Here is a 144,179-nt window from a genome sequence, read left to right as displayed (position 1 = left end):
TGAAAGTGAGGGTGTTGTAACATTCTCATGTAAAGCTCCTGAGTGTAAATCTAGCTCTCAAAAGCCTTAAAATCTTGGCTGTAATCCCATTTCCAGGTCTCTGTCTCAAGAAAAAAAAAAAAAAGGAAAAAATATTTGCAAAGATTTGTGTGTCTCATTTATTATCAGGGATATTTGAAAACAAAATGTTAAGCAGCAAGGGAATGTTAAAAAAAATTGTGGGGACTTCCCCGGCGGTCCAGTGGTAAGACTCTGCCTTCCAATGCAGGAGGTGTGGGTTCGATCCCTGGTCGGGGAACTAAGATCCCACATGCCGTGGAGTGCGGCCAAAAACTTAAAAAAAAAAAAATTGTGATCCATCTGTATGATGTTATGTAACCTACTGAAGTGCTTATAAAGAACTTTGGATAAAATGAGAAAACACTTATGAAAAAGAAATGAGAATACCAATTTTTTTTCTTTCTCTTCTTTTCATCCTCCCTCGCTCACTCTGTTCTTTCTACCTTAAAGGGAATTTGCCAAGACTAACAGTGGATGTCCACAAATATTGCTCATACATGATTTTTACTTTTTTTTCTCTGTAGCTTTCAATGTTCCCTTTATTTTCTATAATAAACAAGTATTTTTGTAATGAGAATACAAAATTTCATAAAGAAAAGGCTTATTATTCCCTAATTCAATCCTCAAAAATAGAAGTGAATGTCTATATTATTTTTCCATTTTAAAGATAAGGGATCTTTATCTCACAGTGGTAAAGATACCTGTACAAAATTACACAATTAAGAAAGTACAAAGCCATTCTATGTCCCAAGCACATCCCATGCATTGGAAAGACAATACACCAAATGGAATTTACTAATAAAGCAACACCCTATATAAAGAAGACACAGACGTTCTATCTTCCTAGGGATCAGACCTTGCAGTGCCATCCCAGGAAATTAATTCCTTTCTTCTCCAATACTTACTCAAGTGGGTATCTACAATCAGATATGTAGCTGCAGGAATTTACTTTGCTAACTTAAGAGTTAATACAAACTAAAGACTTGCCAAACTTGATTCTTCTCTTTGCTGGAATTAGAATATTTTGTGATTGCAAGAAAGTGCAAGGCCACCTTGATAAAGAACAAGAACCTGAAGCCAATGGGATAGAACAGAGAAAAGAGAAATGTTTGCATGTACTTTCAAAATTCCAGCTCCGAGTACTTGTAATGAGGTGTGTGTGGGGTCCGGGGCAGGGGGATGGGAGGGGGGAGTGACTGAAAACTAAGTATCCAGCATTGGTGAATGATTATGAAAGTATACACTAACACAATGGAAGAATACCATGTAGTCCTTAAAAAGAATGTGTAGCTACTCTCCATATAAAGATCTTCAAGATGTTATTAAGGTGAAAAAATGGAAAAGCTCATAAATAAATAAATATCACACATACAACTACAGATACATATCTGCTTGAATATATAATTTTCTGGGAGAATAAAATAAGCATTATTAGCAGTGGGAGGTGGGATGGGGAGTCCTGAAATAACTTTATGTCTTTTAAGTTTAAAACACACACACACACACACACACACACACACACACACACACACATCCCTCCTTGGCTTAAAAGCAAGTCTTAAAAGCACTCATTTGATGATTTTCTATAATTAAACACTTCTTTCTTCTCTCTGATTCTAGGAAAAGGTAAAGAGCAACTTTACAAACTGTTACAGCTTTCATGATCACTTGACTGCTAACAAGACGCCTCCAAGAATTCAAATACACACAATCACATTTTGAAACCTTCAAGACATAGTTTAATCAGTAGTTGTAATGCACATTTATTAGCGAGAGCTGCACTTTAACAATTATACAGACATCACCTGCAGTTATTAAAGTTATCAAAATATATAAAAACATTCAAGTAAGAAGTATGCAAATTAGCAGCATTTAACTAAAATGAATATATTAGCATATTTCAGTATAATAATAGGGAAAGAAAACAGAGCTTCCATCTCACACACACACACACACACACACACCACACACACACACCCCACACAGAAAACTTGACTGTTTTCAGAAGCATGGTGAAGGCAAGAATGTTATACATGTAAATTCTCTAGGCAAAAATGCCAACAATTTAGAATTTTTTAAAAGTGAGGATGGAATGAACTTTCATTTGCTCAAAATTCCATGATACTAGTTATTAGACTTAAAAATTCATAAATCTTAACAAGATAAGAGAAGCTTGAAAGCTCATCAGTTTTATAGGTATAAAAATATCCCGTGTTAATACTACCTGTAGAAGAGCAGAAAAAAAAATTGTTTGGCAAAGGGACAAGTATACAGAAATATGTTAACTATGGTGAGCTTGTTTTGCTTCTCAGAGCAAGGAGTCAATCATTTTTGAGTAATGGGGGAGGGGGAGGGGGGAAGGGGGAGGGGGGGTAAATATTCTTCACAGCAGCAGCTTTCTAAAACCTGCACCCACCTTGAAATTCCAGGCTACCCCCAGGAAAGGTTTAGAGCCAGTGAAAGGAAGGAAAACAATAGAAAGAGGGTACAAACAGTCCGTTACAAAACTACAGTACTTTGAAAAAGATTTTGAAGGTATTAGAATGAAAACTGCTTACATTAAACCATAATCTAGGCTTATATTAAAAGGTTTAAAGCTATCAATTTCAGGTAAGCTTATGATGAGGTATTTATTGCATACGGTTTTTATGGTAACGGAAATTTGAAGAGACACTCTGCATGTTTTGTAAAATAAAATTAGAAATTTTAAGCACAAGAGAAACAATAGCCCTTAAAAATATGAATATGTACATTTAAGACGCCAGCATTCAGTCTAGTTTGGTACACTGGCACAGGCTGGCCTGATGCTGCAACCCACATGCCAAAACACTCAAAGACTCAACGGTCCTTTCCAGCCTGGCTCCGAACCATGAAGTGTCATTCAGAGACCTCAGTGCAGGACGGGAAATGGCCTTTGGAAGACTGAGAGACAAACTTTGCCTCTCAATCTTGATGGCACTCTGCCAAGTCCCCAAACCCAGGACTAGAGGGACGGAAGTTTTGTGGGTATCCAGGCCCTTAAAAGCAGTTTGCCCTGAGTAACAAAGCTGTAGCAAAATGCCCAGGAAGCTACGAAATCCAGGCTGCCATCCTGCCGCTGTTCCCCTCCTCATAGGGCTCAATCCAGGGCACTCAGGGCCTTGCTCACTCACACAGAAGGAAGGGCTTTTCTCTCCTATAATATTATTCTCATATTACATATTCTCATGTAGCTGAAATTACACAACCATCCTCTTCATGCTCCCACCATCTGGTCCAAACATCACAATTCAAGGGTTTCTCCATTTTAAAAAAATCCAGTCTCCATTCTAAGTCTACAGAACCATCCTAGAGAGTTACTACTTCTTAAGGAACACTTCTCAGCCTAAACCCCCAGAACCTGGATCCAAAGAACTAACCCAGGCTCATGGATAGATGACCTCTACAGCTAACTTTAAAAGACAACATGAATAAGCTTGTAAAACTATAAATGGTCTCTCTGCAATTTTGGTTGAAAAGCTTCAATGGCTTCAGTGTTTTGGTTGAGCCTGAGCTGCAGGGCCTCAGGCAAACCTACTTTTCTAAGTCCCTAAAGCATTAATCAGGGGCTGGCTTATGTAAACACAGGCACTGGAGCTGCACGTATGGAGCCACTTGCAGGAAAGGCCCAAATTCCAGAAAAATACATTTAAAAATTTCTGCTAAAATCTCAGGTGGATGGTGTAGGCTGGCAGGTCACCAGGCCAGCCTGTAAACCGCACGCTGCAGCATCTCCCCGTCAGTCTAGCCGGTTCCTCATATCCCTCTGGGCTTCTGTTAGTTTCTGGATTAGATAACGCTTGTCACGACTTTCCTAAAAACACAGACAGGTTCAAGAGCACATTCAATATATTTGGAAACAAATACCATTATTTCGACCTAAGAAATTACCTATCAGACTTGGTAGGTAATAACCACTGGACCATGGCAATGGCCTCCAAATTGCCTCTTTCACTCTTCCTCCCTCCCCAGCCCCTGGTCCACAAAGCGGCCTTGTAAAAATGTTCCTTTAAAAATGAACATCAGACTTTTACCTACCACCCTCCAATGGCTTCCCATCACACTCAGAATTAAACCCAAACTTCCCACCAGAGCCCTCAGGTGATGCTGTGACCCCAGCTATGCTGTGACTCTAGCATCGCCTTGCCTCTCCCCATCATCCTGCACCCTCCAGCCACACCGCCCTTCCCCCAGGGCCCAGGAGTGCCCGGCTCACTCGTCGATGTACCTTCTGCCTGTTACTCTCATGCCCAAGATCTCCCATAATTGGCTCCTCTCATCAATCGAGTCTCAGCTACACCGTCACCGCCTCCTTCTGTGGCCACCATCTCAGCGGCAGATGGTCCACCCGCCACTCTAACTACCTCTCTGTATCATCTTCATACCAGTTATCACAATTGGAATTTATCTTTTTTCTTTAACTACTAAGCAGCCTTGTCTCTCTTCTTCACCTGTGTATCCCAGCACAGTATGAGGATACAAATGTTGAGGGAATGGATGAGTCAGGGAATGAATGGGGCTGGAGGAGGCCGAGCCTGAAGGCAGGGTTCTGGGGGAGTGGTGATGGGAAATCCCACCCTCTCCCTGGGAAAAGCTCCCCATTCCTTTCAGTGTCCTGGGTACATGTCCCAGCCTTGCCCCTGGGACTGGTGCTTCCTTACCAGGGACAGCTGCTCTCGGAGCTGGACAACCACCCGCTTGTGCGCTCCTGCTAGGGCGATGAAGTAGAACATAACGAGACTGCAACAAAAGGCAAGAGGTCACTAGGGAGTTTGTACCATCTGAAGGCCACTGGAAAACAACCCGGCACACTTTGCCAGGAACAGTTTTACTTTTGTTAGAAAAAAAGAAAGAAAACCCTCATGTCTCCCAAGCAGAGGGCATCAGAAACAACCAGGGGTATACATCTGAAACTAGCACAACATTGTAAATCAACTATACTCCAACAAAAAGAAAAGAAAAAAAAAAAAAAACAGCCAGAGGGGTTTTATTTGGCAGTGGCAGCAGAGATTGATTCCTGCCTTGCTTTCTAGAGTTAATATTAAAAGCTGCTGATGCTCCCCTGGCACACACATGAAAGGGGAGAGAGGAGGAGACGGGCCAGAAGGTCAGCTCAGCACAGAAAGAACTGGCTGTGGATGATCACTGTGGAACCTCCCTGGCCTCAGTTTCCTCATCTATAAAATGGGGATAATAGAGGAAAATCCAGTGATAACAAGCCTAAGATAATACAATTTTGAATAAAAGCAACTGGCAATTGGTTCCTGTTTTCTGTGCAGGGGAGGTGGCTGCCTGTCCAGTCTCCCCAGAGAGGGCTGAGGGCCACTGGAATCAGTGATGTCAGTCTTCTCTTCTGGAAGTCCTCATGGCCAAGGACAAGAATGACCCCCAAAGATGTGGAAGCCAGATCAGCTAACCACCACCAGATGGTGCCAGCCAAACCACAGCTGGGGTGAATTGATTAGGATGGAACTGCTGGACTCTGGATCCTTGCAATTCCAGGCTAACTGGCTGCAACCCCACATCATTTTATTAATATCAAAGGTATCCTGTCTTTAACAAATAAATTTTTTAACCCCTTTCTTGCATTATGGTGGGGTTTTCCTCTAATAATATCTATATCGTAGGATAACTGTGATGATTGCATGAGTTAATACATGTAAGCTACAATCAATTCCAGTGATTTGTGGTAGTTCTCTTCTGTTCTATAGTCTCCAGGAACACTGAACCAGTGCCCCGAGGGGAAATACGGAATAGGTTCCTTTATGCCCCAGGTCACAACATTTTTGTCAACTGATCAATACTGTGTTTTATGTTTCTTGAGAGAGAAGGTTATTAATACATAACCCTGTTTCTGTTTCAAGACACCTTATTTCATATCACTGAACTCACAGCCAACAGCACCATGACATGTGCCTGAATGAAGCTTATCTAACACACATATTTTCTTCATAAAACCCATCCCAGCCTTCTTGCACTTAGGAACCCTAGACAGCACTTCAGCTCTACGCGTGAACAGTGAAATCACCAACCAAAAGCACAAGATGCAAGAAACATTGCGCTAAATGGATCACAAAAAGGACACTTAAGTTACAGTCTGAGCTATGGTTTGAATATTTGTGTCCCCCTCAAATTCATATGTTGCAAAATCCGAATCCCAAGGTGATGGTATTAGAACGTGGGGCCTCTGGGAGGTGATTAGGTCATGAGGAGCCCTCACAAATGGGATTAGTGGCCTTAAAAAAGGGACTCCAGAGAGCACCCTAGTCCCTTCTGCCATATGAGAATACAAGAAGTCTGTAAGCCCGAAGAGGATCTTCACCCGACCATGCTGGCACTTTGATCTTGGACTTCCAGCCTCCAGAGCCGTAAAAAATAAATTTCTGTTGTTTAGCCACCCAGTCTATGACATTTCACTATAGCAGCCCAAATGCACTGAGACATTGTGCATCAGGCAACTCAAATTTTTTGCTACTCTATGCATGTCTACAAATAATCACCAAAAAAAAAACACCATTAGTACTGATTTTTGGGTTACAAAAATATTTTAGCTAGTAAGCACATTTGCAATACAGAAAAAAATACATAATTTATGAATAATGAGAATGGGCTATAGTTAGAACAATGCCTAGTACAAAGTAAGTCCTCAACAGATATTTGTGATTAGAATTACACTCACAATGAATCACTGCACAAAAACCCTCGTCACCCCTGCACCCAACACTTGTCATTTACCAAGCCTTCACTAAAGGCCAGGTCCTCTGCTAAGCACTTCACCATGTGTCCTTCTTCTCACAGCCCTACGAGGTATGTGCCATTCTTATTCCCATTTTCCAGGTGAGGAAATCGAGGCTCAGAGAGGGTATGTGATGACCTGAGGCCACACAGCTTGTAAGTGGTAGAGCCAGGGTTCAAGTGCATGCTTCTAGTCTGGTGCTCTTCTCTCAGCCCAGTTATCAGTTCCTTTTCCAAAGAGCAACTAATTTTGTGAATAATCAGTAATATAATAATAGGCAACATTTATTGGGTTATATTTTATAACTCAGGCTTCTGGCTAAGTACAGATCCCCATTACAAGTGGGATCTCCCTGAACCTGCTCAGTGACCCTCTGAAAGAATTGCTACTGGTATTATTTTGACATCTTAGAGATGGGAAAGTGCGGCTCAGAGAGGTTTGGTACCATATCAAGAGTCGCGGGTGAGGGCTTCCCTGGTGGCGCAGTGGTTGAGAGTCCGCCTGCCGATGCGGGGATCGCGGGTTCGTGCCCCGGTCCGGGGGGTCCCGCGTGTCGCGGGGCAGCTGGGCCCGTGGGCCGTGGCCGCTGGGCCTGCGCGTCCGGAGCCTGTGCTCCGCAGCGGAAGAGGCCGCAGCAGTGAGAGGCCCGCGTACCGCAAAAAACAAACAAACAAATAAAAAAAAGAGTCGCGGGTGAGCTCCATTTTCCAGCGGAGAGGAGCCCACCAGCCACAGTGGAAAATACCCGCAGAATCCAGGTGGTTCTCACTCACCAGATGATCATGAAGAAAGGCACTGCGAAGGCTTCCGACGTGATGCCATAGACCAGAGACTGCAGCGAGCTGGGGAAGGTGCTCACCATCTTGGGGACCGCCTCCCAGGTGGTGTTGAAGTTGGTGAAGGGCCCACAGGCTTTGGAGGAAGGGATGCTACCAGGACACAGAGCACGGGGCTCAGGGCCAGGCCTGCAGCACAGGCTGAGCATCCCTCCTCTGCATATCCACAAAGCTTTGTTAACAGTGACCCACAAGGATCCGCCTGACCTCATGGGCCTTCTGGAATATTCTGGTCAAAAATGCTTATCCTGAAATCTCATCAAGTCTCTAGACCTGACTTCCAGTTTATAGGAAATTCAGGACAGAAGGTCAAGTTTAAAAACAAGAGTTACCATATGATCCTGCAATCCCACTTCTGGGCATATACCTGGAGAAAACTCTAATTCAAAAAGATACATGCACACCCATGTTCATAGCAGTACTATTTACAGTAGCCAGGACATGGAAGCAATCTAAGTATACATCAACAGATGAATGGATAGGAAGATGTGTGTGTACACACACACACACACACACACACACACACACACACACACACAATGGAATATTACTCAGCCATGAAAAAGAATGAAATAATGCCATTTGCAGCAACATGGATGGACTTAGAGATGATCATACTAAGTGAAGTAAGCCAGACAGAGAAAGACAAATATCATATGATATTGCTTATATGTGGAATCTAAAAAAAAGATACAAATGAACTTATTTACAAAACAGAAATAGACCCACAGACATAGAAAACTAACTTATGGTTACCAAAGGGGAAGGCCGGGGGCTAGGGATAAATTAGGAGTTTGGGATACACACTACTATATGTAAAACAGATAACCAACAAGGACCTACTGTATAGCACAGGGAACTATACTCAATATTTCGTAATAACCTAAAACAGAAAAGAATGTGAAAAAGAAAAAACCATATATATACGGCTGAATCACATTGCTGTACACCTAAAACTAACACAACATTGTAAATCAACTATACTTCAAAAAGAAAAAAGAACCTGTTACTTGAAGATAGCTACTCTGGTGATATTTTAGAACAACAATAAATTGAGCACCAGAAATTAAAAGAAGAAGAAGAAGGTCAAGTTAAACGACACTGTGAGAAAGCAATCAGACACCTCCAGAATGTGGGGAGTCTGCCCTTCAGTCTCTTAATTTAGTGGTGAGGAAACTGTTTGAAGAATCAAAGACTAAGGAGAAGTAATGAGTAAAACTTGAAAGATCTGGGCTTCCCTGGTGGCGCAGTGGTTGGGAGTCCGCCTGACGATGCAGGGGACACGGGTTCGTGCCCCGGTCCGGGAAGATCCCACATGCCGCGGAGCAGCTGGGCCCGTGAGCCATGGCCGCTGAGCCTGTGCGTCCGGAGCCTGTGCTCCGCAACGGGAGAGGCCACAGCAGTGAGAGGCCCGCGTATCGCAAAAAAAAAAAAAAAAAAAAAAAGAAAAAACTTGAAAGATCTTCATTTAAAAAATAAAGCTATAGGGCTTCCCTGGTGGCGCAGTGGTTGAGAGTCCGCCTGCCGATGCAGGGGACACGGGTTCATGCCCCGGTCCAGGAAGATCCCACATGCCGCGGAGTGGCTGGGCCCATGAGCCATGGCTGCTGAGCCTGAGCGTCCGGAGCCTGTGCTCCACTCAACAGTGAGAGGCCCGCGTACCAAAAATAAATAAATTAATTAATTAAATAAAATAAAAAATAAAGCTATAAAAGACTATCTTGGGACTGGAGAAATTTGAAAATGGCAGGAATATGATATTGGCATTAATTTTCTTAGGTGTGATAATGTTATTGTGGATATATGGAAGGGAGAATGTCCTTAGTTTTAGGAACTACACGTTCAAGTATTTAGGAATGAAATGTCATGATGCCTACAGCTTAATTTCAAATGGTTCATCATCACACACACAAAAAACGTATGTATACACAGAGAGAAAACAAACATAGCAGAATGTTAACAGCTGGGACAGCCAGGTAAAGGGTATATAAATTTTCATTGTTGCTTTTTTCAACTTTTCTGTAGATTTAAAATTTTTCAAAATAAAAAGTAGGGAAAAATAAAATTACAATGGAAAAAATTAAATTAAGGCTTACAAGAATTGCCTATATTCTTATCATAAAGTTCTGTGTAGGAAATTTTCCACTGCAGCTCTATTTTAGGGATAAAAATAGATTCCTGGAAACAATCTAAATGTTGTTTAAGGAAATGGATGAACAATTTAGGATCCATTCATACAACAGAATAAAGAACCCCTGAGAGAGAGACAAACACATACAGATATGACTGTCTTAGACAGAAACTAAGTAGTTAGGAAATAGAATTGGAGTATGAACTTCCGCCATACACTCTTTTATACTTTTTGAGTTCTGTTCCATGTGAATGTATTTCTTATTAAAAAAAATCAAAGCTAAAAATTACTTTAAAAGAATGAGAGCTCTCTATGCGCTGGCCTGGAAAAGGGCACAATATAAAGTGAAAAAAAAATTAAACTGCCAAATAGTATTATTCCATATGCATTAAAAATACATTTTTCATAATAACTTTCTGGAAGGGTTCATAAAATGTTAACAGTGGTCACCTCTTAGAGTAGGACTAAGAGGTGGGAATGGGGAGCAATATTTTCTCTTTAATTTATACCCTTTTCTGTACTGCTTGAATTTTTCAATATATGTAACATGCCACTATTACAATAAAAATATATAGACTCAATTTAGTTTAAAAAATACTAAAACCTGAGAGAGGAATTCAAAATTCTAGACTTTTCATTTAAAGATTAAGAAATGGAAAAAAATAAGATAAAATAAAATAAAGATGAAGAAATGGAATTCCATGAGACTGTAAGTCAAGGGTTGGCAAACTATAGCCCACAGGCCAAATCTGGCCCACAGCCAATTTTTTTTCTTTTTAATATTTATTTAGTTGCACCCAGTCTTTGTTGCCACACGTGGGCTCCTTAGCTGAGGCATGCATGTGGGATCTAGTTCCCTGACCAGGGATTGCACCTGGGCCCCCTGCACTGGGAGTGCAGAGTCTTACCCACTGCACCACCAGGGAAGTCCCAAGCCTAATTTTTATAAATGAAGTTTTACTGGAACACAGTCATGCCTGTTAGTTTATATATCATCTATGGCTGCAACATAGATGATATGTAAACACTTGAGCTGAATAGGTGTTATAGAAACCATATGGCCCAGAAAACCTAAATCATTTACCCTCTTTCCAGCCTCTGGTATAAATGGTTAGAACACTAGGGAGTGGCATCACTGGTATCTGAACCCTCAACTTCCCATCCTCAGGACTGAGCATTTCTGCTTGTTCCAAATTCCACACTGGACACTACATTCCTTGTGCCATGTCTGAATTGTCTTTATACCCCTAGCAGCTAGCACAGTGCTTGGCAATAGAAGATACTCCAAGTCTTCTCAGTGACCATGTATTAACTTCATAATCAGAAACAAAAAAACAATCCCAAAGGGGACTAGAAGAGAGATACTAGGAAAAGGGATCTGGGTAGAATAGAGCCAACCAACACTCTCAAACACAGTGAGAACCCTGCAAGCCCAAGTTCAGAAGTGACCCACGATATTCCAGCATCCAGAGGGAGATTCTGAAACAAAGGTGGGCCTGGCTGAGCCAGGAGTGACTTACTGACCTCTGCGGATGGAGCACTGTGAGGAAAGCCAATAAAGAATGCAATGAAGCCTTTAACATAAAAGGCAGACATGTCAAGGAGGGAATGTTCTAGAAGACAAAGTCATATTTACCGTGCCATGCTGATTGTCAGAGGTATTATTGCCAAGCACAGCCCAATCAGCAACACCAACAGGAAGAAGAAATTAGAATTAGATGCTCTGAACTGCCTCGGAGAGGGTTTGCAGGTATAAAGAAGACTTATCTAAGGGGAGAGGAAGAAAGAGGAAAAATTAAGAGCACAGCTTCCTTGAGGATAAATGAGCACAGTCATGTATTATAGAATGTAAATCGGTATAATCTTTCTAGATTTTCTATACTGCTTTCTAGTCAGCAGTATAGACCAAAATTTTTAAAATGGGTCAAAAAATAAGTATATGGATATTTACTGCTACAGTTGTTAATAACAGGGAATAACTGAAAGCAACCTAAGTAGCTACCCAAGGGGTTCCTTAAAGGTTAAAGTGCATCTACACAATGGAAAATCACATAGCCCTTAGAAAAGCTTCATATCCTACACGGCACTGTGAAATGAAAAGGGTAGATTCCAAAACTCTGTACTGTATGATCTTGTTTAAGTTTTTTTTTTAGTATTTTTTAAACATTTTACTGTAAATTTCTTTCCTTTTTTTAGCTTTATTGAGGTATAATTGACAAATAAAATGGTAAGATACTTAAGAGCATACAATGTGATGATTTGAAAGAATTCGAAAAGTATTTATTCTCTACAGGGGTTTAAATATATACTAAATATATACACACCCAAACAGGAGATATTTGCTTGAATTTTACAAGCATATGTATTTTTCCTATATATTAAAAATAAATATTTCCATTGAGGGAAAAAAGACTTGAAGGAGAAATCAGGTGGGGACGGGGAGAGGGGTACAGTTAACAGGCATCCAATTCCTCCTTAATATTCTAGAAAGCTACAGCCTCGGGAAGGGGCATCAAGCTCCTGTGACTGCAGCAGCTGGAACATCTTGTGAGCCGAGGGCACTGAGCACCAGGGACACTTGGTGTCCTGTTAGGGTATCTGGGGGCAGGTGGCCAGTCAGACTGGGGTGTCAGAACTCAGTCCAGTGCCTGTGACCCATTCCATTACCCCTACACTGGCTTTACTGGGCTACACACTAGGAAACCACTGCCTAACACATTTTCTGGAAGAAGAACAAGTTCCTCTGAGCTTTCTCACATCCATCTCTCCTTTGGTGACTTCAGCCAATTTAAGTTGCCAAATGAAAGCATCAGAACATTCTTCAAAGGCCAAAACACCCAGGTAGAAAGTATGACCCAATTCAAGGCCCTGCCTACTGGATTAAGAGCTTAGGCTCTGGAGTGAGGTAAATCTGGGTTCAAATCTCAGGAGTCAGTTATAAGCTGTGTGAGCTTGGACTGTTACCGTTACTTACCTCTCTAAACTTCAGCTTCCTAATTTATACAATATGGTTACTAGCAGTGCCTACTTCAAAGGATGTATCGTTGTCATTGTTATTACTACTATTATTACTTCCATTTATGAATCCTCAGGGCTTGGCATAATAGGTGATCAATAATGTCAGGGGTTATTAACAGAGGCTACCTCTGGAAGAAGGGATGGAATACATATCTGTATTGTTTACATGTTTAATAGTGAGCATATATTGCCTCTACAATAAAGAAAAAGTTTGGTTAATGAGCCCAGATAAGTTAGTCCTCTATAGAGCTACTTCACCCATTAAGCACTTAGTTCAGGTACAATGCCTAGGGCCTGTGAGCTGTTTGAGGAGCTACACAAATAATTGAGAACTGAAAATAAATGCACCAGCTCCAAAATCCAAACACAAAACTACAAAACTTTAATTAATAAACCTTTTGTTAAACATCACCAAAATGAACCACTGTCAACTGATCAATCAATTGCAACGCAACTCTTAGTTACATACAAAAAACATTTAAATCACAGGAGCAAAATCATTCTTAACAAAACTCTCAAAATGATAAAAATGTGAAAATCCATTCAAAGTCTTTTTTTCCAGAATAAAAATATGTATCAAATAAGGGATGCAATTTTGATACATCTAATGGGATGTGGGTGGGCTCCAAGCATGTGTGCCGAATGTTTTGCAAGGTCAAAGATGGTCTCGGTGACTGACCCCTCAACCCCACCTCTCCTTACCTCTTTCACGTAAAAGATGATAATGAACTTCAAGGTTGCAACTGCAGGAAGAAGGGGTGAGAAGAAGGCTCCAATCCAGCAAATGGTTTGCCCATAAACGATCCCTAGGACATTATCAGGGATAGCAAACTCCTGCTGTCCCCAGCACTGAAACAGCTTCCAAGAGGAACAGTAGGTCACCAGGATCCTGGAAACAAACAGGACCATTTATCACCTGGACTACAGTGTCTGCCAAGGCCACAGAACCACATCCACAAAATTAGGGCTGTTTCCACACATACTTCTTATGGAAACTGGTTAGTCATATGTCTAGAAGATGTAGAATACAGTGAACTCTGGAATCATTAACAAGTCTCAGATCTACAGTTTATCAGCCAAATAACGTTAGATAAGGCTCATTTTTCTCATCTGGAATGTGAGGGGATTATAATACAGCCTACTTCACTGCATTGTAGTTGACAGTAAATGACACGGGCAGTCTCTGTGCCCTAGTTTGCCACTCAATCCAAAAAGTATTGAGCTATTGTGCATCCACACAGAAAATGGCTTATGAGGACCCTACCACCCTGCATGCTACTCCCTGGAATCCTAGCTTTCTACAAAAACCCTAGGACCAGGGGCCTGAGATAAACACACATAGTTGTTCACTATAGCATTACCACATATCAGCAAAAACATTGGAAACAACCTAAATGCCCATCAGTAGGGGCTGCATCGACAAATCAGAAGCCATGGGTACAGTGGAATAACATACAGTCCTTAAAACGAGAGAGGAAAATCCACGTGCCTTGACAGGGAAAGTTGTTCATGGTAGTTTGTTTGTATGGGGGAGAAAAAGCAAGCTGCGGACCCATGTGGATGTACCAGGATCCCATTTGTGGGTAAAAAACAACACTTCCAGCAAGACTGTGTGTTTACTTACACATGTATTTATGCAAATGTGTGTTTTTATTTTTAAGGACTGCTGGATCTACCCCAAAGTGTTAACAATGGTCACCTCCGTGGAGTGGGGTGAGATTGGGAAGGAGGGGTAAGGTAACAAAAGACAATTCTCACTATTCTCCGGATTTCTGTATTTAAGTTTAAATATTAAAAAACTTTAATACGCACATATTCACATCATATTTGTGTAATCGTTTAAAAGGGCAGTTTCTTTTTTAATGTTTACTTTTAAGGGCTTACTGGACTTCTGGCATATACCAGGAGAATTTGTACATGTGGGTAAAAAAGTGATTAAGTGAACAGGGTTTCACTTAAGGCTCAAGGAGATGCTGAGGATAATTTTTTTTTTTTTTAATGACAGTATAGTAATGACAATCCTAATGGTGACAGTTAATGCTTTGTTGAGTTCTGTGGCATGGAGTGTTCTTAGTACTTTTTTTTTTTTTTTTTTTGCGGTATGCGGGCCTCTCACTGCCGTGGCCTCTCCCGTTGCGGAGCACAGGCTCCGGATGCGCAGGCCCAGCGGCCATGGCTCACGGGCCCAGCCGCTCCGCGGCATACGGGACCCTCCCAGACCGGGGCAAGAACCCGTATCCCCCGCATCGGCAGGCGGACTCCCAACCACTGCGCCACCAGGGAGGCCCTGTTCTTAGTACTTTTATCTGCATTTTGTCATTTAATCCTCACAACAGTACTATGAGGTAGGCACTGCTACTATTCCCATTTCCCAGGTAGGAAAACAGGCACAGAGCTTAAATAACTTGCCCTCAGTCACATGACTAGGAAGCGGCAGTGCTGGGTCTTGGACCCAGACTAGGAAATGTGGCATCCACTGCAGCCTGGAGGGGCTGGCAAGATGTCACCCCATGGCAGCCCCGCGGAAAGCAGCACCATTTCTGCTTCGTGCTGCCTTTCAATGGGGCACATCATGGACCAGGGGGAGGTGATGGCCTGGAGCTTTTTCAAAGTCATCAATGGCTGTCAGTGGTTCCCAGGATGTGGAATCATCCAGCACTTTGGGAAGAGCAGCTGTGATGGGAACCTGTGGTGGGGATGAGGGAAAGGGTGAGGGGGTAGGGGGAGATAAGGGGGGTACCCCTCACACTTACTTTCTAGGAAAATCCACAAAAAGTGTCACAGCCAAGATGATGATGAGGTCAAAGATCATCAGCTTGTACATTTCCTGCCCAACTTGGGTCTCCCAGCACTGAAACCCAGAGAGAAATGAGCCTGACTTGGAGCAGAAAAAGCCAGGTTCTCCCAATGCCATTTCCAGCCCCCGATCCTGCTGCCTCTGGAAGGCATCAGCGGATGCTCCTCTGAGCTCCAGCACAGACTTTGGTTTTCAAGCCCTTAGAATTAGAAGTGCCTGGTGTGCCAGACTCTGCTACACAGCAAGAATGAGGATCAACTGGGATTCAAACCCTTGGCTTCATGGGCTGTTCTCTCGACCCTAATGCTACTACTCCCAAATGACCCACCGAGCAGGATGCCCATTCCCGCAGCCTCACCGGGTAGAGTTTCTGGTTGTAGCCACAGAGCTCACACGAGTAGTTATCGCAGGATGTAATCTTGGAGCCCAGAGTGAACACCAGCACACAGATGGTGGCCAGCCGCATAAAAACACACCTGCAGGGAAGAGGGTAGGAGAGAGGATGGGAAGAGGAGGGCTCAGGGCAGGCAGGCCCCTTGGAACAGGGCTGGGGTGCAGAGAAGCTGCCTTTTTTTTTTTTTTTTTTGCGGTACGCAGGCCTCTCACTGTAGTGGCCTCTCCCGTTGCGGAGCACAGGCTCCGGACGCGCAGGCTCAGCGGCCATGGCTCACGGGCCCAGCCGCTCAGCGGCATGTGGGATTTTCCCGGACTGGGGCACGAACCCGTGTCCGCTGCATTGCCAGGCAGACTCTCAACCACTTAAGCTGCCTTTCTTAACAGCAAACCTACAAATGGGCACAGAGTTTCTGTTTGGGATGATGAGCAAGTTCTGGAACCAAACAGTGGCAATGGCAGCAGAACACTGAGCATGTACTTAACGCCACTGAATTGTACACTTAAAAGTGACTGAGATGGTAAATTTCATGTTATATGTATTTTACCACAATATTTTTTAAATGGCAGAGAAAAAAACAGATCACAAAGCTGGGAACTCCTGAATCCATGATGACGTAGCCACGTTGAGAACAATTCCTGGAAAGAACTAATTGAATCTTCTAAGTATCAGCTTTGAGAGATGGCTGATATACTGAGAAGTGAAAAAAATACACTGCAGAGTTTCACGTAGATACAATCCTATTTTTAAAAGAAAACAAAACGTGTGAACGTTGGCATGAACAACAGGAACTGTGAAGATGAGGGCTGCTGGGGGAAAATGGATTCAAGAGAGGGGGGCAGAGGGCTCTTTTTTTTAAAAAAAAAGATGCTTCATCTATTGTTTGGTTTGTAATAAAAAAATAAATGATATAGAAACATTAAAAAGTGTGTGGGGAGGGGAGCAAACCCACATCATCCACCTGACATGCTGTGCCTCCCTCGGGGCGGACGTGAGTACCTAGCTAGCACCACTGAAGAGGTTTCCGTAACTAAAAACTGAAACGGAATCTAATAAAAAGTCTGAATCTACATTTGCGGAGGGATACAGGAAAACAAAAGACACCATGAGGAAACAATGAACTAAATCCAAAGTAGAGAACATTCTGTAGGACAAACACCTCAGCTTCTCCCACAAATCAATAGCATAATACAATGGGGGAATTCTTGAAACAATAAAGGGGACTTAAGAGACATAACAACCCAACACAGCATGCGGCCTTTCTTTGGATCTTGGTTTGAATGAACCAACCATAGAAAGCCCTCTGCAACTCCATCAGGGGACTGACTTAATTCTGTGAGGTGTGATGACGATTATGTTTAAAAAGAAAAGTTCTTGTCACTTAGAGATATACTGAGCTGTTTACAGGTGAAATGACATGATGCCTGAGATTTGCTGAAAATAATCAAGCAGAGTGGGGGTGGGGCGCATGAAACAAGACCAGCAAAACGTTGGTAAATAGTTGAAACTAAGTGATGGGCACACATGAGGGTTCATTATACTGTCCTGTTTGAAAATTTCCAAAATAAAAAGATTTGTTTAAACAAAGATGCAAATACCATCTGAGGCATTTGAGAAGCAGACAGAAAACATTCCAGTGTCACACACTCCCCACCTGGTCCTCCTTAACTCATGTGTTGTTAACTCCCTGGGCCCAGCTTTACACCTGCCATTTCTTTATTTTTTATTTTATTTTTTTAGGAAACTGAATATTTGTTTAGTATGAGAAGAGACATTACAACAAATTATAAAGAGTCAGTGGTAGCCCGCTGCGGGGCTCTCAGGCCGGTGATTTGCCCGCGCGCCTCCATGAGCTTGGCCCACGGCCTCTGACAGCGCCCACCCGAGCGCCCCGGGAGCCGGCAGGCAGCGGTCCTCGCCGGGGACCCTCCAGCGGGCCAGGGGGACAAACGTGGCTCTAAATCCAGCACGTGCATATTGAAGCGAGTGAAAGGATTTAATATGAAGCACAGAAGCAGATAATGCCAAAAAGCAAGCAGTAGTTGGTAGACATTTAGTGAGTGGGGCAGCATTTCCTTCTCCCACTGCTGCTGAGATGGCGGAAATCAGTCGAGCTCAGTATGAAATGGAATGCACCGAAGGTATTATTAGTCAGAGAATGAGGGTCTCGGAAAAATTAAAGGTAGCACCACCAAATGCTGACCTGGATTCCAAGAAGGAGTTTCAAATGTTAGTGTGATTATGCAGGTTCCAGAGAGAATTGTTGTAGCAGGAAATAATGAAGACATTCCATTTTCAAGACCAGTAGATCTTGACCTGATACAGTCAACTCCCTTCAAACCTCTGGCACTAAAAATACCACCTCGTGTGCTTACGCTAAGTGAAAGACCACTAGATTTTCTGGATTTAGAAAGACCTCCTCCAATCCTTCAAAATGAAGAAATCCATGCAGTTGGCAGGCTAAAAAGAGGGCATTCTATGAGTGAAAATGCTGTTCGCCAAAACGGACAGCTGGTCAGGACTGACTCCATGTACGGCATTTCAAATACAGATACAACGATTGAAGGAACCTCAGATGACATGACTGTTGTAGACGCAGCTTCATTAAGATGAAAGATAATCAAACTAAATAGACGTCTACAACTTCTGGAAGAGGAGAACAAAGAACGTGCTAAAAGAGAAATGGTCATGTATTCAATTGCTGTAGCATTCTGGCCGCTTAATAGCTGGCTCTGGTTTCACGGCTAGAGGTAACCCCAACTCTCAAAAATACTGTTTCAACAGCTGGAAATATAAAGAATTTGCAAACTTCTTTGTTTCTGTCTTTGCATTGTATGCCGTTTTACAGTCCATGCCCTGAAAATGTATTTCTCCCAGAAAGGAGGTGGGGAAAGACTTATATTTGCAGAAGTAAAGGTATATTCTGTCACTTGACTGTATACAGTTTTAACCAGTTTTGCCATAACACCTACTTAAAATTCTCCCTTTGCATGTTTTGTAAATAGGATCTAGTTTGTTTTGGTTTTTTTTAAGGAATTTTTTTTGCCTCATCAATCTGCACAGCTAATTCTATGAATGGGAGAGAAAAAAGTGTATAGGTAATAGATTTAGAGAAGTGTCTGTAAAGGAAAAATAATACTTTATTTTGTCCTGTTTCTCAAACACTGTTAGATTAAACAGTTTAGTTAACAGACATTTTTGCATCCACATTTCAACATTAACACTACTGAAGTCATGGTCTGGTGTCAGATTTAATAAACTCAAGCCACCTAATGTTTCATGATCACCTTCAATAAAATAATTCCTAACATTTTCAGCAGTTTATCTAAGATGTGGGCAAAATGTGCATTTTTATTTTTATTTTAGTTTTGCAGATGGTTTTCTATAAAGTACATTTTTACAAAGTCCATGTGTGAATGATTTAAAAAACTACAGAATAAGGTACAAATGTAGTGTATTTAATAAACTGTCAACCAAAAAAAAAGAGTCAATGGTAGCACACACAGTCGGTGACTAGGCCACATTTTTCTCAGCACTGACTCCAGCAAGTCTCAGGTTCCTACGGCAAGTTCCTACTGTAACTCTCCTCCCAAGGCTATGCATGGGCCTAGTGGGGTAGAAGTGTGAGGGAGTTAATGCCCCTGGGAGCCAGCCACCCTTAGGCAGGGGAGGCCAAATACTTGTTGGAGGACAAACACTCCTGCATAGGAAAAGTCTAAGATATTTTCCACGCAAACTCCCAGAGTTGTCCCATAGGACTGAGCCCCAGTTGCAACTTGCCAAATAACATACCCTTTATAAGGTGCCTTCCCTTCTCTCTCTCACTTCCTCACTCTCCTGCTGGTATACACTTGTCTTTCTAACATCTTAAGAGCAACATTTCTTCCAAGGGCCCCACCCTATGCCTTCAGCTGTCGATGTGCTAATACATGAAAAAAATATAGACACTCAAGTCAAAGAGATTTCCCTGCATATGCAAACTCTGATTCATTCATGGGGGCTGTCTGAAGGCTGAAGAGGATTCTTGGCTCAGCAGGGAAAGGTACCACAATGGATTAGCAATGTCTGCTGTGGGCAGGGGAGGGGACAAGTGGTGACTTGCTTGGCACGTCTGGGCATTACCTAAGGATTGTCAGCCGGATCTCAAAGCCTGGGGAATAATCCTCATAGTGGATGATCTTGGCAAAGATTATTGGGGTGATAAAATTGGCCAGCGTGATCACAATAGAAGGCAGGTACAATATCAAGAGGTTCTCTCCGAAAACCATCTTGTCAATTTCCTATGAAGATAACAAAACTGGTCAGGAGTATAATAATTTGCATCACAAATGAACTGACCTTAAAAGAACTCAACTATATGTATGTCAAGTCATATGCTGAACACCTTAAACTTATACAGTATTGTATGTCAATTATATTTCATTAGAACTGTAAGGGAGAAAAAAAAACCCAAACATGTTTAGCAAAGAAAACAACACATTTGTTTCATTCAACATGGCACCTAAAACTAAGCCGTCTCCTTCCTTGGGTGTTCAAACAGAGGAACCATTATCTAGTACCATACTAGAAGAAAACTGAGCTCTACCGGATTTATTAAGGTGAAATATAAAAAATCCATGTATTCTGTATCAATGGGCAACTTAAAGCATTTTCAAGGCTGAACTAATTGACTTGGAACAGCCATTCTCTCCTTCTTTCATAATAACAGATTATTTAGTCACATATATGGCTATCTGAGATAAAACTAAATTTCCTAGGTAATTTGACTGTCTTCCTAGGTAAATGGCTCTCTGACTAAATTCTGGCCAGAGGGATATAAGAGGAAGTGTTAAGTGCAACCTCCAGGTCCTGCCCTTGAAGGGAAGGGGTGTGCTCTCCTCATCTCCTTCACTTCCTTCCCATTGGCTAGAATGTGAATGTGTGAGCTACCCGGTGCCATACAGAAGAAGACCACATTCTAAGGATGGCAGAGCTACAAGATGGAAAGAACTTGGGACCCTGATGATTGATTTCATGAAGCAGAGCCACTAGACCAACCTGGATTTTTATTTTATTTTTTTTTAATTTGTTTCGGCTGTGCTGCAGGAGGCGGGATCTTAATTCCCCAACCAGGGATTGAATCCGTGCCCTCTGCAGTGGAAGCATGGAATCTCAACCACTGGACTGCCAGGGAAGTCCCCAACTTGGATTTTTAAAACCATTGTTATTTTGGGTAAACTGAGGCCCCAGATAGTAAGCTGTGCAGTTGGGGGTTAAATCCAGGCAGTCCAGCCTGGATTTGAACATTGTAAACTCCAGGAGGAGGAGGTAGCCCAAACACTCTATTTTGGATGCTTTTTTTTTTTTTCTATTGGAAGTGGAAACTAGTCACTCTGATTTTAGGTTCTCTATCATATCAGCCAAACTTATATCCCCATATGTAAAACAGAATGATGATAGTATCTACCTGAGAGGTTTGCAATACACTTAGCATACATAACGTCCAACGGGACTAAAAGTTAAATTGACTTTCATGGAGCACTTACTTTTTTCATGTGTTCTTGAGAGAATATAGTCGCTCTATAGATTGCATAAAAGCATGCCGCTAAAACGGCCAGCACGATACAGTTCAAAAACAGTCTCAAAGAGTAAATCCGTATTGTTTCTTCTGAGGTCCTTTCTGCTATTTTCTGCCGTATTCTTTCTTCCTCCAGATCTGCCTGAGAATAAAAGAAAGCTCATTTGTGAGCACTGGGATGAAGGGATATTTAGGGGTGGAAACTGTGACTCACCATCATACTCTCCCTCTCGATCTTTAAAGTTTCCTGAATATTCATCTCGCCCAGGATACCCTCCTGGACCAAGCCCAACCAGTTTCCATGTCTCCTAAAGGCCTAAATGAAGGCAGACCTTCTATTTAAGATTGAAATTAGACTCCACAATAAATGTGAAAACAGAACTATAACCTATTCAGGACATTACCTATATGTTACTATTACCTATATGTTATTTCTTTAAACAAATAATACACTTCATTTGATTTCTTCCATTTCACTTCATTAAGCTTTTGATATCATTGTCTCCTACTCCTTTTTTGGGTAGGTTTGATCAAGATGCTATTTGTTACTCCTTTTCTCCTGATTAATTTGGAAATTCCGCTTTTTCATATTCTCTCTACTCCACCTTATTATCATAGCATTCTTAGTCCTATTTCTCCTGGTTTAAGAGATGCTTATGACAGGTTCTCATCAAGCAGAAAAATAACAGTACAAACCAACAAGGACCTACTGTATAGGACAGGGAACTCTACTCAACATTCTGTGATAACCTGTATGAGAAAAGAATCTAAAAAAGAATGAATATATGTATATGTATAACTGAATCACTTTGCCACACACCTGAAACTAACACAATATGGTAAATCAACTATACTCCAGTAACATTTTTAAAAAAAAGGAATAACAGTTTTCTTCAACTAGGATTAAAATAAGTTTTCTAAATGGAAACAAAAACAAAAACAAAAAATAGTACAAGGTGATGGGGGAGAAGGGAAGATACCACCTCTTTTCCCAGCCCCAGTTCACCAGCTTCATGCTTGGGGCTAAGGTGATCAACCCCAGGAAGTGGTTCTCTGCAAAAGGCTCTTGAAAACTACATAGGGCTACACAGCTAAGCACTGGGGACAGCCTGGCCCCCACCAGCTCCTTTGCAAGCTGTAACCCCACCTCCCGCCAAGAGAAAACTGAGTGGCACTCACTCGGAGCTCGTAGCGCAGGCTGCTGTGCTTCAGGTCCGCCATGCTGCGGCTGGTGATGCAGAAGTCCCAGCCCGCAAAGATCTTGTTGCAGTAACTCTGGAAGTGCTCCTCGCTCCGGATCAGATTACTTTTGAACCCTTCCACCGACCTGACCCCAAAACATGTTTATCGTTCTTATAAGAACATCAAAATACAGGCCCATGGATATGCTTTGTCTAAAATTAAAAAGTTACACATAGCTGCATCTTCCACCCATTTTGACATGCTTGGTCAAGTTTTGGATCGTTCTAAATATGTGGCAGCTAACCAGGCATCTCATTGTTGAAAATCACTTCCTTTCATCCATTCAATGGCTTCTTTCACAGCTGGAATAAAATCCAAACTCTTTTAATACACCCTAGAGGTCCTGCATGACCCTGCATGGCGCCATCTTTCCTCCCATAGGGCCACTCTGCTGTAATGACAGAGGCTTTTTTCTTATCCATAAACACACAAACCTCTCCTCCAGACTCAGGGTCTTTGCACTTGCAGTTCCCTCTGCCCTCTCCTCTTCCCATGGCTGCCTCCACCTTATCCCTCAGGTTTCACTCAAATATTCCCTCCACAGATTCCCCACCATCCCATCTAAAGTTGTGACTCCTACTTTAAGTCAGTCTCTTTAATTTCCTTCACAGCAATAACCTAATCTCCAATCATCTCATTTATGTGTTTACTTGTAGCCCCTTACCCTGACTAAATTTTAAACTCCTTGAGGGCAGGTACCCTGGCTGTCTTCCCACCTTTATATCCGGAATGCCTGGATATAAATATGGCCACTATCCAACTGATGGATAAATGCATGAATAAATGACTTAAATAGTAAAATAACCAAATATTTAGTGAGCACCTGTTTTGGTCAGATGCCACTCTGTTGCACAAGTTCATAATCATTACTCATTCAAATGCTTTCCTGGAAAAAAATACACTCTGGCACTTGACATAAAAACGTCAAATGCCACACACTCTGTAGACAAACCAGGGTATTTTTAGGATTTGCTACTGAGTTGTGAAGACAATAGAAATGAAAGGAATTATAGCAATCAGTTGTTCTGCCAAAGGTTCACAGCAAAGAATTTATGTCAGAACCAGCTGGGGTGCTTTTCCAAAATGCAGACTCCCGGGTGATTTCATATCCTGAGATTTTTAATTCAGTAGGTCTCATGAGGTGGGGGGGCGTTCTAGAAATATGCTATTTATAAAGCTCCATGGTGATTCTGAGGTCCCACCCCAATTGAATGGTCTGATTTAGACCAAACCTCCATTTTACAGGTCAGGAGAGGCCACCGCAATGGGAAGCCCACACACCGCAACGAAGAGTAGCCCCCACTCGCCACAACTAGAGAAAGCCTGTGCGCAGCAACAAAGACCCAACGCAGCCAAATATAAATAAATAAATAATATTTTTTTTTTTAAAAAGGGCTTAGGCTTGATAGGTTTTTAAAAAAAAAAGCAAAGATAAGGTCGGCAGAATGGTACTGGCAAATGTGTTCACCGATGATTAACTGAAGACTCTGGGCTGCTACTCCAGCTCCCAGATGCTGCCTCCATCCTCCAGGTGTCCACAGCCTCCAACACACTCACAAACCTTTTTCCACAAAGCTCAGCCCTGCACTCTGCTCATCCTTTGGGCAATGGCTCTTGGAGTCCACGGACCTCCACAAGACTCCAGCCATCAAGAATAATTCAAAGAGAACACAATGACAAGATAAACTTTACCTTTTCACTATCCAAAGAAGGCTCAGGGCCAGGTAGGCAACTGTACTTAACACATAAGCCAGAGGCAGATCATAGATGAAGTTCTGAAATTTCACCCCGTCAATGGTGTAATGTCCATAAAAGAGGCAGGTATCCTCCAGGAAACCCTGAAACAAAGCCAAGGGCATGAGGTCAGATTAGTGAGTTGACTGCAGGGAACCAGGAAACCAGTCTCTGCCTCAAGGAACTCACATGCCAGTGTCACTGTTCATCCCTGAATTTCCCAGAGACTGGAAAATTTCCAGATTTGCAGCAACATGGATACAACTAGAGATTATCATGCTAAGTGAAGTCAGACAGAGAAAGATAAATACCATATGATATCACATACGTGACATCTAAAATATGACACAAATGAACCTATTTATGAAACAGAAATAGAATCGTGGACATAGAGAACAGACTGGTGGTTGCCAAGGAGGAGGAGGTTGGGAGAGGGACAGAGTGGAAGGCTGGGTTAGCAGATGCAAACTATTACATATAGAATAGATAAACAACAAGGTCCTACTGTATAGCACAGGGAACTATACTCAATATCCTATGAAAAACCATAATGGAAAAGAATATTAAAAAAAGGGTATATGTGTGTGTATATATATATGTGTATATATATCCGAATCAATTTGCTCTACAGCAGTAATTAACACAACACTGTAAATCAACTATACTTCAATTTAAAAAATAAATTAATTTAGAAAATAATTTAGACCAATTAAAAAAAAAAGAAAAAAAAATCCAGAGATATATGGAGTGCTCAACTAGAGTTTGGGGAATAAAGCACAGATAAAGCCTGAGCATTAAAAATACACAGGGGTACAATCCAAAAATGAAATTAAGGAAAGAATTCCATGTGTAATAACAGCAAAATAATAACATAATTAGGAACAGATTTAACAAATGAAGTATAAGTATATAAATCTTATATTCTTAAAACTATAAAACATGTTTAAAAAATTAAAAAAGATCTAAATAAACAGAAAAACATCCCCTGTTCATGGATCAGGAGATCCATGGCAACACCCTCCAAACTGATCCACAGAATCAACACATCCCCATCAGAATCCCGACTGGCTTCTTTGTAGAAAATGATAAGATAATCCTAATATTCATATGGAATTGCAAGGGTCTCAGAATAGCCAAAATAATCTTGAAGAAAAAAAACAAAGTCGTAGGACTCACACAACCCAATTTCAAAACTTACTACAAAACAACAGTAATCAAGACAGTGTGGTACTAGCATAAGGATAGACATATAGATAGATCTATGGAATAGAATTCAGTCCAAAAATGAACCCATACGTCTATGGTCAACTGATTTTTGATAAGGGGAAAAAAGAGTCTTTTCAAGAAATGGTGCTGAGACAACTGGATAGCCACATGCAAAAAATAAAATAAAGTTGCGCCCCTACCTCACACCTTTTAAAAATTTTAACTTAAAATGGATCAAAGACCTAAATGTAAGAGCTAAAACTATAAAACTCTTAGAAGAGGAAAGAGAGTTAAATCTGCATGACTTTGGATTTGGCAATGGATGCTTAGATATGACACCAAAAGCACAAGCAATAAAATAAAAAATAAACTGGACTTCATAAAAATTAAAAACTTTTGTGCTTCAGAGGACACTATCAAGAAAGTGAAAAGACAACCCAGATAATGGGAGAAAATACTTGTAAATCATACACGTTATAAAGTACTTGTATCTAGAATATTAAAAAAAAAACCTTCATAACTCAACAATAAAAAGATAGATAGGGCTTCCCTGGTGGTACAGTGGTTAAGAATCCGCCTGCTGATGCAGGGGATACGGGTTCAAGCCCTGGTCCAGGAAGATCCCATATACTGCAGAGCAACTAAGCCAAGTTGCACACAACTACTGAGCCTGCGCTCTAGAGCCCAAGAGCCACAACTACGGAAGCCCGCGCACCTAGAGCCCATGCTCCACAACAAGAGAAGCCACCGCAATGAGAAGCCAGCACACCACAATGAAGAGTAGCCCTCACTGGCCGCAACTAGAGAAAGGATGCACACAGCAACAAAGACCCAACACAGCCAAAAATTTTAAAAATGAATTTAAAAAATTAAAAAAAAGACTGATAATCCAATTAAAAATGTAAAGAGGATCCAAACAGACATTTATTCAAAGAAGATATACAAAAGGCCAATAAGCGCGTGAAAAGGTGATCAACATCATTAGTCATTAGAGAAATGCAAATGACAAAACCACAAAGAAATTCCACTGCACACAAACTAGGGTGGCTATAATAAAAAAGTCAGGAAATAGCAAGTGCTGACAAGGATGTGGAGACATCGGAAACCTTATGCACTGCTGGTGAGAATGTGAAGTGGTACAGCCACTTTGGAAAAGTCTGGCAGTTCTTCAAAAAGTTAAATAGCCGGTTACCATCTGACCCAGTGATTTCCGCTCCCCAAAGAATTGAAAAGATATATCCACACAAAATCTCGAACATGAAATGTTCTTAACAGCATTATTCATAACAGCCAAAAGGTGAAAACAACCCAAATGTCCATAATGAATGTATAAACAAAATGCAGTATATCCACACAATGTAATCTTATTTGGCCACACAAAGAATCAAAGACGGATAGATGCTCCAACATGGATGAACCTTAAAAAACATGCCAAGTGAAAGAAGCTACAGACAAAAGATCATGGATTAAATGATTCCACTTACACGAAAATGTCATGAATAAGCATTCATGAGACAGAAAGTAGATTAATGGTTGCTTAGCACTGATTAGGGGAATTGGTAGGTGATAAAGGGTACAGGGTTTCTTTTTGAGGTGATGAAAATGTTCTAAAATTAATTGTGGTAATGGCTGTATAACTTTGTGAATATATTAAAAACCACTGAATTGTACACTTTAAATGGATGAATTGTATGATATGTGAACCATACCTCAATAAAGCTATTACCAGAGAAAAAACAAAACAAAACAAAAACCCCTAAAACCCAAAGGTACCCTATGTGAAAATACAGCAGAGAAAAGTCCGTGACTTCTTATGGTGGGAATAACTGAACACCTCAAACTCCTCCTTGAATAGCAAGGATAGAACGTTCTAGGAGAGTGAGGAAGAAAATATACACAGAGAACAGAAATAGTATAAGTAGTACCTAGATGTTCACTACAGTATTGTTTAGAAAGGGGAAAATGGAAGCAATATGAATGTCCATCAATAGGGGACTGGCTAGATCATGAAAAATCCATACTATAAAATATTAAGAAGTCCATATAAGTGCACAAGAAAGGTTGAGAAAGATATGAACCATGACGTTAAAGGATTGGTGGTCTCTGGGAAGACGTAATTTTATTTTTTACTCTATAAGTGTTATATTTTTATGATAACCATGTATTTTTATACTGAGTACTTAAGTAAATTTTTAATAGAAAAACAAAGATGTAGAAACAGAAGATTCCATCCTTTCTTTAACTCCCCTGAAGCTGGGGCACACAGGCCATAAAACTTGCCTAACTGTACAAAACCTGTTTTTATTGCCCCAGGTTGGTGTCAGGACTGTCATCAATCTCTCCTACAAAATAAAGTTACATTACAGGACAAAGGTCCACTGGGCCTGGAAAATAATTTCTCTAATACGATCATGAGCTTGCCTCAATTGTTTTCAGCAAAGACAAGCCACTGCTTAATCTCTCTGGCCAGCTCCCTCTTGGGCCTATAATTAAAATTTATATGTGACATAAAGGTTATTAGCTAAAACTACTGTAGTAATCATATTACAATATATAAAGGTATCATACCAACATGTACATCCTCAAATGTATACAGTGTTATATGTCAATCATATCTCAATTTAAAAAAAACATGTAAAAGATGTAAGAATGCTACTTACTTGCTATGTTGAGAACTGTTTTTCAGTGAATGTGATATGCATACTGTAATGCATTAGTGAAGATTTTAAAAACAGGAAAAAAGATGGTTGTAAAAGTGCAACTTGCTCAATATGTTCAGAATACTTTTATTTTAGTCAATGCATGGGATGTCGATTCTGTAATGTGTAGAAAAGTTTTTAAAATTCAGTGTGAGAGAAGTTGTAAGACTGCTACAGACTTGCAACCCACATGGAGAACAGAACCCTGCTATTTCCATGAATGGATGTGACAGTTATTTTGTAATACATATAGCAATGTTTAAAAACACTTGTAAGCAATATGTTGAAGTGGTATTTGCTTGCTACATAGAAAACCCTGTTCAGCGAGTGGCTGTTCTGTTCATTCTATAAACATGAACAGAAGTGTTTAAAAACACATGAAAAATATGTATAAGGCTGCTACTTGCTTGCATGGGTGAGAACAGTGATATTACAGGGAATGTACATGATGGCCATTCTGTAATGCATGTAGAATGATTCTAAAAACACATATTGAAAACAAATAAATTGAAATTAACAACAATAAAATTAAATTAAAATTCAGTTTCTTGGTCACATTAGGCATATTTCAAGTGCTTAAGAGTTAGTGGCTGTCGAATTTCACAGCACAGATATAGAACATTTTTATCACTGTAGAAAATTCATTCTTTGGAGCAGGGCTGTTTTTTATCATGCATAGTTTATTGAACATTTATGATCAAGTGCATCTAAGTCTCCTGTGAAATCTTTCCTATAACGAAGATCATGGTGTGTGGTGATCTACAACAAGGAACTTCTCTCATGGGATGTGACCTAAAGAAATGGGGCTAACAGCAGTTCTGGGATTTGATCTCACTAGCATATGACCTTGGGTGAGTCACTGACTTTCTTTCCTCCTTGCGTAGTCTGCAAGCTTCAGTTTTCTCATTTGTATAGTGGACATTTTAACACCCACCTGATGATTCCTCTCAGTTGTTCTGAGGAAAACATGAGATCAGAGATGTAAAATCCACTTTTTCAAAACCAAATGCAGTAAAGCGGAGAGATCCCCACACAGAGGATTGGTGCTGAGCGGCACTCACCAGCCCGAGAGGCTTGTCTGCTCGCCCGCCGGGGCGCGCAGCGCTGGAAGCTGAGGCTCGGGCTTCGGTCAGAGCGCAGGGAGAGGACTGGGGCTGGCGGTGAGAACTCAGCCTGAAGGGGGCTAATGTGCCACAGCTAGCCGGGAGGGAGTCCGGGAAAACTCTGGAGCTGCCGAAGAGGCAAGAGACTTTTTCTTCCCTCTTGGTTTCCTGGTGCGCGAGGAGAGGGGATTAAGAGCGCTGCTTAAAGGGGCTCCACAGACGGGCGCGAGTCGCGACTGAAAGCGCGGAGCCCAGTGACAGGCGTGGGACGCTGGGGCTGCTGCTGCCGCCGCCAAGAAGCCTGTGTGCGAGCGCAGGTCACTGCCCACACCGCCCTTCCGGGAGCCTGTGCAGCCCGCCACCGCCGGGGTCCCGGGATCCAGGGGCGGCTTCCCTGGGAGAACGCACGGCGCGCCTCGGGCTGGTGCAACGTCACGCCGACCTTTGCCGCTGCAGGCTCGCCCCGCGCTCCGTGCCCCTCCCTCCCGCCCGGCCTGAGTGAGCCAGAGTCCCCGAAGAGGCTGCTCCTTTAACCCTGTCCTGTCTGAGCGAAGAACAGACGCCCTCCGGCGACCTACACGCAGAGGCGGGGCCAAATCCAAAGCTGAGACCCAGGAGCTGTGAGAACAAAGAAGAGAAAGGGAAACCTCTCCCAGAAGCCTCAAAGAAGCAGCGGATTAAAGCTCCACAATCAACTTGATGTACCCTGCATCTGGGGAATACATGAATAGACAACACATCATCCCAAATTGAGGAGCCCGGAGTCAGTGCTGTGCCTCTGAGGTGGGAGAGCCAACTTCAGGACACTGGTCCACAAGAGACCTCCCAGCTCCACATAATATCAAACGGCGAAAATCTTCCAGAGATCTCCATCTCAACACCAGCACCCAGCTTCACTCAACGACCAGCAAGCTACAGTGCTGGACACCCTAAGCCAAACAACTAGCAAGACAGGAACACAACGCCACCCATTAGCAGAGAGGTGGCCTAAAATCATAAAAAGTCCACAGACACCCCAAAACACACCACCAGACGTGGACCTGCCCACCAGAAAGACAAGATCCAGCCTCATCCACCAGAACACAGGCACTAGTCCCCTCCACCAGGAAGCCTACACAACCCACTAAACCAACCTTAGCCACTGGGGACAGACACCAAAAACAACAGGAACTACGAACCTGCAGCCTGCAAAAAGGAGACCCCAAACACAGTAACATAAGCAAAATGAGAAGACAGAAAAACACACAGCAGGAGAAGGAGCAAGATAAAAACCCACCAGACCTAACAAATGAAGAGGAAATAGGCAGTCTACCTGAAAAAGAATTCAGAATAATGATGGTAAAGATGATCCAAGATTCTATTTCCCAGATCCAAAATCTTGGAAATAGAATAGACAAAATGCAAGAAACAGTTAACAAGGACCTAGAAGAACTAAAGATGAATCAAGCATCGATTAAAAACACAATAAATGAAATAAAAAATACTCTAGATGGGATCAATAGCAGAATAACTGAGGCAGAAGAACGGATAAGTGAGGTGGAAGATAAAATAGTGGAAATAACTGCTGCAGAGCAAAATAAAGAAAAAAGAATGAAAAGAACAGAGGACAGTCTCAGAGACCTCTGGGACAACATGAAACGCACCAACATTCGAATTATAGGGGTTCCAGAAGAAGAAGAGAAAAAGAAAGGGACTGAGAAAATATTTGAAGAGATTATAGTTGAAAACTTCCCTAATATGGGAAAGGAAATAGTTAATCAAGTCCAGGAGGCACAGAGAGTCCCATACAGAATAAATCCAAGGAGAAATACGCCAAGACACATATTAATCAAACTGTCAAAAATTAAACACAAAGAAATCATATTAAAAGCAGCAAGGCAAAAACAACAAATAACACACAAGGGAATCCCCATCAGGATAACAGCTGATCTCTCAGCAGAAACTCTACAAGCCAGAAGGGAGTGGCAGGACATAATTAAAGCGATGAAGGAGAAAAACCTGCAACCAAGATTACTCTACCCAGCAAGGATCTCATTCAGATTTGATGGAGAAATTAAAACATTTACAGACAAGCAAAAGCTGAGAGAGTTCAGCACCACCAAACCAGCTTTACAACAAATGCTAAAGGAACTTCTCTAGGCAAGAAACACAACAGAAGTAAAAGACCTACAATAACGAACCCAAAACAATTAAGAAAATGGGAATAGGAACATACATATCGATAATTACCTTAAATGTAAATGGACTAAATGCTCCCACCAAAAGACACAGAGTGGCTGAATGGATACAAAAACAAGACCCATATATATGCTGTCTACAAGAGACCCACTTCAGACCTAGAGACACATACAGACTGAAAGTAAGGGGATGGAAAAAGATATTCCATGCAAATGGAAACCAAAAGAAAGCAGGAGTAGCAATTCTCATATCAGACAAAATAGACTTTAAAATAAAGACTACTAGAAGAGACAAAGAAGGACACTACATAATGATCAAGGGATCGATCCAAGAAGAAGATATAACAATTGTAAATATTTATGCACCAAACATAGGAGCACCTCAATACATAAGGCAAATACTAACAGCCATAAAAGGAGAAATCGACAGTAACACACTCATAGTAGGGGACTTTAACACCCCACTTTCACCAATGGACAGATCATCCAAAATGAAAATAAATAAGGAAACACAAGCTTTAAATGATACATTAAACAAGATGGACTTAATTGATATTTATAGGACATTCCATCCAAAAACAACAGAATACACATTTTTCTCAAGTGCTCATGGAACATTCTCCAGGATAGATCATATCTTGGGTCACAAATCAAGCCTTGGTAAATTTAAGAAAATTGAAATTGTATCAAGTATCTTTTCCGACCACAATGCTATGAGACTAGATATCAATTACAGGAAAAGAGCTGTAAAAAATACAAACACATGGAGGCTAAACAATACACTACTTAATAACGAAGTGATCACTGAAGAAATCAAAGAGGAAATTAAAAAGTACCTAGAAACAAATGACAATGGAGACACGACGACCCAAAACCTATGGGATGCAGCAAAAGCAGTTCTAAGAGGGAAGTTTATAGCAATACAATCCCACCTTAAGAAACAGGAAACATCTCGAATAAACAACCTAACCTTGCACCTAAAGCAATTAGAGAAAGAAGAACAAAAACATCCCAAAGTTAGCAGAAGGAAAGAAATCATAAAAATCAGATCAGAAATAAATGAAAAAGAAATGAAGGAAACGATAGCAAAGATCAATAAAACTAAAAGCTGGTTCTTTGAGAAGATAAACAAAATTGATAAACCATTAGCCAGACTCATCAAGAAAAAAAGGGAGAAGACTCAAATCAATAGAATTAGAAATGAAAAAGGAGAAGTAACAACTGACACTGCAGAAATACAAAAGATCATGAGAGATTACTATAAGCAACTCTATGCCAATAAAATGGACAACCTAGAAGAAATGGACAAATTCTTAGAAATGCACAACCGTCCAAGACTGAATCAGGAAGAAATAGAAAATATGAACAGACCAATCACAAGCACTGAAATTGAAACTGTGATAAAAAATCTTCCAACAAACAAAAGCCCAGGACCAGATGGCTTCACAGGCGAATTCTATCAAGCATTTAGAGAAGAGCTAACACCTATCCTTCTGAAACTCTTCCAAAATATAGCATTGGGAGGAACACTCCCAAACTCATTCTACGAGGCCACCATCACCTTGATACCAAAACCAGACAAGGATGTCACAAAGAAAGAAAACTACAGGCCAATATCACTGATGAACATAGATGCAAAAATCCTCAACAAAATACCAGCAAACAGAATCCAACAGCACATTAAAAGGATCATACACCATGATCAAGTGGGGTTTATTCCAGGAATGCAAGGATTCTTCAATATATGCAAATCAATCAACGTGATACACCATATTAACAAATTGAAGGAGAAAAACCATATGATCATCTCAATAGATGCAGAGAAAGCTTTCGACAAAATTCAACACCCATTTATGATAAAAACCCTGCAGAAAGTAGGCATAGAGGGAACTTTCCTCAACATAATAAAGGCCATATATGACAAACCCACAGCCAGCATCGTCCTCAATGGTGAAAAACTGAAACCATTTCCACTAAGATCAGGAACAAGACAAGGTTGCCCCCTTTCACCACTCTTATTCAACCTAGTTTTGGAAGTTTTAGCCACAGCAATCAGAGAAGAAAAGGAAATAAAAGGAATCCAAATTGGAAAAGAAGAAGTAAAGCTGTCACTGTTTGCAGATGACATGATACTATACATAGAGAATCCTAAAGATGCTACCAGAAAACTACTAGAGTTAATCAAGGAATTTGGTAAAGTTGCAGGATACAAAATTAATGCACAGAAATCTCTGGCATTCCTATATACTGATGATGAAAAATCTGAAAGTGAAATCAAGGAAACACTCCCATTTACCATTGCAACAAAAAGAATAAAATATCTAGGAATAAACCTACCTAAGGAGACAAAAGACCTGTATGCAGAAAATTATAAGACACTGATGAAAGAAATTAAAGATGATACAAATAGATGGAGAGATGTACCATGTTCTTGGATTGGAAGAATCCACATTGTGAAAATGACTCTACTACCCAAAGCAATCTACAGGTTCAATGCAATCCCTATCAAACTACCACTGGCACTTTTCACAGAACTAGAACAAAAAATTTCAAAATTTGTATGGAAACACAAAAGACCCCGAATAGCCAAAGCAATCTTGAGAACGAAAAATGGAGCTGGAGGAATCAGGCTCCCTGACTTCAGACTATACTACAAAGCTACAGTAATCAAGACAGTATGGTACTGGCACAAAAACAGAAAGATAGATCAATGGAACAGGATAGAAAGCCCAGAGTTAAATGCACGGACATATGGTCACCTTATCTTTGATAAAGGAGGCAGGAATGTACAGTGGAGAAAGGACAGTCTCTTCAATAAGTGGTGCTGGGAAAACTGGATAGGGACATGTAAAAGTATGAGATTAGATCACTCCCTAACACCATACACAAAAATAAGCTCAAAATGGATTAAAGACCTAAATGTAAGGCCAGACACTATCAAACTCTTAGAGGAAAACATAGGCAGAACACTCTATGACATAAATCACAGCAAGATCCTTTTTGACCCACCTCCTAGAGAAATGGAAATAAAGACAAAAATAAACACATGGGACCTAATGAAACTTAAAAGCTTTTGCACAGCAAAGGAAACCATAAACAAGACCAAAAGACAACCCTCAGAATGGGAGAAAATATTTGCAAATGAAGCAACTGACAAAGGATTAATCTCCAAAATTTATAAGCAGCTCATGCAGCTCAATAACAAAAAAACAAACAACCCAATCCAAAAATGGGCAGAAGACCTAAATAGACATTTCTCCACAGAAGATATACAGACTGCCAACAAACACATGAAAGGATGCTCAACATCTTTACTCATTAGAGAAATGCAAATCAAAACTACAATGAGATATCATCTCACACCAGTCAGAATGGCCATCATCAAAAAATCTAGAAACAATAAATGCTGGAGAGGGTGTGGAAAAAAGGGAACACTCTTGCACTGCTGGTGGGAATGTGAATTGGTACAGCCACTATGGAGAACGGTATGGAGGTTCCTTAAAAAACTACAAATAGAACTACCATATGACCCAGCAATCCCACTACTGGGCATATACCCTGAGAAAACCATAATTCAAAAAGAGACATGTACCAAAATGTTCATAGCAGCCCTATTTACAATAGCCCGGAGATGGAAACAACCTAAGTGTCCATCATCGGATGAATGGATAAAGAAGATGTGGCACATATATACAATGGAATATTACTCAGCCATAAAAAGAAATGAAATTGAGCTATTTGTAATGAGGTGGATAGACCTAGAGTCTGTCATACAGAGTGAAGTAAGTCAGAAAGAGAAAGACAAATACCGTATGCTAACACATATATATGGAATTTAAGAAAAAAAAATGTCATGAAGAACATAGGGGTAAGACAGGAATAAAGACACAGACCTACTAGAGAATGGACTTGAGGATATGGGGAGGGGGAAGGGTAAGCTGTGACAAAGTGAAAGAGCAGCATGGACATATATACACTACCAAACGTGAGGTAGATAGCTAGTGGGAAGCAGCCGCATAGCACAGGGAGATCAGCTCGGTGCCTTGTGACCGCCTGGAGGGGTGGGATAGGGAGGGTGGGAAGGAGACGCAAAAGGGAGGGGATATGGAAACATATGTATATGTATAACTGATTAAATTTGTTATAAAGCAAAAAAAAAAAAAAAAAAGATACAAAAGGAAAAAAAAAAAAAAAAACCAAATGCAGTGGACAAATTCGATGCTTTCTATTTATCGATTCAGAAATGTTCAATGGCATGGCATTTTAATACCAGTAACTTTCAGAAAGCTATTTTTATATACTTGTATTTTTTTTATACTTGCATTTTTTTAAACATCTAAAGGAGGGGTTCTCAACCTGGGATAATTTTGCTCCCCAGGAAACATCTGGCATGTCTGGAGACATGTTTGCTTGTCACAGCGGTGGGGCTGCTACTGGCATCTAGTGGATGGAGGCCAGGGATGCTATAAATACCCTCCAGTGCACAGGACAGGCCCACAGCAAAGGAGTGTCGGGTCCAAGGTTGAGAAACCCTAGCCTAGAAGGCAGAGACAGCCACTTTTCATAGCTGCAATCTTATTTGCTGAAAAAAAGTGGGGTAAAAAAAATGAAAGCACACTGGGCCTCCCTGGTGGCGCAGTGGTTGAGAGTCCGCCTGCCGATGCAAGGGATACGGGTTCGTGCCCCGGTCTGGGAGGATCCCATATGCCGCGGAGCGGCTGGGCCCGTGAGCCATGGCCGCTGGGCCTGCGCATCCGGAGCCTGTGCTCCGCAACGGGGGAGGCCACAACAGTGAGAGGCCCGCATACCGCAAAAAAAAAAAAAAAAAAAAAAATGAAAGCACACAGACAAAAACATTTTTTAGAATAAAGAAGAATTAAAAACTTTTAGAACTACTATAGGAAGGATGAGATTAATTCTACTTTAGAGCAGCAGGGTTAACCTGGGATTAATAGACTTTTAAGGGATTTCAGGGACTGTGTATGTGTGTGTACAAGTGCGGTGTGTGCATGTGCACATGTAAGGGCATGTATGCACATGTGTACCACACACACCTGCGTGTGTAATTGCTGGGAAGAGGAGTCATAGCTTTCATCCAGGTGGTCTAGGACCACAATATGTTAAGGTCTTTCAATGTCAGAGAAGTTAAATAAATTCTATCTGGGTTTATTTTCACTGAAATTTCTTTCTACAGGGGAACTCAGATCTTGTGGCAGGTCAATACGAAGGTGGCGGGAATCAGGAAAAGGCCAAGGGCTGAAAGTGACAAAATACATTTCCCGTATATCTTAGCAGGGGTGGATGAACATTATCCCTGCCAATAGGGTCACTGCAAATCCTGTTTTCTTTCACTAGTACTTGTGTCAACACTCGTTTTTGATTCTCACTGCAGACATTCAGGAACCTGGTTTTTAAATTAACCTATTTCAGTATTGAGGGTCCAAATCCAGAATTATGTTAAATACTTACAGTGCCAGAAAGCAAGTCTATGATATAACTGTAAAAGTAAATGAGTCCAGAACTACTTATTGGATACACTGTGCATTGAATATCTGTAAAAAACAAAAACAAGAACATCAGTGGAAATAGCTTCAGTCTCTATAACTTGTCAATCATAATTTGTGTATATATGCATGTATATGTATGTACATTTAGATGTCATATACAATTATATATGGATATGTTTGTGAATCTGTGATTTTCTATTTGCAATCTAAACGCCAGTGCATCAAGTACAGTACCATTTTCCCCTTTCACTATTCTCTAAATACCTGAGGATATATGTTTTTTCTATACGTTTCATACATGGGTCTACTAACAGCACAGGCTTTCTGATTGTATTGGTATTTTACGTTTTGGGGTTCATGTCTGCACATGTTTTGGAAGATGTGGTCGATATAATTATTATTCCATTTTAAGCACATCCAGTTTTAAAAGATCCCTACATGTGTGTAAATTAACAAGCAGTTTCACTTTAAAAAAATATGTTTACCTACATATAACTGACCAAGAAATTTTTTGAACAGCAATTTTAGTGACACTACATTATGCTTGAACAACTAATTCACTTCCTCTGTATCAGTCAGCTATTGCTGTGTAACAACCTTAAAGTCTCAAATGATTTAACCTCCAAACATTTATTTTCTCTTTCATGGATCTACAGTTTGAGTTCACTCAGCAGATTCAGGCTAAGCCAGGATGGACACCAGGCTCCCAGTTGGGCTGAGGTCTGCTCTACATGATTTCACTCTGGGGCCAGACTGGAGAGGCAGTGGCTACCTGGGGTGGGTGCTCTCCTCATGGCTCTTCTCATAAGGCAGGCCAACCACATAAAGCCATTTCAAACTAATATTCCACTAGACAAAAGAAGTCACATGGCCAAGAGCAATATCAATGGGGGCAGAAAGTATTCTCTGCTCACAGTGGGAAGCTTTGCAAAGTTACAATTACAGGGGAGTGACAAACTGGGGAAAATAATCCAATATACTACCCCTTCTCTGGACCTTAGTTTCCCCTTTGTTAAAATAAGAGAGTTGAACCAGTTCCTCCAAGGCCAATTCCAGCTCTGCCATTTTATAATTCTAATGTGTGTGTTCACTTATTCATTCAACAAACACTTCTTAATTACTATGCACCAGGTACATGCTGGAAATAAAATGATGAGTAAGAAATAGTTCCTGCCTTTGAAAAGCTCACCATCAAGTGGTAGAAAAGATAAGTAGGAGTTAGGTGTATATAAGGTGCTCAAATGGTTGTATGAACACAGTATTAGAGGCAAAGAGGAGGGAGACAGTCACTATTTGGAGCAGAGACAGGAAGATGGAAAGAGACAGCTGCCACTCTGCTCCTCACTCACTGTCCTCAAGCCTCGAGGTCAGCAAACTATGGCCCTTGTGCCAAATCTGGCCAGCTGCCTCTTTTCGTTAATACCGTGTTATCGGAACACAGCTATGCCCATTTGGGACGTTCCTCTGTGGTCACTTTTGTGCCACAACGGCAGTACTGAATAGTTGCAACAGAGACCATATGGCCTGCCAAGACTAAAATATTGACTATCTGGTCCTTTCCAGGAAGTGTGTCCACCAGCCACACCTGGCTTTTCATTTCCCTAATACGCTGAGTTATTCCCAGCTCTGAACCTTTGCAGATGCTGTTCCTCTGCATGAAGAAGCTTCCCCGAGCTCTCCAACAGCTGCCTTCTCCTTGTCCTCCTGGGATCGCCTTACATATCCCTGCCTTCACAGAGGGCTTGGGGCACCCCTCAGCCTCCAGTGTCCTGGTGTCTGACCTCTCAGCACCTTATCCTTTCCCCTCCCCCAGAGGTAAATTCATAGCTTATGTACCTCTTCGTGTGGTCCCTTCCTAACGCCCATCCTCTGCTATAGTGCAGTACCCTGTGGCGGTCCCTGCTGTAGCCCCAGGGCCTGGCTCAGGGCCCAGCACACAGCGGGTGCTCAATAAACACTTGCTGAAGGAATGGAGAAGGGAAGTGAGAAGAGGAAGAAAGGGACTTCTGACCCTTACCTTAAGGGACAAAGTTTACTAGGTAAGTCAAAAAAAAAAAGCACGTGTAGGAGGACGATGCAGTCAGAGGAAATAATGAGGAAAAAGAAGAGATGCGTGGTGTCCACGCTCAGAGTCCAGCTTCATTTCCTCCAAGAGCGTGGCCTCCCTCCGCCCAAGGCCCTGCTCACGGCTAAAGGGAGAACTGAACAGGCAGTGGCGTCTAGTGAGACAGAATAGCATTCAGTTCTTCTAGAAAGAAATAATACTAAAAAAAAAAAAAAAAAGCTGCATTTATTGACCACTTTCCATGGGCAAAGCACTGTATTATCTTATTTAATATTCATTTAAAATTATGAGTATTGCTTAATCATTACTTATACTTAAGTTTTCTGGATTAAATAATACAGAATTTATATTATTGTTTTCAATTATTTATACTTTAAATAATAAGTATTTATTATCTTTTAATGAGCTAAGTATTAAATAGTGTAGTACAACATTATTTGAATAATGAAACAATTATCTCACTAGTTAAATCATCACCTTTATTCTACAGATAAGGAAAATGAGGCTCACAAAATCTAATCAACTAACAGAGCTGGGCCTTGAAACCGAACCCAGGGTTTTCACATAGCAGCAAGAGATATTTATCTGTGAAATGGACATATTAGAAAATGAGAATGCAGCATCAGGCATGCAGTAGGCACTCAAAGTCAGCGTTTCCACGTTATTTTTATTTGATTTTTAAGTGTAAAAGAATTAAAACAAAAACAAATATGATGAGGAGGAATGTTTAGGGCCACAGAAGTGACTGCAGATGGGGTGTTCTTCTGGGGAAAGGAGTCATGTGATAGAAGCAGGAGGTTTCCACTTCCAGCTCCTAGCACAGAGCCTGGTACTAGAGGGTGGTAAATGAACATCTCTGGAATGACAGAAATTATCCCCATTTGAAAAAACAGGATGCCCAGACCTGACTTACACTGAGAATTCAGTAAGAAAACACAGGTCCATTACCTGCCATAGCATCTGGCAGACGACTGATGTCTAATAAACAGCAGCCTAAGAATCACCATTATCAGAGATAAAAGCCTTGAAATAAAAGCTTGAAATAAAGTCACTGGAGTCGACTGTATTATGTTTACTAAATAGTCCACTTCCCCACCCTCCATTGCTTATCCCAAATGCCTTGCTGAACCCAGGAGTGGGGAGTGACTTGCACTGGCTAGTAAGGTGTGGCAAAAAGGATGTGTGTCATCTCCAGGCAGAAGCATTAGAAGCCAGCACCTGTTTGCCATGGCTCTTTTTCCTTTGGACATCCTGACTGTCAATGGTGTAGAGAGAGGCTGCTCCCTCAGCTTGGGCTCCAGAGTGGAGACAACATGGAACAAAGCCACCACCAAACACTGATGGACATACAGTGCGAGCAAGAAAGAAACCTTTGTGGTTACTGGGCGCTGAGCTATGCGGTCATTTGTTTCTGCAGCATAACCTAGCCTATCCTGACTAATACAGTCACCCAAGACTTAGATTATAAAGATTGCTAGAGAAAGAAGCATTGTAGCTAGGTACACAATGAAAAGAACACTCCTCATGGCAAACCAGGCCTTACACTCACCTGTGCCTTTGGATGGAATGAGCACAAAGCTGCTGTTGGTGATCCTGTATCTGGTGAGCAAGACTGGGAGCAAAACCAGCATAAAGATGATCAGAAATATCACCAAATTCAGCAGTACCAGAAACCGTAAGAAGGAGAAGTAGGACTGAATTCCAGTGCCAAATTTCCCTGGAAAAAAGAAATCCAGACATCACTGACCAGGAGTATTGATACAGTACCCAGTGTAGGTTCAATCAGCCACAGAGGGCTGAACTGAAATTGGAGGATCTTAGTGGGGGAGGAAGGAAGAATAATTTCAAGGCTCTACTTGAAATTATTAAGTTTAAACTTTCCCATGTAAATCTACAATCACTCTTAAATCAATAATTTGAGATGGTGTGAGAGAGGGCTTAATATTTTCTCATAGGAATATCTAATTGACTCAGCACCATTTATTGAAAAGGCTATCCTTTCCCTAGTTAATTGAAATAGTGCTTTTGTAATTGACTATATATTTATGGACCTGTTTCTGAATTCTCTCTTCTGTTCTTTGGGTCTATTTGTCTATCTTTGCACCAATACCAGAACTGTCTCATTATTGCAATACAATAATACTTGATATATGGTGCTCTAAGTCTTTAGGCTTTCTTCTTCCTCAGGCATCCTTGGTCCTCTGCATTTCTATATAAATTTTAGAATCAGCATATTCATTTTCACACATACACACATGCACACGTGTGCAAAATGTTCTGAGATTCTGACTGGGATTACATGGAATATATAGGTCAGTTTGAGAACAAGTGACATCTTTACAATATTGAGTCTCTGATCCATGAACATGGTATATTTAGGTTCTTTAATTTCTCACAACAATATTTTATAGTTTTCGGTACAGAATTATTTCACATAGTTCTTTAGATGTATTCCTAGGTTCAATGATACTACTGTATAACTTATTTTTTAAATGTTTGTTGCTTGTATATAGAAATACAGTTGGTTTTATATATAGCTCTTATATCTAGCAACCTTGCCAAATTTACCTCAATTCTAATAGTTTGTTTTTTTAATTTTTTGTTTTCTACAAATAAATCATGTCATCTGCAAAAAAAAAAGAGACAACTTATTTCTTCCTTTCTGGTCATTGACCCTTTTTTTCCCATCATTGTACATTGGCTAGGACTTCCAGGACAATGCTGAATAGAATCTGTGATAATTAGAAGCCTTTTCCTCATTCTCAATCTTAGAAGAAAAGTTTTCAGTATTTCACCATTAAGTATGATGTGTGTTATAGAATGTTTATAGATATTTTTTGCCAGATTAAGAAAGCTCCTGGGAATTCCCTGGCGGTCCAGTGGTTAGGACTTAGCTCTTTCACATTGTGGTGACCTGGGTTCAATCCCTGGTTGGGGAACTAAGATCCCACAAGCCACACAGTGTGGCCAAAAAAGAAAAAAAAAAGAAGGCTCCCATCTATTTTTTTTTAATTAATTAATTAATTAATTTATTGGCTGTGTTGGGTCTTTGTTATGTTGCACGGGCTTCTCATTGCAGTGGCTTCTCTTGTTGCAGAACATTGGCTCTAGGTGCGTGGGCTTCAGTAGTTGTGGCTCGCAGGCTCTAGAGCGCAGGCTCAGTAGCTGTGGCACACGGGCTCAGTTGCTCCGTGGCATGTGGGATCTTCCCAGACCGGGAATTGAACCCACGTCCCCTGCATTGGCAGGCAGACTCTCAACCATTGTGCCACCGGGAAGTCCCTCCCATCTATTTCTTATTTGCTGAGAATGAGAACTGAATTTTACCAATGCTTTTTCTGCATCTGTTGGGTTAATCATATAATTTTTTTCCTTTATTCTGTTAAGGTAGTGAATTACATTCATTGATTTTTCAAATAGAAAACAAACCTTCCACCAAATAATGATTAAATTACTAAGGACAGACAGAAAGCACTCAAAGAATAAGGATGTCTGCTTGTTCTTGGTGCGGGCAAAGAACTTATATTCTGAGACTGAAGATGTGAGACCCACAATCTTTTCTTCTCTCCTTGACAGAGGTAAGGAGCTTAACTATCAATCTTTCACTTCCTGCCAGATGAGTACCTAGTCAGCCAAGAAATCACAGGACTGGAGTCACTGAAGAGAAAATCAAGGGCCCAGTTCCATGGGGAGAAACTACCTTCCAACACATAAGCCACTTTATGAATGAAAATCTCCATAAAAGCCACCACATAACAAGAGAGGAATCTGGGCATGGTGGCTAAAACCTTGGGTTCTGAAGCTTGACTGCCTGGGTTCACATTCTGGGTCTGCCTTGTTCTAGCCAATGAACTTGGGCAAGTATTTTAATCTCTCTGAACCATGCAAATGATAAATGCCTATATGAAAAATGGGTTCTTGTGAGGATCAACTGAGATCATATGAGTAAAATGTTGAACACAATGCCCAGTTCACAGTGAAGGCTGAATAAAGGTTAGCTTTTATTATTTTTTGGTCCAAAGATGATGTTCACTTAAACTTCTAAAATGGATGGTTGAAGTTCTAAGTTTCTAATGAACCCCTCCCTGGAAATAAGTTTACATTCTCCCAATAAAACAACGAAAAAAGTTCACTGAATAGATTACCACTGGTATTTTATAGGTTTTAAAATAGTAATAATGGGGGCAATAAATTTTTTCACATATCCTGCCATGTTCCTTACAAACCTTACAAAATTTCCATTTCAGCAGTTTTGAGGAGAAGCTTGTAAATTGTTTTGCTTTCTAGTAGAAACCAGGTAATCCTAAAAGGTATTTTCCCCCGGGCTCAGTTATGTCACCCAAATGTTTAATTTTTTTTTTCTAATTTTACATTTTGTCATAATTTCCAATTTTTGTACACTTGCTGTGGACTGAATTGTATATTGTTCCCCCCACCCCCTGCAAATTCATATGTTGGAACTCAAACCCTCAGTGTGATGGTATCTGGAAACAGGCCTTGGGGAGGTAACACGGTTAAGGTAAGGTCAGGAAAGTGGGGCCCTCGTGATGGGTTAGTCCCCTTAGAAGAAGAAGCAACAAAGCGTGCTCTCTCTCCCTAAGCACAAAGAGGAGGTCATTTGAGGACACAGTGACAAGGGGGCCGATTCTCAAACTTCCAGTCTCCAGAACTGTAAGAAAATAAATTTCTATTCTTTAAGTCACCCTGTCTATTTATTTTGTTATGACAGGCATACCTCCTTTTATTGTGCTTTGCTTTATTGCGCTTTACAGATATTTTGTTTTTCATACATTGAAGGTTTGTGGCAACCCTGCATCAAGCAAGTCCATCAGCACCATTTTTCCAGAGCCTTTGCTCACTTCCTGTCTCTGTGTCGCATTTTGGTAATTCTCGCAATACTTCAAACCCTCCACCGGCAAAAAGATTACAACTCACTGAAGGCTCAGATGATGGTTAGCATTTTTTAGCAATAAAGTACTTTTTAATTAAGGTATGTACACTATTTTTTAGATATAATGCTATTGCACACTTAATAGACTACAGTATCATGCAAACACAACTTTTATACGTACTGGGAAACCAAAAAATTCGTGACTCGCTTTATTATTATATCTGCTTTATTGCGGTAGTCTGGAACCAAACCCTCAATATCTCCTAGGTCTGCCTGTACTTCATCCCAATTCTCACCATTACGGGAAAGTAGGATTATTAATATTTTCAGGGCTATGGGTGTCTTTGGCAGTCTGATGAGGCTTATTGAGCCCCATCTTGGAATAACATTTTTTTTTTTTTGCGGTACGCGGGCCTCTCACTGTTGTGGCCTCTCCCGTTGCGGAGCACAGGCTCTGGATGCACAGGCTCAGCGGCCATGGCTCACGGGCCCAGCCGCTCCGTGGCATGCGGGATCCTCCCGGACCGGGGCACGAACCTGTGTCCCCTGCATCGGCAGGCGGACTCTCAACCACTGCGCCACCAGGGAAGCCCTTGGAATAACATTTTTAAACGCACAAAATACAAATGGTCATATGATGATCACAACATTATTGTATAAACTAAATTTGTTTACAAATTTAATACATGAGCATTTTCATTAACATATTAAATAACAAGATCTAGAGGCAGATCTAATCACTGCTGTAATTTCAAAGTCGTGATGAGCGTAGATGCTATTCCCAGACAACTACAACAACTGCAAGGGACAGAAAGATATCTGTGATGTTCCTGGTGACGAAGACACAGGCTCTATTAATCCTAACTGTGGCTAGTTGCTCACATTCATCACAGAAGGAAATGCTACGTTTCAGCTGGGGGCGAGTGAAAACAAAGCTGTACTTTCCTCAGGTGCGGGAGACTTCTACGGAGGAGCACGTGCAGTGTGGGGCGTGGTACCTTCTATGCTGCGAATGTCCTTCCGCCACAGCTCCAGGTGGGCTGTCATCTCGCGAGCCTTCTCTTTGAACCTCTCCCAAGACTTGCTGCTATACCGTTTCCACTGGTCCCACTCAGATAAGTACTTCATTTGGGTCTCCTGAATGTCCCTGTATTGAAAAACAAGCATGACAATGACAATGCAGTGTCATCAACCTCAGCACCACATAAAACCCCAGCTGAGAGGATGTGGAAAACCTGGAGTCCTCATACACTCCTGGTGAGAATGTAAAATGGTGTGGCCACTAGGAAGAAGTTCAGCAGTTCCTCAGAAAGTTAAACGCAGAATTACCATATGACCCGGCAATTCCACTCGTAGGTAGATACTCCCAAAGAATTGAAAACAGGGTCTCAAACAAAAACTTGTACACAAATGTTCAATGCAGCATTAATCACAATAGCCAAAATGTGTCAACAACCCAAATCTCCATCAAAGGATAAATAAACTGTGCTATATCCACACAGTAGAATATTATTCAGCCACAAAAAGGAAGGAAGTACTGATACATTCTACAACTTACATGAACCTTGAAAACATGATGTTAAGTGAAAGAAGTCAGACACAAAAGGTCACATGGTCATATGATTCCATGTATATGAAATGTCCAGAATGGCAAATCTATAGAGATGGAGAGTAGATTAATGGTTGGCAGGTGCTGGGGGGAAGGGGAACCGAGTGACTACAGACAACGATGAGGCTTTGGGGGTTGCAGAGCCACAAGATGGAAGCAGCCTGGGTCCCTGAGTGACTGCAAAGTTCCCCCTTGACCTCAACCCAGGTCTTTTATGTGAGCAAGAAATAAACTTCTAATACACTGAGATTTTACCTGTGTGGGTATCTTTGTCACAGCAGCTTAGCTTATCCTAAGTAATAAACTTTTAATTATGTGAACTCTTAAGGAAATGCATTCCATGCATAAAAAGCACCTCTTCCCAAAACATACATCATATGCCTTCCAGATGGCTGCTGGACAAACCTTAGTCTCCGTTTCTCAGAGATGTTCAGTGCGTACTTCCGAATGGATTGGTTGTCAAGGTTTTCAGTGATTTCTCCCTCCAACTGGGAGCTGTAAGCGTCTGTTGGCTTCAGCAAAGTGCCACTTTGCTTGTCCCGGGAAAGGATGGTCGTCCTCTTACGAGCAATAGACTGGTAGCTTGGCAATTCTTGAAGGAAATTCACAGGTGGAGAAGAAAAGCAACTGGAGTCCAAAGAGAGGCTCTCTGGGTAAGAAAGAAGAAAACCACCATTCACCTCAGTGAACTTAGGAACCAAAACCCAAAACTTATGTAGGAGACTTGGATCTCAGAGACCCTAACTAAACCTCACAGTCAGGAGCCTGGGCCACTGACAAAAGTATTTGTATCTTAATTATTTTACTTACCAGGTTGGTGCTCAGGACAATGAAATCTTCTGCAAAAGGGTTCACTTTCATCAGATGTGTTTTAAGTTACATGATACCTGCATTCTAGTGTTTGGCTGCAGGCACTTGCTAGGTGTGTGGCTTTGAGTAATCTAACCTCTGTTTTTCATTTGGCAAATAGGGCTAGTGACATTTGCCCCAACTATCCTCACACAGTGTAGGGTATCCACTGTATGGGATAAAGCTCTGAAAAGCATAAACTGCTTTGCAAACGCAGAGCGATAACAACATCATCAACGACAATAATAATAACGGCGTTTACGGAGCACTTCCTTTGCACCAGGCAGTCTGTTAAGAGCTTCATGATCACTCATGGGATGTGGGCTGGCCTTATTATCTGCTTGGACCAACAGAATGCAACAGAAGTGATGCTGTGCCAGTTCTAAGCCTAGCCTCAGGAGGCCTTGCCAGCTTTTGCTGCTCTTTGGACGCCAGCTGCTGCCTTGTGAACAAGCCCAAGCTAACCTGCTGGAGGATGAGATCAGGTAGAGCAGGGATGATCACCCCAACCGAGACCATCCCAGGCCAGCCTACAGCCAGCTGTTGCCCAACTGACCACAGATGCTCACACGTACTGAGGTAGGTACTATTATCATCCCCATTTTACAGATGAGAAAATAAAGTCATTCATGGGTTCTCCAACCCCTTGCCCAAGCCCTCGAAGCCCTGCATGATCTGACTCCTGCCCGCCTCTCCAGCTCCTCAGGCTCTCTGACCTCCAACCTATATTTCTCAGGATCCTTCATATACTAAAATGGGCCTGTGTTCCCTCCTCCTCAGAGCCTTTGTGTATGCTGTTCCCTCTGCCTGGAGTGAACTTCTTAGCTCCTACTCGAATGCCACTTCCTCAAGGAAACCAACCCTGCCTCACTGCACTATTGTAGGTGTCTTATTACACATTTTCCCACACACAGTAAGTCCTTCACAACACTTATCACAATCTATAACCTTATATTTCTTTGTGTGACCATGTGAGTATGTCTGTCTTACCCAGTGGACTGTAAGTTCTTGGAGGGCAGGGACTGTGAAGATTTCCTCACCATTGCCACGCAGAACCTAGCAGCATCCCTGTCTCAGAGTAGTTCAATAAATACTTATTGGATAGATGGATGAGTGGATGACATTCGTAATTTGCCCATGCTTAGAGAGCCTGGGGGTGGGGGCATTGGAAACAGAGCCAGGTCTGCCTACTCAAGAATCTCTATTAACTATACTTCAATAAAAATAAAAATAAAAAATAAAAAAAAAAGAATATTCACTCTGCTACATCAGACCACAGCTGGAGGCCAAGTTTTGCTGTGCCTTGTGCAGAGGTCCGAGGAGGAAGAGCTTTCTGTTGAAGATGAGGAACGAATGCCACTTTCAGGATGTATTTTATACTTGATCCGATTTTAGTTTGGGAAGACCATCCTGAATGGAGACAGGACATGGAAGGAGGAGGTAGGAGGCAGCTGTGATAACCTAAGCAATTACCCCTCCAGGCAGCAAAGCTTGCTTGGGTTTGAATCTGGGGTCTGTCGATTACTAGCTGTGTGTCTTTGGGGAAATTACTTAACCTCTCTGAGCTTCCGTTTCCTCATCTCAAAAACTCATTCATTCACCAAATATACCTATCATGTGTCAGATCTGGAGCTAGGGATACTACAGTGAACAAAGTAAACACCCTACTCACATGGCACTGAGGCTAAATAGAGGGGGTGTGTGAGCCCTGTGGATATTTGGGGAAGGGCATCCTGGGAGACAGAAACAGCAAGTGCAAAGGCCCTGAGGCAGGGGCATGCACAGCATGCTTGAAGAAGAGCACGGAGGCCTAGTTGGGTGGGGAAGAGTGAATGAATGGGAGCCTCGAAGGCTCTTTTGTTGGTGGCCCCCAAAGAGCCACACCAGCCCTCTGTGGTCTCCTCCCCTTGAATCTGGGCTGGACCCATGACTTGTTTTTAACCAAAGGTCGCGAGAGAACTGATACTCTGCCAGTTCCAGATCCAAGCCTTAAAAGGGCCAGGAAGCTTCTACTTTGCGCTGTTGGGAGCCTGGGGCTGCTGTGTTAGAAGTCCAGAGATGCTGCTGACACAACCACGTGGAGAGAAAGAGGCACCAAGGCTCCAAGGAGGACGACCAAGGAACTGGCTGACAGTAAGAATCAAGGTCCCGGCTTATGACCCCAGCAGGCCGTCGCAGCCGGTCCCCAGCCACCCTGGTCATCCTCGCCAGGCCCCACCATGGGCATGAAAAGGTCACTGGATGCTCAGACCCAGCAGGTAGGACACAGAGCTGAGCAAACTGTCTCCTCTGTAGCCTGCTCATTTCCTGATGCACAGAATCAGCAGAAACAATAAAATGGCTTAAGCCATCACATTTGGAGCAATCTATTAAGCAACAATAGGGAGCTGGGACAGGAAGAATGGAAAGCAGGGATCACAGAGGTGGCCAGGACAAACCAGGTCAGACTCTGTGGGCTGTGCTATGACCCTTCAATGTGGCAGACGGGCAGCCACCCGGGGCTCTGGGCCAAAGCATGTCGTGATCTGACCACGTTTCAAAGGATCACTCTGTAGGCTTCAGGGCTAAGGACGAGATCCATCACAGGAGTGCCAGCTTGTGAGAATCAAAGGCGATCATGCAGGCAGAAACACTGAGCACAGCCCTGCACACAGTGGGCTCTGTAAATATACTTAGAGCTAACAGCGAGGGAGCGCTGGGGGGAGGGGACCGGCCAAGGCCTTGATCCGAGTTGGAGTCTGATGGTGCAGAACTGTAATCCTTGCCTCTCTGATGGGCAAGTTCACATAGCAGAACAGCTGTCCCACTGCTGATGACACGGACACGCGTCTGGAGCCCTGCCAGTCACCAAGGGCAAGCCGGCAAATCTGGCTCAACCTTTACTCCCGGCCCCAGCACCCCCTGGGGGCATGACACACTTCCATTAGTAACACGGCTCCCTAAGCAAACATGGGGGTCCGGGGTTGGGGTGGAGGCTGAGGGCTAGAGGCTCAAAGCCCGCCGCTCCTCCCTCTGGCCAGCAACAAAGGGCTGTTATTAACCAGAACAAAGGCCTTTGAATATGGAGCAGCACTGACCCACTGAATATTCAGCAACTGCGGGGTCGGGGACCCAGGGCTGGAGCTGGAGACGGGTTGGCTTGTCACCCACTAGCCAGGCCACCCAGGAGAAACAAAGACCGCCTCTGAGTCACATGTTTCTCATCTCAGGAATGGAGGATATAATACCATGACCTCAGCAGCGTGATCATGAGGACAAATGTACCAACAACATAAATAATACTGCCTGGGAATTTGTGAGCACTTACCTTGTGCCAGGCTATTTGAAGTACACGATATGCATCACCACACTCAATTCTCTGAGCTACTCATTGAACAGAATTATCCCATTTTACAGATGAAGAAAGTGAGGCTCGGAGGGGTTAGGTGCTTTGCCCACTCACACAGCTAGGAAGTGCAGGAACTAGGAACCTATCACAGGTCTGTCAAATGCCAAAGCTGTAGTCTTTACTATGAGACCACTTCGTGGGCCATGGATTTGCAAGTGCTTTGTAAACAATAAAATGCCACACAAACTAATCATCTGATTGTTCGTGCAGCCACACCACAGGAAGGATACATCCTAGTCACATTTCCCAGCAACAGCCTCTGATGGAAAACTCTATTTTCAAAATGGCCATCACTGAAGAGGAATGCTTTTTCCTTTTCAGACATCCTTGGGAAGTTCTCCATCTTCAAGTTAAAAAAAAAATCACAACTATACCCTTGAACACAAGCATCATTATTTTTATAGCTGGTCCACTTCCAACCCTTTGCATATAGGACCACACACTTTTCAAAGCATGACATCACCGAATTTCTCACACCACCCTGAAGGGAAGGCTTTGCTGCCCTGGCTTTTCAACAGGGAACCTGAGGCCTGCAGAGATGGCGGCTTGCCCAAGGCTTTGATGTCAAGACAGACTCCTGGTTCTACCGATTCTTAGAAAGGCAGGTGGCATCACCTCTCCTAGCCTTGGTTTTCTCATCCTGAGAGGATAAGAATGGCTCACTAGAGTTACTGTCGGACGTTCTCCTGAGTTGATCATTTAAGCCTGTGGTGTGTAGGCTGCTTGATGACCATTTGCATGGGAGGCTGGAGCATGTCTCAGATACTGGGCTGCCTCCATCTAGGAAGGCCTAGAATCTGTTTGGCCCCTGGAGTCAGATTTCAGCAAGCAGGAGGCTACTTAGGTGGGAGGATGACTGGGTAGTTATTACAGGAGATATGGGGACAGGGGCAGGGGTAACTACTTCTGGTATCTGCTGTTCTTCCAGGTTAAGGACAAAGTTAGTCTCTCTGAGGCTTAGAGCAGTGCCTTGCTCACAGAAACCTCTCCACCTGGAGAATGAATGAATGGATGAAAGAATGGGCAGAGGCAGGCACATCTGGAGAGCATCCTTAGGGCCCAACTTTCTTGGCAGCTCTTTCCACAGGACACCAAATCCTACCAACGAGCACAAACATTCCCAGAATGTGGGCACAGGCCAACTGTGACCTAAATGGCACCAAAACCACCACCAGCCTCCCTCAAGAGCTTGCCAAGAACCTAGCCTGGCCGTATTTGGTGCTGGCTTCACTTCAGGGTTTTTCTTCCCACTCACAGAATCATGGAAACTCTGGGGAAGAAGGGACCTTCTGGGTCATCTGGTCCAGGCAACCGGCCAGCTGCTGTGGGAATTAGTTCTGTTTGATACCTTGCATGGAGTCCCTCTCTGTGTGGGACTCTGGGCTGGGGGCAGGGGCTCTGGAGATGATGAAGGGTCTCAACCAAGGAGCTCACAGTGCAAGGGATCTGGTTAAAGCTTCTATGACATTTCTACCAAGTGCTCAAAAACCTCTGAGGCCAGGGACTCATCAAGGCCCTACTCCTGGCAGGACCACCCAACCACCCATCCATTCATTCACTCATTCACTTGAAAAGATTTACTGAGCAACTGCTACGTGCCATGCACTGTTCTAGGACTGGGACGCAGCCTTGAATATGACACACAAACTCCCCCTGCCTCTGGAGGAGACAGACAATAGACAAGTAAGAACAATATATTTCAAATGGTGATAGATGCCTGGAGAAAAATAAAGCAGGGGTGTATTTGAGCAAAGCCTGAAGGGAGGGAGGGAAAGAGCCACATGGTTATCTGGAGGAAGAGCATCCAACAGAAGATAGAGATGAGCAAGTGCAAAGGCCCTGAGGCAGGACTGTGCCTGGTCAGTTCGAGGAACAAGAAGGCCAGTGTGGCTGAAGGACAGTCAGCAGGGAAGAGAGTAATGGGGTAGGAGGTTGGGGAGAAACAGGCCAGGCCTCATGGGGCCTGTGGGCCATGTTGTTACCTTACTTGGGTAAGGTGGGAACTAAGGGGGGGGTCTCAGCAGAGAACAATATGACTCAGATGTAACAGGATCTCTCTGGGCAGCCATGTGGCAATTTCTGTCCTTGAGCTACACAGGTCGGCATGGCTACAGCCCATGGCAGGGCATCATGTGTCAAGTGGCACCATCCTGCAATGATGGAAATGTTCTATAATTGTACTATTTAACATGGTGACCACTAGCCACTTGTGGCTACTGGGTTACTGAAATGTGGCTGGTAAGACTAAGGAAATGAATTTTTAATTTTATCAGACTTTAGTCAATTTATATCTTACAGCCACGTGTGGCTAGTGGCTTCTGTACTGGACAACACAGAGGGGCCTTTTTCACAGGAACCCAGAACCTAGTCTGAGAGGGGAGGAGCCAGGGCCTTGGGAGCCTCCTCCATCTGCCAGACTTCAGAATTGCAGGGCTGGGGGGACCTGCATGAGTCACACCACCTGGCACCTGGGTGGGGCCTGGGGAATGACTGGGTCCCAAGGCTTTATGACCAGACAAGCAAACAGTCTTCAGGAGCAGTGACTAACTGAGCAATCAGATCCGTGCTGAGCCCAGAACCCAGGTCTCCTGGTTTCTAAGCCAGTAGAGCATCCGGTGGACTGTCCATGGAGCTGTTACTGTGATTCTGTCTGTCTGAGGAGGTGACATGACACGTGGTTAAGAGCACTGGCTCCAAAGCCCGCTGCCTGGATCCTAACCCCGGCTCCACTTGCTACCCGTGTGACCTGGCAAGTTTCTTGACCGTTCTGTGCCTCAGTTTTCCCACCTGTAAAATAGGGGTAGTAGTTCCCACCTCGCCCAGCCATCCTAAGGCTATTAGATGGCTATTGTATGTCAAGTGCTTAGAAAAGAGGGCAGCAAACCCTTTCTGTAAAAAGCCAGATAGTAAATACTATTTACCACACGGTCTCTGTCACAACTATTCAACCTGCCATTGCAGTAGGAAAGCAGCCATAATGCATGACTGTTTTCTTTTTTTTTTTTTTTTTTTTTTTTTTTTTTTTTTTCTGTACGCGGGCCTCTCACTGTTGTGGCCTCTCTCGTTGCGGAGCACAGGCTCCGGACGCACAGGCTCAGCGGCCATGGCTCACGGGCCCAGCCGCTCCGCGGCATATGGGATCCTCCCAGACCGGGGTACGAACCCGTATCCCCTGCATCGGCAGGCGGACTCTCAACCACTGCGCCACCAGGGAGGCCCCATGACTGTTTTCTAATTAAACTTTATAAAAATACGTGGTGGCCCAGATTTGGCCCATGGGCTGTAGTTTGCAGACCCCTGGCTTAGGGCAGTGCCTGGCACATCGTGTTACCTACTTGAAGCCAGGACTCTGGTTATTTATTGACGAACTTGATGTACATGAAGATTTAAATCTGCAGTGGCGAGGGGGAGGAGGGGGTGTCCTCTTGCTAAGGACCAAGCTACTCCCTATGTGGAGTGCTTATCTTCCTTGGCTAGGACCTCTCCAGAAAAGATTTCCAACTTTCCTGGAAGTGACAATGACCCAAAATTCGCCTTTACTGAGCATTTACCATGTGCCATGATGATGTCAAATCCTTTACCTAGCTATCTCCTGTGATCCTCAGGATGGGCCCTTCTTATGTATTACCCTTATTTTGCAATATGGAAAGTTCAGAGAAGACAGGACCTTTTTCCAAGGTCAAGTTAAGGTCTGAACCATGAGGGCAATGACCTCAGCATGTCTTACTCACTCTTACACCCCTAGTGATTAGCATGGGGCTGGCACATAACAGGGACTCAAAAAACATGTCAAATTAATACACGGACACGGTAGCTCTATTCACAACATTAACATCCGTCTGTTTCAGCAGCTTGTCAAGTAACATCTCAGGGCCTCAGTTTCCAGGGGGATAAAATGGGTAAATAACACCTACTACACTGAGTTGCTCTGAGGAATTAAAGAAAGTTACCCACTTGAGTCCCAAATCAAATTGCTGACGGAGCCTACTGACCCTCAGGGACCGGCTCCTGCTAGCTGACCTTGTCCCATCTCCTCTCCAAGCTCCAGCCCAAGGCTTCCTCAGATACATGGAGGCCATTCCCACCTCTGCCCTTTGCTCTTCCTGTAGCCCCTCCGAACACTCTTCCCACCGGGGCTTCCCATTCACCTGCACTGGCTCCTCTATATCCTTGGGCCTCAGCTCAGCGGTCCCCTCCTGGGAGAGCTGTCCAGACGGGCCGCTCCCCCTCTCTATCTCATCACCTGCTTATTTCCTTCTCAGCACCTATGCTTAGCTGTCTCTGACCCATTTCCCTCCACCTGTTTAGGGTCTCCCCTGCTGGACTAGAAGCTTCGTGAAAGCACGTCCCTTGCCTGCCTCTTTCATCCCTAGGCCCCTCGCCTGGTGCGTGCTTTTGGCTCAGGATCAGTTCCCCGCCTTCTCCCGGTGGGAGTGGGAAAACACAGAAGGGCTGGGTGGTCCCACAGCCAAACAACGCACCTTTAAAAAGCAGCCAGATTGCAACAAAGTTAACAACACTGAAAAGTCATTTCCCCCTTTTATCCCTTAAATTCTTCACTTCCTGAAGAAAAAACCAAACAAAAAAAGCCACTGAGGGCCTCTGGCCTTTGGGCCTAAGCCGGGCCTGAACTGCTGGGCAGACAGAGCTCGGCCTCTTCCAGACAGAGGGGAAAAAAATAACTCAGGTCACAAGGCTGGCTCACTGTGGCCTGTGTCCAGGCCTGCACAACAGCCCTCCCGCCCAGGACACCTCTGATGAGTAACCTGGATGAATGGACTTAGCAGATAAAGTAAAAAACAAAAAACACTGCAGGTCAAATGGTTACTTGTCTTCAAATTTCCTGAAATCGGTCAGACTAAAATAGCCCACGGAATAGTTGTTTAACTACATTAAGAATCTAACAGATACCTCCAGAGCGTATAGGCACAGAGCATATGCAGTCATCAAACCTGGTAATACTGGGGCTAGAGAAGGCCCTAATCATCATCATAATAATACCAAGAGCGACCATTCAAGTGCACAGCGCCTGCCCACAGGTGCTAGATTCCTGACATGCTTATCTCATTAAATCCTTTCAGTGACCCTAGCAGATGGGGGTATATGAAAATATTTTGGAACTAGATAGAGGTGATGGTTGTACCATATTGTGAATGTACTAAATGCCGTACACTTTAAAATGGTTGATTTTGTTATGTGAATTATGCCTCGATCCCCGCCCCAAAAAAGTCACTGCATGCATGCTAGCCAAAGGACTCCTGACTGAATGAGCATGTAGTCATACTACACATACTGTACACATACATCTACTGACTGGTATGAAGTACTGACAGACTGGAATATGGTAAATATTTGACAAAGGGAAAAAACCACGCAGAGTCACTCCATTCAATAAACACAGAACACGCCAGGTACGAGGGGCAAAACGCCCTGGGAGACAGCAAAATGTCTCATGGTCACGGGGTGGGGAGGCGTTGCCTCTTGCGAGGAGGGGACATTCCAGCTGAGAGCAGAAGTGTGAGGAGCTGGCTGTGGGAAGAGCAGGGGGAAGGGTGTGCCGGCTAGAGGGAACAGAGGCTGCAAAGACCTGGAGGGAAGCGCTGGGGCCTGGGAGGGGTGGGGAGCAGGTGGAGAAGCAGGCCTCTCTCGAGGCCCTGGAACAAGGCGGTCCTCCGGCTTTCACTCCTGTCAGAATCTCCACTTTATAGATGGGGAAACGGAAGCTCAGAAAAGGCAGTAACTTGCTCAAGACCACAAAGCTTATAAGAGGCCAAGTCGGTGTCTGAACCTGGGTCTGCTTAATTCCAAAATCCCTGCTCTTCAAAATGATACAACTCAAGAGAAGTGAGAATACAGTTCAAGGGATACTTTGACAGGGCGAGGCTAGCGGGCTCTGTGGGTACAGAGACGGGACACGGTCTAGCCTGTGGGAGGGGAGGTAGTCAGGGAAGGCTTCCAGGAGGAGGTGACACCAGACTGAAAGATGAGAAAAATAGTATGCCTTATAAGGAAGTAAAGTAATAGACTCATGGTAGAGGGAACAGCAGGAACTTCTCAGGCTCAAAAAGTAACATGGGAACCGTCAGGCGGGGGTGGGGGTGTGTGTGGAGATGGAAGCTAAGATGGGGACCAAATCACTAAGGGCATCCTTTCAACTAGTGTTTATTGAAGGCCTCCTATACACCAAGCACTGGGCTAAGCAGGGGATGCCATGGTGAGCCAAACAGGCCCAGGCCCTGCCCTGCTGGAGCTTACCATCTAGTAGGAGAGCAGAGACATCATAACAACAGTTAACACTTACATGGGCCATGGCAGCCACTCCCCAGGATGGCCCCCTATGATCCTCCCCTCCTAATATTCACGCCTCTATACAGGCCCCATCCACACTGAACAGGGCTGACCCATGTGAACAATAAAAACAACACAGTGTGATTTCTAAGACCGGCTCATAAAAGACACTACAGCTTCCACCTTGCTCTCTCTTGGATCATCTGCTCTGAGAGAAGCCAGCCACCATGTCTCGAGGACACTTAAGCAGCCCTCTGGGAAGTCCACACGGAGAGGAACTGAGGCTTCCTGTCAACAGCCAGTGTCAACTCGCCATCCATGTGAGCGAGTCATCTTGGAAGGGATCTTCCAGCTCCAGGCAAGCCTTTGGATGACTACATGGCTGGCTGACACCATGACTGCAATTTTGTAAGACAGACTGAGCCAAAAAAGCCTAGATAGGTCACTCCCCAATTCCTGACCCACAGAAACCGTGAGCTAAGTGGGTTCTAAGCCTCTAAATTTTGGGATAATTTGTTCCAAGGTATAGATAACTAACTTAAGCACTTACTTATGTATATAAGTAAGTTATGAGTTTATTTATATAAGTAAGTTATTTATATAAATTAATTATCTGAATCCTCATAATGGCCTCCTGAAGTAGGTACTTTCGTTATTTAATACATAAGGAAACTGAGGCACCAGGCACTTAACTGCCTTTCCCAAAGACAAAACCAGTGAATGGGAAAAAGAGGATTTGCATCTGAGAATCCAGAGTCTAGACTTGAAACCACTACACTATAGCTGCCAGCATGGCTGTGGGTATACTCCATCATTCATTCATTCATCACAGGTTTAGTACCTACCACGTTCTGGACACTGTTCTAGGTCCTAGGGGAAAAAGAAAAAGCCCCTGATTTTCATGGCACCCACATTCTAGAAGGAGAGATAGCTAATAAACCAGGAAATGATCAAACCACATGACTTCAGATGGTGCTAAGTGCTTTGAAGGAATAAGCAAGGTCAGGGTAAGAGATATGGGGGCACTTCTCCAGACAAGATGACACCAGAGGTCTGCCTCTTTGAAGTGACATTTGAGCAGAGACCTGACAGGAGCAGAAAGAGGCTGCCATATGAAAATCAAAGAGAAATGCAGGCGACAAGAATAGCAGGTGCAAAGGCCCTGAGGCAGAAATGACCTTGATATGTTGGAGGAATGAGAAGGCAGTCAGTGTAGCTGGAGCAGCATGGGCTAAGGTAAGGCTGTAGGTGATGAGAGCCTGCAGAGGTGGGCTGGGGTCCTTGTTGGCCTTGTTGGAGGCCTGGAGCTTGTTCTCAGAGCAGTGGGAAGTCACTGAAAAGTTTTAATTAAGAAGGCAAGTATTGTCTACTCAGCCATAAAAACGAATGAAGTAGTGCCATTTGCAGCAACATGTATGGACCTTGAGATTATCATACTAAGTGAAGTAAGTCAGAAGGAGAAAGACAAATACCATACGCTGTCACTTACCTGTGGAATCTAAAATATGACACAAGTGAACTTATCTGCGAAACAGAAACAGATTCACAGGTACAGAGAACAGACTTGTGGCTGCCAAGGGGAAGGGGGGTTGGGGGAGGGATGGATTGGGAGTTTGGGACTAGCAGATGCAAACCATTATATACAGAATGAATAAACAACAAGGTCCTACTGTATAGCACAGGGAACTATATTCAATATCCTGTAATAAACCATCATGGAAAAGAAAAAAAAAAAGAAGGCAAATGTTGTTATCTGTTTTATCATTAAGAAGGATACACATTTCCCATTTCTGTAAACTAGACACCCTGTGTCTCCTGACCCCTTCCAACTGTCCTCCCAAGATGCTCATACAGTGTGTCATGGTTTACAAACTGCTGCAAAGTTATTAACACAGTCCCTTCTGAGCCTCCCACTCATGCTGGTGGGTACAAGGTCATAAAATATCATCTGTCCAAGGGACAGGGAGAACCTTTTGATTAGAGGCGCTAGTTACAATACTCATAAAAAGATGCTCAGAGATCCCCTTGAACACCCAGCAAAGATCCAAGGAAGAGGAATCTCCTTGCCTTCTGTATGGGAAACCAGGGTTGGCATCTTAAATGTGATGAACTGTGATAAAATGAGAAAGATAAATAAAAAATCATGTGGAAAATACTTGAATAGCTATTACTGAAAGGCTGAAATTGAGTGATGCCAGCACTATTAATACTGCATTAGAAAATAATTAGCATCAAACCCAGTCTTTTTTCTGATTCCTGAGCAAGTTCCCAGAGTTTGAGTCTCTCTAGGTGTTTTTTCTCTTTTCCTTCTTCTAGATGTTGAGATCAATCCAATCAGAGGGGCCCAACGCCCAAATCTACACTCATGCTTTACTGTATGTAGATCCTTGTAACAAAATTTCTATTCTCAAATTGAAATAGAAAAAACGCTGCAGATAAAACTCACAGTGGGGAAGCTGAAGCCAAGGTACTAGGTATTGGAAGCACTGTCCACACACACACACACAAAACCTCACAGTAGGGTCTTGTGTTTTGTTAAGGGCAAATATAAGATATGAATGCTGCAAGGAAGCCTGCCTAGGTACTGGCAATTTTTCTATCTTGACTGAGTAGCGGTTGTACACATTTATGTTAAAATTCACAGAGCTGTACACTTCACTCTTAAGTTTTACCCAATAAAAAAAGGGAAAAGCATACACTTGCCTGGCTACCACTGATAGTGCCTTTCCTGTATCAAGCACTGCGTTAGGCACTTCACACATTTTTCTCTCAACTAATCCCACCAACATCTTATTCCCATTTTACTGCTGAAGAACCTAAGGTTCAGAGAGAGCAAGTCACTTACACAGCAATAATAATAATAATCACACAGCAATAAATAGCCGAGGCAGAATTCAGTTCTAAGTCCATCTAATTGTAAAGCCTCATATGTTTGGGAGGCGGGCACCTGGTATCAGAATGTTAGGGTTGACAGAGATCTCACAATCTTTTCATTTAACATCTAAGATTATTTTGAGACTAGCCCGGAATCCCTCGACCAGCTTTTGGGAAGGCAAACTCACCACTGTCGAGACTCTCATTCTAGTGCTCCTTTTGGTAGAGCATGCGCTCTCTGAATGGGGTGAGGATGGGTTGGAGGAGGGAGACCAGCAATAAGAAAGATCCGCTTTCCCCCAAGCCGGGAGGTGGGGAGGGGGCCGGGCCCGCGCCGAGCTCCCAGCACCTCGCGGCCGCTTGCACCCGCCGGCCGCCTGAAGCCGGGTCCGCGCCGCCCTACCTTGGTGGATGAAGGCCTGCCTGCTGGGCCTGCCGGGCGGGAGCGCACTGGCACTGGACTCGCTCATGGCTGCGCCGCGCGCCCCCGAAACACCGCTGGAGACCCGCTCCGGCCGCCGCCCCTGCCGCCGCCGCCGCTTCCCGGCCTTCCCTCCCAGAGCCGGGATTCCAGATTCCGGGGCTGACGTCACAGCGGCGGGGGCGGGGCGCCCGGCGGCCCTTCCCACGCCCGCCCGCGCTGGACCACCGGAGCAGCCCTGCGCTCAGAGGCGAGGTGCAGCCAGGAGGCAGTGGGAGGGTACGGCTCCGCCGCGTCGGGGACCTGGGATGGGAGACGAGGCTGGAGAGCCGGAGAGACCCGGGACAGCTCCGTCCAGCGGCCGCGAGGAGGGGAGACCTCCCAGATTTTAAAAAGTGTAATAAAAATAACCAAGACGCCGAACAAGTGTATCTAGTAAGTTACCATTTGGGTACCAAAAGGAAAAACAAGAGGGTGGGGGGAATATATTTGTACATGTTTGTAAATGCATAAGATATCTCTCGAGTGGGGAGCTGGGAGGCCTGGGTGAGAAAGGTACGAGGGAGGGTTTTTCACTACGTGCCGTGTTTGTCTTTTAAAATTTGCACCTTATCCACGTTTCATCTCTGCCTCTATCCAGGTACAGCTTAAGAGATAGAATGAAAAGGAATTAGCAGATATAAATAAGTGCCAAATAATTAAAGAAATGTAATTGTATATACATTTGTATACAAGTAACTTCCAAATTAAATAAATGGGAAGTGTAGATAAATCGCCTATGCAGAAAAATTCTAAATAATTTATACAGCTACTTCAAGGAGGTGGAGCCTGACTCCCCAGTCTTTTAAGTGTGGGCTGCACACAGTGACTTCCCTCCAAAGAGGACAGTATGGAAAGGGAGGGCGGGGCACAGCAAGTAACTACCTGAATAATACCTGACAAACACTTTCTCAGACAGATGATCCAGGTCAACATCAACAGTGATGTCATGTTGATGGTATGCACCCTTGATATGATGTGATGGGAATGACACTCTACCTGTGTGGGTCTTTCTCCCCAAAACCCATAACTTCAGCCAAATCATAAGAAAAACATCAGATAAACCCCAGTCAAGGGACGTCCTACAGAAGACCTGAATAGCTACACAAGACTGTCAAGGTCATCAGAAACAGGGAAAGTCAGAAACTGTCACAGTGAAGAGGAGCCTAAGGGGACATGACCACTTAAATGACCACTTAAGTGTAATATGGTCATCAGGATGGGAATGTGGAACAGGAAAAGTGACAACTAAGCAAATCCGAATAAAGTATGGACTTTAGATAATAATACTGTGTCAACATTGGCTCATCTACTACTGATGTAAGATAGTAGTAATCACAGAAACTGAGTCTAAGGTGTATGGAGATTCTCTGTGATATTCTCAAATTTTTCTGTAACTCTATAACTATTGAGTCTAAGGTGTATGGAAATTCTCTGTGATATTCTCAAATTTTTCTGTAACTCTAAAACTATTCCAAGATAGAAAGTTAATTTTTTTTAAGAAGTAATTGCCTGGATCAAAATAAATACAATTTTTATTGTAGTAAAGGGTTGGGTCACTGAGTTTCCAATTGGAAAATGGTTTCTAATTATTCCCTGAGTGAGCTTGGCCATGTGACTCAACCTCTCTGAGCCTCTGTTTTCTCACCTGTAGAAAGGGTTGTAGTGAGAATAATCCCTTGAAGTGCCTGGCAGAGCATCTGGGGGAAAAAAACCCAAACAAACATCATCTGAGGCCAACCTCACACAAAAGAAAATCCAAAGATATAAATGTAAAAAATAAAACCATGAAAGTGCTTTTTAAAAAAGTGTTTTTGTTTTGTTTTGGGTTCAGTTTTGTTCATTTATTCAAACTACATAAAATTTTAAAATTCTGCAAGACAAGCAATGACATTTCTATGAGGCTGTTCGTTGCAATGTTGTTTATACAAGCAAAAGAAAGAAGCGGCCTAAATCAATATAGATACGAGGCTGGTTAAATACATTTTGACACATACATCCAGCGATCAAATAGCTGTGTATGTAGACATATAGAAAGTTCTACATATAGAAAGTTCTATGTGTGGAAATATACAATTAAGTGAAAAAAGCAAGGTGCAGAAGAAGTGTATTAGGTAAGCTACCATTTGGGTAAAGAAAATACAAGAATATGTATGTGCTTGGAAATGCATAGTAAGTTTCAGGACAAGTTGGGGGTATTTACTGATTATCCTTTTTTTCTGTATTGCACAGCTATATTTCCTATATATGCTTGAAGTTTTAAAAAATTACCTCTAAAGTCTGTGGCACAAAGCAGTGGTGACAAATGATGGCTATTTCTGTCGTGAGACAGTGCCTCCCTCTTCCCTTCCTCACCAGAGGCCACCTCCCAGCCCTGATCCCAGCCCACAGATCTGGAAGGAGGTGGATGTAGCCTGCCAACGCTCATCTGCCTCCTACTGGTCTCACCCAGCACCTGGCACCTGGCCCTGGCCTGGTCTGCATCCCAAGCCAGGAGAGGCCTCGGGTTCTCTGTGGGGCAGGGGAATGAGCCCAGTATCCTGAAGGAAGCTCCTTCCTCCCAGGAGATGACTGATTTTACAGGAATAGAAATAGGGTCGTTCTTTGGGAAAAGGTCTCAAAAATCTCCTGTTGGAAGGAAATAGAAGGGAGAAGAAGGCTGGTAGCGGACAAACAAATTCAGACAGAAGGATGGCAAGTAAGACAGAAAGCAGAATCAAACACAGAATTCTTGATCCATTTACGTATTGCTTTATTTCAAGGGGAGGCGCACGTCTTTCCACAGCGCCCCCTATCAGCTTTATCTGTCCTAGCACTTTATTTATTTATTTATTTTTTGCGGTACGCGGGCCTCTCACTGTTGTGGCCTCTCCCGTTGTGGAGCACAGGCTCCGGACGCGCAGGCTCAGCGGCCATGACTCACGGGCCCAGCCGCTCCGCGGCACGTGGAATCTTCCCGGACCGGGGCACGAACCCGCGTCCCCTGCATCGGCAGGTGGACTTTCAACCACTGTGCCACCAGGGAAGCCCCCTAGCACTTTATTTTTACTACTTGATTTGTCTGTTTCCCACACTAGAATACAGTATGAGGAAAGCTATGGTGGGGTCTCTCTTTTATTATTAGGATAATAATAATAACTGCCACTTATTGAGGACTTACTCTGTACCAAATCCATATCATGCATTACCTCGTTTAACTTTCATCATCCTTAAGAAGACAGTAGGAACCTTCAATCCCCATTTTAGAGAAAAAAAGAACCAGGGTGCAGAGGGGGAGGGTGGAATCAGCCCTCTGCTCTCCTTCACCACCAGCGATCACCTAACCCAAAGCACCACCGCCTCTGCCAAGGCGAGGACTACCTCCTGACTGTCTCCCTGCCTTGTCCAAACCTTGTCCACCAGCAGAACCAACTTCTCAGAAAGGAAATTGATCTTGTAATTTTCCTGCTAAACATCCCCTCCTCCTCTGGTTTCCTCTTGCCACTTAGAATACACCCTTGTGCTCCTTATCATGTGTGGAGCAGGCTTTGGGGGATCTGTCCAGCCCCATCTCCTACCATCACCACTGTGGCTGGCTTCCTTTCTCCTCCTATCTGAACACACCTATCTGTTCCTGCCTAGGAGTTCATGTTTGCTGTTTCCCTCTTCCCAGAGCCTGCACCTCTCACTTGCCCCTGATTTTGTCTGCTTCTCCCTTCACATGGCAAAATATGGCCACATTGCAGCCCCAAGTTGATATAAACTCTGAAAAGCCTGATTAGAGGTCTGAGTCACAATTCCCAAATCCTGGGAGGGAGAGTCTGATGTACTGTATTTGACTTAAATAAAGAGTAAAGGACTTCCCTGGTGGTGCAGCGGTTAAAAATCTGCCTGCCAATGCAGGGAACACGGGTTTGATCCCTGGTCGGGGAAGGTCCCACATGCCGCTGAGCAACAAACCCATGTGCCACAACTACTGAGCCTGCGCTCTAGAGCCGGCGAGCTACAGCTACTGAGCCCACATGCCACAACCACTGAAGCCTGTGCACCGCAACTACTGAAGCCCACGTGCCTAGATCCCGAGATCTACAACAAGAGAAGCCACTGCAATGAGGAGCCTGCGCTCTGCAACAAAGAGTAGCACCCGCTCACCACAACTAGAGAAAGCCTGCACACAGCAACAAAGACCCAATGCAGCAAAAAAAAAAAAAAAAAAGTAAATTCCTGTGCTCTGCAGCGGGAGAGGCCACAGCACTGAGAGGCCCGCGTACCGCAAAAGAAAAAAAAAAGGGGGCTTCCCTGGTGGCACAGTGGTAGAGAGTCCGCCTGCCGATGCAGGGGACACGGGTTCGTACCCCGGTCCGCGAGGATCCCACGTGACGCGGAGCGGCTGGGCCCGTGAGCCATGGCCGCTGAGCCTGTGCGTCCGGAGCCTGTGCTCCGCAACGGGAGAGACCACAACAGTGAGAGGCCCGCGTAACGCAAAAAAAAAAAAAAAAAAAGGATATCCTAGGAAATGTTATCAGTGATAATTCTAGTAATTACCTTAAATCGTTGTATGTCACAGCAGTAACCAAGTTTAATTGTCAGTTGCATTGTAATCAGGTCTTTAACCATTTTTTTTAGTCCTGTCACTTATAAACAGTTATTGTACTCTGATACTTTTGTAAAAAAAATACTTCATCTTCAAGAAGATTCATAGAAAGGACTTTCTGACAAGTGCAGGTTTCTGATAACTTTCAGATCATATACCACTCACCTGCGTAAGAAATTAAAGAATTCCAGTGGAAAACCTGATGGCTTCATAAAACTGTTAACACAGAAGATTAAGATCAAGGATTACTCACATAGGATTGAGCAAACTGATGAGTATGGTTGTAATTTGGGGGTTTTGTCTGAAATATTATTGGGGTTTTTTTTGTTTTTTTTTTTTTTGGTACACGGGCCTCTCACTGCTGTGGCCTCTCCCGTTGCGAAGCACAGGCTCCGGACACGCAGGCTCAGCGGCCATGGCTCATGGGCCCAGCCGCTCCGCGGCACGTGGGATCCTCCCGGACCAGGGCACGAACCTGTGTCCCCTGCATCGGCAGGCGGACTCTCAACCACTGCGCCACCAGGGAAGCCCTATTATTGGTTTTTAATCAATGTTTTCCAGATATTAAAGAAACCTTTCCCCTCAAGCTAATTATGACTTATAGCAATTTGGTAAATTGTACTTTTGTAATGTAAGCAGCTCTTTGCCGGAAACTGCCCTCAGCAGGAAGCCCCTTTTCTTGTCACTTTAGCAAAGCTATATTGTAACTAACTTTTAAAGCAGGCACCCCCATGCTCTATTCCTCTCTGGCCCAAGCACACTTTTCAAATCTTTTAATCACACAATACCTTGCCTAAATTGTCGGTTCTTTCTGTAGATCAAAGAAGTAGAAATGAAGAATAAGTAATTAACAGATGACCAGATCTTTTCCATAGCACCCCCTTCAGTAATCTCCCAAACTGTGACCAAACTGTGTGAACAAGATAACATCTAGAGGAAGATCGAAGGAGTCGACAAGCCTGCACACAGTGGGGTATGGTACTGACTCTGACCCTCATCTCAGTGATTAACTGAGATGACTTCTGTTTCCCTTTCAAGACTTTCATGGCTGAGCAGAATCTTCAGAAGTGGTTTTTGGGGGATGCTGAGTCCACCCATCGCTGCAGATGGCAGGCATTCTGATTAAAGGCACCTGTCCTTTCCACAATTTGTGAGTATTGATTTTGTAAGTGGTGAGCAGTGGGACCCAGTTCATTCGTTGACAGTAAGTAGAACTGAAACATTTATCATTTCTCTCAATCTGATCCCTCCAGAATTTGGAAACTCTTAGGTCCCCAGCAGCTTTATCAGGCAAATAAGGAAGGCCAGCTCCTAACAGGTGCAGGAATCTCAAGGTATTTTGGGGACCTTGAAAAGAGAGAAAAATGCTATAGAATCTGTGACATGCCCTTGGTGGGGCTTTTCTGGCCTTGAGAGGTTTTTAAAAAGTTCAGTCTGGGGTTCCTTATGAAAGGTTCCAGCACAGCCAATGTAAAAGAACCTATGTGATCAATTAACCAGACTTATTTTGCAAACGAATTAGCTTTAATTTGGCTATATTTGGTAGAAGTGAGAGAAATTTTAGAGAGAGAAAAAGATTATGTTTCAGTGGATGTTAAATTGTAGTTTTGTTAACTGAGGTCTGTATTTACTGCTGAAGACTCACTTCCCAGATAGCTGCTTGTTGTTATCTTATTGTAAAGTTTAATTATTAAAAAGGACACTCTAAGTTTATTTCTGAAGCTTAACACAGTAATCTAACTTTGGATAAAGCTCAGATGCACTTCGACTTGCAACCAGGAAATGATGCATACTGGAAAGGCACAGCCACGTTAGAAGGGACCATATCAGGCCTCCTCTCCTGCAACTTTTGCACCTGACTTTGACTAAGACCAGCACTACCAGACTGGGATGAGAGGATGACATCTGAAGTAAACAGCTGACTGAAGGTGCCAGATGAGGCCTGTATGCCAGTTACTGTGACAGTGGCTCACACTTTTCCCATATGAACCAAATGTATTTCTTTCTTGGGTTCAATCATATGCAAGTTTCAAAAAAAAAAATCAATCCAATTGCTGGGTTTTTGGCCAATTACCTATGTCCAGTACTCCCAGGTTGCCTTGGTGGATTTGTCTTCTCCAAGGCTATAATTGGATGGCACTTAGAAATTTTCTTTTAAAAGAAAGAAATTCTAGCACAGTGCAAGCTAATGTTGCTGCCATTGTCACTAAGTGAGACCGTCTTACACAGCCAACTAATGATGCATGTTATTTCATCAACTAACACAAATATTTAACGAAAAAATTTAGTATATTTAATAAACATTTATACACCATTTACTATGGGTCAAGCATCGTTCTAAGTGCTTTACAAAGATGACCTCATATATCCTCTCAACGTTCTTAAGAGCTGGGCTGGGACCGGGGTGGAGGGGAGCGGAGAGAGGGGGAGACACTCTCAGGTGCCAATCTAGCACTTGGAAGGCCCTGAGTATCTCTTTATATGCTGTGCCCAGGCGCTGTGCCTGCCTTACTCTAGGCCCAACCCTGAACTGGAGGTAGATACTATTATTAGAATTGATGAAATAAAATTCATATTTTATGGGAAGACAAAATTAAACATAAAAATTTTCTTTGCCCATTTGGGCCTCCTCCCTCCCCTTTAGTGTGTATTATGCATCTGCATTAACCAGACCTCCTTAGGAGATAACATTCCTTCTTAATCTTGTAAAGGGTCATGATGACCCACTACTTGATAACTCCTTGGAAGATAACCTTCCTCCTTAATCTTGTAAGGGGTCACTATGCCCCACTACTCACTTTGCATGTGCAGATCTGGATTGTGTAAACTGTCAATACATCATTTGATGTATAACACTTTATCCCAAAACATATATAAGTGCTTCGACATCTAACAGGTGGAACAGTCCTCAGAGCTTTCTGTTATAATCCTCAGGTTGGCTCAAATAAAAGTTTCCATTTCTTTTTAATTTTTATTTTATATTGGAGTATAGTTGATTTACAATGTTGTATTAGTTTCAGCTGTACAGCAAAATGATTTAGTTATACATATACTTACATCTATTCTTTTTCAGATTCTTTTCCCATATAGGTTATTACAGAGTATAGAGTAGAGTTCCGGATGCTATAGGTCCTTGTTGGTTATCTATATTATATATAATAGTGTGTATATGTTAATCCCAACCTCCTAATTTATCCCTGCCCCCCACATTTCCCCTTTGGTAACCATAAGTTTCTTTTCTAGGTCTGTGAGTCTATTTCTGTTTTATAAATAAGTTCACTTGTATCATTTTTTAGATTCCACATATAAGTGATATCATATGGTATTTGTCTTTGTCTGACTTGCTTCACTTAGTATGATAATCTCTAGATCCATCCATGTTGCTGTAAATGGCATTATTGCATTCTTTTTTTATAGCTGAGTAATATTTCATTGTATATATGTAAAATTTTTCCACTTCTTTCTTAGATCGACTATTGATTTTTTTCACTGACATAGAAAATGGTAATATTTTTCTTATTTTCATGTAATTTTCCCCAGTATTGGCCATGTAAAAGATAAACAAACAAAAAACAAGTGACCGGGCTTCCCTGGTGGCGCAGTGGTTGAGAGTCCGCCTGCTGATGCAGGGGACACCGGTTCGTGCCCCGGTCCAGGAAGATCCCACATGCCGCGGAGCGGCTGGGCCCGTGAGCCATGGCCGCTGAGCCTGCGCGTCCGGAGCCTGTGCTCCGCAGCAGGAGAGGCCACAGCAGTGAGAGGCCCGCGTACCGCAAAAAACAAAAAAAACAACAACAAAAAAACAAGTGACCTTGATTTGGTTCCCAAAGTTTGTTGGAGGAACTTTATTGCTTTGTATACATCCTACTCCATCATACCAAGAGGCACATGATGTCAGATTGTCGCGTAATTGGTGATGTTAAGTTTGTATGCTTTGTTGAGGTGGCTAGTTTGGGAATGTTCAAGCGCCAAGTTTGAAACATTTTGACTTACTGACATCCTGGTTATATCTGTAAGTAAATTTGATTCCTTTTGTCAACATTAATAATCTGTCTTTTGGGTTCTTTCTCAGGGTCAAGATTTGGGCTGATCAAATCTTTGCAATTTCAGAAAAAGTAAAATACCAGAGATTGATCATCAGCATGAAAGAAACAGTACGGGCACAGTAGAGAAACTTGTGGACATCTGATTAAAGAAGAGATCCAAGGCAACAACACCAAAGGGATAAGCCATCTCATGGGACACCATCTCACCTGGTATCTGAATCCCTTTAAGAAGAAAGAGTCAAATCCAGATTGTGGGGCATTCCTGCACGGCAACTGGCCTGGACATTTCAAAAATGCCAGTGTCTTGAATGAACACACCCCCCCAAATGGGACAAATTAAAGATTAAAAGATAATAAAGAGGCATGAAAATAAATGCAGTTCCTCCCCAGGTGGGCCTCTCTATAGGGCTGCTTGAGTGTCCTTACGACATGCTAGCTGGCTTCTCCCAGAGCGGGTGATACAGGAGAGAATAAAAGGTCTTTTATGACTTTGCCATTGAGGTAACATACTGTCATTTCCATGACATTCTACTGGTTTCATAAATCGGCCCTGTTCAGAGCTGGAGGAGAACACACAAGGACGTGAGCACTGCAGGATTAGGATCATTGACGGCCATCGTGGAGGCTGGCTATCACAGCATCTACCTCACAGGGTTGTCGCGGGGATTAAATGCGTTACCATACGGAAAGGATTCCAGACCAACGCTCTGTATACTGTAAGGGCTCATAAATGTTACCTTTTGTTATTATTGGCCCAGAGGGAAGCAGTTTCACTTTCTTCAGCTACTTCACAGTTATTGTAACCGAAAGTGGGTCCAGCTGCTCACCACTCAAAAACCAATAAAGAGGCAAGGTTGCTGGAAAGGAAAGTTTGCTTTATTTTGGATGCCGGCAATCAGGGGTTTGGGGGAGAAGGTGGACTCCTGTCCAAAGGCTGACTCCCCCTCACTGAGAATCAGTGAGCAAGAGCTTTTATAGATGGAGGGAGGGGGCTCCATGCAGAAAGAGCACAGCCAGCTCTGACAGTCATCTTGAAATTGGTCCTGCGGTGGTCTGACCAGCATCATCTTGATTATTCTAAGTACAATTAATCTTCAGTTCCAGGGTCGGTTTGTTCCCATTTCTGTGAGGCCAGTTCTCAGAATCTTGGCAGCTTATGTCATGGCCACAGTCTGGTCATCATGGACTGGTCAAGTTAACTTCTTCTACCTGATGGAGGTTGCAATATATACAGGACAGCTCACAGGATAAGGCTCAGAATATTATCTAAAGCCCTTGAGAAGGAACTAAAGGTCCATGACTTTGCTTACTAACCAAACTATTATTGTTTTGTCCTGTATGATTGCTTTTCTTTGCTTCTGCATTTTCTCACTTCCCTGATTAAGCTTTTTCTTTGGCTAAAGTTTTTCCACAGACAAAAGGCAGGCTGGGGACATGGGGGGCAAGGACCATAGGGTCCTGCTATGTTTCATTACCAGTTAAAATTTTTTTTTTAATTTTAAATTTTAAAAAAATATTTATTTATTTATTTAGGCTGCACTGGGTCTTAGTTGCGGCATGCCTGCGGGATCTAGTTCCCCAACCAGTGATCCAACCTGGGCCCCCTGCATTGGGAGCGCAGAGTCTTACCCACTGGACCACCATGGAAGTTCCCGCATTACCATTTTTAAGATAATAATCTTTTTATCTTTAATCCAGGATGCCCCTCAGAATCACATGGATTTTCAGCTTAATATTGCCTTTTAAAATAATTTTAATTGTCTTTTGAATTTATGAAAATAATAATGCTTGTTCAACTTTTCAGAAATATGTATAAATATGCTTGTTTCCAATGACACAGAAACAAGAATAAAAACTAACATCCCTCTTAATACTCTGTTCTATTTCCCTCTCCAGCAGTAACCACTTTTAAGCTTATGTTCTTCTGACCACTTTACCTTAACTTACAGACATGTTATGCTGATATCTAATAAATGGGATTCTAGCGTATATGTAAGTCAGTGGTTTAGAAACTGGTGGAACGGTTTATCTTGGGAATCATGCCTGTTATGTCAGTGCATTTAGAAGTCAGTCAGCCTCCAGTCCCATCCTACTCCCCAGTGCCTGATCACTGGGGGATTTTTTTCTAAGTGTTGAGGGGATATTTTCGTAATTTGTGATTCCATGTGGGATGGAATAATGGAATTGTGACAAAGTTTGATCCCCAAATAAATCACTTGGCTTGACTCCATTTCAAGGCTACAATGCGAAACTGGGGAAAGTCTGCAAGCTTCCAAGGAGTCGAACACTGGCTCTGATATTTGATAGTGGTGTGTCTTTGGGCAAGTTTCGTTTTTCTTTGTATTACTTTCTATCCCTCAGTCTCCATATTTGTAAAGCTACCTCATGGAGACGTTAAATGAGGTCATACATGACGTCAAGTGCCGGGTGGGCTCCCACCCAGCCCGAGGTACTTAGTATATAGATTGGTTCCCTTTCCGGACGCAGCACATTCTGGACAGACTGCAGGGACTGCCCACAAGGGGGCGCAGGTGAGCGGATCGCAGCCTTTGGGCTGAGCGCAGTCCCTGCTTCTGGAGGCTCCGGGGCTATGTTTGTATTCATTTGCAAGCATCCTTGCAGTGTGTAAACACCATCCTTTCGGGAGATGGCAGAATAAAATCATGTCTTGGATATAATGTGTGCTCCAGGGGGTGGCAACGGCTCTGCTTTGCCCCTGGGGAGCCTGCCTTCCGGTTCCTATGGAAGTTTCACAGCTACTCTTCCCAAAGCATTGAGTCAAATCCCTTTTGTGACCAGGAGCCTTAGTTTCACCACCTTTAAAATAGATGGTGTCATACTTTCCAGTCCCTCCCCATCAGGTTAGCTGAAGAAATCTGGGTACAGTTGGGGGCAACTCAAAAAAGTACTTGAATGGACACAAAGTAACATGCTTACATTTAAAAAAACTGGCTAATGGTAACATTCCAGATCTCATCTCAGTTCAACCCTCAGAACAACCCTGTGAGGTAGGTACTATTATTAGCCCGTTTGACGATTGAGAAAATGGAGGCACAGAGAGGGTTAGCGACTTTCCCAATGTCATACAGCTAGGGAGTGGTGGAGGCAAGTTTCAAAGTCTTTTCTATCCAAACTCCACAGCTTGCACGTCTAACCACTGCACACACAACCTTTCTGCTTGAGATAAAGAGACCTTTATCAGAGTCAGAAGATGTAGTTGAATTATAGTTCTTTTACCACAGTAAATTGGTCCTGGGCAAATCCCCTGGTTTTATTTATTTTTCCATCAGAAATTGGGGTCTGGACAATTCCACTCCTGGGTATATATCTCAAAAGCAAAAACACTAATTTGAAAAGATACATGCACCCCAATGTTCATAGCAGTATTATTTATAATTGCCAAGATATAAAAGCAAGCTAAGGGCTTCCCGGGTGGCACAGTGGTTGAGAGTCCGCCTGCCGATGCAGGGGACACGGGTTCGTGCCCCGGTCCGGGAAGATCCCACATGCCGCAGAGCGGCAGGGCCCGTGAGCCATGGCCGCTGAGCCTGCGCGTCCGGAGCCTGTGCTCCGCAACGGGAGAGGCCACAACAGTGAGAGGACCGCGTTCCACAAAAAAAAAACAACAACAACAAAAAAAAAACAACCTAAGTGTCCATCAACAGATGAATGGATAAAGATGTGAGATATATATACACATACACCCAATGGAATACTACTCAGCCATAAAAAAGAATGAAATTTTGCCATCGGCAGCAACGTGGATAGACTTGGAGGGCATTATGCTAAGTGAAGTAAGTCAGACAGAGAAAGACAAAGCCTGTATGATATCACTTATATGTGGAACCTAAAAAATACAAGCTAGTGAATATAATACAGAAGAAACAGAATCACAGATATAGAGAACAAACTAGTGGTTACCAGTGGGGAGAGGGAAGTGGGGAGAGGGAAGTGGGGAGGGGAAAGATAGGGGTAGGGGAGCAAGAGGTACAAACTATTAGGTATAAAATAAGCCTCAAGGATCTATTGTACAACACGGGGAATATAGCCAATATTTTATAATAACTATAAATGAAGTATAACCTTTAAAAATTGTGAATAACTATATTGTACTTCTGTAACTTATATAATATTGTACAGCAACTATACATCAATTAAAAATAAAGAAAAAAAAAGAAACTGGGGCCTGGGGGTAGTGTGACTCTTCAATCCCCTAATATCCCTCTCATGGGGTTGTGTAGGTATCAAATGTGATAAAGGGTGTGAAAGTGCTTTGCAAACTGTAAAGCGATGTACACATATGTAAGGGGCATGCTGACAAAGTTGAAGATGATGACAGTGAGGAAACAGCCATGGGCTGCAGGGTCCTCATTGAATTTGTGGGCTGGTTTATTTCCTTCTCCTGTTTTACTCTCAGCTCCAGTGACTGTATTCATTCAGTGAATACCAAGTGCCTACGACATGCCAGGCTCTATCCTGGGTACTGGGGATTCATCAGAGACCAGAGCAGATGAAAGTTCCTGCCCTCAAGAAGCTTACGTTCTAGTGGAGGGAGGCAGACAAGATACACACATCCCTGTAATGTGCCAGGAGGAGACGAGTGCTTTGGGAAAAAATAAGCAGGAAAGGATAAGGTGGTAGGTCCTCTTATTGTCCCTGTTTTACAGATGAGGAAACTGAGGCACAGAGATTAAGTAACTTGCCCAAGGTTATGAAGCTAGTAAGGATACAGCAGAGCTGGAATTTAAACCCAAGTAGTCTGGTTCAGAATCCCTGCACTTAACATTTACTTTAATTAAGTGATTAACTAAGTGAATTAATTTTCAGTACATGTTGGCTGTTATTGGTGTCATTATCATTGATTCTTTCACCAAGCAAGAAAGTTCGACAGAACTGCACTATATAAAATAAATTCAGGGCTTCCCTGGTGGCGCAGTGGTTGAGAGTCCGCCTGCTGATGCAGGAGACACGGGTTCGTGCCCCAGTCCGGGAGGATCCCACATGCCGGGGAGCAGCTGGGCCCGTGAGCCATGGCCGCTGAGCCTGCATGTCCAGAGCCTGTGCTCCGCAATGGGAGAGGCCACAACAGTGAGAGGCCCACGTACTGCAAAAAAATAAATAAATAAATTCAGACTCATCATGTGACCTGTTGCCTGGGGTCTTTACATGGGCTGTTCCCTCTGCACGTGCTCCCCTGCTCCCCGTTTAACTCTGACTCCAAGTTAACTAACTGAACCATCACTTTCTTATGGAAGTCTTCCCTGACACCCAGTAAACCCCTCCAATTATAAATTCTTACAGCACCTGCCTTGCTTGCGATACTCACAGTTGCATTTACATCATCATATAGTTTTTTAGACTGTGGTAAAACACAGCATTAAATTTGCCATCTTAACCATTTTAAAGTGTTTAGTTCAGTAATGTTAAGTATATTCACATTGTTTTGCAACAGATTTCTGGAACTTTTTCATCTTGGGAAACTGGAAGTCTATATCCGCCAAACACTAATTCTCCCTCTCCCCTCCCCCCTCCTCCCAGCCCTTTCTACTTTGTTTCTATGATTTTGACTATTTCAGATACTTCATGTGAGTGGAATGATACACTATTCGCCCTTTTGTAACTGGTTTACTTCACTCAGCATAATGTCCTCCAGGTTCATCTATGTTGTAGCATGTATGATATTGAATACAGTTCCCTCCTTTTTTAAGGTTGCATAATACTCCATTGTGTGTATATACCACATTTTCTTTATCCATTCATCTGTTGGTGGACATTTGGGTTGCTTCTACCCCTTGGCTATTGTGAATAATGCAGCAGTGAACATGGGTATGCAAATACCTCTTTGACATCCTGCCTTGAATTCTTTTAGATGTATACCCAGAAGTGAGATTGCTGGATCATATATGGTAGTTGTACTTTTAATTTTTTAAGGAACTTCCATACTGGTTTCCATAATGGCTGCATGGCTGCACCATTTTACATTCTCACTAACAGTGCACAAGTGTTTTTTGATTTCTCTACATCCTCACTAACACTTGTTATTTTCTTTTTCTTCTTCTTCTTTTTTCTTTTGATAGTGGTCATCCTAATGGATACGAGGTGATATCTCATGGTGGTTTTGATGTGCATTTCTTAATGATTAGTGATGTTGAGCATCTTTTCATGTGATCGTTGGCCACTTGCATATCTTCTGCAAAGAAATGTCCATTCAGTCCTTTGCCCATGTTAAATCTGGTTGTTTGTTTTTTGTCGTGGTGGTGATGGTTGAGTTGTAGGAGTTCTTTATATGTTCTGGATATTAACTCTTTATCACAGATATGATTTGCAGATATTTCCCCCACTTCCTTAGGTTACCTTTTCTAGTCATTGTGCATTTTGTTTAACAGACCTCTCTCACCTGGCCTGATGGTCAGCTCTATGAGGCCAAGGGCAGCATCTGTCTTGCTCCCTACTCTATTCCCCCAGTGTCTGGTTGATGGAGTAGGTCATGGAAAGGACATGACCACTAGATGACCAGACAGCTGGACCCAGCAATTGGAGGCTTCTCACCCCTTACCTCCCTGACCACCCCCGCCGCCGTCCTGGGAATGTACATTCTACTCACCCTTCCCACAGTGGGAGCTGGTTTCCAGAAGGCAACCTTGACAGTGTAAGGTGCTGTTGAGACCATCTGGACAGTGCACCTGACTGAACCCCTTTAAGACCTTTCTGTATGTTAAGATTCTGGCAGGTGCCGGCAGAGATCTTGCAGCAACCAAGACAAGCCTCGTAGGCAGGTTCTCTTGCTTGTTACACCTGCCACCTACCAATCTGGAGTGACCTGCCTGTTTCTCCGGCCTCTTCTTGCCCTCTGTGTACCAGGCAGTTTCAGATTTCACCCGGGAAGCTCCCAGGTTTGTGAACCAACACAAGCTTCATGCTTGGTACATAGTAGGTTTCCCCCAAATGTTTCCCGGAGGAAATAAGAAAGGGCTGAATAAATTCTAGAACGGAGAACTGGGAGAGGTTATTTGGGAACACCCTATGGCTCCTGCCCAAGATCAGCACTATCTAATAAATATATGATAGGAGACACATCATTTTAAATGTTCTAGTAGCTGTGTTTTAGAAAAGGAGAAACAGGTGAGATTAATAATAATTTCATTTAAGGGCTTCCCTGGTGGCGCAGTGGTTGAGAATCCGCCTGCCGATGCAGGGGTACACGGGTTCGTGCCCCGGTCCGGGAAGATCCCACATGCCGCGGAGCGGCTGGGCCCGTGAGCCATGGCCGCTGAGCCTGCGCGTCCGGAGCCTGTGCTCCGCAACGGGAGAGGCCACCACAGTGAGAGGCCCGCGTACCGCAAAAAAAAAAATAAAAAAAATAAAAAATAATAATTTCATTTAAAAAACTATATCCAAAATATTATCATTTTAACATTCAATTTAACACTTGTTAATGAGTTTTTTTAAAAAACTCTTTTTGGTCCTAATTCTTAAACACATCTCAGTCTTTGGAGCCACAATTTCAAGTCCTCAATAACCACATGTGGCTAGTGGCCAACGTTCTGGAGAGCGCAGCCCTAGTCCGCGCGCCCTCCGGGTCCCCTGGGTGCCCGCAGCACCCAAGCCGTTGTGCAGCATCTGGTGGGCGCTCTGTAAGGTTTGATCAATGGAAGCAAAGAATGAATGCAGACTCGAGGTTAATGAATAGAGGTCTCGAATGCCAACAGGTGTGCTAACCCAGCACTCGCAAAAACCTGGCTGGATTCCACGAAGAAAGCAATCGGCCCTCCAGGCAGGAAGTCCAGCGCGGGCGCAGGGACGCGCAGTCTACCTGCTGCCGGGCCCAGTGTCGCCGACGCTCCTCGCGGGTGAGCCAACCGGGCGGCGGCCAGAGCGCCAGAGGGGACGCGAACTTCGGTGGGAGGTGAGGCGGCCTCGCCAGGACGAGGAGCGGGCGCTGGGGGTGCCTTGCCAGGTATCCGCCGAGTTGGGCGACGTGGAGGAGCCCCGTCGCTGACTCCGAGAGGGGGTCGATGGGCAGAACAAGGCGCCCCAGCGGGGCGCGTCCCCAACGCGGGTCTGCAGCGGGGTGGCCCCGGGTGGCAGCCTTGGCGGGGAGCGGGGAGTGAGCTGGGCGGGGAGTGCGAGAAATGGGGGGAGAACCATTCGGGGGCGGGAATCGGGGGGTGGGGGGGATCGAGACAGTGGCTCCAGCTCCAGGCAGCCGCGCGCGGACCTCCGCGCTAGGAAAGTTTCCCAGGGGTGCGCGCCAGCTGCCGCCTCGGGCAGCCCTCCCCCGCGGCTGAAGGAAGGAAAGGAGAATCGCATCCAGTTATCTGGCGCTCACTCAACCTTGCCGGACCGGAGAGCTTCTCTTCGCGCCGCGATGGGGGGTCAGAGAGCGGGCTATGGAATCACACCGTTTATGCGCTGTGCGCCTTTAGTATTACTTACCCTCTCTGAGAGCCGGTTTCCACCTCTGTTAAAAATAGGACGTCCCTCCTAGGGTTTCTGTGAGCCTTTTGTGTGCTGGGAACCCAAGAAATGCTTCCTAAATGTTAGACTTGGTTTATTTCCCCTTGGGATAATCTCGCGAGATAGGGTCTCCTGGCCCCATTTTCCCATGAGGAGATTCGGGCTCAGACGGATTTAGTAACTTGCCCACAGCAATTAGATGGAAGTAGCTGGATTTGAAACCAGGAAGTCAAACTCCAGAGACTGGACTTTAACTTCTAATCCAGGTTCCGCTACTTCCTAGAAGGATGAAGAGGGGGTGGGGATAAACTGCTTCTGAGACCCCTTCTCCCTATCTGGGAAATGGGTATAATATTGATAGTACCTAACCTATGGGGTTATTGTGAGGATTAACTGAGCTAACATGTAAGTGCCTCCCTGCTAAAGTGTGCACGCCACAAGGGTAGGATTCTTTTCCCCCTGTTTTGTTTGCAGATACATCCCTAGTGCCTGGCACATAGTAGATGCTAAATAAATATTTGTCAAATGTAAGGATGGGGAACTCCATCCTTTGATGTGTGCACTTGGTGGGGGTAGGGATCCTAGGCTTTTGGTATAATGAGTCGTTAAGGTTTGTTCTGCTTCTTCTGTGCCAGGCATTGTGCTAAGCCCCAGCTCTGGTCATCTATGGAACCTGGGCTCCAAAGCCAGATTGCCTGGGTTCCAGTCCTACCTCTGCCACTTCCTAGCTCTGTGAACTTGGGCCAAGTTACTTAACCTCTCTGTACTTCAAATGATTCATCTGTAAAATGGGATGATTGTAATATACATAACTCACAGGGCTGCCATGAGGATTAAATATAATCAACATATATATGATGATAAGAACAATGTAATAATAAACATTAGTTACTTATATAGTTATAATTATCTCCATTTTATAGCCAAGGAAACTGAGGGAGATTAATAAACAGCCTGATGACACAGAGCTATCCTTTCTTCTCAAAACTGCCCATTTATTTCCATTTCCACTGCCATCATCTTAAGTCATGCCTCCCTCTTTCCATGTTCAATTCCCTCATCTGCCCCTTTCTGGAATCCCTGCTTCCTGTGGCTTGGGTCCCAGTATCTGCTCCTTCCAGAAGGTTCTCCCTCTCTCTCTCTCTCTTACAAAACTCTAGGTGTTTCCTAGAGGCTTTGGAAATAGTTCTTTTTCTTTTACTCTTCCTGTCGTTTTATCTGATAACAAATGTAATACATAACAAAAAATACATAATTTTTAAAATTTGTGCCTCCTAAAAATATTTGCATAGGAGGTGAGAAACTCTCTGTGATTTCATCCCCTAGTGATAATCATTGTTTAGAGTTTCATGTATGTTCCTCTAGGTTTCGCTCCCTCCCACTGCATATGCTAAATTCATATAGGTCATTTTTACTCGTCTTAAAAAAAATGGGATCGTACCTTACAAACTGTGTGCAATTCACAGCAGAAAATTTTCATATATTTTTTGAATGTTGTACTTCCACATGGTATAAAATCCAAAAGACATCTAAGCAAATATTGAAAAATCTCTCCCTCCATATCGATCCCCAGCCACCCAGTTCCTCACTCCAGAAGCAACCACGAGTGCCAATTTACAGTCTGCCTGCAGACAAAGCAAGAAACATATAATTACATTTTATAGGGCAGAATATATGTGTTATAAACCACAATGTGTAAAAACATGGTAGAGTTTCTAGAAGTGAGGAAACTGAGGAGGAGAAAAGTTTATTAGAGGACGATGATAAGACACTCCTTTCCTTGTCTTATGCAGTGGGGAATTGGGAGATGCCATCACCTATCCATGCAGCATCACAGCCTTCACAGCAGCGTCTCTCAAGCAGGGGCAGTTTTGCCCCCCGGGGACATTTACTCATTCTCAGCTTGCGGGGGTAGTGATGAGGAGTGTCCTACTGGCATTCACTGAATAGAAGCCAGGGAAGCTGCTAAACATCCTACAATACCCAGGAAAGACCCCACAACAGAGAATGATCTGACCCAAATGTCCATAGTGCTGGGATTGAGACACCCTGACATATACTTACAAAAGAATTACTCATCTGTCCTTTTGCCTTGGACTCCAATTTGGCTCAGCTCCCTACTGCCTGGCAGGCAGGACCCCTGAGTCACATGCTGCCAGGTACTGTCATCTCGTCCCAGGAGTGACATCTTCCTGGGGATCACCACCTATCTCCTCTCTTTTTCCTCGATCAGAAAATTTGTAAAGCAAGTCTCTGTCTAAACAGGAGAAAAGGGACTTCCCTGGTGGCACAGCGGTTAAAGATCCACCTGCCAATGCAGGGGACACGGGTTCGATCCCTGCTCCGGGAAGATTCCACATGCCACGGAGCAACTAAGCCCGTGCGCCACAACTACTGAGCCTGCGCTCTAGAGTCCGTGAGCCACAACTACTGAGCCCACGTGCCACAACTACTGAGCTCACGTGCCACAACTACTGAAGCCCACGCGCCTAGAGCCCGTGCTCCTCAACAAAGAGTAGGCTGTGCTCACCACAACTAGAGAAAGCCCGTGTGCAACAACGAAGACCCAACGCAGCCAAAAATTTAAAAAAAAAAAAAAAAAAAACAGGAAAAAAGTTTCTTTGCCTTTGGAGAGCCACTATTTTGTATTTATTGGGGGCCCATTAATAACACATCAAATGTTGGGACCAGTAACTATGGTCCCCCAATTCTTCATGTGAATTATAGAATAGGACTTTTTTTTCTTTTAAATGCTATCCATAGGAAACTTGTTTGTTTTGGCATTTGTAAAAATTCCAGCCCTGGATCATCCACTTCTGTCTTTTTTTCCATATGAATACTCTCGCTCCTAGACATGACCATTTCCTGGAGGATTAACATTCCTGTGGCTAGGGTTTCTCTCTGGGAACTTCTGGGAACCTTAGGTAGCTGTTAATAACCTGACCATTAAAATGGTCCAACCTTTCTCAGAGGTTAACCCATTTAGGTCTAACCAGCACTTTTCAGGAGGATGAGTATATTGTCTCCATTTTTCAGGTAAGATGGGGGAAATTGAGATTCAGAGGCATAGACTTGGTTCAGGGGGGTAGAGTCATAAAGTGCTGGAGTCAGGATTTGATTCAAGTCAACCTTGAGTGTGGGCTGGTTCCATACTATCCTTTGTCCCTGCAAGACAGGCCATCATAATTATGAAGTTAAACCTGTAAAGTCTGAATATTGCCCCAGGGGCTGAATCTGCAGGACAAAGTGGCCAGTGCCTGAAGTGTCTAGTGGAGCATTCCATTCCAGAATGGCTTTGTTGCAAAAATGAAAAGCTAAGCTTTCTGGGGTGGGGGAAAAACCCAACCTTATTAACTTCCTTATGGTGTCCAAAAGTAAAGTAACCTTTAGCAAGAACTTTGATCTTTTGATTACGCTAATGCTGAAAGAACATTGATGAGAGGGTGGGGCTGAGGTTCAGGAAGAAATAAATACAGGTTGTGGGCCCTGAGTTAGGGCTTTTTTCCCCCCTCAAACCCAGCACACAGAGGCCATGGTGCAGCCATGAAGTTGTGGGTCAAGGACTGGTCTGCATTTAATGGGTGAGACCCAGTTGTTCATTGGCAGACAAGGGGAGAGATGATAACCAGGGTGGCATAAAACTGCCACGAGCTGGTAAACATCCCCTCCCTGGGAGCCCAGAGGCATGACCAAGAGAGCAAGCAGGGCTGTGTTTAAGGCAGAAAAAGATGGGCCTTATGGCTTAATAAGAAAAGAGGACCCATTGTCTCTGCAGTGGAGAGGAAAAGCCAGCACATTCCTACAGGATGGGGAGCAGGTAAGAGAGGACGCTTTGAAGGAGGGTTGGAGGGGGTCACACAAATAATGGGGAACCCTTGGGAATGAGTCATGGGAGGAGGCCAAAACTGGGGCTGTCCTGTTGCTTAGCACCAGATGCTATGTACAGAATAAACGCACAATAAATATTTGTTAGAGGAAAGAATGACTGGGGAAGTGCGAGGCAAATGAGTGTTGGCTATAAGAGAAGGCTCTAGAGCTGTCTGCTTGAGCTGGAATCTGGGCTTCCCAGGTCCTCACCATGAGACTCTGGGTGAGTTGGACCTTTCTGGCTTCAGATTGCTTGTCTGTAGAATGAGTAGTGTGCTAAGAGCTCCCAAACCCAGGAGAGGCTATCGGGTAATCAGAAAATATGGTGCACTGTCAGCACTCAATAAATGTTACCTCGTTCTCCTCTTCCTTCTCATCCTTCTCTTCCTCCTCTGATAGCAATGATGGTGATGATGATGGTGATGATGATGATGATGATTAAAGTTCAGGCAGAGAGGGAAGAGTCTGAATTCCATTCTGTCTGTTTAACTGTGTGACCTTGGGCAAATTACTTAACCTCTCTGGGCCTCAATGTAATCATCATAAAGTGGAGATAATAATACCTCTCCATAAATTTGCTTGGGGATTCAATTGCTAATGCATGTGAAGGGTATAGCTGGTGCCTGGTGCTCAGTGAAGCTCTCAACAAATGGTGCTGTCTTTATGCTTATCATTAGTTACTGTTGTTGTTTGACTAGATTCCTTCTTCACTGAAAAGGGGAAAAGGAGCTTGGATGTCAAGCAGTGGGGTTTAGAGTCCTATTTTGCCAGGAAGAGTCATCTCCTCCGAGGCTGGGTGAGGTAATCACATGATGTATCATGTTTGACAAGAGCTCCTGGAATGGAGTAAGGGATGATTGGACTATATTACTGCTTAGGTTATTTCCAGCAGCCTAAGGTTCAATGTTCCCAGAGATAAACTCATGCTAATGAAATGCTAATCATTAGGCAGAGTCATTTCTAGGAAAGACACTCTATTCGTAGGGAAAGAAATAAGAGACTGGGTAAGATTTCCGGATTTTTACAAGCCCAAACAAACAAGTTCCACTTTCTATGGCATTTGAAACTGGCGGGGGTGGGTGGGTGGTGGCATTTAATAAAAGAGAAGAAAGTCCTATTTCTATAATTCACATGAAGAACTGGGGACCGTAGTTACTGCTCCTAACATTTCTTGTATTTGCATCCCCAATAAATGCAAAATAGTGGCTTTCCAAAGGACAGGCAGAATTTTCTCCTGTGGTAGAGACTTATAAATTGTCTGATCAGAGGAAAGGCCTTAAAATGAGAGGAGAGGGACTTCCCTGGTGACGCAGTGGTTGGTAATCTGCCTGCCAATGCAGGGGCCACGGGTTCGATCCCTGGTCCGGGAGGATCCCACATACCGCAGCACAACTAAGCCCCGTGCCACAACTACTGAGCCCTTGCACCACAACTACTGAAGCCCACGCGCCTAGAGCCCGCGCTCTGCAACAAGAAAAGCCACCGCAATGAGAAGCCCGTGCACCACAACGAAGAGTAGCCCCCGTTGCTGCAACTAGAGAAAAACCCGCGCACAGCAAAGAAAAACCAAACGCAGCCAAAAATAAATAAATTTATATTTTAAAAAATGAGAGGAGAGAGGCAGTGATCTCCAGGAAGATGGCTTTCTTTGCCCCCAGAACTGTCACTCCTGGGGTGAGATGATGGTACCTGGCAGCATGTGACTCAAGGAACACCTAGATTTCGGGGTCCTGCCTGCCAGGCAGTATGGAGCTGAGCCAAACTGGAGCTAGAGGACAAGTTAGTAATCCTGATCTGTCTTTATTGAAAATGTTGATATTTGGTTCATCATGGATTTTTGCATTTTTACTTTAAAAAATATTGCATTAAAATATTATTGATCTTGGGACTTCCCCGGTGGCACAGTGGTTAAGAATCCGCCTGCCAATGCATTGGACACGGGTTGGAGCCCTGGCCCGGGAAGATCCCACATGCCGCGGAACAACTAAGCCCGTGTGCCACAACTACTGAGCCTGTGCTCTAGAGCCCGCGAGCCAAAACGACTGAGCCCGTGTGCCACAACCACTGAAGCCCGCTCACCTAGAGCCCATGCTCCACAACAAGAGAAGCCACCACCATGAGAAACCCAGGCACCACAACGAAGAGTAGCCTCCGCTCGCCGCGACTAGAGAAAGCCCGTGCGCAGCAACGAAGACCCAACTCAGCCAAAAAAAAAAAAAAGTATATAAAAAAAAGTATTGATCTTGATTACCAGGATTTTTGGCACCCCTTAAGTTTGCATCCCGGGCCAGGACCCTACTCTTGGCCCTGATGCAAATAGCACCGAATCTAGAAACTTCCCACACTTAATTTCATACTTACCCAGCATGGGCAAAAAGATGACTATATTCAAGATGTGAATGTTGGACAAGCAAGCTGAAAAAGAGAGAATTCTCTTCCCTGAGAGGAAGGGGCATTTATGATACTGTACTCCACTCCTTATTGGCTGTGTTTCCTGGCCAAGTTACTCAGCCTCTCTGTGCTTTCATGTCCTTCTCTGTAGAATAAGGATAATAATAACACCTATTACTAAGGCTATGATAGGGATTTAATGGGTTAACACCTGTCAAGTTCTCATAACAGCGTTTGGCATATATATATTTGTTGTTTTGTTATCATTGGTTTCAGTTTCTCTTTTCCTGTCTGCAAATCTGGAATAATAATACTTAGATTGTGTTATATAATGTTTGTTTAAATAGGCATTATAACAGGACTGTTATATTACAGGGATCTGAATTAGTCTGATGGAGAACTAAGTTTCTAGTCCCAAAGGTCGATCCAGAAAGGGGATTGTTTTTCTTCTAAACAAGGGAGGCTTGACACAGACCCAGAATCACAGAATGTGGATAAAGCTCAACCTGGCTTTACTGGCCCCTCCTGCCTTTCTGAGACCCAGTGGTAAAGAAAGGGGAGGATCCCCAGCCCTGGGGGGAGAGGGGGGCACTAAGGTTTATCATTTTTCCCTGCTCTGGGCAGGATTCTGAGCACATTGACAGTGGGAAGGGAAAGAGGAGGGATCTCCAGGAAGTGGGGTCCCTCCTTGGGTAGCAGAGTCACCCACTCCTCCCAGCAGGTCTCAGCAGGTACAGGAGCTGTGATGTGCACTTCGTGTTGGGTCCGGTTCTCCCAGAAAGGGGTCCTTGTTCTTCTGGGATGGGCTGGGGTGCTCCAGCCGGGCAGGAAGGCACAAGCAGCCTTCACCTCTCCTCTTCTCCTCCCACCTCTCTGCCTGCCCCTTGCTGATCAGTTCGCTGGCTGATCCACAGTGATTCTCAAACCTTGGTGCACAGAAGAATCACCTGGGAAACCCAATAAAAAGGCAGATTCCCAGGTCCCACCCCAGATGCACTGAATCAAAACTTCTGGGGATGGGACCTGAGTTAGGGTGGTTTTCCTGGGACTGACAGGTTCCCAGGACACGGAACTTCCAGGGCTAAAACTGAGAACATTCTGGGCAAACTAGGACAAGTTGGTCACCTGACAATCCACGGGTCCCCCATCTCCCTTAAGCTCCTGGGTAACTCTCCTGGACACCCAGCTTGATGCTCCCCGATACACACAGATCAGCGATGCTTTAAATGTTGGAGTTCCTTTACGCTCTATGCTTCACTCTCTTTTCCCTCCCTAGACTTGCACTGGTAGCCCTATAGCCACTTGTGGTTATTTACATTAAAGTTAATGAAAACTAAATAAAATTAAAAATTCAGTTCTTCAGTTGCACTAGCCACATTTTAAGTGCTCAATAGATACACGTGGCTAGTGGTGGCTATATTTGACAGTATAGTATAGAACAATTCCATCATCATAAAAAGTTCTACCTCATTTTATTGTGCTTCGCACATACTGCGTTTCTTACGAATTGAAGGTTTATGGCAACCCTGTGTCGAGCAAGTCTATTGGTGCCATTTTTCCAACAGCGTTTGCTCACTTTGTGTCTCTGTGTCACATTTTGGTAATTCTTGCTGTATTTAAAACTTTTTCATTGTTATTTTGTTATGGTGATCTGTGATCAGTGATCTTTGATGTTACGATTGCAAAAAGATTGAGACTTGCTTTCGGCTCAGATAACGGTTAGCATTTTTAGCAATAAAGTATTTTTAAACTAAGGTATGTACATTTCTTTTTTTAGACATAATACTATTGCACACTTAATAGACTACAGTCTATGTAAACATAACATTTATATGCACTGGGAAACCAAAAATTCACATGACTTACTTTATTGTGATATTCACTTGGTTGCAGTGGTCTGGAACCAAACTCACAGCATCTCCAATGTCTGCCTGTATTGGATGGCATTGCCCTAGATGATCTCCTCAAGGTCAGGGTTTCTCAACCCGGAAACTCCTGACATTTTTCGTCAGATAATTCTCTGTTGTGAGGGGCTATCCTGTACACTGTAGGATTTTTTTTTTAATTGGAGTATAATTGCTTTACAAAGTTGTGTTAGTTTCTGCTGTACAGTGAAGTGAATCAGCTATATGTATACATATATCCCCTCCCTACTGGACCTCCCTCTCCCCATCCCACCCATCTAGGTCGTCACAGAGCACCAAGCTGAGCTTCCTGTGCTATACAGCAGGTTCCCACTAGCTATCTATTTTACACATGGTAGTGTATTTATGTCAAACCTATTCTCCCAGTTCATTCCACCCTCCTCTCCCCCCACTGTGTCCACACGTCCATTCTCTACATCTGCCTTTCTATTCCTGCCCTGCAAATATGTTCATCTGTACCATTTTTCTAGATCCCACATATATGCGTTAATATACGATAGTTGTTTTTCTCTTTCTGACTTACTTCACTCTGTATGACAGTCTCTAGGTCCATACAAGTCTCTACAAATGACCCAATTTCATTCCTTTTTATGGCTGAGTAGTATTCCATTGTATGTATGTACCACATCTTCTTTATCCATTTGTCTGTTGATGGACAGTTAGGCTGTTTCTATGTCCTGGCTATTGTAAATAGTACTGCAATGAACATTGGGGTGCATGTGTCTTTTTGAATTATGGTTTTCTCAGGGTATATGCCCAGTAGTGGGATTGCTGGGTCGTATGGTAGTTCTATTTCTAGGTTTTAAGGACCTCCATACTGTTCTCCACAGTGTCTGTATCAATTTATATTCCCACCAACAGTGCAAGAGGGGTTCCCTTTTCTCTGCACCCTCTCCAGCAATTACTGTTTGTAGATTTTTTGATGATACCCATTCTGACTGGTGTGAGGTGATACCTCATTGTAGTTTTGATTTGCATTTCTCTAATAATTAGTGATGTTGAGCATCTTTTCATGTGCCTCTTGGCCATCTGTATGCACTGTAGGATGTTTAGCAGCATCTCTGGCCTTTACCTAATAGATGCCAATATCGCACCCCTCGCCCCAGATTTGACAACTGAAAATGCCTCCAGACTTCGTGAAATGTGCTATGGGAGGGCAAAATTGCTGTGATTGATGATTCCTGCCCTAGACTGTGGCTTCCACCAATCTCTTTCTAAAGTAGAGTAAAAAGCACTCACACCCTGCACTTCAAACTGAACATCGTCACCTGAATGCATACGCTATCTGGCAATTCAGTTGCATCAGCCAGCTTACATCTAAGGCCTGTGGGTTTCATCTATTTTGGGGGCAATCTTATATACAAGAAAGAAAGTCTTGATATAAAGTGTCATTCGTGTGAGGAGGGGTTAGGGTTATGGTAAAGATGAGACTGTTGGGAAGCGTTTGGTCCAGAGAATTCCCACCAAGAAAGGAGAGACGTAAAAGAGGAGGTATCAGCTAGTGTAATGAGACTTGAAGGGCTTCAAAACATCCATATAGGGACTTCCCTGGTGGCGTAGTGGTTAAGAATCTGCCTGCCAATGCAGGGGACACAGGTTGGAGCCCTGGTCTGCGAATATACCACATGCCGCAGAACAATTAAGCCCGTGTGCCACAACTACTGAGCCTGCGCTCTAGAGCCCATGTGCCGCAATTACTGAAGCCCGCACACCTAGAGCCCATGCTCCGCAACAAGAGAAGCCACTGCAGTGAGAAGCCTACACACCGCAACAAAGAGAAGCCCCCGCTCACCGCAACTAGAGAAAGCCCGCGCGCAGCAACAAAAACCCAACGCAGCCATAAATAAATAAATAAATAAATTTATTTTTTAAAGTATATAAAATCATCCCACTCTTTTTCTTTAAATTTCCTCATGGAGATTAATTGGTGACATTTGCCAAATCTATCACCCCAAGTTTCCCAAGTCTTATTTTAAAAATATATTAGAACTCATCTTCATTTTGTGTTATAAGAGGCATCGGCTACCTCACTGCTAAATGCAGCCCATTAGACCATTCTCTGGATAGATTTTTGCCATGTCAAGGTGATGCCCTTCGTAAGATTAAAATTCACATTTATTTTCTAGTCTTTGACACTTTCTCATGTGCTTAACAAGCTAAAAATCTTATATTCTTTTGGCATTCATAAAATATGATGATCGTTCCTCGGAAATTGTGTCTTGAAAAGTTAGTAAATTCCTTGTTGAAGGGAAAACATGAAAAAAGACAAAATGTACCCATTTTGTTATATTTATATTTCCCCTTCTATTCATAGCAAACCAGACCTTATTTTCTGAGGGATCCGATGTGTGGCATTGAATGTGCCTGAGTCAAAGGCAGAAACGGTCTCTGAGAAGCCTCATGGGACGCGTGCTGACAAATGTTTAGTTCTGGGAAGATGTTGTTAAAGTGATTGGGTGATTGAAGGTTTTGCCCTCACATGCTTTAAAGAGACTGATTTCCTTGTCTTTATTTCCTTGTTCTGAGCTTTCCCCGCAGAAAAAAGGATTCTAAAGCATTTGTTTACAGTGGCTTCCATGATGACAGCCAAAGTAATCATTAAGCTAACATGACCAGCCCAGAGAGAACAACAAGGCAATTGTGAGCAAACAAAATCTACGTCTCTGCTGAAACGTGGATGTGTGTGAGTGCATGGCCTGATGCCTGGGCAACGGCTCCCAGACGTGTGGTGGCCTTGGTTGTTTGTGTGGGAATTGCCTTTCCAAGATCAGGTGCCTGAAAGGAATCAAAGCTTCTAGAACTGCAATTATGAGGGCTTGGCTCAAATGAGATGCCTGGGAATGAGTGCTGTCTTTTTTCTAAATTCCTTTTCCTTCCCTTTCAGGAATTCTTAGAATTACAACTGGTATTTCGTGCGTGTGTTGGGGGGACGGAGAGAGTATGTAATTATATTATTGTATAATGTCCACTGTTTCCCCAAATTTAGTCATTTGCATTCCACCTTCATAATTGTTGCCCCTTTTCTTACCGTGAATACTATTATTTATCTGTTCTTTTTAACCTAAAAGATTTATTTTAAAAGGAAACATTATTGTAAATGGAAAACTTCTATCACTTGCTTATAGATATAGATAAACATTATTGTAAATGGAAAACTTCTATCACTTGCTTATAGTGACTATATATTTATAGACATATATACATACAGGGAAAACCAAACCCTGTTATTAAATTCTAACTAGATTATGAAAGAAGCCAGTCTCAAAGGACTACATTCTGTGTGATTCCATTTATATGCCATTTGGAAAAAGGCAAAACTAAAGGGATGGAGAACAGATCCTTGTTAGACTGAGGATGGGAGGAGGGGTGATTACAGGGAGTGGCCCAAGGGAGTTTTGGGGGTGACGGAACTGTCTGTATCCTGATTGCGGTGGTGGTTATGCAAGTGTTCAAATTCATAGAACTGTATCCCCCAAATATGTTACTGTATGTTAATTTAAAAATGAAATTGTTAAATTCTAGTCGTAAGTTGTGGCCTCATGAAGGTTCTGAGCTTGGAGTGTTGCTCTCTCCTGGTTGAAAAAGAGACTGTGGCCAATTCAGAGAGGTGTTGAAGAACTATTAGCACTAATTGAGATGACATGGTTGTTAACTTGAATTACTGAACAGGAAATAAAAAGGAAGGAACTGTCACTGGGAGATTTCTTGTTATTTTCCACGAGGAAATTTATCTTTTCAAGAATCCCTGCACTGGGACTTCCTTGACGGTCCAGTGGTTAAGACTTATCGGGGAACTAAGATCCCACGTGCTGTGAAGCACAGGCACCGCACACACACACACACACACACACACACACACACACAAGAATGCCTGCGCAGATCTGAAACCGTCAATTTCTAAATGGGATGTGTTTGGGCCCAAAATGATGGAGCTAGGCATAAGAAGTGCTGCTCTGGGCTTCCCTGGTGGCGCGGTGGTTAAGAGTCCGCCTGCCAATGCAGGGCACATGGGCTCATGACCTGGTCTGGGAAGATCCCACATGCCACGGAGCGACTGAGCCCGTGAGCCATGGCCGCTGAGCCTGCGTGTCCGGAGCCTGTGCTCCGCAATGGGAGAGGCCACAACAGTGAGAGGCCCACGTATCGCAAAAAAAAAAAAAAAAAAAAAGAAGTGCTGCTCTGAGTGAAAGCTCCCCCACTCCCCACTCCCCCAGGGTGGCCCAGAGGGATCACAGTTAGATTTGTTTACCCTCCCACTGGCTGAGGGTAGCTGCCACCAAGATGGGCTCCAGGCAATGCATGAGATGAATGAGAACTTTGTGAGACAACATTCATTCATTCATTCAACAAATATTGAGTATCTCCTGTGTGCCAGGCATGGTACTAGATCCTGGGGATATAGCGAGCAAAACAGAACAACTCCTGCCCTCACAGAACTTTCAGTCTAGTGGAAGACACATTTTGAACAATAAGTGCATAAAATTAATATATAATTACAAATTGGTAAGTCCTGTGGGAAAAGGGGCAGGATGCTATGAGAGAGACTCAAGGAGAACTATATGGATGGGGTGAAATAAAGGGAGCCTCTCTGTGAAAGCGGCATTTAAGCTGACACCTTAAGAATGAGGAGTTAGCCAGGCCAAGAGTGGAGGGAAAAGCATTCTAGGCAGAGGGAACAGCATGTACAAAGGTCATGACCCAGGACAGGCCAGCGTGTTTAGTACAGGGCTTGGCAAAATTCGCTCCGCAGTTCAAATGCAACCCCTCCAACTGAGAATGGTTTTTATAGTTTTAAATTATAGAAAAAAATCAAAAGAAGAATAATAGTTCATGGCACATGAAACAATTCAGATTTTGGTGTCCATAAATTGGAACAACAATTTTGTGTTGTCTTGGGCTACTTTTGTGGCACAATGGCAGAGTTGAGTAGTTGCTACAGAGACCATATGGCCTGCAAATCTTAAAAAATTACCATCTGGTTCTTCACAGAAGAAGGGTCGACAGGATTCAGAGAATGATGGACAAGGGGAGAGGTAGGCAGGGGCCAGTTCATGGAATACTTTTCAGACGGTTGGGATGGAGGTGGGGGAATTATTGAGTCTTTTTTTTAAACTGTGCCCTGTGGTCTAGTTTTTCTGGAGCCCCTGGGAGGTGCATTCCTCTGGATAAACGGGGGAATCATCTTCGATTTCTTTTACCCCGCTAGGTTTTGCTCTCCTTTGCTCCTTGGCACCCTGGTAGAGGAGGTAGGTTGAAAGTATCGCATTTTCCATTGTTCTTTGTCAAGGGCAGGTATGATTGGAAGTGCATTTAGGGCTGTTGGTTTTTCAATTTCTTTTTATTGCTTTGATGAATATTATGTTGAACGTTTAATGATTTTATTGTGCTAGTTTTGAGGCTTTAAGTAAGTGGCACAGTACACTTTTTTGTAGCTAATTTTGATTTGTTTTACAGCTTCTGTAGCTTACTTGGGGATTAGGAAGAAAAACATTCACACAGTCAGCTTATTCCAGCTTTTACTCTTCCCCTTGTCCCCAGACACAGTGCTTTAGTGTTTTACTCTTTTTAAAACCTGGTTTTCATTTTAAAATGACTGTGATTTGGAAAAATTCTGTCTCCTTTCTTCATTTGTTTTTGTATTTACAATTCTTTTTAAAAATTGTGGTAAAATACATGACATTAAATTTACCATCTTAACCATTTTTAAGTGTACAGTTCAGTAGTGTAAGTACATTCACGTTGTTATACAACCAGTCCTAGAACTTTTTCATCTTGCAAAACTGAAACTCTATACCCATTCAGCAACAACTAACAAATCCCCATTTCTGTCTCCCCTCTGCCCTTGGCAACCACCATTCTGCTTTCTGTTTGGCTACTCTAGATGCCTCATATAACTGGAATCAACCATACAACATTTGTCTTTTTGTAACTCGCCTATTTCACTTGGCATAATATTCTTAACGTTCATCCCTGCTGTAGCAGGTGTCAGAATTTCTCTCCTTTTTAAGGCCGAATAATATTCCACTGTGTGGCTGTACCCCATTTTGTTTATCCATTCATCTATTGATGGACACGGGTTGCTCCCACTTTTGGCTCTTGTGCATAAAGCTGCTATGAATATGGGTGTACATATATCTCTTTGAGAGCCTGCTTTAATTCTTTTGGGGATATACTCAGAAGTGGGACTGCTGAATCACATGGTCGTTCTATTTTTAATTTTTTGAGGCGCTGCCATACTGTTTTCCATGGCAGCTGCTCCATTTTACATTCCTACCAACAGTGTACAGGGTTGCAGTTTCTCCACATCTTTACCAACACATGCTATTTTCTGCTTTTTTTGGATAGTGGCCATCCTAATGGATATGAGGTGATATCTCATTGTGGTTTTGTATGATTAATGATGTTGAGCATCTTTTCATCTACTTGTTGGATATCTGTATATCTCCTGGAGAAATGACTATGCAAGTCCTTTAGCTATTTTTAAATCTGGTTATTTGTATTTGTGTGTGTGTGTTGTTGAGTTGTAGTTCTTCATATATTCTGGATATTAATTCCTACTCAGATATATGATTTGCAGTTATTTTCTCCCATTCCACAGGTTGTCTCCTTACTCTTCCGATTCTCCTTTGATGCACAGAAGTTTTAAATTTTGATGTAGTCCAATTTGTCTATTTTTACTTTGGTTGCCTGTGCTTTTGGTGTGGAATCAAGAAATCATTGCCAATCCAAGGTCATGAATCTTTCCCCCTGTTTTCTTCTAAGAGTTTTATAGTTTTAGGTCTTAGCTTTCGGTCTTTTGGATCCATTTTGAGTTACTTTTTGTATATGGTATAAGGTAGGAGTCCAGCTTCATTCTCTGGCATGTAGATATCCAGTTTTCCCAACACCATTTGTTGAAAAGGCTGTCCTTTCCTTGTAGAATGGTTTTGGCTTCCTTGTTGAAAATCATTTGACCCTATATGCAAGGGTTAATTTCTGGACTCTCTGTTCCATTGGTCTGTTTGTCTTTATACCAATTCTTGCCTCCTTTTATCCAGCTTGTTTATTGTTTTTCTTTCTGCAAAGAAGGTTTCTTTTTACATGAATCAGAATTGTGTTGTTTTTATTTTCTATCTTAAGTAGGAGAAAAACCTCTGCCCCTATTTCCCTTTCTGCTTGAGTAATCTTCATTGATTGTTCAAGATATGTCAGTGGTTAAATAAGTAAATTAAAAAGTGAGGGAGTCAGTCTAGGTGGGAGACGGTCAAGTGTAGTCGTTAAGAAACTTACATGCAAATTCCTGTCCCTGCTTACTGTCCGTGAGAACTCAGAGAAGTTACTGACTCCTGAGCCTCAACTTGCTTATCCGTAAAATGAGAGCATAAAGAGTCCCCACGCCAAAACGAGTGGAGATTGAGCGAGGGTATGCATGTTCTGCTCACGCTGCCTGATTCCGAGTAGGCAGGTGTTATTACGTCTCAGAAGTACATCCATTTCACTTCCTAACTTAGGTTTCGCTTTCATCCAAAATGTCCACTTCTTTCTCTTTAATGAAAAGGTCTCACCTCTTTTCTCTTTCTTTTTCTTTCTTTTTTTTTCCCTGTAAATTTTTCTTTATATTGTGGACTTGGAGAGTTGGAAAACCCCTTTTAGATCTCCCGTGTTAATCTCAGTTTAACTCAGCCATTCTCAAATGCAGGGGTGGGGTGGGGGAAGAGGGCTGATTTTGTTCTCAGTAGACTTCGGCGATGCAGGCCGAAGGTAACACAGACTGGATGGCTTAACAGAAATTTAGTGTCTCACAGTCCTGCAGGCTGGAAGTCTGAAATCAAGGTGTCGGCAGGGTAATGGTCCCTCTGATGCCTGTAGGGGAAGGATCCTTACTTGCCTCTTCCAACTTCTGGTAATCCTTGGCCTGTGGCAGGATAACTGCAATCTTCTCATGGCATCTTCCCAGTGTCTCTTCACTCCTCCCATGTGCATGTCTGCATCCAAAGTTCTGTTGCTAATAAGGACAACAGTCATATTGGACTAGGGCTGCCTTAATGACCTCATTGTAACTTGATTACCTGTTTAAAGATCTTATATCCTAATGAGGTCATATTCTGAGATACCAGAGGTTAAGGACTTCTGGACATAATTCAACCCCTAACAGTGGTCAAAATATAAACAATATGAAATGGAAAGTCACCCACCAAGTTCATGATAGTGCTGGTTTCCAGAGAGAGAAGGGGTGGGGTGGAGGTGGGAAACTGGGCTGGGGGGAGGCTTGAGAGCTTCTGCTCTACCAGTCATGTTTTATTTCCTTGAGAAAATAAACACAAATCTCAAATTAATATGAAAAAGATTAGTATTTGGTAATGTTTGTTCTTTTATTCTCCATACTTTACTGTCATCCATTTTTAAAAAGTCATTAAGAGGAGGGGACTTCCCTGCCCGTCCAGTGGTTAAGACTCCGAGCTTCCAATTCAGGGGGCATGGGTTCAATCCCTGGTTGGGGAACTAAGATCCCACATGATGTGCAGTGTGGCCCCCCAAAATTTTTTTTAATAAAAATAAAAGCCATTAAGAAGAAAGAAAACAAGAAGGCATTGAGCCAGTGTGTCCCTCCTGCATAGGTGGCTGAGGGGTGCAGTGTGACACCATCCCTTGTGGGAGTCAAGTCCTCTGTCATCTGATTTTCAGGACGTGTGGCCTGCAGTCAGCAGCTGGGAATTTTCAGACTTCAGACTCGCATCAGAGACTATAACCTTCTGAAAATCATTGGCAATCCAGCTTCTATCAAAAGTCGATGGGAGAGACTTCCCTGGTGGCACAGTGGTTAAGAGTCCACCTGCCAATTCAGGGGACATGGGTTCGAGCCCTGGTCCAGGAAGATCCCACTTGCCGCAGAGCAACTAAGCCCGTGTGCCACAATTACTGAGCCTGAACTCTAGAGCCCACGAGCCACAGCTACTGAGCCCATGAGCCACAACTACTGTAGCCCATGCGCCTAGAGCCCGTGCTCCACAACAAGAGAAGCCACCGCAATGAGAATACTGCACACCGCAACGAAGACCCAATGCAGCCAAAAATAAATTAATTAATTAATAAAAAGAAAAAAAAGACGACGGGAGAGAAAACCCACACCCATCCAACACTGGTCCCAACAGCATCTGCAGACCAAGTCAGTTTGTGCAAAGTTTGCATCTGTTTGAGACAAAATGAGAAAAACAAGGAGAGAGAGGTAAGCTTTTAAGAAGGTTAATCTATTCAATTAAATGGACTGCTATTCCTTTTGAGATTGGGACCCTCTCCTTTTAAAAAATATCTGTAAAATGTCTTAGGAAATAACTGTGATAGTAGGTTGTGGTAGCTGTTGTTGCTTTTAATGTCCATATTTAGCAAAATAAAATGTACCAACCCCCCAAAAAAGAACAATTAAAAAAAATTGGCTGCTCTAGGGGGCTTCCCTGGTGGTGCAGTAGTTAGGAATCCACCTGCCAATGCAGGGGACATGGGTTTGAGCCCTGGTCCAGGAAGATCCCACATGCTGCGGAGCAACTAAGCCCGTGCGCCACAACTACTGAGCCCGCATGCCACAACTACTGAAGCCCGCTCGCCTAGAGCTGGTGCTCTGCAACAGAAGAAGCCACCACAATGAGAAGCCCACACACCGCAACGAAGAGTAGCCCCGGCTCGCTGCAGCTAGAGAAAGCCTGCGCGCAGCAACAAAGACCCAATGCAGTTAAAAATAAGAAATAAAAAAAAAAAATTTAGCTAGTCTATTTTAAATCAAATGGATGGTGGCTCATTGGAGCTAGTTAAGAATTTCTGTAGACTCACTTTGATAACTTGGACTGTGAATCTTAACTATGTATGTATCTTATACCACTTATAAACACGGTGATTTCATTTAGGTTGAAAGGTTGTCTTGTGTTGGCACAGCAAAGTTCACCCCTTTACAAGATAAAACATACAGCTGAAATTAGAATTTGTGGCCTCACTTTGCCTCTTATGGGGTGATGTCCTGCATTTGGTGGTGGTTAGGTTAGTTTTTACAAGGCCCTGGCTTCTCTCTCCTTGTCTTTCTGGTAATAACTGGCCTCAATTAGCAAAATTAACCTTGCGTAGTTCACAGATGCCTGGCCATGATTCTCACCTGGGCCTGGGGCAGGGGACGGGAAAAGGAAATTAGAAAGAAGAACCATACAAAGCCGGCCATCGCCAGCCATCGTCTGCTGGTACCTGGAGATTGGGAACATTCTTTTTCATAGCTCCATGATATACCATTATGCAGATGTGCTGTCACTGATTTGGTCTGTCCCTTTTTGATGGGTTTTTGGATTGTTTCCAGTTTTTTCTCATTACACATAAAGCTTGGCCTGACAACCCTTAATGACTCCATGTCACTGTTTTGTGAGGTCATTTTGGTGGCTGCAGAACAAAGCTTGTGGGTGGCTTGCCTTGGATTATGATGGTTTAAGTCTGGGAGAGCTGAGAGACAGCACAGATCCAGATAAATAGCCTGAACGTGACCTCATCAAGAGTCTAGGATGAAAAAAAAAAAAAAAGAGTCTAGGATGTAATTTCCTAGACTAGGAATGTAATGTTCCCCTGAACATTCCTGGACTAGCTGAATGACAAATGCAAGTTTGTTTGGATCACCCATTCAAACCAGGAGCCTTGCATGGTCAAATAGGGAGTCTACAATTAACAGATTCAGATGGCATATAATGCTTGAGAATGTGATTGAAAACCATTGAAACAGTGAAATGGAAAACCCTAAATGAATGTCAAAAGGAGGACTCAGAACAGATGGTTCAATGACACTTATTGGGAAGATACTAGAAAAATGAAATTTAGAGGCAAAAAAATATATAGTATCCTGTATAAACATAGCCAATATTTTATAACTATAAATGCAGTATAACCTTTAAAAATTGTGAATCACGGGCTTCCCTGGTGGCGCAGTGGTTGGGAGTCCGCCTGCCGATGCAGGGGACACGGGTTCATGCCCCGGTCTGGGAAGATCCCACATGCCGCGGAGCGGCTGGGCCCGTGAGCCATGGCCGCTGGGCCTGCGCGTCCGGAGCCTGTGCTCCGCAACAGGAGAGGCCACAACGGTGAGAGGCCCGCGTACCGCAAAAAGAAAAAAAAAAAAAAAAAAAAAAAATTGTGAATCACTATATTGTACACCTGTAACATACAATATTGTATATCAAATATACTTCAATTTAAAAAAGAAAAAAATATATAGTATCCTCTTTGTGCATTTTCCAAGGCACAAAGTGGAAATTTTCCTTTGAAAGGGCAGGATATTTGTTCGTCTAATAGTTAATACGAAACTATGAGTAAGGTTCTCAGAAGACCACTCCCATTTCATTTGACCATCAGCACAAGACTATTTCCTTGTAGTTATTTCCTCCTCCCTCTTCTCTCCAATCACTGTCTGTGGGCTTAGCTTTTTGTTTGTTTAGGAATTTGTCCCAGTAGATGGTAGCGGTTAGAGCACCATTTGTTCCTGGTCTGTGAAAAAGACATGCACTATACAAGCTCCTGTCAAATGACTTCAGTAGAACAGAGAACTGTACCAACAGACTTGAAACTCATTGTTGGCTGATCACATATAGGTCTCTTTCAGTCTGGGCTAATAAGAAGCTCACAGCAAAATTTAATTCTCAGTTACAGTCACTATGTCAACCTCCGAATTCGGTAGAATTACTTCTCCCTCTACTTTATTATAAAGCACCTTCTATTCTTAAATCATGCCCTTGTTGAGTGCCTGACATTTTTTTAAAAAATTGAAGTATAGTTGATTTACAATGTTGTGTTAGTTTCTGGTGTACAGCAAAGTGATTCAGTTCCATATATATGTGTGTGTGTGTGTATATATATATATATATATATATATATACATATATATACACACACATATATTTTCAGATTCTTTTCCACTATAGTTTATTACAAGATATTAATATAGTTCCCTGTGCTATACAGTAGGACCTTGTCGTTTATCTATCTTATATATAGTAGTTTGTCTCTGCTAATACCAAACCCCTAATTTATCCCTCCCCTCACCTTTCCCCTTTGGTAACCATAAGTTTGTTTATATGTCTGTGAGTCTGCTTCTCTTTTGCAAATAAGTTCATTTGTATCATTTTTTTAGATTCCATATATAAGTCACATCATATTTGTCTTTCTCTGTCTGACTTACTTCTCTTAGTATGATAATCTCTAAGTCCATCCATGTTGCTGCAAATGCAGTGCCTGACTTTTATTGTCCACCAACCCTTATCTCTTGTGGAAGCTGCCAAGTTTACGTTATACATAAATTGAAATAGTGGTAAATAATAGTTTCTGTTCAGCGAATGCTTCCTTGGTGACAGCTATTTATGTGCCTCATATTTTTCACTCCTTACAACTCTATGAGGCATTATTAGTGTTGGATGGATGAGGAAACAGACCCAGAGAGGTTAAATGGTTTGCCTGAGTCCACACCACCAGCGGATGGAAACAAACCCAGTTATACCTAATGCCAAGGGCTGGATTCCTAACCATTTCATTTTACAGCATCACATAACAGACGATTCAGTTCAGATAATGTGTCGTGTTCTCACCTAGTTTTTGCTTTCATCCACTCAGATTTTCTGTGATATACATGTGAGAAAATTGGCAATGTTTGTCAGCCAGAACCATTAATTTTTTTTCAACTGGTATAACAGAAAGAAATAGAAGGGAAAATAGGTTTCCTGTTATGGCTTCTGGATTAGGTCTTTTTCATTTTCTTTTTCTTTTTAAAGGTAAGAAGTTATATATTTATAGAGAGGTACATAGTTCTTAAGTGTACTTGATGTATTTTCACATACAGCTTCACACACACACATGCCGCCATGTAACCACCACCCCGATCAAGATGAGAACATTTCCAGAACCCCAGAGGCTCACTCCCGTTGTTTCCCATCTCCTCCCTTCCCCAAGGTGATCTCTGTTCTGACTTCTAGCACCATTAATTAGTTTTCCTGTTCTTGAACTTTGTATGAATGTTATACAATCTGTACTCTTTTGCATCTGACTTTCAGTCATCACTGCCTCTGTGAGATGCATTCATGTCATTGCATGTCACAGAAGTTCAGTCTTTGTTACTACTGTGTAGTATTTCATTGTATGAATATGTCACAAATTACTTACTTACTCTGCTGTTGGGTTGTTTCCAATTTCTGGCACTTATATAAGAAAAGCAGCTATGAGCACTCTCATTGCCTTTTGGTGGACATACTTATTTCTCTTAGGCTGGTATTGTACCAGGTTTCATTTTCTTGCATTTAGTAGGCATCATTTAGCTTGTTAGATGTAATAGCTAAGGTTTTAGTAGGCTATGGAAATCCTAGACCATATATATATATATTTCTAGTCTTACAATATAAGTAAATGAACAGGTTCATTTTCCATGTTATGAAAAATAAGCTGCAATAAAGCCCAGCACTTTGTCTTTATAGCACTCAGTTTGTGCAGTTGTTTCTTTTTGTAAAACTCAGCATATTAGTTGAAATTCTCTTTCATTTGTGTATGACAGAAAACCAACTCAAACCAACTTAAGTCAAAAAGGGAATGTAATGACTCGAGTATCCAGTGGCTGGCTGCCTTCAGGCATGGCTGGATTCAGGTGCTTAAACAGTGTCATAACATTTGATCCTTCTTTCTGTTTATCTCTTGGTTCTGCTCTGGTCCCTGTTGGTACCACTCTCAGGCAGGCCTTCTCCCCTGGTGACCTCTGGCTGCTTCAGGCTTATAACTTCCTAACTCCAAGTCCAGCCAAAAGAGAGAACTTCTCTCTTTCAACATTTCTGACAAAACTCCCAGAATTGAGTCTCACTGGCTCCAACCCAATCACTGTGGCCAAGAAGCAAATAATTCTGATTGGGTCACACGTCTACACCTGGCTGACATGGATTGAGAGGAAAATGTTGCCACAAAAGAGAGAAGTGGATGTTGGGTAGGGACAAAATAATGAAAAAGTGACTTCTGCTATACTGAGAAATATGGAATTGAGTTGGCAAATAAACATTCTAAGGGTATAAGTCACGGCAGAAGGTTAATTCTTTAGCTCCGATTACTCAACAAAAAGTCTAACCCTTCTCGTTCACATAGAGATAAACCTGTAAACATTGGCTGAACTTTAAAAATGGTCTACTTCCTTCTTTCAAAAGCATCGCCATTTATCTAATCATGCTGACTCAAACTGTGGAACTATTTTTTGTCTTTTCTTTTCCTTAACTCTCACCCTTCCCATATCAGGTCAGTCCACTATCCTATTAATTCTTTCTTTAAATTTTCTCCCCTACTTATTTTCTTTGCTGTTCTGACTGACACTACACCAGAAGTTCCAGGCTTATATTCTATCTCCAAAGCAACTTAGTGAAATAAGAGCACATCTTTCCCAGTTAGTCCGTCAAGGTCCTGGAAGACTGACTTGGGTTATGTGCCCATTCCTGAACAAAACCCTGTGGCCAGGGGTATGGTGGACACTGATTGGCCAGACCTGGTCATGTGACCATCCTTGGAGTCAGGAATGCAATCAGCCTTTCCTGAATCTCCCGGACCATGAGCAGATGCCCAGAGGAAAATCAGGGCATTGATGCCAAAAGAAGGCGAAATGGGTAAAAGGCAAGTAAAAACAACAGATAGTTCACTTAGAAATTAAAACTCCATCACTTCTGATTTGAAAGTATGCTGTGTCTATAGATTACAGCTCATAGAACTCATAAAACCATATTTTCAAACTGGAGGGGATGGTGGTGCTTGTCTCCTTACCCAAGCCCTCTAGTTACCATTAACCATTCTTCCTTTGTGCGCTCATAGTAATTTATGCTTTGAACCCAAGAACAAGTGCAATCAAAGTGCTCAATAAGTCCTTGTTTCTTCCAATCTTTTGGTTCGTTGCTCCCCTCCCCAGCAGAAGGTATTGGTCAGGATATAAGTTTGGCCAAAAGTATCAGATCCAAAAAACTGTGGTTTACACAAGATAATGGTTTATTTCTTTCTTTACATAAAAGCCCAAGCTGATATTGGGCACTGATCTGTGAAATCATCAACAAGCCAGGCTGTTTTGCTGCTCTCCCTAGGGTGGGTGCTGCCTGTGTGTGCATGGCCAAGGAGCGCCCCATCATTTCCACAGTCCAGTTCACGGGAAGTGAGAAGACTGAGAAAGGGAGGAGTACTCCTTCCCTTTAACAGCACAACCTGGAAGTTGTGTATATCACTTCTGCTCACATCTTGTTGACCACTCTCATGGCTGTACCTAGATGCACAGGAGGCTGGGAAACATAGTCTTTATTTTGGGCAGCTGTGTACCCAACTATGAGAGAAAAAAGAACAGATACTGGAAAATAACCATCAATCTTTGCAGGGACGAAGGGGAAAAAAATTCTGACCTTTCCTTCCTTTTTGTTTTTCAGATAAAGAAAGAGATCCCTGAATGACTGCAGAGGCAGGAACATTTTAATACTCCACGGTAAACATGTCTGCCTACAGGAATAATGCTTATGAGGAGGATCCAGATTATCCTGACTATTATGGGTCTCAGAACCACGCTCGGGGGTATTTGAAAACTCAGTATTATCCAGATTCGCCAGGTCCTCTGAACAACTTGGATGACCCCAGCACCAGGAGCAACCCATACTCTGCAGACTCCAGAACAAGTCCATACTATCCTGAGTCTCTAGCAGAACCAGATTATCCTGGATCTTGGAGTAATCCATACTACCCTGTCACCAGGAGCAATCCATACTCTGCAGGGTCCAGAAGTCCAGACAATTCCAAATCTTTGGCAGAGCCAGATTATACTGGATCTTGGAGCAATCCATATCACCCAGGCTCATCCAGAGAGCCAGACTACTTTGAATCTCAACGAAATCCTGATTTTGCAGGTTCCAAAGGCAGTGGAAACTATGCAGGCTCCAGAACAAATCCAGATTATCTTGACTCCTTGGGAGAACCAGACTACCCTGGAGCTCAGGGAAACTCTAACTATTCTGGCCCCGGAGCCAATTCCAACCATCCAGACTCCAGAAGGAATCCAGAATATGCTGGTTCCAGAATCAGTCCATACATAGACACTCTGGGAGAGCCTGATTATCCAGATGCTGAGAATCAATCTAACTCTCCAAACTTTTTGGGGGAACCAGACTATCCTGGCGCTGAGGACTATCGGAATTCTACAAAGATCTGGGGGGAGCCTGATTACCCAGGTGCTGAGAATGGTCATGATTATGGCTCTTCAGAGAACCCGGAAATGACCAGGGAGTAAGTGCCGGAATCTCCCTCCACTGGGGATGGAGGCTAGATCATTAAGTCAATTGAACTTGGTTGGCGATGTTTGGGATAAGGACACGTATGATTATTTCCATGACATGAATTTATGGTGAAACTTTCATGCCTACCTGTATACCGCACCTGGTCCTTGGACTCTCAGCCTGAGGCTTCAAGCCCTTACCTGAACATCATCTTTCATCACTTCTTGCTCAAATAACATCCTTCCCAGTCTCCTATTTCTTCTTGTCTAATCCCTGCAAGACATTTAGATCCCCACTGTTTTGACACTGCTACTTCGCCAATGAGGTTAGGATTAAGATGATAGTTATGAACCCAAACATTTTAACCAGAATTATATCAACAGGAAGGCATTTTAATCAAGAAAGTCTTTTGAAGATCTAACTCCATGAAATCCATTCAACTCCTCAATTTTTTTATACAAGATGATTGAGCCACTCCTGATTTTTTTCCACTTTCATCTTTATTTTACTGAAATTATTGTCAGAATTGATCACTTTTCATGTTTAGAGTAGATTTGGCTCATTGATCTTCTGCATTGTTGTTTTCATCAAGTTTTATTAATTAGTTTTCACCGTGGTTGGTATTCCTCTAAGGAGGTTTTTTTTTTTTTTTTTTAAGTCCAATTTTTCCTGGTTCAGATTTGATAGATCTAAATTTTGTCAAAAAGATTTTAATATTCCATCAATTTTGGTCATTGACAAATTTTACTAGGTACGGTTTGGGTCACTGAGGGTTAGTCTTGGGTGACAGTTTTGCCAAACTTCGTTTTTCCTGAGTTAAATTTCTTAATGTTCATGTTGCCAACAAGATGTGATTCTTTATTTATTTTTCAGGTTATTCTTAACCTATAACAAACTTACCATGTGAATTTTCAACGAATACAAGTTTTATTTTTATGTACTATTTCTACTAGTAATATTTATGAATTCAACAAAGACTAATGGCTTTTATTTACCTCTAGGAACAAGGATATGGGATCTGGTTGCACAGTGAGGTCAAATGCCTACAGGAATAATGCTAAATACAACCTAAATAGGTGGATTAATAGGACCATGTCAAAATGTCCTCCTTGGTCTTATCCCCCACTGCCTGGCTCATCGTTAAAAATATACCTTTGGGAGTCCGCCTGCCGATGCAGGGGACGCGGGTTCGTGCCCCGGTCCGGGAAGATCCCACATGCCGCGGAGCGGCTGGGTCGGTGAGCCATGGCCAATGAGCCTGCGCGTCCGGAGCCTGTGCTCCGCAACGGGAGAGGCCACAACAGTGAGAGGCCTGTGTACCGCAAAAAAAATAAATAAATAAATAAATAAATAAATATATATATATATATATATATATATATACACACACACATACCTTTGGGGCTTCCCTGGTGGCGCAGTGGTTGAGAGTCTGCCCGCTGATGCAAGGAACATGGGTTCGTGCCCCGGTCCGGGAAGATCCCACATGCAGCGGAGCGGCTGGGCCCGTCAGCCATGGCCACTGAGTCTGCGCGTTCGGAGCCTGTGCTCCGCAACGGGAGAGGCCACAACAGTGAGAGGCCCGCGTACCGCAAAAAAAAAAAAAAAAAAAAAAAAAAAAAAAAAAATATATATATATATATATATATATATATATATATATACACACCTTTGACTTTGTCACTCCCTTGTTTCTCATCTTCCATTGTTCTTCATAACCTTTGGGAGAAAGACTACACCACTTCACTTGTGAGAACATTTAAGAATGAGGATGCGCTGAGCTAATGTAAGATGCCAGGCAAAGCCCAGCCTGACTGACCTCCTCCCACCTCTGCTATCCTCTCCCTACCTGAACCGTATACTCTAGGTCAGTGGTTCTTGACCTTGGCTGATGCTTAGAATTATCTGATTACCTGGGGAGACTTAAAAATCATACAAATGCCTGGGCCCAACTTTCAGAGATTCTATTTAGTTGTCTGGGGTGAGGCCTGGGAATAGGTATATATATAAAATTGAGAATCATTGCTCCAGGTTAATTGATTTTCATAGCATTCCTTTTATATATTCAACACTTTCTGGTCTCACATGTTTATTTGTGCTGTTCTTCATCCTTGGAATGCCCTCCTCTTAACTATGTTTTAATTTATCCTTCCAATCCCAGCTCAGATGTCTCTTTTCCATGTAGATTTCCCTTCAGACTCCCAGCCCAAATTCTCTTCTCTTTCCTCTGAACTCCTTGGGCCTGTCTTCTTAAATTCATCAGTTGCTACTTGTATTATAATTGCTTATGGCTGTGGTTAATAAGCTCGGCCAGACTGTATTGAGAGTTCCTTGAGGGTAGACAACCCATGTCTTTAACTTTGTGTTCTCACCCCATTGCCCATGCCTAATACATGGTTGGCATTCAGTCAGCGTTTGTAGGATGAATGAATTGATGGATGGATGGATGGATGGATGACTATCCTTACTATGCTATTGGATGACTATTGATCCATCATTTTGGGATTTCAGAATGCTCAGCAGAGCATCTTCAATCCAGCCCTCATTTCACCGTGAGGGTGACAGCCCCTTGGGCACCCTTGGGAGAAAGGATGGAGATTATCCTGAAAGCATTGAAATGAAATCCAGGGAGATGGCAAATCCGTACAGCCCCTCTGTGCCAGGTGCTCCTGGCAATGGCTATGGTAAGCATTTGTTAAGAAGAGAATCATATCCTGGGAAGAAAGTAAAATTCAGTGGGCTTGGGACCAATCATTAAAGATCAGCAAGAGAAGAATTGGTTTATCCCTCCTCCTTCAAACACCCACCTTACAAGGGTTGAACATTCAGGGTTTAGAGAAGACAAGCAGTGTCATCAATTATCAAAGCAGGTTGGGCAGGGGTTGTGCCTGTGTGAGGTGACTGATGGTCAGGCTCAGTCCCTCACCATGATGTGGGAAGATGGGCTTAGTGTGGCCAGATCCTCAGATTTTTCTAAAGAAGCCAGAAATCTGGGTTTTTACATGCTCCAAAATAATTTTTTGACTAAATAAATAAAATCCCTGAGCTGGGCAAACAAAATCACTGGTGGACTAGATTCAGTTTGTGTGGCTGTCAGTGTCCAGCTTTAGTTCAGCACATCCTGAAGGTGTTCAGATGGTCAGCACTTGTATCTTTGGAACCTACTGGGGGCACAGGGAGTTAGAAGTAGCTCTGTCCTCACCGTTCGAAAAGCCTAAGTGAGTAGGTGACACCAGCACATCAAGACTAAAGAAAATTAGTAAACAGACTGACAATACGTGAAAAATCACGTCGTTCTCAGAATCTGCTGTCTGTGAAGGTTTAGCTCTAGGAGGTAAAGGAGATTCTACCAGTTCTCATCTTCCGGAAGAAAAAAAGGGACTTGTTGTCTGATAGAAGAAGCCAGCTCATGGCACAAGTCAATGTTATAGGAATTCAGAGCCCGTGAGAGCTGGAAAAAGGAGTGTTCAGTCATGAACAGAGGAGGGACCCAAGTGTTGGTTGGTGCAGATAGAAGACTGCTCAGCCCTGAGTGGGTGGGTGGGGAAGGGATTGAAGAAGGCAGGGAGGAGGGGGTGGGATGCATCACCACACACTAAGGAAAAACGCAGACTCTTACACATTTGCATAGAGAACATTAACTTGGGCTATTCTGAACCTTTATCCCAGGCATTCTCAGTGGGGCATATCAATCCCAAGGGGTGAAAATTTATTGAAAGCCCAGAAAAAAACCTTCCTCTTTTTATGTATAAAGCAGATATACATACAGTATATGTATATAGTTATACGTATATCTGTGGTATTAAAATGTCATGGGGGAGGGCAATAAGGAAGAAATGTCTAAAACAGCTACTTAGGTGGCCAGTAATGAAAAAAAAAAAGATTGAGAACACTGCCCCACCCCAATGCAAGCAGAGCTAATAACGCCCAGCAGGTTTTGAGTGTTTCCCATGCCCTGGAGACCCTGCCAAGCACTTTACTTTTACAGTCTTCTTTCATCTGCGGCCACCTTTCAGACAGACACTACAGCTCTCCATGTTACAGAAGGGAAAACTGAGGCTCAGAGAGAAACGTGCGCAAGGTCACCCAGCTACTAAATCAAAAGAGCCAGTATCAGAATCTAGTCTTTCTGACCCCGCATTACTTCTGGGTAGGATCAGGGCAAATGCAGATTCCTGACCACCAAGCTCCATAGAACACTGGAATTAGAAAGCTATTTTAAAAAGTGGTCACGTAAAGTGTGGCTTCCTTCTCTGGGCTCCTTGTAGGACCAAGGTCGTTGTGCCGGCATTCACTTGTCCAGTGCTTTGCCATCCTGTTAGACTATGCACTCCGTAAGGAGAACCCATTTCATCCATGTATCCTCCGAGGCTCTATGTGATTTTCCTACTGCCTAGCATACAGCTGGTGCTTGAGCAATGCTAACTGAATTAATAGCAACAACTGTAAAGGATGTATCAGTGGGCTATTGCCACAGGAATGCTTCATAACAAACAACTCCAAAACCCAATGTTGTACGATAAACATCATTTATTTCTCACCTACACATCTGTGGGTTTGCTTGGAGTTTGACTGAACCAGGCTGGGTTTTGCTGTGCCTGATTTGAGGTCACAGATTCTATTTAGGTCTAGTGTCCTTCTTGACCCAGTGAGCTAACCTGGGCCATTTTCTTCCCATGGCATAAGCTGGAAGCAGAAACATGTGATGTCTCTGAGTCCTTGACTTGGAACTAGCAAACTGTCACTTCTACCATGTTCCACTGGTTAAAGCAAGTCACATGAGCAAGCTCAACTTCAATGGAGGTTTCCAAGGTGGAGGAAGTGTAATATTTGCTGAAAAACAATTAATTTACCACATAGTTAATATATATTAAGAATCTGCTATGTTCCAGGATTATTTTAAGCACTTTACATGTATTAACTGATTCAATTTCCCCAACAATCCTATTATTATCCCTGATTTTCAGACTCTGAAGCTCAGAGACATTAAGTAACATGCCAGAGAGCACACAGCTAGTAAGCAGCAAAACCAGGAACTGATCCTTGGCAAGAAGTTCCAGAACCTCCTGCAGTATAATTTTGTACATCTCCATCAAAATGTGCTCCATTTTCTCTTTTGAGGAGTTTAGCCTTCATTGTTTACCATGAGTTGAATCAAAATATATTGAAATGTGACACTGTCATGTAGATGCTGAAAGTGGGCTCTGTCCCTAAGAAAATCATGCCAAATTTCAAATTTATTCATGTGTCATCATAAAAAGCTAGAACTAGAAGGAAGCTTTGTAATCACCTAGAAAAGCTTTTTTTTTTTTTTACTCAATTTTTAGAAAACTTATTTTTTTACAGAAGTTTTAGGTTCACTGTAGAATTGAGGGAAAGGTAATAGAGATTTCCCACATATCCCTTGCCCCACATGTGCATGGCCTCCCCCGTTATCAGAGTCTCCCACCAGAGTGGGACATTTGTTACAACTGAGCCTACATTAACACATCATTATCACCCAAAGTCCATAGTTTACATTAGAGTTCACCTTGGGTTGTGCATTCTATGGGTTTGGACCAATATATAATGACATGTAGCTATCCTTATGGTATCACACAGAGTATTTTCACTGTCCTAAAACCCTCTGAGCTCCATCTATTCATCCCTCCCCCTCCAGACAAATATTTTTCGAACTCTGATTTGTGACCCATTAACAAGTCTTACTGACCACTGTGTGCTCAGTAACGTCTAGTGTAGTGGGATTAATTGTCTCTTGTCTCTTCATTCCAGTGAACCCTGCTTATGTGGGTGACAATGGCCTCAGCCAAGCTTATGGAGACCCACCCTTGTCTGGACATGATTGGCACAAGTCACCCCAAGGTAAGGCTTAAATGGACAGTGACCAAAAATATCAACCCTAAAGAAGGAATGTGTTCAAGGCAATGCAGACATTGCCCTTTCCTCTCGGCCTCTGGTGTGGTAACTGATGCAGTACTTCCTTAATTTATCATAATGGGGTTTTCTTTTAAACATGCAGTTTTTTCTCTTTTGGATATCAGGGTGTCTTCACTAGGACTCTTCTGGTTGCAAGTGACAGGAACCCAGTTCACCCAGGCCCAAGGCTTGTGTGGTGGGAAGGATATGAGAAAACAAAGAATTGAAGGTAGAATTACCTTCCAGCACCTAGGACAGTGCTTGGCACATAGTAGGTGCTCAGAGATATTTGTTGTATGAGTCACAGGAACCAGGGCCTCTGAGTCTGAAGCCAAGGGTTCAGGGCCACCTGGATTCTTTTTCTCCATCTATTTCGCATCTTTGCTTGATGGAGCTTCTCTTTAAGCTTCACCTCATTCATCTCAACCAGTCAGGCTTTCCCTGCAGGCCAGGGAGCATGACAGCAGCAGGCCTAGACACACACACAGCTCAGCAATGTCATGGAAAGTCTTCCTTTCTTTCTAGGCCTGTGAGTCAGTGCTGAGGAGACTCTCTCCAGCCCCATTTGGGACACATGCCTACACATGAACCAATCATTTTTACATAGGAAAGAAGGCTGGGTCACATGTCCATCCCGTGCCTAATACATGTGCTGGTGAGGTGGCAGTGCCTTGAGCCAAATTTTTCTGAATAATCATAGAATTATTATGACAGTGGAGGGGTAGGAGTAATCAGATTAGAGAAGGCTTTTTTTTTTTTTGGAGAAGGCTTTGAGATCAGTTAGGAAGCTCTATAAGGTTCACTGTGTGCTGTGGTGAAGGTCTGAGCAGAGGCAGAGGCTGAGAAATAAAAAAGCATTAGAGGAGAGAGGCCACGGAATACTGGAAGTTAAAGGCAAACCTGTGAGAAATGAGGAATAAACCGAAGACGTCCTCTAAGTAACAACACAAGTTCTGGGCCCCATGACTTAAAACCATCCCTCACCTTCTGACCCCCTAGGGTGGATGATATCCTGTAGCCTCATTCTTTTTTTTTTTTTTTTTTTGCCTTACTTTGGCCTCTCACTGTTGTGGCCTCTCCCATTGTGGAGCACAGGCTCCGGACGCGCAGGCTCAGCGGCCATGGCTCACGGGTCCAGCCGCTCCACGGCACATGGGGTCTTCCCGGACTGGGGCACGAACCCGTGTCCCCTGCATCGGCAGGCAGACTCTCAACCACCAGGGAAGCCCTAGCCTCATTCTTTAAGAGCCTTCTCAAGGAGGCCTGTATCTTTCAAGGGATAGGTGTTGCTACTTGGGAGAGAAATCCATGGGGATATAAACAGTCATGCTCTCCATTTGGTTCCCACGAGAGCAGGGAATGGCTTTAACTACTGGGGAAAAAGAAATGCCTTTAAACCTCCTAAGATGCTCTCTCTGGCCAGCATGAAAATTAGGGCCTCTGGGTGGAGTCCCCAGGAGGCAGAGAGAAGTAAAGAAATAGAGGACCCAGAGGTGAACCTGGCTTTCTGCACCCTTTTGCTTTGCACCAGTTCTGATTCTCAAATCATTTATAATTAATTGGTGGACAGTCTCCTGATAGAGTGTCTCTTTGATGTATCATGTCCGCATCTAGGAAGTGCCTGGCACATAGTAGGTACTCATAAATATTCATTCATTTATGAATGAATGAGTGATACCTCAGCATCTTGTTACAGGAGAGGACCAGGGTGAAGTGATTAAAAGGCCCTGCTTTGGGACCAGACAGACCTGGGTTTGATCCTTAGCTCTGCTACTTGCTGGTTTTGTGACCTTAGGCAAATTACCTTTGGGGGCCTCAGTTTTCTTATAAAATGGGCGTTATTTTGTAGGGTGATTGTGGAAATTAAATAATATACTCTATTCAAAGTAGCTGCCCGCAGTAATGGCAGGTATTGTTACTGGTAATTATCGTTGGTGTGGGGAGAAGAGGTAGTGTTCTAGTCCCATCCTGCCATTTCATGAGAGTGTGATGAGGAGGGGGGTCAGTTCATACGTCTGCACCTCAGTTTCACCAACTATTAAATAAACAGCTTGGCCAGGGTGATTTCCAGATCAGGTCTATTGGGTAGGAATTGCGTCCAGGTGCCCAGCACTGAAACAGGACAGTGGTTTAGCAATAAAGGGATTTATTTTCCTCTTGTAACAAGAAGTATGCAAGGAGGCAGTCCAAAGTTTATATGGCACCTCTGCCCATGATGATCTCAAGGCCTAAGTCTCCTTCTAAAACTTATTTTTCCACCATCCTTAGAGGGTGAACATTTAACCTCTTGTTTTCAAAATGGCAGCCTCTGGTCAGAAAGAAGGCGAAATGGTGAAGTGATAAAGGTGAAATCAGGCAAAGTGTCACATTTTAAAGAGCATTCCTGGAAGCCACAATCTTATTGGCTAAAATGGGGTCACAGGTCCACCCTTGGCTGCAAAGGAGACACCCTTTGCCACAAAGGAAGCTGGGAGAGTTTTAACTGAGCACAGTGCCTGCACAGGAAAGGAGGCTTCTGCTGGTATGAGAAAAAGAGAAAATGGGTATTGGGAAGCAGACCGACAGCAGGGTGGGCCACCCAAGACAGTCAGGAGATAATAATTGTTTCACTATAAACCCATCTGGATTTACATAGGCACATAAAACTATAAATATAAAACATGAGTTTTAGACCAGAGACACCAAATTAAAAAGAAAATCTTGCCCTTTCATTATGAGTCATTTAGAAGAATCTCTGCCTTCTGTTTCTAGAATCCCATTGTCTTCAATAAAGAATTCTGTTTCTGGTCTCTTACCTAGCTACTGCGACAGAAGTCTCTGCAGGAAAACACACCTCTTCACGAGGAGACCCCTCCAGTGTAGATGTGGGGAATTGTGCTATGATTTGTGTGGGGCTAGCTTTGTCCATCTCATACTGGCATTAAAAACTGTGAATGGTGGGGGGCGTCTCTCTGTGGTTGTCATCACTTTTCCTGGAGGTTCCCAACAATGCCAGTGTGACTGCTGTATGAGGTCTTGGGAAGCGCACCCTGGTGGAGAGTAAGGCTTGGAGGAAGCCAGAGATGTTGTCTGGTGACCAAGTGAATGAAATCATCGTTGAGGTTGAGAATGTCCCATCTGGGGTCCAAAGTCATCCATCTTCAAGTCAGATTGTTCCAGAAAAGACACTGGCGAACTCAAGCTTTAGTTTGGTCTCCTCCATTTCTGACATTGATGTGACAGACTCTCAGATTTTCAGCAATTGGAATGACAAAAAAGGCAAGCAGTTATTATGGTTTTCAACACCTGTGAATGAATCGTTTTCTCAGACTCTTCATAGCTCAGAAAGCATGGGCTTAGACACCCCTCGTACTTCACATGAGAACATCCAAGGTAGTGAGACCCTGGGGCAGGGGAGTTAGAACGGGAACAGCACCTTCCAAGTTGCCCACAGGGTTTTGGTTTTAAGACTTCGAGTAGGGTGAAGGTTTGGTAGATGACCTGAGGATGCTCAGGACCGCGGAAGGGGCCACTTTGAGAACGTCTGGTACCAAAGAAGGAGTTTACCTTGATCAAGCTCATTTCATGTGCCCAGTGTTCTGCCTTTTTGTTATCCATCGAGTTTAGTTTTATTTACTTGCCACACTCCACACCCGTGAGACAGGCATGCCCGTCATTTCCATTTGCTTGATGAGGATCCTGAGGCTCAGGGAAATTAAATGATGTGGCAGATCTGGGATCAAATGCAGGTCTGCCTGATTCCCAAGCCTGACACCTTAACCACCATCCTGTCCTGCTTTGGTCCTATCTCTCTCCACTCTGGATCTGGCAACAAGGGATGCCTCTTTTGTCAAGTCCGCCGTGAAACCAGGTTTTTTCCTCTTCCCTCCTTCGCCTTTCTTCCTTTCTGTCTACTCCCACTTCCCTCTCAGGAGACACTCAAATTCCTCATCTTCAGCCGAGTGATTTGGTGGCCCTCTTCTGGGAACTCTCCCTCCACCTCAGCTATGTCACTGAAACGAGAAGTTCCGGGCAGCTCCCTAACAGGGCCAGGAGCCAGCCCGCTCCCGGTCACTGCCCCAGCGGGCACCCAACTGCCCCTTCACTGTTACCGGAGCAGGGGCAGCAGTGCCAGGCGTCACACGCAGACACAACACAACCCAGAGCGAGAAGGGTCTGCCTTTTCCATGTTTTCTGAGTCTTGCTTTTTTGAGAGGGAAGAAACCTTTTCCAAGAAACTCCTCAGCAGACCACCCCTCAGAGAACATTGGCCAACGTGTCACATGCCTGGGCCTGAACAGGTCACCTGCAAGGGGGCTGGGACCAACAAGATAGGCTTGGATTCACTGGGATCTGTCCCCTGTGCCTGGAGATGGGTCCCACCCTGCAGAAGCCCAGGGCCGTGGGAGAGAGGGCCGTAGATTTCTGAACCAGATTGGGATTCTGTCAAAAAGGAGAGCTGACTGTGGGATAGATGACCAACAGTATCTGCCACGCTGACGCAAAGTGGGAATTTGAGTTCTTGGGAGAGGAGGGGGGAGTCCTCATCTTCCAGGGGATGGAGGAGCACAAGACAACAGTCAAGAAAAGAAGATGCTTGGGCCTGGAGTGCAGGGGCGAGAGAAAGCCATGCGGGAAATTACAGAGGGAGGAGAGCCAGGCCGACCAAACATCCTGGGTCTCATCAGCTTTGCTGACTGTTCCTTGTCATGGGAAAAAGGAAAGCACAGAATTAGAATTGCGTGCAAACTATCATTTGCTTTGGCTTCGAGATTTCACACGTGTACGTGCCGTCTTCTTGTTTTTATTTGTGACTTTTGGGATCACTGAGTACATATATTCTTCTTTCTTTGTGCTCTTATAAAAACATGCTCTATCTTCAGCACCATATTTTCAAATGCTATTATTCTGTTAAAGGAGAAAAAAATTAAACTCCATGTTTTTTTCTGCAGGACAAAAGTTAATCGCATCTCTGATACCCATGACACCTAGAGACAGAATTAAAGCCATCAGGAATCAGCCAAGGACCATGGAAGAGAAAAGGAACCTTAGGTATGGACCAAAAGCTTTTCTTCTTGCCCAGATTTCATGGAAACCTCAATCTTCTACTTTTGTCCCATGTTGGAAAGATAAGAAATAAATAAATGCAAGAGAAGAGACAATCTTCCTACCGAAGAATTCCACACAATCTGTGTTGGTTGCCTGGAGTGTGGGCTGTGCTTAGTGACCTGCTTCCTGACAGCAGAGCATGGAAAGAGGGAAGTAGCTTCCCAGGGGTGAAGTCAGGCTAATACTACCAGGTGGTCAAGGTTAACATTCCCAGGGAAAGTCATGTGACCAGAAGGAGTTCCCCTCTGTGGTACTCTCTCCTAAAACCAGCAACCCTAGTCTAACCAGACAAAATAATCAGACAAACCCCAATCGAGGGACATTCTTCAACATACCTGAGGAGTATTCCTCAAAACTGTCAAGGTCATCAAAAAGAAGGAAAGTCTGAGAAACGGTCACAGGCTAAAGTGTTCTAAAGAGACATGACAATTAATGCAATGTGGTTCCCTGCATGGGTCCTGGAATAGAAAATGGGCACCTGTGAAAAAACTAGTAAAATCGGAATAGTCTGGAGTTTAGGTAAAAGTTAGACACCAGTGTTGGTTTCTTAGTTGTGACAGACCTACCATGGAAATGTAAGATATTAAAGGGGGGAAATGGTGAGTAGTAGATGGGAATTATCTGTTCTCTTTTTGTAACTTCTCTGTAAATGTCAAACTACTGTTTAAAAAAAAAAAGGTGTGGGAGGGTGAACGGAGGGAGTTCCCTGGTGGTCCAGTGGTTAGGACTTGGGTGCTTTCACTGCTTTGACCCAAGTTCAGTCCCTGGTCTGGGAGCTAAGATCCTGCAAGCCACAAGGCGCCGGGGCGGGGGAGCACAAAACCCAAACAAACAAAACCTCAGAAGCTTTCCAAGCCCAGGAATTCAAAAACAAGAGCGAGGGCTGTTTAAGCCTTCAGCCCTTCTTACATTTACCATTCCTCAGCCTTTTTCTTTTTCTTTTTACAATTTGTAGCAGTTGGCAGAAACTAGTAGAGTGGATGCAATTGCTAATAAATAATTCAATGATGCAATTGTTCTGAGCTTCCGAGCCTGGCAGGGGAGATAGATTGGTCAACAAGTAACTTATAAATGACAGAAAGAAAATCAGGCCAAATCAAGGTGGAAGGAGTTTGCAGGGGGAGGATTAGAAGGAGAGAGGTAGTTCCCTTGGGCAAAGCAGGGAGCATCTGTGAGCTGAGCCTTGGAAGATGGTGATGTGGTGGTGGACTTTTGAGGTGGACAGAAGAGAGCCAGGAAGGGGCCAGAGCAAAGGAGATGCCATGAGTTCATGGAGAAGTAAAGAGAAAAGTGAGGCTGGATCTTTTTGAAAACACTCTTCCGTTTCAAACTCTGCATGGCCTCCTCTGTCACAGAGTGCGGGCCTTGTATGGCCCGAAAGACTTTACAGCAGGATCTTCAACCTGACATTTGGGTCTGGATCATTCCCTGTTGTGGGAGGCTGTCTTGTTCACTGTAGGGTGTAGAGCAGCATCCCTGGTCTCTACCCACTAGATGTCAGTGCCCTCCCTACCCCCAATGTGACAACCCCAAAAGTCTCCAGACTTACCCAAATGTCCCTTGGGGGCAAAATCTAGGTTGAGAACCACTGACTTATAGGACCTCACCCACCTACCTACGGTATCACTCACACCCTTCACCCTTCCTCCGCTCATTCCATTCCAGCTGTCCTGGATTCCTCGGGGCTTTGCACTGGCTGTTCCCTATATTCAGACACTCCCTTATCCATAGACTAACCCTTCTTCTCCTTCAAGACTTGGCGCAAACACTTTGCACTATTCAAATTGTACCATGGTCTTCACCCCAGCATTTCCCACCTCCTTACTCTGTTTTTCCTTTTTCTTTCCCATAGTACAACTCACCTTCTATTATCCTATATCATTTACCCACTCTATTTTTAGATTTATTGTTTATTTTCTTTCTCTTCCAACTAGGATGTCTGCTCCATGAGCTGGGGAAATCCGTCTCTACCTCACCACCTGGGACCATGCCTGGCACATGGCAGGCACTCAGGAAATATTTTGGGGAATGAATGCAGTACAACATTGGTGTCTCTCACTTTTTTCTGCCCTTTCCCACAGGAAAATGGTTGACAAAGAGAAAAGTAAGCAGCCCCGTCGTATCCTGGAGCTCATCGGCTGTGCTCAGTGTCTGAATTCCATTTCATTGGTAAATTGGTCTTTACTGCGGTCAGTAAATGGGCACAGAGTAGGGTGAAACCAGGGAGGTGGGAGAGTAAGGATGAGAAGGGACCCACAGGGAGGAGGAACCAAAGTTCAGGGCTGTTTCCTTGAAAGACGTAGAAACTGGGTCAGTCTAGGTGTGGGGAGAACAGGCAGGCATGGGAAAGCCTAAGAGGTTGCTGAGTTATCTGGGCAACTTAGCCACTGTGAGTGTCACCTTCAATAGCAAACCTGGGAAGGTAATAAATAATAGCACTCACCTTAGGGGGTGGTCCTGCGGATTAAATGAGATAACGTTTGCAAATGCTTTTAGTGTGGCGCCTGGCACATTGTACCGCTCTAGAAACAGTGGCCATTGTTGCTATTATGGAGCCTGCTCAGTAGATATTTGTAGAGGGACGGTCCAGCCGCGCACGTTGTGTCTACCCGCAGGCATACCGGAGATCCAAGAACAGTCTGTTGGAACTGTTCAGTTCCATCAGCCTGTGGCAGAAGACGCTCAAGGTCATCGGAGGCAAGTTCGGCACCAGCGTCCTCTCCTATTTCAACTTTCTGAGGTGGCTTTTGAAATTCAACATTTTCTTGTTCATTGCGACCTTCAGCTTCATCGTAATCCCTCAGTTAACCATGGCCGAGAAGAACCACCTCCAATTCACTGGACTGGAATTTTTAACTGGGGCTGTAAGTGCTCCATCCCCTGCCCGGAGTTCACACCTTGGAGACCCAGGGACAGGTCTGCCCGTCACCCTTCCAGTCCTCTCATTTTGCCTGGGAGTCAACTGATGGGGAAAGAGGGTGTTTAAAATGATTTCTCTTTTTCCCCCAAAGTAACATATACACAGCCTAGTAGAATTTCTGTCTCCTGAGGTGAACATGTTAACAGTTTTTGTTGTCCAGAATCCTCTTCTCTGCACACAAATGGACACATTGTGCATGGACATATGCATCTCTTTTTTTTTTAACAAAAGATGAATTATTCCTATAGACTGCCTACTACTTGCTTTCTTCCACCTAATATGTGGTGGACATCTCATATTGGTGTTCACAGATCTACCTTTTCTTTCTTTTTTTTCTTTCTACAAAATACAGTCCTCCTTTTAAAAAAATTCCTAGTATAGAAAAGAGCAAACTAAGAGAAAGTCTATTTTACCCTCCTTCTTTTGTCTAACTCTGCAGTTTGGAGTGTACCTCTGTCCACCATTTTTCTTTCTATACAGTCATAGATACATAGATACATAGGTAGATAGATAGTTAAACTTTTTTTTTTAATAAAAGAAGATGAAATACTACAAATCTTGCTTTGCAACTTTTTTTGTTTTTGCATTACTATGAATCTTGAGCATGGATATACATCCATATTATTCTTTTTATTAACAGCCACAGTATATCTACCCAGCTGCCTACTGAAGCACATAGTCCCTGCCTTGTGAGTTTACCTTCTAGAAGCGATTTCTGCCACTGAGATTCTGTGGATAGACAAACTACAGCCCAAGAACCAAATCTGTATAGCCTGCAAAATAAGATTGGTTTCCATGTTTTTAAATGGTTGGAAAAAAATGAAAAGAAGGATAACATTCTGTGAAACATAAAATTTATATGAAATTCAAATTTCGGTGTCTTTTCAGTTAAGTTCTTTTGGAACACAGCCACAACCATTTGTTTCCGTGTCTGTGCTGCTTTCCTGCTACAATAGCAGAGGTGAGCAGGTATGGGCTGGCCAAGCCCAAGATATTTACTATCTAGCTCTTTACAGAAAGAGTTTGCCTACTCTTACAGTAGAGCATTCACAATAAGGTCCCTCCATTCGTCTTTCTTTTTTCTTTTTCTGTTAAATTTTTTTTCCCTTGGGATAGACACATTCAAATGGAATTATTGTGTCAATTTATCCTTCAACTTTTTTCTCATTATTGTGTATATTTGTATATATGCAACATTTTATTATGAAAAATTTCAAACATACAGGAAAATAAAGAGTAGTAAAATAAACACCCAAAGACCCACTACGTAGATTTTAAACTGCTACCATTTTCCCAAATTTGTTTTATCTTATTGTTTTTTGAAGTATTTTACAGTAAATTACAGACATCAGCTGAATTTCTTCAACATGCATCTCTGGACAATAAGGACAATTTCCTGCAGGCATATACATTATCACACGTAGCAATATTAAAAATTAATATCATCTAAAATCCAGACCATATTCAAATTTTCCCAGTTGTCCCCCAAATGTCTTTCATAGCTTTTTGTTCAGGCCAGGATCCAAGCAAAGACCCCACTCTCTTTGCGTTCAGTTGTTTTTCTCTGAAGTCTTTATTAATCTAGAATGATATCATCAGTCCCTTCCTCCTTTTTTCTTGACATGGGCTTATTGCAGAGACCAGGCCAGTTGTCATGCAGATTCCAATGGTCTACCTTCTGCAATTGTCAAATTGTTTCCTCCGGGTCTCTCTAATTTGTTCCTCTAATTTATACAGACTCCTTATTTCCTGTAAATTGAAATTTAGACCTAAAGGCTTGATTTCTTTCATTTTAAACCTGTTTGACCATAATACGTGTTAGAGGACAGAGGCACATAATGGCTGGCTGTCCTGCTTTTAATCATGCTTGGCTTGGTCACTGGGTCTGGGTGGTGATTGCTGGGTCCCTCCATTGTAAAGTTATGTTGGTTTGAGATTCCTTTCCACCTCTGAGAACCTAATAAGACGTCTAGGTTCTCAATGGCCTTGGGTGCCTCTTTCCTGGCAAACAAAATATCTACACTGACCAGTGCAGGCTTCTTGCATACGGAAGAGGTCAACTGTGCAGACCATAGTCATTCACTGTTTTCTCAAGAGATCCACCTGACCTGTGGTTTATTGTCCCTTTCAGGGTTATTTTAGCGACACAGTGATGTACTACGGCTTTTACACCAGTACTACAATCCGGCATGGGAGTAGTGGGACCTCCTACAACATGCAGTTGGCCTACATCTTCACAGTTGGAGCATGCTTGGTTGTCTGCTTTTTCAGTTTGCTCTTCAGGTATAGAATGTCTGCATTTTCTGATTCTAAGCTCTTTTTAGATTTAGGCAAAATTCAAGATACTCAAAAGTTACTGGAGAGGGCTTCCCTGGTGGCGCAGTGGTTGAGAGTTCGCCTGCCGATGCAGGGGACACGGGTTCGTGCCCCAGTCCAGGAAGATCCCATATACACGGAGCGGCTGGGCCCGTGAGCCATGGCCGCTGAGCCTGCGCATCCGGAGCCTGTGCTCCGCAACGGGAGAGGCCACAACAGTGAGAGGCCCACGTACCGCAAAAAAAAAAAAAGTTACTGGAGAAACAGTTTCTCTGCAATTCAACTTTCTATTGCTGTCTGATCATTCCTTGTCCTAGAACATAAAGTATAAGTTTGGATAGAGGAAGAGAAGTTTTCATGTGCTTTTAAAGAAATTGGTCAGTCTGAAAATAAGGATGCAATGACTCAAGTAGTTTTTTTTTTGTTTTTTTTTTTTGCGGTACGCGGGCCTCTCACTGCTATGGCCTCTCCCGTTGTGGAGCACAGGCTGCGGACGCGCAGGCTCAGAGGCCATGGCTCACGGGCCCAGCCGCTCACGCGGCATGTGGGATCTTCCCAGACCGGGGCACGAACCCACGCCCCCTGCATCGGCAGGCGGACTCTCAACCACTACGCCACCAGGGAAGCCCGACTCAAGTAGTTTGACTGACCGTTGTCAACTGACAATTGTCAAAGAGGAGGTACAGATGTTCAATCTGCTAAACCTATTGTTTACTAGGTCTTTGAAACAAAGTACCACAGACTGGGGGCTTAAACAACAAACATTTTTCTTCTCAAATTCTGGAAGCTAGAAGTCCTAGTTCAAGGTGTCAGCAGGGTTGGTTTCTCCTGGGCCTCTCTCCTTGGCTTGCAGACAGCTGCCTTCTCACTGTGTCCTCATGTGATCTGCCCTTGGTGCATATCTGAGTCCTAATATGCCCTTCTTATAAGGGCACTAGCCATACTGGATTAGGGCTCACCTAAATGATCTCACTTTAACTTAATTACCTCTGTAAAGACCCTATCTCCAAATACAGTCAATTTCTCAGGTATTAGGGGTTAGTACGTCAACATATTAATTTTTAGAGGATACAATTCATCCCATAACAACCTCACTGCCAGCACGATAATTCAAAATAAAACAAGATTCTGTTTTTGTCTATCAAACTAGGAAATGTTTCTGTTTCTTAAGCTGTTATTACTCAGTGGTGGCAAATTTTGGAAAGGTAGTGTCCATTTTACTCAGCATTTTTTACATGCCAGGTTTAGTGCTAAGTGCTTCCTGGGCCCGATTTCACTGAATCCTACTGACATCTCCATGATAATAACAGCTGCCTTTATCGTATGTGTACTGCCCTGAGGGCTACATTGACTCTTGTGGTGGGCTGAATAATGCTCCCCCTTTCAAAGATGTCCGTGTCCTAATCCCCAGAACCTGTGAATATGTTACCTTATCTGGCAAAAGGGATTTTGATTGATGAAATTAAGGATCTTAAAATGGGCTAATGTAATCCCAAAGTCCTTGAAAGTGGGAGGCAGGAGGGTCAAAGTCAGAGAGAAAGTGGGATATGCTACTCTTCTGGCTTTGAAGATGAAAGCGCCACAAGCCAGGGAATGTAGGCAGCCTCTAGATGCTGGAAAAAGGCAGGGAAACATATTCTCCCTTAAAGTCTCCAGGAGGAATACAACTCTGCCAATACCTTGATTTTAGACCCGTTTTCTGATTTCTGGCCTCCAGGAAGAATAAATAAGTGCCATTTTAAGCCAGTAAGTTTGGGGCAATTTGTTATAGCAGAAACTAATACAACTCCCATAATAACTCTGTGAGGTGTGAACTATTATTCTCCCCATTATATAGAGGTGGAAGCTGAGGGTCAGAACAGTTAAAATGACAAAATCCCCCAGCTGGCAATCTAGGATTACAAAGTCAGATCCCCAAGCCAGCACTCCTGACTATTCTGTTTGCTGTTGCCCTGTTCCAGAAGAACTTGGGGCTAACTCTTCCATGTTGCCTTTCACCATTAATGATGGGACTCTTCTTTGTTATACTCCCTGCACCCCCAATGCCTGTCCTAATAACCTCTGGATATTTTGGTTTCTGCCTTCCCTAGCATGGCCAGGTATTTCCGGAACAACTTCATTAACCCACACATTTACGCCAGAGGGATTACTAAACTCATCTTTTGCTGGGATTTCACCGTCACTCATGAAAGCGCCGTAAAGCTGAAACAGAAGAATCTGAGCACTGAGATAAGGGTAAGGCAACCTAGCTTTACACCCCTTCCCAGGGCCAGTCATCTTTCCTCCTTCAGTGTGTCTGTAACTTTTCTTAAAGTACTAATGAATTATTTTTTATTCTCCATGATATTGGCAAAAAAACCCTAAAACTATTTTAAATGCCCAGGGCTGGTGACGGTGTAGGGAAATGGACATTTTCACACAACGTGGTGGCTTTGTTATTGATATAAGCTTGCCGGAGGGCAGTTTAACAATTTATAACAAAGGCCTAAATGTAAATACGTTTCGACCTCACAGTTCCAGGTTTAAATTTTTATCCAGTGGTTTTCAACTCGGGGTGGTTTTGCCCTGGGGACACATGGCAATGTCTGGAGGCTTTTTTGGTTGTTGCAGCCAGGGAGTGTGTACTCCTGGCACCTCGTGAGTAGAGGCCAGGGATGCTGCTCAACATTCTGCAGTGCACAGGACAGGCTCCCTGTCACAGAATTATCAAACTCTGAATGACAATAGCGCTAAGGTTGACAAACCCCGGTCTATAGAAGAATATATCAAAAAAAAAAGAGCAAGCAGAATTTATAAACGAAGGGGCTTTGACAAGAGGGTTCCCCGGTGTAGACACACAGCCTTATTCTTCAAGGAGGTTCTGTGGCCTCAATGTATTTTCCCAAGATCATGGTCCCAATCTCTGTTTCTCTGAGATGGAAAATGTATTTAATGAAGTGATGGGGGTCTTGCCCATTAGAGATTTTCCCACAGGTCTCCTAATCCAAGTTCATTGTGCACTTTCCCCCTCTTTCCTGTGGATCTGGGGTGGGTTTGTGTCACTAGGGGCAGCAAGACCTGGGGGGGAATCTTTGCTGACAGTGGAGGGGGTCTGCGGGTGAACTTGACTTCCTTGTGTTTACAGGAGAACCTGTCAGAAATCCGCCAGGAGAATGTCAAGTTAACACTCAATCAGCAGTTGATTCGCTTCTCTGCCCGCCTGGCAGCCTGGGTTGTCTTTACTGGAGTGGCCATTGCCTGCTGCTCAGCCGTTTATTACCTGGCTGAGAACAACTCAAAGGTAACCAGAGAGGCAGGAACTCCAGGGTGCAGAGCACAGAGAAGCAGGTGAAGGGACGGGATGCAGGAGGGGGAGGGGAGGGGAGAGCCCACCACTCAAACTAGGGTCGTGGCCAGCAGCATCGCACCAGCGGGAAGTTTGCTAAAAAATGCAGAAATCCTGGGTCCCTCCCTTGACCCACAATCTGCATCATAAGAACATCCCCAGGTGACGTGTGTGCACACCTCAGAGTGGGAAGCTGGGCTAGTGGAGAGATGGGAACTTTGGCTGCAGGCCTGGGATCAGGTTCTGGTTTCCTCCTTTATTATTATATCCCTGATGTCTCTCATAGCCCCTGGCACCGAGTAGGCACTCAATAAGTACTGTGAACCGATGGAATCTGGCAAGTGATTTACTCTTTCCAAGCCCCGGATTCCTTACCTGTAAACTGGGAATACCTGCTTTGTAGGTGTGTGTTCAGGACTAGAGAAAAGTTACGTGGAGAGTCTACTTAGTGCCTGGTACTGTGGGTGACTGAAGGAATGTTAGCTTTTTCTTTCTTTCTTTTTTTTTTTTTAATGACATGAACTCTGAGACTAATTAGCTAGGTAGACAAAGTACTGTTTTTCTGTAGATTTCAGTCTTCTGGAAAGTGGGGCTAATTTTACCCCATTTTGCCAACCCCTAGAATTGTGGTACGGGTTGGTCTGATTGTGTCATTTTCTTTAATGGCTTCCCATTACTCTAAATATAAAATCTATCCTCCATGGCATGATTGATAGATCTTTTGTGATGTGACCCCTGCCCACATCTCTAGCCTCAACACCCCACAGCCACCCATATCTCCACCAGCATCACTAAATGGTGTGTCCATAGTTCCCTGAACACACCATGTTTTTCCTCATCTCTGGAAGGGAAACATTCATCCTGCACTGCCCTCCCCCACTTCCCTTCATCTGGCAAGCTCCTCCTTTTCTTCTTCTAGACCTCAGCGTGAGTGACACTTCCTCCAGGAAGTCTTTTCTCAGCATCACCACCCTTACTAGATTGAGTTAGGTGTGCCTGACTCTGCAGTCTTTCCCTGTGCACTGGTCACATGCAGCATTGAAAATGCTTGTTTATGCATCTGTCTCTTCAAAAGAATAGCCAGGCACCTGGCCCAATACCTGGTACATAGTAGGTGCTCAACCCAATTGATGAAAAACCGAAGGAGCCAGCAAGAAAATGGGTGTGAGATTATATAGACCTAAGGCTTTGTCATTAACCATGTTAAGGATTGCCCTGAAAGAGACAAAATTGAATCACAGTCCTCTGGGGTCTGGCACTGCCTACTTAGGGTGGAAGCTGTGACAGGGCAGTTGTAGGTATAAAGGAGACTTCTGAGTTTCTCCTTGACCTGGAAGGTTTTCTTCACACTCACCTGAAGTGAAGGAGGGCATCTAAGGAGGAGAGGAGGTGGAAGTGGAATCATTCCCATTGTTTGAACATCTGCCTGTGCCAGGCAGGATCAACCCTCTGCACAACTCCAGGGGTCGCATTCACTGGCAGCTACAGTTTCTCGTGAATGGTGCCCCAAGCTGTGTCGTTTAGCAGCCCTGCAGCTAGACATTCCCTTATTTGGTCTCACTTAATTCTTTTTTTTTTTTTTCTTTAATTAATTTATTTATGGCTGTGTTGGCTCTTCGTTTCTGTGCGAGGGCTTTCTCTAGTTGTGGCAAGTGGGGACCACTCCTCATCATGGTGCGCGGGCCTCTCACTATCGCGGCCTCTCTTGTTGTGGAGCACAGGCTCCAGACGCGCAGGCTCAGTAATTGTGGCTCATGGGGCCAGTCACCCCGCGGCATGCGGGATCTTCCCAGACCAGGGCTCGAACCCGTGTCCCCTGCATTGGCAAGCAGACTCTCAACCACTGCGCCACCAGGGAAGCCCCTCACTTAATTCTTACAATGTCTCTGTGGGTTATGTGATAATCTCCCTATCATGTAGACTGAGACAGAGGCTCAGAGAAGCTATGCATCTGGTTCGGAACCTTGCAGCTTATAAGCATGGGGAGAGGGGCAGCATCTGACCCTCAGTTACTCTGGCTCCAAAGATACTGCCAGAAGTACATGTGGTGCTTTCAAAACCATCCAGAGGTAGACAGAGGCAGAGTCAGGCCCGGGGGTGGGGAATGGGAAATTGTCAGACATCAGATAAATCCACTGGAATCCCTTACCCCAAGGGCGTCTGGCAGAGGGGCAGCCCAGGCTTCCCTCCAGCCAAACACCTGAAGGCAGGGGCGCCCCTCTGACCCTCATACAAAAGTGCAGCATGTGCAGCAGAGGCTCCCCTTGCCCCTAATTCAGCACCTGAGGACAGGCGAAGCCTGGTGAGATGAACAAGGGCATGCAGGAGAGGGGAGGAGGAATTCCCTTGTGTGGTAGCTTCAGTGACTCAAGCTTTTGCTCCAAAGGCCAGGAGCACATTCTCATTCTTCCAAACCTCTTGGTAAGGAAAGTAAAGTCACAGAATGGCTGTTGGAGCTCAGGTCCCTGAGTCTGATAGACCAGGGTTCGAATCTGCCACTTCTTAGCTGGGTGACCCTGGGCAAGTATCTTCACCTCTCTGAGCCTCAGGTTGTCCATCAGTTAAGCCTATTAACACCCACCTGCTGGGCTGTAGCGGGAATTAAAGCGTCATGTGGGTAATTCTCGGCCCAGGGTAAGTGCTGGATAAATGGTACCGTAATAGCTAACCTCAGAGGATCTACTTCTGTGGTTTTCCCATCGTGACGGTGGGGGTGGGGGGGTCTTCTGAGTCAGGCAGAGAGGGGTCCAGTGTACAGTCGGCATCTTGATTCTCTCCCTCCATCCCCTGTAGTTCCTGGCGACCCACAGGAACCCCGGGGCGGTACTCTTACTGCCTTTCGGTGTGTCCTGCATCAACCTGGTCGTGCCTCGTTTCTACTCCATGTTCAGGCTGGTGGAGCGCTATGAGATGCCAAGGCATGAAGTCTACGTCCTCCTGCTCCGGTAAGTGTGGCTATCACTCCCCACACCAGCTTCCATTTTTATGGAGGGAAATGGACGGAAGCTAGAAAGGGTTACACTCAAGTATCAAAGTTCTGTCTTCCAGAAAGAATTTCAAGAGCAAAGTGTGTTTTTATGATGTGGGTTAATAGCCATGAAGTCCAAAGAGCCCTGAGGAAATACAGGTATTGAGTACATCTGCCTTTTGCTCAGAGTAATGGCTTATCTTTCCCAATTGCTCCCGGCCTGAGGATTAACATAGTTCTCAGTTATGAGATGTACGGATGGGCAGGTTGTGCACTGCACAAATGTTCTTGGCTAAGGTGTTCAGTGGGGACTGATATCATTCAGTGTTCCCATGAGTCAAACTGTGAGGCCGAGTACCCACTGAGTCATGCGGGAGGAACAGGTGCATTTTTGTAGTTCAGCCACCCAAATGGAAGTGGAGGGGTCGCTTTTTGGCAATTCATTGTCTGGGAAGGGGTGCCGTTTTGTGATTCCCACAAAGGTACTGTATGTGCTAGAGGTGACCCCACAGTTTTGATAAACAGGGTATAAAACTACCCAAATTGTGTCCTTATTGCTTCTTCCTGGCTAGTGCCCTGACCAGTTCCTGGTTACGGTGGTGTTTATAATGATAAGGCTGTACGTGCAGATAGATTGACTTTCTTTACTGATCAATTCCAGAGCCATTACCTTACCATGGCCTCTGAGATCTGGCTCCTGGCCAGCCCTCCAACTTCATTTTCTACCTCCCCCCCTCCTTCCTCAGTGCCCCCAGCCTTACCCACCTTCTGATTGTTCACAAACATGCCAAACTGCATACCCACCTCAGGACCTTTGCACTGGCCATTCCTTGCTCCTGGAATAGCATATCTATGCTTATGTCTATGTTTATAGTTTCTTCATACAGATCTTAAACATTTCTGTTACCCTTAAATTTGTAACAAGCATATTTTAACACACGCGTACGCATATATGTTTTAGATCAGCAGTTAGCAAACTACGGCCTGCAGGCCCAGCCTGCCTCCCATTTTCATAAATAAAGTCTTATTGGAATGCAACCATGTCCACTGGTGACATATTATCTATGGCTGCTTTCCTGCTACAACTGCAGAGTTGGGATACAGACTGTAGGGCCTGCAAGGCCAAAAATATTTGCTGTCTGGCCTTTCACAGAAAAAGTGGGCTGACTTCTAAGATTAATGTTTAGAGTTAATCTATATATGTATTATTCTCCTGAAGAAAAAAATCACTTCTACCCACCCTACACGTCTGGGTGCCTCCTTTCAATGGTTAGAAACAATTGGGATTTTGTGTGTGTGGTTAAAGAAACCATTTTAACCATTTTAAATGTACAATTCAGGGTCATAAAGCAAGTTTTTTGGACATACACATTAAGTTTGACTGGCTTCTTTGCTCACCAGTGTTTGTTAAATGTATCCTACTTACAACTTCCTCATTTTATAACAGACGATAAGACATCATTTTAGAGTAGATACCAGGATGGTCAGCCTTCTAAGTACTTCCACGTTCCCACATGTCTTTTATTTTGCCTTTCTACTTGAATGTGGGTTTGAGTGGGCCAAAGACTCTGTACTCTAACTACCTCTTCTGAGGTCTGCAGGTGTTGCTTTGAGGTTTTCTGACATCTAGCATGGTCAAATAATCACCCAGCTGCCCTTTCCAGACACTTCGTATCTGCTGTCTCTAAGCTCTGGGCATCCTCAGAACTACCACAAGCTCTGAGGAAGTCCTCTGTCAAATTTGTTTTAAACTGGGGCTTTCTCCAACCCCTTTTCATATTTTAATCTTTCTTTAATCTTTTCATATTTTTATTTCTGCTTTCTATTTTTCATAAATTCCTCTGTATTTCTGGTCTATCCTTGGTGATTTGTTTTCCTCTGCTTTATGGGTCTTTTAGCTTTTAACTTTTCTATCATTTCAATGGAATTTGGATAGAGAGGTGTTAGGCATGTATGCTCAGTGTGTCATTTTGATCTAATCCCTTTATCTAATTTGCATTTTTCCGATCCCAACGGAGATTCATTCTCTTTTAATATATATTAGCCCTATGTATTGCTTCATAAAGTATTTAAAATCTTCTCTACACGCAGAGAAAATGAGAAAGCTCAGAAATAGACAATCATTCTGACCTATGATAAGCTTTTCTTGGCTTAGAAGAGTGTGTTTTTTAGTTTAACCTGGAGTTATACTGCAGTAAATGTATATAAAGTTCTGACACCAATTCTGATGTGTGGGGTTTTCCCACATCACGAAGCCATTCTCCACTATCGGTTGGTGTCCTATAATTTAATTCAACTCTGACACTATCTACCTGGAGATAGCGTCAGGTCCCACAAGGTAAGGGCTCAGTCCCACAAGACTGCCCCCACCCCTACTTCAGATGCCAGTCGCAAATCCATGTTGTCACCCGGGCTTCTGACCGACTAGCTAGAGATCGGAGGTTCCAACGAACTCCTCAGGTTTGATTAGTTTGCTAGAGCGGCCCACATAATTCAGAGAAACACTTTACTTACTAGATTACTGCTTTATTATAAAAAGATATAACTCAGGGACAGCCAGGTAGAAGAGATATGTAGGGCAAGGTTTGGGGAAGGGGTGTAGAGATTCCTTGCCCTCTCAGAGATTTCTACTCTCTCCAAATATTGTCCTGTCACCAATCCGGAAGCTCTCTGAACCCCCTCCTTTTGGGTTTTTATGGAGGCTTCATTACATAGATATGATTGATTAAATAATTGGCCACTGGTGGTTGAACTCAGTCTCCAGCCCCTCTCCCCTCCCTGGAGTCTGAGATAGGCAAACTGAGTTCAGACCTTCTAATCACAGGATTGGTTGTCATGGCAACCAGCCCCTAACCTTAATAGACCTCGGGGCTTCCCAACAGTCACTTCATTAATATAACAAAAGGCACCTTGATAGCTCTCCTCATTTAGAAAATTCCAAAGGCTTTAGGAGCTCAGTGCCAGAAAAGGGAAAGAAGACCAAACACATATTTCTTATTATAAATCACAGTATCACTGTATACTAAGGTGTTAATCCAGTAGCTATTGAGGGTCTACTATAGGCTAAGCACTGGGTAAGAGGTTTGGGATCTGGAATTGAAAAGACAGATCCTGTCCCCTTCTTCACAATGTTGTCTAGCGCAATGGTTCTCAACTTTTAGCATGCACCAGAATTACCTGGAGGGATTGCTGGGCCCCAACCCCAGAGTTTCTGATTCAGCAGATCCAGGTTGGGGCCAGAAAGTGTGCCTTTCTAACAAGTTTACAGATGCTACTCCTGGTCTGGGGACCACACTTTGAGAATCACTGGTCTAGTGGTGCATGATTCTTGGCACACCAATGCTAAGACTTCTTAAAACCAGAAGGTATTGATTTAGGCAAAGTGACTGGGTTTAAGACCTCAGGCTGTTAAATCAGATGGTCCTCGGTTTGAACCTTTGCCATGCCCCTAAACAAATAGTGTGATCTCATACAAGCTATTTCATCTCTCTGCATTTCAGTTTCCTCATCGGTAAGATAGGCATAAAATACTATCTACCTGATGATAGAGTTGTAAAGATTAAGAGGGATGATTTGATAAAGTGCTTAGCATGTTTACTGTCCATGGTAGCACCTGATGCATAGTATGTATATGTACTACTATTACAGTGAGAAATGAAATCAGGTAGTTTGGAGATACCTAAAAGAAGGTGTATCAGTCAGAATAAATGAGGTTAAACTGTGGTAACAAACATCCCCCACCTCGAACTCTCAGTGGTCTAGAATACAAATGTTTATTTCTTGTCCATGCTACATGCCCATTGTGGATTGGCAAGGGATTTCTGCTCATGTTAGTCACTCAGGGATCCAGGCTGAGATTGCAGCAACCAACTCAAATACTTCTGATTGTCATTCCAGAGGGAAGACAGTGAGTCTTGAAGAGTCTCACTGGCATTTAAATGCTCTAGTCTAGAAGTGACACAAAATGACATACATCATTTCTGCTCACAACTCATTTGCCAGATCTAGCCATATAGCCCCACTCAACCACAGGGGGGCAGGAATTTCCATCCTACCATATGCCCCAAAGGAAATATTGGCAAACAGCACTAATGACTGCTGTGGAGGGTAATGGTAGTTGTTTTCGCTTCTGTTTTTTAGAAACATCCTTCTGAAATTATCAATCATTGGAATTCTTTGTTACTATTGGCTCAACACTGTGGCCCTGGCTGGTGAAGAGGTGAGATTTCCATGCTGTTTTGCCTTAAGCTTGCCTTTGACTGCCAGGGAGGAAGTGAGTTTCTCAAGAGCTTCTGCTTATGATATTAGAGCAGATATCATGTTATTTTTCCATCCATCTGTCCATCTACTTATCCATCTATTCATCTAATTATCCATCAATTCTTCCATCCATCCTTCCATCCATCCTTGGGCTGTACACCTGAAACTTTCCTCATTAAGCCAAATCTAAAAGCTCCCAGTCCATCAGCTCATAGCACTGACTTCCTACAGAGGTAACTAACCACCAGTTTCATAAGCTGATTAATTCAACCTTCCCGTTTGTGCTAGTCTGCTAAACCTCTAGGCCACTTTCTTAATCAAGAAGATATTAATTGATTTTTCATAAGGTTAATAAGCAAAAGGAGTGGAGGCATTACTAGCCATTGACACCTCCTGCTCTCCTTGGCTAAGAAACGGGATCCAGAGGGCATAGGACAAAGAAGAAAAGTGTTAAAGAGGAGAGCTAGTGAGAAGGGAAAGTTTGGGTACCTGAGGAAGGCAAGCCCTAATCGGGGAAGAAGGAGCACAGGAAGAGAATACACATTCTTGAAAACAAATTCACCCTAAAGGTGCATTTCTGTTGAGAGTGGGTCTGCTTTTCTGGGCACACAAAAACTCGGTCAGACTAAGCCACCAGCCACATTCTTATCAGCACAGGGGGCCAGGAACAGATGGGAACTAAGTGGAGACAACAGCCTCCTCCCACATCCCAAATTTTGTTTGCCTTCCAGTGTTGGGAAACCCTCATTGGCCAAGAAATCTACCGGCTCCTTCTGATGGATTTTGTGTTCTCTTTAGCTGATTCCTTCCTGGTGGAGTTCCTGAGGAGGTAAATATTTGTCTGTCTCCAGTAATTATATCTGACGTTGTAACCAGAGCCATAGTCCTGACTGAGCATGAAGTGTGGGTCCCTTCTGTACTCTAAGTGTAGGTTGTTCTAAGTCTGCCTATTGTCCTTTGAAATATTGTTTTCTTCTGAATTAACTGAAATTTCATCTTGACCTGACAGTCCTGTTGTCAAAGTTCATTTAGTTCAATTGGCCCTATGCAATCTCCTGAGAAAGTTCTAGAAATTAAACACAGAAACAGAGAGTCATTTGAAATCCTATCCACAATAGACCATTTTAATATTCTAGTCTATGTATATTCCTCCAGATTTGTCTATGCACTGCTTTGTGTGTGTGTATATTATATAATTTTCCAAGACAAAAATGGGGTCACACTGCAAAATCGCTATGGAGTTTGCTCTTACTAATTCTGTCAGTATGCCTTATCATCTTTCCATGCCTGTACCTATAGATTTATCTCATTGCTTTCACTGAATTTAATTAATGCACTAATTTTTATTTTAGACTCCAGGTGTGCAGGATTAAGGCAATGTCATCATTGGCCCATGTGTGGTCCTCTTTTATTTATTCATTTATTTTATAATAATATTATGAGCATCTCATTCCTAATAGACATTTACTTATTTTTGCAAGTTGCCCTAGTGATAAGATGGCATGGCACAATACTGATTCCTTCCTCAGTGGGTAGGTTGAAAGCCAAATTTCCTCACTCAGTTCGCCCAAACTCACTTTCAATTCAGCCTCTGTCCAGGGTCTGGACATAAAGGTGAGAAGTTTTTTTGTTGTTGTTGTTTTGTTTATTTTTTACAACAGTTTTTTACTGGCAATTCCTCCGTAAGAAAAAAAATCAAAGTGGTCTCAAGTTTCTTCAGAATAAATGTGGACGTAGGGTTCCTCCTTGTGGATTTAGAAAACAGGGAAACACCATTAACTCAATAGCAGTAACTGAAAGCTGAAAAAATTTCAGTTTATTTGGGTTGAGAGTGCTGAGTCTGGTCCCTGAAAAAAAAAGGTTTAACAAGCAAAAGGTGGTATAAACAAGATAATAGTTGGGATAATTTAAATAATTATCTCATTTAAATAATGCCTATTTAAAATTCATAATTATCTGTTTAAACAGTAGTTGGGATAGTTTAAATAATGTTCTCTAGAATTTTTTTTGAACCACTTTAGCAGTACCTCCATTCGAATGCATTGTGTTAATTCCATTTTCCCTCAATTATTTCTTCAAAAACATGCTCATACTTGGAATTTTCAGAAATTTGCAAGGGAACTTATGACTTTATTCCAAACTGGTGAGGATTTGTCCTCCTTTGTCGATTGTGAGGAATCTTTTGAAAGAGGGAGTTGATGGTTTGGGTACTAAACTCATTACATTTTCACAGAATCATTGGGATGTGGCTTATCACAAGTCTTGGCCTACAGGAGTTTGACATTGCCAGGAATGTCCTAGAACTGATCTACGCACAAACTCTGGTGTGGTAAGTTTTGACAATCTTTGGCTTGCCCAGTGGTTCCAGCCTGACTGTGGACTAGGAGTTTTGGTGGCAATGCCCAGAATCTGTGGTTTTTCAAAGCTGCATAGGTGATACCAAATCCAGCCAGTCTGAGAACCATGAATTCATGTCCCAGACTGTTCTTTTCCTTTATGAGGACTTCAGCCAAGAATCAACATAGAGCAGGGATTCCTAACCTGGAGGGCCCCGGGCCATATCCAGCCTGCAAGTGTGTTTTGCTTGTCCGATGCAGTGCTTTTTCTAAAAATTTGAATTAACCACCAGTATTTAAGAATCAGGAGATTTCACAAAAACTTTAAAATTTCTGGCTTCTCGCCAGAAAAGGAAAGATCTAGATCATCTCCCATTATGGTAACAATTGGCTGGGCCTTGAACTGGGGTGAGTGGTTCCAGTTTGCTGAAGACCCACCTTGAACTATTTTCTCCCCAGTATTGATTTGCCATTTCTTGTTGCCCTTATGCTGTCAGTTTTTTTATGGTAGAAAACTTTACTTTGTATTGATATCTCAACAGAACTGGGAAAATAAAGGCAGAGAAGGTTGCCTTACACTTGATGTGCCTCACTCCCTGGTGGTGGGGCCCTGGTGGGACCTCTGTAGCCTTCAGGGTTTGCCACCTCAATTTTGGCAATTGTGCATGCGTGCATGTGCATGTGTGTGCGCGCGTGTGTGTGTGAGCATGCATGTGTGTTTTGAGAATAGCCAGCTAGTTGCATCAAATTTTTGACAAGCTCACCTAGAAACTCAAACCAATAGCCAGTGACTATTTTTATTTATTTATTTTAACATGATGTAGCTAATGCCAGAATTCTGCATGGCATATTACATTGCCAGGTTCCATCTTTTGGGGGGTTGCTAATCTGAAAGTAGGGGATATGGAGTTGGATAAACTTGGATTCTGGGGCTGGCTCTTCTACTCACTGAGGTCACTGAGCTTCCCTGAGCCTCAGTCACCTCATCTGTCAAATGCACATAATAATAGCTGCCTTTGAATTGTGTTGAGGATTAAATCAGATGATATAAGAAAACTGCTTTGCAATCTCCAATATGCCACACAACTGTAAAGTGCTTTATTTTCCAACTCTTTAAAGTTGCCCCGGGTGATTTGGCTATCTGCAAATAACTCACTAATGTCAATGAATTTATTTTTGGAGGTGGTGAGGACTTTTTCCTTCTGTAGTTTAGGTGATGCATTTGCACACTGCCAGGTCACCCACTGGCAACTGGGCAGTTTACAAAGGCCTTTTACTCACATTATCTCAATGAACAGGATGCCGTTGGGCAAATAACATAAACTCTCTCTAAACCTTGGTTTTCTAATCTGTAAATGGGGGCGATGCTTGTACCTACTTCACGGGGTTTTGGTAAGGATTAAATGAGAAAATGTATGCATTAAGTGCTTAGCGAGTAACTGATTCAGAAATGTTTATAAGTAGGGATATTATATGGCTGTTGTTATCCTTAAGGGTTCTTTTTTAAAAATTGTAGTAAAAAACACATAACGTAAAATTTACCATCTTAACCATTGGTAAGTGTACAGTTCAGTAGTGTTGAGTACATTCACATTGTTGTGTAACCAATCTCCAGAACTTTTTCACCTTGCAAAATTGAAACTCTGTACCCATTAAACAACAACTCCCCATTCCCTCTCCCCTCCAGTCCCTGGCAACCAGCATTCTACTTTCTGTTTCTTTGAGTTTGACTAGTCTAGATACTTCATATAAGTGGACTCACATAGAATTTATCTTTTTGTGACTCGTTTATTTCACTTAGCATAATGTCCTCCAGATTCATCCATACAGCATGTGTTAGTTAGAATTTCCTTCCTTTTTAAGGTTGAATAATATTCCATTGCGTGTATGTACCACATTTTGTTAATCCATTCATCTGCCAGTGGACACCAGGGTTACTTATGCTTTTTAGCTATTGTGAATAATTCTACTATGAATATGGGTGTACACATATATCTTTGAGACCCTGTTTTCAATTCTTTTTAATATATACACAGAAGTGGAATCGCTGGATCATATGGTACTTATGAGCACTCAAATTTTTTGTTGTTTAATAAGTAATGTGGGTAAGTCATCTGATTCAGTATCCAGGTTTTTGAATCCTAGAGCCTGAGCCCTCATACTATTGACCATTTGACAGAGATTCCCAAGGGAAGTGTTAGCTTCGAGGCGGGAAAGCTTACAATGAGATGCTCATTATTACTTCTGGGCCTTTAAGGTTTTTGTTAATAAATCATAAATAAGCACAATCAGAAACACACGTATCTTTTCCTTTCTCCATGGCAATTATAGATTTAATCTCTGTGGGTTTTAGGAGAATATTGCCTTTGATGATGAGCTTTAAAAGAAGATAATAGAGTGACAGAAATTGAGTGTATGTTAGGGATGATGGTAGAAAATGAGGTGAGGAAAATGTTTCCCAAACTTTAGTCTTTTGTACACCAGCCTGCCTATTTTGGGGGCATATCTATCTATCACCCGTACTGTTTTTTTTTTTTTTTTTTTTTTTTTTCTTTTTGCGGTATGCGGGCCTCTCACCGCTGTGGCCTCTCCCGTTGCGGAGCACAGGCTCCGGACGCGCAGGCCCAGCGGCCATGGCTCACGGGCCCAGCCGCTCCGCGGCATGTGGGATCCTCCCAGACCGGGGCACGAACCCGTATCCCCTGCATCGGCAGGCGGACTCTCAACCACTGCGCCACCAGGGAGGCCCCCCGTACTGTTTTTGACTTAATATTATCTTTTAAATTGTTTGCCTTTTTAAAATTTAAATATATTTTTAATGAGTCTTTATCATCATCAATGGAAAATCATGTCATTTGACAGAAATTGCAAGTAATTTGAAAAATAAAATCAATCCCATCACAAAAAGTCATTAAATTCTAGTTAGATGCTGCCGTCTGTCAAGGCTCTCAGTCTAAAGACTGCTTCTTTTTTTAAAAACATGGAGGTTGGCAAGCGTTAGGACTTAAGGATATTCTAGCACCAAACTGAGATGTTGTTTTCTTTTGGCCTCAGAAGCACTGGGGGGAGCTGAGTAACTTGACGCAGTTTAATGTCTGTCATTTGTAACCAATGCAGTTTAATGCCTGTCCCTGCAGGACCTCAGGCCTTCTTGAATGCCAGAGGAGGAGGAGTTCACGTCCCACATGTGGGACACCTGGATTAGGGCTGGCTGAAGGCCTCTGGTGGTTTAATCAATGGCTGTGCGGGTAGCGTTCTCTGCAAAATCTCTTTGCTGTGTTGGAATCAGTCTCCGTCTGTATGAGTTTTCTAGGGTGGCTATAACGAAGTGCCACAGACCAGGTGGCTTAAACCACACACATTTATTTTCTCACAATTCTGGAGGCTCGAAATCCAAGATCAAGGTGTTGGCAGGGTTGGTTTCCTCTGAGGCCTCTGTCCTTGGCCTGTAGATGGTGCCTTCTCCCTGTGCCCTCACGTGGTCTTCTTCCCTCTGTATGAGTCTGTTAGGGCCCACATGAGGTTAGTGGCCTCATTTTACCTTAATTATCTCCTTAAAGGCCTTATCTCCAAATACAGTAGCATTCTGAGCTACTGGGGGTTAGGACTTCAACATATGAGTTTTGGGGGGACAGAATTCAGCCCATAACACCCTCTTTCCCTGCCCTCCACACAGATTCCCTGTCTCCCCTGATCTCTGACACTCATCCCCTTTCTCTCATAGGATTGGAATCTTCTTCTGCCCTCTGCTGCCCTTTATCCAAATGATTACTCTTTTCATCATGTTTTACGTCAAAAATGTGAGTCAGTCTGAAGGTGGAACCAATCAGCTTTGCTCAGTCCCATGTGACCCAGTGGTGGCTGGAATTGGGTGTGGGGGTGTGCTGGGAAAGGTGTCAGGGAGCTGGTGTCTGGCTGGGGTCCCTCTGGCCTGCTTCTCCGGCTGCAGAAGGGAGGTGACTGCTTCTCTTTCTTCAGATCAGCCTGATGATGAATTTCCAGCCTCTGAGCAAAGCCTGGCGGGCCTCACAGATGATGACTTTCTTTATCTTTTTGCTCTTTTTCCCGTCCTTCACCGGGGCCCTGTGCACCCTGGCCATCACCATCTGGAGGTAGGAGATGGCAGCCTTGGGGTGGGTGCATGTTTTAAAATGTAGGTTTTATCATTCTTCAGGTATGGTGAGGCCAACGGATCAGGAGATGACTGCCACTGAAAAAATAATTCGTTATACTCACAGACCCCAAAGGGAGGGGGCACATCACACCGTGGGGGGCCACATGGGGAGGCACCAGGGTCCGTTAGAGGCAGAGGGAGAGAGCAGTCAACGTGGTCAAAAGTCTTTATTGTGGTTTCAGTGGGTAGGAAAGGGAAAGGCAGGGTTAGCATGCTTAGGAGGGGTGAGTTTGTATAATCTCAGCAGGCTCTGGGGTATAGGGACCCTCTGGAGTTGGCTGGTAAGAGACCCTGGGGTGATGGGGGCAGAGGAACAGGGCCCAGAGCGTGAGCGCTTGAGAGAGGAGGTGGAGGTGGGATGGGGTCTCAGGTTTGCATATGAAAGGCATGCTTTGTAGGCTAGCCCTAGGAAAGGCAGTCTCTCCAGGATCAGTAAGGCCCCAGATGTCACAGGTCAGAATAAAAAGACATGCTTAATTCAGTGTTTAACCCAAGTTGCCTTGGTAACCAACAGATGCTACAACCAAGGGAGGCAATATATCCAAGTTGGGTCACCACCCACCAGGTGCCCAGTCTTGATGGCGGAGCTTCCTTACTTCCTCCAAGCTCTGCAGCTTCCCAGCTGGGGAGAAGGCAGCTCTCCACATGCAGAACAGAACTTCCCCTGATGAACTGAAAGGCCCTGTCTGGTCAGGCTCCCTCTTACCTCTCCAACCTCACCCCTATGGCTCCATCCTACTCCAGCCTCAAGGCTCTCAGTCTGTTCCTGGGACCCTGAGAGCCTCTCCTCCCATGGGATGGGGTTACGTCTTGGAAGGGCTCTCCCCAGTCCCTTTGCTTGGCGGCCTTCCTTCCACCCTCATCTCAAAAGTCCTCTTGAAGACCTGACTTTCACCACCATCCTCGTCTTTTGTCAGCACCCCCCTCCTCTCTCTCTCTCAGGGTGGTTTCCTTTGTTCGTTCCCTAGTTTGTGTCAGAAATGCCTTTGAATCTTTGTTTAATTGCATACTCATTGCTTGACCATCTTTCCCACTAGAACCTGGGAGGGCAGGTATCACGTCTGTCTTGTTTACTGTGGACTCTCCAGGGCTTCGTATCTAGCACAGAGCCTGGTACTGATCTCGAGGAGAAAGCAGTGAGCGTTGGCTTGAAGCAGGGTCTTAGTTCCCTGCCCAGGACTTGAACCTGGGTAGCCTGGCTGAAAACCAGGAATCCTAGCTGCTAGACCAGCGGGGGCTAGAGGCTAGAAGCAAAGTTCCCCTGGCTCTTGCCCCGTTTGAAAGCAAGAATATTTCAAGGAGGCAAAAAATGTAAAAACAGGTACAAAGTTTATTATTAGAGACACAGCACAGCAAGTGGGAGAGCACACAGGAAAACAGTTTTTTTAATTTAAGACAGAAGAAAGGCAGAGATACACACCTGGAGAGAAAAGGGTGTGGGTGTCCTCGCTAATGAGGAGGCGTGCAGTAAAGAGGCGGTTAAATCATTTATATAGAGCAGTTCTTCCAGGTCTTTGTTTACCTTTGGCCAATTACCTGGTTTCTTTTTCCACACCTGACCTGCCCTAGGGCCCTCCCCAACATGCATGCACAACTTTTAGCCAAGATGGATTCCAGCGCAGAGGCCTGTGGGAGGCTTGGCATCACCTATTATGGGGTGGCGCCCCCTCCTTTTTAACCCCAAGGAGACTTTCTGCGCATATGTAGCCAGGGAGGTCTCCTTGACCTCAAGAATGAGAAATATGTGTTCTCTTTATCTTTTATCTTGGCAGGACTCGGCTCCTCTCTGCCCCTTCCATTACTGTTAAAGTGTCCACTGGAGACAAAGTCCAGCTATTTACCCTGTTCCTGTTGTTATTTCTATCTGGAAGTATAGAAAGGAAACTGGCTTGTAAATGTCTAACCTGGAGCCCATCTATCTCCTGCCTCAGTACAAGGGCAGTAAACCTTTGTAGAATGAATGAGCAACCGAACACACAACAAGGGAGTTGATTTTTAGGATACTTGTGGAACTGGAACCATGAGGGTCTCAGCGGCTTCAGGGCAGGGTCCTCTGCTCTGTGATGTCCTTGACTCTCTCGCCGTGTGTACTCTCTCTTCTCTCTTCCTGACCAGCTCCTTGTTGCCTTCTAGTTTCTGCTTGTTCACAACAACTGACTTCATGTGGCCATTATTACCACAACTCCAGCTTCCCTAGATTACAGCCTCCCATCTTTGTATTTCTTAGTTCAAGTTCCTAAGGAAGAGTCTGATCGTCCCAGTTCATTTCTTTGTGCCAGGGTACCACTGAGGCCTCTGCCTGGTCTTTGGATTGGTTACGGTTGGATCAGGTGATACCCCTGTCCAAGAGCTGGTCCCTGGAGTGCAGGTCATGAAAACAAAACACACCAGCTGGGGCTATGAGCGAGAGGCTATGAGCAGGGGGATGTGGGTGGAGCAGGTAAGAATTGCTGGTTCCATGTTCAGAGCCCAGAAATGACTGGGCTATTCTAGAATAAACTATACCGGAGTCTGGCACTAGAGATGCTTCTCTGTCCCTTGTTTTATCAGATTGAAACCTTCAGCTGACTGTGGCCCGTTTCGAGGTCTGCCCTTCTTCATTCAGTCCATCTACAGCTGGATTGACACCCTGAGTAAAAGGCCCAGCTACCTGTGGGTTGTTTGGATCTACCGGAACCTCGTCAGCAGCGTGCACTTCTTCTTCATCCTCACCCTCATTGTGCTGTAATTAGGGCCCCTTGGAAAACTAGGGGGGAAAATACCTCATCTACACGTCACGTGGGCAGCCGAGGGGTGTTTGGTGGGAAGGCGAAGACTACAGTGGGGCTCAGTGTTCTGGGTCGTCCCGGCTCTGCCCTTGAATTTTTCTAACAGTTATTTAATACCGTATCATTTTGGGGGTGTGTTTTACGAAGAAAGCAATACCTGCTTTGCTCCCTCTTAAGTAACACAAAAACAAAACAGAAAACACTGGATATGAGAGTGCGCAGGGAAATTATTGTGTGATTCTTTCTGAGGCTGTGATTATGTTGAAGTCGGTTGGGTGCTATTGATATGTGGGTTAGTGTACTTTCATTTTTAAATTAGAAAACGATTTCTGACTTCTTGTGAAAAAGTGGAAGATCTGCCAAGACCGGGCCCATTTTCCTGCATGAACAGTTGGTCAGCTGATGGCTGCCCCTTTTTAGAAGCCCAGTCCTGATGGCATTTGAGATTGCAGCTCCTCTGGTAGAGAGACACAACTCAACAGCACACAGACACAACTCAACAGCACAGTTGATTGTCGAGTGACCCCTCAATTTTACAGATGGAAGTGTTAAGACTTACAGAGAAGGGCTGACTTGCAGAGATAGTTTCCAGGTTGCAGAACCTGTTAATTGCAGAGGGGGCTGGAACCTGGGTCTCCCCGTTCCTGGTCATGCCCTCCCTCCCAACTCTGGGTTGCCATTGGCCCCCTTAATTAAAATGGGGCGTTTTCTAGTGCCTTGCTCCTCCAAACTTCTAATTCACTGGGGCACTTGTTAGAAATGCAGACTCTCTGGCCCTACCCCAGAACTCCAGCATCAGCATCTGCATTTTAACAAAATCCCAGGAAGTCTGTATCACAATGAAGTTTGAACAGCACTGTCCAGATTCACAAACTCTGGCTGCACATTAGAATCATGTGCATTTAAAAAATACTGTTAGAGAGTTTCCTGGTGGCCTAGTGGTTTGGATTCTGGGCTTTAACTGCTGTGGCCTGGGTTCAATCCCTGGTCAGGGAACTGAGATCCCGCAAGCTGTGTGGCATGGCAAAATAAAATAAAATGAAATGAAATAAAATAAAATAAAAAACTGTTAAATGTCTTCACCACAAAAAAATAATAATTATGTGACATGATAGGGGTGTTAGCTGACACTATGGTGGTAATCATATTGCAATATATAAATGTGTCAAATCAACACAGTTGTACACCTTAAACTTACACAAAGTTATACATCAATTACATCTCAATAAAAAACAAAAATAAAGCTAGATTGGGGTAAAGTTTGCACAACTGTATAAATTGGCTAAAATTCAGTGAACTACACTTAAACTGAGTACATTTTGTAACGTGTAAACTATGCCTCAGTAAAAAGAAGAAGAAATACTGATGTCTGGCCTTGTGCTCAAAAAGCCTCAAATAACTGATCTGAGGAGGGGCCATGGCATGAGTCTTTTCTCCACCTCTCAGGTGATTTACGTGTAGACTGGTGAGAACCATTGCTATAATGTATTTAACCTCTAACTCACCCAGATACAACTTTGCAGGAACGCTAGCTGAGCCAAAATCCATTTGCAAGCAAATATAACAGTTCCTCTGTACCAGCTGAGATTCGGAGCCTGTAAAGCATTGGAGAGAGTGTCTGCCATTCTTTCTTTTCTTCTCTTCCAGAATCATCACTTACTTTTACTGGCAGATCACAGAGGGAAGGAAGATTATGATCAGACTGCTCCGTGAACAGATCATTAACGTAAGTCCCATTGGATCCCTTTGTTATTCTCCCCTCCTTTTTAACATTTTGTAATGGAAATTTTCAAACATAGTCCAAAATAGAGAATAGTACAATGAACCTCCCCACCACCTAGCCCTGACAACCATTAACCTTTGCATACTCTTATGTCCTCTACACTATCCCTTTGCTGTAAATCTCTGGATTATTTTCAAGCAAAATCCTAGCCTTTATATCATTTTATCTGTAGACTCTTGTATAAGCCTGAGAGATACACACTTTTAAAAAACATAACCACGGTACCAATCATCACACGTAAAAGAAAATTTAATAATTCCTTACTATCGTCTTATAGTCAATGGTCAAATTTCCCCAATTGTCCCATTAAGTGTCTTTTTACAGCAGGATTACTCAAATCAAAATCTAAAAAAGTGTCACATGTTGCATTTGGTTGATGTGTCGTTTATGTTTCTTTCAATCTATAGCTGTTCACACTTCCCGCTTCTCTTGCCATTTATTGCTGGAGAAAGCAGGTCTTTTGTCTTGTAATCCTTCCCACATTCTGGATATATCTGATTTGTAACCCTGCGGTGGTGTTTAGCACATTTATTTCTTTTTTTTTTCTTATTTCTTTTTTTTTAGCAAGTTTTAATTTAATTTATTTATTTATTTTTGGCTGCGTTGGGTCTTCATTGCTGCGAGCAGGTTTTTCTCTAATTGCAGCGAGCGGGGGCTACTCTTCATTGCGCACGGGCTTCTCATTGCGGTGGCTTCTCTTGCTGGGGAGCAAGGGCTCTACACGCGCAGGCTTCAGTAGTTGTGGCGTGTGGGCTTAGTTGCTCCGCGGCATGTGGAATCTTCCTGGACTAGGGCTTGAACCCGTGTCCCCTGCATTGGCAGGCGGATTCTTAACCACTGCGCCACCAGGGAAGTCCGAGCACATTTATTTCTTTAACCTCTATTTTAAAATTAAGGAAACTGGGCTTCCCTGGTGGCGAAGCCAACGTCCAGGACCCTACCTGCCTAAAAATCAACCTTTCCATCATTTGCTTCCCAACCCCACACCATCATTCACCCGCCATGTTTTTGTTTTTTTTTTCCTTCTTGGCAGGAGGGCAAAGACAAAATATTCCTGATAGAAAAGTTGATCAAGCTGCAGGATATGGAGAAGAGAGCAAGCCCCACCTTGTTTACGCCAGAAAGGAGAGACGTGGAGGTGAGGCTGGAAGCCGCCTTGGGATACCTGTGACACAGATGTGCCCTCCTGGGAAAAGTGCATCAGGGAACTAGAATCACATCAGGGCACTTCACTTTCTGTGTTTTAACATTTCTGTATTTTTTATTACAAAAAAACAAAATAAAACACATTCACCATGTTCTATGCCTGGCCCCATTCTAGGTGCTGGGGTTATCATGGTACCACAGTAGGGCTCTACCCTCGTGGGGCTTGCCTGCATCTTTTCCATAACCCAACCAAACAGAAATATATCCCACTGAGATGAAAAATGGCTTGAAATCTCACCCCACTAGGTTAATGCTTCAGTGTATATTCTTCCAGATCTTTCCCCCAGGCATCTGCAAACAAGCATGCATCTACTAACATTCTTGTTTATTTATTACAAAAAAGGAGTTATATTTTACACATAACTCCCCCTCTTCCCGCTTAATACTATATCTCAGACATTGTTTCAGTCTGTACCTACTTGGACAATTGGGTTGTTAGTTTTTTTTTTTTTTAATACTAAAAACGATGTGTAATGAAACTTTTTTTATTGTAATTGTTTTATGTGAGTGTTTTACCTGCCACAGGCATGCACATGATAATGTTAACAGATATTGCCACATCACGCTCTTAAAAAGATTTTTACCAATTTCATCCTTAACAAGAGATGCCTGGAATCCTGCTCTAATACCAAAGCCTGTGTTGGCTTTCTTGGTGTCCTAGATAATGTGGATAAACAGTAAACCCACGTTAATTCAAATGCTACTAGTTTTAGAAGTTATGATCTTGTCAGAAGAGACTGCCATGTCATTTACTGCCTGTGCAAATTAATACCATCAGCACAATATAGGTAAGGGATCTAGAGGCCCAGCTCTAAATCCTTTGAAGGCAAGGATCATGAGTGTACCTTTGCAGGTCCTAATATATTACCTGGTATATATTGTAAATGCTCAGTAAGTATCTGTGAAATGAATGATTAAATGAATGAAATCACTGCCCATAAAAAGTGAAACAAAACATGTTTGATATTTCTATGGCTGAATCTTGGTCTTAATCTGTCACCTGTTAATATTAAAATGGTGAGGGCTCCCAAGTCTCACCACTGATGCAGCAGGATCTGAGGTGTACACTCTCTTCCAGTGATGAGATTTCTTGTTTTCTTCTTTTTTAGCAACCTGGTCCTCTGCGTGTCGGAGAGCATGATGCTGCTCGAGGTGAGTACCCGACTGGCACTGAAGAAGGCCTAATTCATCCAGATGACAGGTCCCAAGACAGAGGGTCAGAACTGCTCCTGTATCAGTCACTCGTTCAATTGCAAGAACTGGCCCAAATTGGCTTTAGCCAAAACTCAACAATAATTCTTGCTTTAGGTGTGGCCAGAAGCAGGGGCTCACAGTATGTCACCAGAACCTGATTTCTTTCTGGTAATTGCAGTTCTTTTCCATGTTATCTCCTGGTAATTACAAGACAGCTTTCTTAGCTTCTTGTATCTTCTCAGATTCAAGTCTAGTGTGAAAGAGATCCAGATTCTCATTGTGTTTCATTGGATCTGAACCAATTGCTGTGGCCAAGAGACTGTGATGATTTCATTGGCCAATTCTGAGTCACAGACCTCATCTCTAGATACAGGTGGTACAAACATACAGACCACAGGGACTGAGAGAGTGGAGAAGGGTGGCTTTCCAAAGAAAACCTGTGGCTGATGCCAGGAGGGGAATGAATGCTGGGGAGGAAACAAACCTATTCATCTTTTTGGAATAGCATTCACTGACAGCATCCAATGATGGGAGTTCAAGGGAGAGAACTGAAAAAACTTAAAAGGAGGAGGCAAAGAAGGCCTAAGAAGCTGTGGGATCTTGAAAGCTAATTTGGTTTTTCCCTTGGAGATATGGGGCAGTGTGCCTCTGTGCTAACTTCTCTTCTCCTGTATCAAACCCAGACCTGCGATTTAGGCGATCAGTTCAAGAAGATAATCCAAAGGCCTGATAATTATTGTGGTACCCAGACACCAACCAAATAAGGAAAGAAGATAAAGATGGAGCAGCTTCCTCCATGACACCTGGGCCTTTAGGAGATTCCCAGATGGGAAATTCAAGCCTTTAGCCGGGAGTGGAAACTGACTGCAATGTAAATACAGAAGTAAAATTGGGCATTCCCTGCTGTTGTTTTTACACCTGAATTGCTGATTTTTCCAGACAAAATATTTGAGATTTTCCAGTAAAGACTGTTGTAATATTTGAACTACTTCACAAAAACCTGGGAAGAGTTGTAGTTTAAGAGATATGCACATGAATTATTGATCCTTAGAAATCTCCACTCCCAGAACTCCCAGACCTGGCAAAGGTTTGGAGACTGGTGCTAAGACAAGTGGTCCAGTCTGAATAAAAATGTGACCCTCGATCAGGGGTGTGAAGCCTCTGAATTGTGGAACGTGCATTTGTTCATGACTTTGAACTAAAAACGTCCCCATTTTTCCCAAAGGTGAAAAACAACCAGAGGGCTCGCCTATGAACTTTACTGCACATTGAGTACATGAGTCTTTTGGATTGGACTGGGGTGGGCACGTGTGGACTGGGACTCTACCCCTGTGAGGTTTTATACATGATCATCAGTCTTACGTTGAACCAAACATGAAATCGGTGGTGATGTGTGGAATATATATGTTGAATACGTATGTGTATGTGTATGTGTGTGTGTACATATGCACACATACATGTATAAAGCATTTTTTTGCAGATTTCCTAAATGATTCACAAGGCACCTGACTCTACTTAAAAAGGAAGGGTCCAGCAGAAAAGTGCAATTACCAAATTACTCAGGAGGAGGAATCTCTTCTTGAGTAATCACTGTCATGAAATCTAATTGGAACTGAATTTAGAAAACATTTAAGACGAATTTAAAATACAAACATCCAGTCAGTGCTCAGTCATTGGTTCACTTCGTCATTGACTTATTTGCTCACTAATTCATTCATCAGCTGAATTAAGTTCTTTTGGTACCATCTTTGCTAGTGGTTGCTAGAAGCGCTTCTTCGTTCATCCCTTCGTTCAATATGTACCAAGTGGTGGGGAACAAGATGGTGCACAGGTCAAGACACAGCCTCCGCTCTCATATACTGCCTAGCAGATCACTTTAGGCAGGAACTTAATAATTAAACAGTAATTACTTATAGCAGGTGCCATGAAGGAGAAGCCCAAGGGACGATGGGAGACTTAACTTGTCTGTGGGGTCAGTGAAGGCAGTCTGTGGAATTGATATTTGAAGGGATTTTTTTTCCCCTCTGTGTTATCCTAATGCTATTTGTGCTTCTGCACTGAAATGTGAACTCCCTCTGGAAGCATCATTTTTGCTCACTTCCCATATGCTCAGGGATTATATCTGGACTGCTTCTCCATTCACCTTTTATCTTTACTTCAGTGTAGCCCCTGCTTCTCCTGGAGGAGCAGACACAGTAGAAAGGTCTAGTCTGTAGGTGTCACACACATTTGGATGTGTGTAACATCCTCACACCCTCAGTCTTGAGATATAGGGGATATATTAGTTTGCTAGAGCTGCCATAACCCATAGCACAGACTGGAGGCTTAAACAACACAAATTCATTTTTTCACAGTTCCAGAGGTGGGAAGTCTAAGATCAAGGTGTCCACAGTCGGTGTCCACAGTTTTGGTTTCATTCTGAGGCCTCTCTCCTTGGCCTGTAGATGGCCACCTTCTTGCTGTGTCCTCACATGGTCTTTCCTTGGTGCGCACATCCTGGTGTACCTTTGTGTCCAGATTTCCTCATCTTATAGGGACACAAGACAGATTGGATTAGGGCCCAATCTAATGGCTTCATTTTAACTAACTCACATCTTTAAAGGACTTATCTCCAAATATGGTTACATTCTGAGGTACTGGAGGTCAGGACTTCACCATATGAATTTTGGGTCAACACAGTTAAGCCCGTAATAGGGGAAACTCACACCCAGTCTCATCAGGACCTCTCATCAGGCAGCAGGGCTCTCATTGCTCGCTGTGCCCAGGATCAC

The 144,179-nt window shown here is 43.4% G+C and overlaps 3 protein-coding genes and 1 pseudogene across 6 annotated transcripts; 2 read left to right on the top strand and 2 right to left on the bottom strand.

Moving 5' to 3' along the window:
- Positions 1–1,811: 1,811 nt before the first annotated feature.
- On the bottom strand, positions 1,812–59,686 carry TMC7 (transmembrane channel like 7). 2 transcript variants are annotated; one of them, XM_082645882.1, is made up of 16 exons: positions 59,583–59,686; positions 46,186–46,429; positions 45,170–45,318; positions 40,830–40,997; positions 37,178–37,260; positions 24,482–24,627; positions 22,727–22,874; positions 21,516–21,689; positions 20,113–20,270; positions 15,955–16,072; positions 15,553–15,650; positions 13,502–13,688; positions 11,418–11,548; positions 7,588–7,743; positions 4,740–4,818; positions 1,812–3,892 (listed from the first exon to the last, which is right to left on the bottom strand). In XM_082645882.1, the coding sequence occupies exons 1-16, from the start codon at positions 59,647–59,649 to the stop codon at positions 3,818–3,820; spliced, it is 2,181 nt and encodes a 726-aa protein (XP_082502008.1). In that variant the 5' UTR covers positions 59,650–59,686; the 3' UTR covers positions 1,812–3,817. The 2 variants fall into 2 exon arrangements, with proteins under 2 accessions (XP_082502008.1, XP_082502009.1); XM_082645883.1 differs by lacking the exon at positions 7,588–7,743.
- On the top strand, positions 17,596–19,027 carry LOC309816951 (mitochondrial fission factor-like; annotated as a pseudogene). The gene has a single exon. The product of its transcript is annotated as a mitochondrial fission factor-like (transcript).
- Positions 59,687–75,422: 15,736 nt separating the features above from the next.
- LOC309817509 (uncharacterized protein) lies at positions 75,423–76,769 on the bottom strand. The gene is made up of 2 exons (XM_082645879.1): positions 76,695–76,769; positions 75,423–76,542 (listed from the first exon to the last, which is right to left on the bottom strand). The coding sequence occupies exon 2, from the start codon at positions 76,404–76,406 to the stop codon at positions 76,068–76,070; it is 339 nt and encodes a 112-aa protein (XP_082502005.1). The 5' UTR covers positions 76,407–76,542; positions 76,695–76,769; the 3' UTR covers positions 75,423–76,067.
- On the top strand, positions 76,147–143,812 carry TMC5 (transmembrane channel like 5). 2 transcript variants are annotated; one of them, XM_082645878.1, is made up of 21 exons: positions 76,147–76,164; positions 100,318–101,164; positions 103,666–103,838; positions 106,927–107,016; positions 112,002–112,101; positions 114,240–114,327; positions 114,774–115,022; positions 117,210–117,361; positions 119,485–119,629; positions 120,519–120,674; positions 123,513–123,664; positions 127,828–127,906; positions 128,679–128,776; positions 130,181–130,276; positions 134,008–134,083; positions 134,262–134,395; positions 137,008–137,181; positions 138,873–138,951; positions 140,042–140,146; positions 141,324–141,366; positions 142,092–143,812. In XM_082645878.1, the coding sequence occupies exons 2-21, from the start codon at positions 100,380–100,382 to the stop codon at positions 142,136–142,138; spliced, it is 3,021 nt and encodes a 1,006-aa protein (XP_082502004.1). In that variant the 5' UTR covers positions 76,147–76,164; positions 100,318–100,379; the 3' UTR covers positions 142,139–143,812. The 2 variants fall into 2 exon arrangements, with proteins under 2 accessions (XP_082502004.1, XP_082502003.1); XM_082645877.1 differs by lacking the exon at positions 76,147–76,164 and adding an exon at positions 80,473–80,532.
- The last annotated feature ends 367 nt before the right edge of the window (positions 143,813–144,179 follow it).

The sequence above is a fragment of the Mesoplodon mirus genome (genome assembly GCF_964341445.2).
Source record: "Mesoplodon mirus genome assembly, chromosome: 15".
Lineage (NCBI taxonomy): Eukaryota > Metazoa > Chordata > Mammalia > Artiodactyla > Ziphiidae > Mesoplodon > Mesoplodon mirus.
This window is presented reverse-complemented; position numbering and strand designations above follow the sequence as displayed.

What these genes read in the sequence shown, in the direction of transcription:
- TMC7 (XM_082645882.1), bottom strand. Translation starts at nt 59,649, where the DNA reads ATGAGCGAGTCCAGTGCCAGTGCGCTCCCGCCCGGCAGGCCCAGCAGG. An exon ending in GGACATTCGCAGCATAGAAG is followed by an intron (nt 40,998 to 45,169) that starts GTACCACGCCCC and finishes TCTTTTTTCCAG; the next exon opens with GGAAATTTGGCACTGGAATT. An exon ending in CTTCTTTGGATAGTGAAAAG is followed by an intron (nt 22,875 to 24,481) that starts GTAAAGTTTATC and finishes TTTTGGGGTCAG; the next exon opens with GTCGGTGGAAGGGTTCAAAA.
- LOC309817509 (XM_082645879.1), bottom strand. Translation starts at nt 76,406, where the DNA reads ATGGTTCTCCCCCCATTTCTCGCACTCCCCGCCCAGCTCACTCCCCGC.
- TMC5 (XM_082645878.1), top strand. Translation starts at nt 100,380, where the DNA reads ATGTCTGCCTACAGGAATAATGCTTATGAGGAGGATCCAGATTATCCT. An exon ending in GTCTGAATTCCATTTCATTG is followed by an intron (nt 114,328 to 114,773) that starts GTAAATTGGTCT and finishes GTCTACCCGCAG; the next exon opens with GCATACCGGAGATCCAAGAA. An exon ending in TGGAATTTTTAACTGGGGCT is followed by an intron (nt 115,023 to 117,209) that starts GTAAGTGCTCCA and finishes TGTCCCTTTCAG; the next exon opens with GGTTATTTTAGCGACACAGT.